The following is a 144,179-nucleotide window of genomic DNA, read 5'->3' on the forward strand; positions in this document are numbered from 1 at the left end:
AATGAAAGAGCACTCTAGAACGAGTGAACCTTAAACAAAACATTATCTGAGGGCACATAGTGACCGTAACACAGATTCAAAAAGAATCTGATTAATGCAATTCTTGCTGGATTAAATTGCTACAGCCTAAGAACGCAAAAGTTGCAGGTCCTTTCTTTCTGTCTCTTAATGGAACTTGTCTGAACCCTAAAACTCTCTCTAGTATTATTTTAGAGAGAGTAAGTCTCTAAGAATCATCCTTAATGAAGGAATGATTCTTAGAGACAGAGAAAGTTCCTCCAACTTTATGATATAAAAACAAAAAATGAATGGTTCCTGTTCCTGTTCATATCTAAGACATTTCCATGTACTAAACTTGGGATTACCACCCCTTTCTTGGCACCTGCTGAGGTGCTTATTTGAATTAACTTTTTCTCTTTTCTGGTAATTGGACTGACTTCAGAGCAAAGCTCTGGATGCCATATTTATTTCTGAAGAATGCCTTTGAGCCTGGACTGAGAAAGAGAAAACAGTCTTAGAAAATCATCTAATCATCTTCAGATGGCAGACAGCTTTAGAACAGGCTAAAGTTTTGTCTGTGAATGTAAATTTACTCTCTCTCTCCTTCTCTCTATCTATCTAGTGAACATACCTAATATTTCTGCCTCCTATTTTCCCCACAACAAGAACTCCATGAGGTGGGTTGGGCTGAGAGAGACTGACTGGCCCAAAGTCAAGCAGCCAGCTTTCATGCTCAAGGGAGGCCTAGAACTCACAGTGTCCTGATTTCTAGTCCAGCACCTTAATCGCTACACCAAATAATGTGTGGGTGTGGGTGTGTTGCAATGTTAATATGCAAGACAACATTGGCAGTGATCCAGAGAGAGTTTGTAATTTAAGAATATCCTGAAAGAAAAAGGATGCAAATTGAGAAAGAGTTTGCAGCATGTCAACTGTGGTGGGAATGTATAGTCAGTGAATCTTATGTACTGGGAGTTAGAGAAGAACGATGGAAGGAATGTGATTCTGAATTAGTAAGTTCAAAGTTGACAGTGAAACATAAGTTCAGCTTTCTGTAAAAGTTCTTGGAATATACTGTATGTGTTCCTATAAATAGGTATTTTGTGATGGCAGCCATTTAATAGAGGGTTCATCCAAGAAAGACATTTTGTGCTGGTATCCATGTCATTTCACAAATTCAAAATGTGGCCAGCAGTTTAAAAGGTTAAAGAAATTTGAGCTAAACTGTGTAAAGGTAAAGTAAACATTCCAGTTTAGTCATGTCGGGCACTAGGGGGCGGTGCTCATCTCCATTTCATGACCAAAGAGCCAGCATTGTCCAAAGACACTTCCGTGGTCACGTGGCCAGCATGATAGTCACAGAACGCTGTTACGTTTCCACCGAAGCGGTACCCATTTATCTACTTGCATTTGCATGCTTTTGAATTGCTAGGTTGGCAAGAGCTGGAGTGAGTGCGGAAGCTCACTCCGTCACGTGGTGCTCGGGTCTCAAACCGCCGAACTTGCAACCTTCCAGTTGACAAGCCTGGCGTCTTAACCACTGAGCCACCACGCCCCCTAAACTGTGTACTAAGCATCGATTATCTGTTTACCTTTCTCCCAATATTATTAAAAAATAATCATGGTTTTATCTGTCCCTGAGATGATTTCTACAAACATTTATATGACCTTTAGGGTTTTTTTTTCATGTCACCGGAAGTTATTTTGCAAATTATTAAATTATATCTTATATCTCTCTCATTTAGTTAATACAAATTGTGATTTAATTCATTGCAGCTTTGCATTTCCTCTATTTGCTTACACAGCTTTAAACAAATTTGACTTCCCTCTATATTCAGACTACCTATTAAAATCCTGGAGCAAACCTCAGCAGCAGAAACAAAATCTGGGCACTTCACAGTCATCTGGCAAACCCACTTTTGGATTTTCTGAGGGACTTTATATCTGGTCATTCAAAAATATCTAAGACATTACTTCCTTTTCATCCAGAAATCATAAGTCACTTTGCATTATATTCTCCAGGAAACTTCCTTTTTCTCTGGAACAGTTGAAGTGAATGGAAGATTTTTTTTTCTTTGAACCAATCATAAAATCACATGCTGATATAATGCACAAATGCAAAATCATTACAGATAATTGATATTCTCTCCAGGGGTGGCATTGACAATACTGGCCATGACAACAGTTACATCAAGAGACTTTGAAGAAAGAATGATTGCCCATCATTCGTATATGATCCCCAAACTGCTTATCTGACTTAGTTGATTGCAACGTAGTGAAGTTCTTATCTTATCTGTGAGAATATAGGTTGAGAATTGTAGCTGAAAGGTACCTAAGTCCAGTCAGGCAATCTGAACAGACCAGGGACAAAATTTGCATAGCCAAGTAAATACAGTCACCAGTCTTCATCTCTGCAGCAGTGACAGGGAATTTAGAGGAAGTAGAGCCTCTGTTCCCACTCTTCCCCAACAGTCCATGTTCCACATGGATGTGGTTCTTTGCATTTCTTATGCTTCTTATTTTGTGTCCAGATCTAACTCCTAAAATTCTTGAAATATGTTACTTCCTCAGACATGATGCTCAGATATTCCATTGCTGTTTAGATTAAAATGTCAGATAGGACATTTAGGAAATAGGATTATTATGCTGTTGTTGTTTATTCGTTTAGTCGCTTCCGTCTCTTCGTGACTTCATGGACCAGCCCACGCCAGACCTTCCTGTCGGTTGTCAACACCCCCAGCTCTCCCAGGGATGAATAGAATATCATCTATCCACCTTGCCCTTGGTCGGCCCCTCTTCCTTTTGCCTTCCACTCTCCCTAGCATCAGCATCTTCTCCAGGGTGTCCTGTCTTCTCACTATGTGGCCAAAGTATTTCAGTTTTGCCTTTAATATTGTTCCCTCAAGTGAGCAGTCTGGCTTTATTTCCTGGAGGATGGACTGGTTTGATCTTCTGGCAGTCCAAGGCACTCTCAGAATTTTCCTCCAATACCACAGTTCAAAAGCATCTATCTTCCTTCTCTCAGCCTTCCTTATGGTCCAGCTCTCACAGCCATATGTTACTACGGGGAACCCCATTGCTTTAACTATGCGGATCTTTGTTGTCAGTGTGATGTCTCTGCTCTTAACTATTTTATTGAGATTTGTCATTGCTCTTCTCCCAAGGATTAAGCGTCTTCTGATTTCCTGACTGCAGTCAGCATCTGCAGTAATCTTCACACCTAGAAATACAAAGTCTTTCACTGCTTCTACATTTTCTCCCTCTATTTGCCAGTTATCGATCAAGCTGGTTGCCATAATCTTGGTTTTTTGACGTTTAGCTGCAAGCCAGCTTTTGCACTTTCTTCTTTCACCTTCATCATAAGGCTCCTCAGTTCCTCTTTGCTTTCAGCCATCAAAGTGGTATCATCTGCATATCTGAGATTGTTAATGTTTCTTCCAGCGATTTTAACTCCAGCCTTGGATTCCTCAAGCCCAGCATGTCGCATGATGTGTTCTGCGTACAAGTTTAATAGGTAGGGTGAGAGTATACAGCCCTGCCGTACTCCTTTCCCAATCTTAAACCAGTCCGTTGTTCCGTGGTCTGTTCTTACTGTTGCTACTTGGTCGTTATACAGATTCTTCAGGAGGCAGACAAGATGAGTTGGTATCCCCATACCACTAAGAACTTGCCACAATTTGTTATGGTCCACACAGTCAAAGGCTTTAGAATAGTCAATAAAACAGAAATAGATGTTTTTCTGAAACTCCCTGGCTTTTTCCATTATCCAGCGGATATTGGCAATTTGGTCCCTAGTTCCTCTGCCTTTTCTAAACCCAGCTTGTACATCTGGCAATTCTCGCTCCATCAGTTGCTGAAATCTACCTTGCAGGATCTTGAGCATTACCTTACTGGCATGTGAAATGAGGGCCACTGTTCGATAGTTTGAACATTCTTTAGTGTTTCCCTTTTTTTGGTATGGGGATATAAGTTGATTTTTTCCAATCTGATGGCCATTCTTGTGTTTTCCAAATTTGCTGGCATATAGCATGCATTACCTTGACAGCATCATCTTGCAAGATTTTGAACAGTTCAGCTGGGATGCCATCGTCTCCTGCTGCCTTGTTATTAGCAATGCTTCTTAAGGCCCATTCAACCTCACTCTTCAGGATGTCTGGCTCTAGCTCACTGACCACACTGTCAAAGCTATGCCCAATATTGTTATCCTTCCTATACAGGTCTTCCGTATATTCTTGCCACCTTTTCTTGATCTCTTCTTCTTCTGTTAGGTCCTTGCCATCTTTGTTTTTGATCATACTCATTTTTGCCTGGAATTTACCTCCGATGTTTCTAATTTTCTGGAAGAGGTCTCTTGTCCTTCCTATTCTATTGTCTTCTTCCACTTCCACACATTGCTTGTTTAAAAATAATCCCTTATCTCTTCTGGCTAACCTCTGGAATTTTGCATTTAATTGGGCATATCTCCCCCTATCACTGTTGCCTTTTGCTTTCCTTCTTTCTTGGGCTACTTCTAGTGTCTCAGCAGACAGCCACTTTGCCTTCTTGGTTTTCTCTTTCTTTGGGATGTATTTTGTTGCCGCCTCCTGAACAATGCTGCGAACTTCTGTCCATAGTTCTTCCAGGACCCTATCTACTAAGTCCAGTCCCATAAATCTATTCTTCACCTCCACTGCATATTCCTTAGGAATATTAGTGAGCTCATATCTAGCTGACCTGTGGGTCTTCCCTAATCTCTTTAGTCTGATCCTAAATTGTGCAAGAAGAACTTCGTGATCTGAACTACAGTCAGCTCCAGGTCTTGTTTTTACTGACTGTATAGATGTCCGCCACCTTTGGCTGCAAAGGATGTAATCAATCTGGTTTTGGTGTTGTCCATCTGGGGAAGTCCATGTATAAAGCCGTCTCTTAGGTTGCTGGAAGAGAGTGTTTGTTATGCAGAGTGAGTTGTCTTGGCAAAATTCTATCAGCCTATGTCCTGCTTCGTGTTGTTCTCCCAGGCCATGTTTACCATTAATTCCAGGTGTCATTTGACTGCCCACCTTAGCATTCCAGTCTCCCATGATGAAAATAACATCTCTTTTAGGCGTGTTGTCCAGTAGGTGCTGCAGATCCTCATAGAACTGCTCTACTTCAGCTTCTTCAGCATCTGTAGTTGGGGCGTATATTTGGATCACTGTGATGTTAGATGGCTTGCCCTGAATTCGAATTGAGATCATTCTATCGTTTTTTGGATTGTATCCAAGCACTGCTTTAGCCACTTTACTATTAATTATGAAGGGTACTCCATTTCTTCTGTGGTCCTCTTGTCCACAGTAGTAGATCTGGTGGTCATTTGATGTGAAGTGGCCCATTCCAGTCCGTTTCAGTTCACTGACGCCCAGAATGTCTATCTTTAATCTTGACATCTCACCAATAACAACATCCAATTTGCCTTGGCTCATAGATCTTACATTCCAGGTTCCAATGGTGTGTTGATCCTTAGAACATCAGATGCGCGATTCACCACCAGCACCGTCGGCTGCTAGCCGTCCTTTCGGCTTTGAGCTAGCTGCGTCATCACGTCTGGGGCTAGTTGAACTCATCCTCTGTTCCTCCCCAGTAGCATTTTGACCATCTTCCAACCTGGGGGTCTCATCTTCCGATGGTGTACCGACATATCTCTGGTTGTACTGATCCATGTAGTTTTCATGGCAAGAATACTGGGGTGGGTTGTCATTACCTTCCCCAGGGATCGCATTTAGTCTGACCTCTCTGTCATGACCTTCCCATCTTGGGTGGCCCTTCACGGTTTAGCTCATGGCATCATTGAGGTGCTCAAGCTCCAGCACCACGACAAGGTAACGATCCTTTGCTGAAGGATTATTATGCAGTTACTATGAAATCAGTCTTGTATTAAGGTAGGAGAGGTGCTGGGGGTGGGGTGAATAAGGAACACACATGTATAGTACGTGCAAATAGCACATCATTACTCAGCTCAATGTGATTTGGTTTGATTGGCTTTCTATATTAAAATCACTTTCTGCCTTAGACCTATCTCCTAAATTTCAGAGCAGAAAAAGCAAGCATCACATGGAAACCATAATCAGTGGTTTCCAGTGTAAATCATATATCCCCCATTGTTCCTTTCTTTGCCTTACTCAGTGGAACAGTTTCCAAAGTAAACACATGTTCGAAAGGAAGTGCAGAGGTGTTCTCTTTGCTCGAGCAGATATCAGGAATAAAAAACATGACAAAATGCAACAGTACAGTAGATCTGCTACTTAAAATAAGGTTGCTTCATTTAAACAAAGCACCATCTTGATTTTAATTCTTTCTCTTACAGCAGTCATCTTACCTTATTTTTCTGTCTGTCCTATTCAGACAGAAAAAAAGAACTTAGTAACCACAACTCCAGCAAAGAATACAGGCAATACTTTCAACAGTTAAATATAATAGATTTATGCTAATTATACAGAATTAGAATAGTGGTTTGATTTTATAGGGTTGTATGACTAATTGCACTTTAGTCAGCCACATCAGTGTATGAATTGCTTTCAAGATAACTAAAAGTATAAATCACCCCTTCAGAAAGCTTTACCTTAGATTGGATAGAAAACCTTCTTTGGTTCTAAGCTTCCTTGTAACAGCTAACAACCATGGCATTTGATGGCACCTGGAAAGTAGAGAAGAGTGAAAACTATGAAAAGTTCATGGAAGCAATGGGTAAGATCTGCATTTCCTTGCTTCAAACTGTGCAATTCAAAATGCTTGTTGCTAGTCCCTGGCATTCTTCTTTATTGTCCACTGTTAAGCACTGGTCTTTCATTCCAGTTTTTTTTTATTCCCCCTTCCTGAAAGACTTGCTGATAAATCTGCATGTTTTTGGGATTGTATATTTCTTCCTGTCACAAACAGAAATGTACCAGTTTGACAAATGACTTTTTCTTCATGACTGAAGAAGGGCTTAAACTAAAGTCCCCAAGGCATCCCCCTTGGGTTTTTTTCCATGATGGCTCTGCAAATCCTGGGGACTTGATTCCTGCTTCCAAATATATCCAACCCCATTCTTTACTTTCTTGTACAGGTCCACTCTGTGAGACTTTTCTTTCTTTCTTTCTTTTTCTTTCTTTCTTTCTTTCTCTCCATATTTAATTTATATTGTCATTCTGCTGTTACGGGCAGGAGGTCATAGCTGACTTTCTTAACAGACTCCCACTTTCTCAAAAACTGGCTTCCTGAGACTGTCAGAGACTCTCAGGGATCTAACCTGAGTGGCTTTGCTTTCTACATCCAGATGTAAGGTCAACTACACCCAGGGATCAATGCCAAAAGGTTTAGGATCCTGTGCAACAGTAGAACATGGACACAAACATCAAACAGTGAAAGTATTTAGTTTATTTAACTAATTTCAATAATCAATTCCTGCTCACATACCATTTCATGACCAGTCTGGGCAGACTCTGCTCTGGAGTCTGGGGAAGAAGGTATGCAGCAGATGGAGATCAGGGTCAGAGGTCTTCCAGCAAGATTTTTGATTCCATCCTCCATTTGTAACATTCTCATTACTGTTGTCTCAACCATGATATACATTGTTTCAGACATTTGCCTCTAGATACATACTTCCTTTTTCAATGGAAATTATAATTATCTATTTTCATACATGCTACTTCCTGTTAGTTGTTGACCCTAGAATGATTGGTTTTCTGTTGTTACTAAGCAGTACTTGTCTGTCCTGTGGTTGCACTGATGCCCAGTTTTCCTTTGGTTCTTTCATTAGGCTTTCCATTACAAAACTGGTCTAAATACTTTATAACTCTATGCAATTTTAATTAATTCTGCGCCCAGAGCTTCCTCTCTTTTTTTTGTAATAACATTATTTTCCAGTTCAGAAGAATTAGATCATGTATATGTAGCTGATCTAAGCAATTTAAATCTTTGACAATATTCTAGCTTCTCTTCAGATTGCATTAAAAAAATATTTGACAATTGTTAGGTGTGGGTGGCTACAGCGTATTTACTCAGAGACTGTGCTTACATGTCACACTGAGATATAATATATTTTGCTTGGTTTGGGGTTAGTATGTTTTGTGAACTCAGCCACTGGGAGATATGGAAAAGAGAATGGATGCCACATTAGTAGTCTGAGATGTACATCATGTATAATTTGCACATTGATTAAACATCCCTAAGAAACCATAAACTGATATCCGCATTAGCCCTGAAAATCAAAACCTAAACAAAAAAGAATTACAGAGGACTGGCTCCAAATTGTCCAGCTCTAGCCATGCTATTCAGACAATTTGTTTAAAAATAAGTTGGGAGAGGAAGAATCCTTCTGCTGTGCAACTGACTCATCATCATCTTAACCTTCATAGGTATTAATTTAGTGAAGAGGAAGCTTGGAGCCCATGACAACCTGAAGCTCACAATCAAACAAGAAGGAAACAAGTTCACCGTCCAAGAATCCAGCACTTTCCGCAGCATAGAGATAGTGTTCACTTTGGCAGAGAACTTTGACTACAGCTTAGCTGATGGAACCGAACTCACTGTAAGAAAACTTTTTTTAAAAAAATAGTTTCTAAATCGTAGAGTTAGAAGCTGCCACTGAGTGCAGGAACTCCGCTCACACACACAGACTCTGTACAGACCATTGCCAACAGATATCTGCTCAATATCTGTTTGAATATGTTATTGCCTTTCTGGAACATTATATCTATAATTGAAATACTCTATTGTTAGGTTTTTCCCCCCCAACATTCAACTAGAATCTACTTTCCTGTAATTTATTCTATGTCCTGCACTCTGGAATAAGAAAGAACTATCTTAGCATTATTTGGTATGCTATCCTCACAGCCTTTTGAGGGGTGCTTCTATAACTCACCTCAATTACTGTTCTCAAGCCTAAACATTCCCAGTTTCCTCAATCTTTTCTCACAGGAATTAGTTTCTGATCCCCTATGTTAGCTAGCAAGCTTGTTGAGAGGCTACACAGCAAAGTATTCCAATTCACACCCACTTTAGTTATGGCCAGTTACAAATATGTTCAACCATATTAAAAATGTCTGTTTCCTCTCCTTCTTGCTTGCTTGCATTAATGCTGTGTACTGTAGGGTACCTGGGACCTGCAAGGCACCCAACTGATAGGCTCATTCAACCGGAAGGATAATGGGAAGAAACTTGAAGCACTGCGGGAAGTTGTAGGAGAGGAAATGATTCAGGTAAGTGTATTGTGGCTATTTTTTTGTTTATTATTTATATAATTTTATCAGCAACCACAATAGAAAATCATATTAGCTTCTTAACAAGAATTAAGGAGATTTAACAAAAAACAGAGAGAACTTTGTTTAAACTGTTTTAAAACATTTACTTGCAGTTACAAGGAAAGAAATAGATAAGAAGCCAGCTCTGGGGCTGAAGTGAAAACATTCAGATTACAACCTGGGAGAGCAATCTCTTCTACAAATTCAGAACATGAAAAATCAACTTTTAAAATGTTTGAAAATATATTTATCATAAGTGGGGCCTTGTTGTGAATCCTGGCCACATGCAGTGCTCCTTGCAGAATTTTATTCCATGATCTATTTTTGTCTATTTTTGCCTTTCCCAATAGTCTCTTATCTTTCCCTGCTCCCATTTATATGTGTTTTGTTTTTTAATTATTTAAAGAACAATAGCAGTGGATTGCTGCTAGTAGAGAGGGAGTTTTGCTCCAACACTCAGCGGTGCTCTATGGATATAAAAAGCATTAGCTGAGAGCTGTTTCCACTGCCCAGGGTTCTGTGTGATTTCATAGGAGGAAATAGTGTTGAATTTAACAGCTGAAAGGTATATTTTTTTCTGAAATGAAAATATTTGCTTCCTTTTTCTTTCCAGAAAGCTTTGGATGATCTCTTATCACAATATAGCCAGTTTGCATGTCTGAAGGCATAATCTAGCCATAAAAGCATGTGCAGAAATTTGACCAGCCCTTTCTTAATCCATCATTTTCATGTTGTCCCTCTAAATAGTTTATTTAGTTCTTGAAACTAAATAGTTTGATTACAGTTCTTGAAACTCAAAACAGTTGCAGTAAGATTTGTACAACTTAAATGGCCTAATACAGATTCTGCATTCAGGAATATGAGGTTTCTTTGGCAATGTCTATCTTTACCATCTGGCTATTTTGAACTTACCTTAGAATTTTAGTAGCTGCATCCTATCCATGCTTTAGAAATTAAGTGTATGACCATATTTCCCAGCTGAAGACTTGGGGAATGAAATGTGTAGTTTAATATAATGAATAGAGTCTGGATTTATGGGTAATGAAATTTCTTTAGCAAGTGACAGCTGGAAGATTACAGGTAAAGGTTTTATTGTACTTCAAGAACAGAATTGCACATGAAAGATGAGGCCTTCCTCCACTTGGAAACCTAAATTATGTCTTGTCTCACAGCTTGTACCTTTTACGTAACAAAGCAGTTAAGAGATCAGTGAGATTGTTGGATAATACTAGTGCTGGAATATTTTCTTACCATAATATCTAAAGTAGTATAAGAATTGGTAAGAAGCTAAATGGTTGTAATGAGCAACCATGAAGCGGTTTTGCAGGGGAGGGCTAGATCTGTCAAGGGTAAATGATCATGTTGCAAAAGTTATGTGAAAGGAAGATTAAAGACTTAGTGCCTTACTCTCTCATAATTAATGATTGGCTTAAACTCTGAATTAGAAAACTACAAGAGAAGGGGTGAGGAATGGCCCAGGGTGGCCACCGCTCATCTCTGCCTGCTTGCTGATTTGGCTCTATCGCAAGAAATAATTTCCTGATCCCTTGAAAAGTGTCTTCCTGCCTCTTATTGTAGACTGGCTTGGGAATAAACTTTTTAACTTCTAACACTATGTAATTAATAATTTGTTTTATTTTATTTATCTATCCTGCCTTTATTATTTTTATAAATAACTCAAGGCGTCAAACATACCTAATACTCTTTCCTCCTCCTGTTTTCCCCACAACAACAACCCTGTGAGGTGAGTTGGGCTGAGAGAGAGTGACTGGCCCAAGGTCACCCAGCCGGCTTTCATGCCTAAGGCGGGACTAGAACTCACAGACTCCTGGTTTCTAGCCCAGCACCTTAACCACTAGACCAAACTGGCTCTCTATTCCAGGAGCACCTATGTATCTGGAAGCAACCCCTGTACTATTGAGTAAATGCTAGGATTAATTAAAACTGTTCAAACAGGACTATGTGTCATCGATTTATGGGTTATTATCTAATAACAAGATACAGTTTGGTTAAGGCATCAGGCTAGAAACTGGGAAACCATGAGTTCTAGTCCTACCTTAGGCACAAAGCTAGCTGGGTGACCTTGGGCCGGTTACTCTGTCTCAGCCCTAGGAAGAAGGCAATGGCAAACCACTTCTGAAAAACCTTGCCAAGAAAAACTGCAGGGACTTGTCCAGCCAGTCTCTGAGAATCTGCCATGATTGAATGGATTAAAAAAAATCTAACAATAAATATTTGATTTTGACCTATTTATGCCCCCTTAAAAAAAGGACTGATTTCTGGAATACAGACTGAAACTATACCTGGGAAATTCAGCACTGTAAACACTGAAAATATTGCTAATACTCTGACCTGTTTTTTGTTTTTTTTTACTAATTAAATCATTTCAGACTTACACCTATGAAGGAGTAACAGCCAAAAGAATCTTCAAGAAAGCATAAACAAGTACTACTGAAGACTGAAATCCAATAGAAGAGCACTTGTGCTTTGTTTACAGCAACAATTTTTCTTAACCAAATACAAAGTAACTAAGTGCTAATATTCAGTTTAGATGTATTTATCTTTTATGCCCCATGACTGTTTAGCTAAATGGTGTTGCTGAGTCTGAATATAAAGTTTACTTTTTATAAATGGGGAAAAATAAACATAATTTGACTCCATATTCTAGAAGACACTGTTGTCTTTCATTGCTGTTGTGACTAAGTGTGGATAAACTTAAAATAAATAATTGCACCTTTATACAATAAATCACTTATAAGAACTAGCTAGTCTGATCCAAGTACCATGCAAATATGCAAGTTCACCTATTTCTACGATTTTTCAGTTTGGCACATTTCCCCATCATTTTTCATTTTGTGATTTCTTAAAAAGGTTAACACAAATGTTATTTTCATGTACATTTTACTTAACAGACCAAATTTTGTACATACTTTCCCATGCACATGTTTGCTAGCATGTCACCTAATATAATGTATATTGATTTCTGTCTTGTATTCTTTTTTCCCTGTGAGTTGGTATTGCAAAACTAAGAAAAACCCAGATTTTCAAAATTTCCAAATAAACAAGTACAAATTTGAAAATTACACATTAAAATACAACTATAAGAAATTCTGCCTCATCTGTATTAAAATTAATCTGGCTTTAAAATGAAGAGCAAGCTTAGACAAACTTTTTCAGATTCTATTGACATAAGTCAGTCAATCTTGGTCTAACTACTCATTGTTCAAAAAATTAATTCACATTAATGGCCTCATTCAATAAGAAAGTATATCCAATCAATTCATTTCAATTAATCTGTCTGTGAAGTGCTTTTAAAAATCATACCCACCATATGTCTCTGAGCAAAGAGAAATTCCTGGGCTCCAACAGTGAACCAAGCTTCCTCTCTTTTGAAAGTAAGTTACTGGCGCTTTAAGGAGCTTGAAAATTGTGCATCTATTAATACACAGATCTCACACACCAGTATATAACCAATGCCTATTCTCCCCATATCATTTAACAAATAATACCCAAATTAGACCCCAACAGAGATTTCATTTCATGTGAGATTTTCAATATTTGTCAGTGCAGATCCTAATAAAAATGCAGATTTGAAAGGATGGAGAATTTCATTTGGGGCACACTTTTTCAAGAACTCTTGATTGATTATGTGCTGTTAAGTTACTGTCAACTCTTAATGATCACATAGATAGACCTTCTATAGCAGCCTTTCTCAACCTTCTGACCCTGGAGGAACCCTTGAGGCCTCAGGCAATAACTGCACATTTAGGCTCAGATATAGGCCACAAGTTACAAAATTATTATATTTGTTTCATGTGTAGGCCTGTATATATGCACTAACAGTGTTCTTAAACTAAAAATAAAAAATGAAACTTACCTCTTTAATGTGAAGTTGCCTGAATTTGAAATAATTTTTTAAATACATCGTGATCTCCCAGGGAACCCCTAGTGACCTCTCAGGGAACCCTAGGGTTCCACAGAACCCTGGTTGAGAAACCCTGTTCTATAGGATGATCTGTCCTCAACCAGGTCCTTCCGTTCTTCCCACAGTAGGCCTACTACTGCTATAATTGAGTCCATCCATCTTGCTGCTGGCCATCCTCTTCTCTTTTCCTCCACATTTCCCAGCATTAGGGACTTGTCAAAGAATCTCAAGGATTTATCAAATTATTATTTATTTATTTATTTATTTTGTTTATTTATCAAATTTTTATCACAGCCCATCTCCCCCAGACGGGGGACCCTGGGCGGTTCACAATAAAAACAATTTAAAATTCCATAAAAGCATAAATACAGCCATTAATCAATCAAAATAAAATGCAGTAAAATCCAAGCCATGGCGGATCTAATTCAAACCGTAAGGGGATAAAACTGGTCCCCGCAGCACTAGGGAATCAGCCAGCCCCCAGAATGGCTCTTCCCCTTATTCCAGGCAAGGCAGCAAAACCAGGTCTTCAGCTGTTTTCTGAAGTCCAGGAGGGAGGGGGCTAACCTCACTTCTGGGGGAAGGGTGTTCCAAAGGGCGGGGGCTGTTGCAGAGAAGGCTCACCTCCTGGACCCTGCCAGATGAAATACTCTCACAGACAGGGTTCGCAACATACCCTTTCTGCACGATCGGGTGGGACGGGCTGATGTAATGGGGATAAGACGGTCCCTTAGGTAACCTGGACCCGTGCCATGTAGGGCTTTAAAGGTGGTAACCAACACCTTGAATTGGACCTGGAAGCATACTGGCGACCAATGCAGTTCGCGCAGTAGGGGTGTCACGTGTGCTGATCTCGGAGCACTCATCACTGTCCGCACAGCTGCATTTTGAACCAACTGCAGCTTCCAGATAGTCTTCAAGGGTAGCCCCATGTAGTGCAGTTCGCGCAGTAGGGGTGTCACGTGTGCTGATCTCGGAGCACTCATCACTGTCCGCACAGCTGCATTTTGAACCAACTGCAGCTTCCAGATAGTCTTCAAGGGTAGCCCCATGTAGAGCGCATTGCAGTAGTCTATCTGGGAGTTGACCAGGGCATGAGTGACCATTCGAAGGACCTCTCGCTCCAGGAAGGGAAGTAACTGGCGCACAACACGAAGTTGTGCAAAGGCCCTTCTGGCCACGACTACCACCTGTTCTTCGAGCAGGAGTCATGAGTCCAAGAGGACCCCCAAGTTATGCACCGAATCTGAATGGGGCAGTGCAACCCCATCCATACTAAAGATGGCAAGTTCCTAGGAGCTGAGGGGCCATTAACCCACAGCCACTCCATCTTACTAGGATTCAGCTGAAGCCTGTTGTTCCCCATCCAGATCCCAACAGCCACAGGCACCTGGAAAGGGCAGCCACAGCATCACTTACTTCCCCCGGGATAGAAATGTATAGCTGAGTATCATCAGCATACTGATGATACCTCACCCCATGGGGATGGATGATCTCACCCAGTGGTTTCATGTAGATGTTAAATAGGAGGGGAGAGAGTACTGAACCCTGCGGCACTCCACAGAGGAAGGGCCGTGGGCCCGACCTCTTCTCCCCTACTAACAGCGACTGGGACCGGCCCTGGAGGAAGAAGGTGAACCAGCGTAAGACTACGCCACCCACCCCCAACTCCCTGAGCTGCCCCAAAAGGATACCATGGTCGATGGTATCGAAAGCCATTGAGAGATCAAGGAGAGCTAGGATGGATGCACTGCCTCCATCCCGCTCCTGCCAGAGGTCATCCATAAGTGCGACCAATGCCATTTCCATTCCATATCCGGGCCTGAATCCTGACTGAAAGGGGTCCAGATAATCTGTCTCCTCCAAGATCCTCTGGAGCTGCAACGCCACCACCTTCTCAACCACCTTCCCCATAAAGGGGAGGTGGTCGACTGGACAAAAATTATCCAGTATAGTAGGGTCCAGTGACGTTTCACCACTCTTACCACCACAAGGTAGGACTTAATAGCCGCTCTAGCTTGTGTCTGGTCGGGTTCGGTCTTCGTCTTCATCCAGCAGCACTCCAGGCGTCTCTTAATCCTCTTCAGAACCCTCAGCTCCTCTGTGAACCACGGGGAGTCGGGTTCGGTGGGATAAGAGAGGTGTCATGTTCGCCGTTTCAATGTCTTTGATGCATCGTAACGTTTCGCATGTCATTAATTGGATGCGTGTTTCATCTTTCTCGGGAGGATGGGAACGTTTATCTTTTGGCTTTGCTTTGGAATGTATTTGTATTATCTACTGCGCTCAAGGTTACTTTCCCAGGCTAGCAACTCTGACGATTGCTAGCACCTGTGTCGGGCGGGGCTGTTACGAGGGAGGCGGGATACGTTTGCACCAAGGGTTTAAGTTTGTATTTGGCGCGCTTTTGCTCATTCTCAGCTTTCTTTGTATCTGTCTTTAGCACTCTAAATAAATCAGATTTCATTTAGCAGCCTCTTGTGAGTCTGAGTATTTGGGGCTAGGGCAACCATTACAAGAGGCCGCACAGGCACGAACCTGTCCAAGGCCCTAGCCGCTTCCCTATTCCAGGCGGTGGCCAGGGTCTCCGCTGGACTGTGCAGCAAGTCCTCGGGTATAACCCCCAGCTCCCTCTGAAACTGCACTGGGTCCATTAGTCGCCAGGGGTGGGCTGATCGAAGAGGCCCGGCCTCCCTGCAGAGGGGGGTGGCATAAGAGAATCTCAGGGCCACCAGGGCATGGTCTGACCATGACAAAGGGGAAAGATGTAACTCTTCCCTCAGATCACATTGCCACTGCTCCGACAAGAAAACTAAGTCTGGGGTGAGGCCACTGTCTCAAGTCGGGTCCCGAATAATTGTAAGGATTGCCTACCCTAATAGACTCAGACTCACAAGCAGGAACTTAATGATATCTGATTTATTAAAGAATAGTATGCAAATACAGAGAAAGCTGAGAATTAGCAAAAGCGCGCCAAATACAAACTAAAAACCCTTGGCTCAAACGTAATCCCTCCCCTTGCACTGCCGTTGCAAACTCCCCCCCCCCCCCCCAGGTGCTGGTAACCATTTCTGCTGATGTCCTGGGAAAGGAACCTTGGACACACAAGATAACCCAAACACATTCCAATCCAGCTGCTAACATACAACAATCCCACAAGATGGAATCCTCCTCCCCTCCCAGGCGAAACACGCATCAGCCAAATGACATGCAAAACGTTACGATGTAACGGTAACATTGGAACAGTGAACATGACAATAATTGGAGTCAGGCCCATGGCTGCCATGGTGGCCATGAACTCCTGGGCTGCCTCCAAGACCCGCCCCAGGGATGGCAGGTTGAAGTCCCCCAGAACCATAAGTCTGGGGAACTCCACTGCCAACCCTGAGACAGTCTCCAGCAGCTCAGGCAGGGAGGTTGCCATGCAGCAGGGAGGCTGGTACAGCAGCAACATTCCCAACTGCTCTTGGGCACCCATTTTGAAGAACAGAGTCTCACAACCAGTTACCTGTGGAGCAGGGCTTCTGAAGGCCACCAGAGACTCTCTGATGACAACTGCCACCCCTCCTCCCCTGCCCTGGCATCTCAGCTGGTGCCACACCCGAAACCTGACTAGGCACATCTCTGACAAAGCTACTCCTCCTTCAGGGCCCAGCCAGGTTTCAGTAATACACGCTAGGTCTGCCCCCTCCTCCAGGTCGCATATGAGGGGCGCCTTGTTGTTAACTGACCTGGCATTAAGAAGCAGCAGCCGGAGGCCAGGGCCCCCACAGGACTGCTGTTCAGGGCCTAGGTTTAAGCACAGAGTGTCGGAATACACTACAGGTAACAAACACCTGGGGCGTCTTCCTCTATGATGACTCACCCTCTGGCTTCCGTCATAGTATCCCCTGCCTGTCACCACCTCGATAAAGTGTCCCGCCCTACCTCCCCCAGGATCTTCCAGTCCAGTTGCCTCCAATCCTGGATCTCTAAAGTTCCTGGTTTGAAATGGGAATCTCTCCATCCTTTCATACAACCATGCACACGTACCCACGACCTCAAGGAGATGGTGGGCCCCAGTGCACCAGCTCTAGCTCTCGACACTGGTAGGCCTAACCACCACCCACAGACTCACTATTTCAGTCAGGTTTTAGGGCAGGGTACAGAATGGAAACAGCATTGGTTGCACTTGTTAATGATCTTTGTTGGAGCTGAGATCCTTGTGCTCCCTGATCTCTCACTGGTTTTTGATACTATCAACCAGGTTATCCTTCTGAATCAACTGCAAAGTTTGGGACAAGGAGGAACTATACTATTGTGGTTCTCCTCTTTTCTCTGTGGCCAGTTTCAGTTGGTTTTGATAGAAGGCAGGGAGATAGTGTCCACAGTCCCTCACTTGTGGGGTGCCTCAGGGCTTGATGCTTTCACTCCTCCTCCTTTGACATCGACATGAAACTACTAGGCGAGGTCATTCCTCAGTTCAGGATCTTGAATCATCAGTAACCAGATGATACCTAATTGTACGCCTCAACCCCAGGCTGTCTAGGTGATGCTGTCAATGTCCTGAGCCAGTATTTGAAAGCTGTCCAGTCTGGATAGGGAGGAACAGACTCAGGCTCAATACTGCCAAGACCAACTGGCTGTGGTTGTTTGGGCCCTCTGGATCTAGGAATTCTTCCTATTTGGTCTTGGGTGAGATGCACTTCCCCATTTGAGGCTCATGCGCCAGTTGGCAGTCCTCCTGGATTGGTAACTACAGATATGCAGGAGACCCTTTGCACAGGTCTATCTTGTGCACTAGTTGTGACTATTCCTAGAAAGGATGGCTGTTCAGTTATTTATGCCTTAATTATCTCACAACTGAATTATTGCAATGTGCTCTACATGGGGCTGCCCTTGAAGACCACCTGGTGTGAGCAGTAATTGACACATCTCAATACACCCATATGTCATCACTGCTGCACAGGCTGCATTGGTTGCCAGTTGGCTTCCTGGTGCAATTCAAGCTGCTGGTTGTCACCTGTAAGGGCCTTCATGGCATAGGGCCCGGTTATTTGAGGGACTGCCTATTTTCAGTGGTTTCTACCTGCCCAGTAAGGTTGAACAGAGTGGAGTACTCCAAGTCCCCTCAATTAAATAATGTCATCTGGTGGGACTCTGAAAGCATGCATGTCCTCTGGAACAGCAGCCCCTTAGAGATTTATGCATCTCTACCCTAAAAGGGTTCTCTAAGCCTTTGAAAATGTGGCTTTGTTCCCAGTCTGGGGTTAGGATGTTTGCTGAACCACTGGCAGGGTTTTATTTTTTTTAATGTAATGGGTGATTTTGTCTGGGTGTACCATTTTTATTTTTTCTCTTTTTTATTATACCAGAGTCATTTGGGAGTTGGGTGACCTTCCAAATGAAATAAAATTAATTATTTTAAAAAACTGATAAGCAGACTGGAATAAACTTCAAAATTGAGAAGTCAGGTAGTCCAGTGGTATTAATCCTATTTTGCTAATTGAGAGGCAAGGCTAAGATCATTCCTCCCTTCATGATTTATAGTATTCCTAGTGACACCCAGACATTACTTGTGAAGGCAGGCTTCCTTCTGCCACAACAATGGCTGGGTGGTGCTAGAAGATGCTATGAATTGCTAGTGAGGCAGTTGCTGAAGGTTGACAAAGTGATTGATAAAAATCTTGCACCCTTGATCCACACAGTTAAGTCACAATGCATGTTATAAAACTTCCTACCAGTTTTTTACTGTACTGCATGGTTTTTGCAGCATGAAGAACTCTAACATCTGCCCTAAGAAAGATAGCAAAATAGTGAACTGAAATGAATCTCTATTTCTTAATAAGCATGAAGAATCTTGCATAATAAAATTGTATTCTTAGGAAGCTACAAAACCTTGGTATCTTAAGGATAAGCTACTTTATTGTAATTCTTATGGAGATAGGCCTGTTGGTCTCCTGCTTGCTGACCCCATAATTTGTCCTATAAATCAGTGTTTATCAAACTTGGCAACTTTAAGATGTGTGGACTTCAACTTGCCATGCTGTCTGGGGAATTCTGGCAGTTGAACTCCACACATCTTAAAGTTGCCAAGTTTGAGCAACACTACTATAAATTAACCACTACTGCGACAAGAAACGACTGCTTCTGTTTTAGCCTAATTGAAAATAACACAACGTTGCACGGAACTGCAATGCAAACACCTTCAATGCTTTTCCTTTGCTCCCCTTTCCTTTTTTTATCTCTATGCACAGCCACGCGGGCATCTAGCCCAGCTTTGTGTGTCACCCACAAGGTATCTACACCGTATTCACGTTCACGGTCAAGCAACCACAGGTTTGTTACTTTGTTTGAACAGACACATCAAGCGCCCCACCCAACCGGAAGTCTACCGGAAACGCCGGTCTTGGGCCTCCACTTTTTGTCTCTATGGTCGTAATTTGCATACTTGCGCCAGGCGACCTTCCGTGGAGTGGAGTGAGTCATTTCTGTGCGACGGACGATGGAAACTCCGGAGGACGTTGAGGTACGAGGCCGCGGAAAGACTGAGCGCGACCCAGACCGCCTCGGAACCGAGGTGGCGGGGACGGCGGGGAAGATCGCCCGCGGGCCCCCTCTTTCCGGGACGTCCTACTGGCTGGACTTCTGGCTGATGATCCTCTTTGATCTGGTGCTCTTCGTCTTCGTTTATCTGCTGCCATGACGGCAGCGCCAGGGGGTGAGTCAAGGGGGCGGCGGCGCAAGGGGACGAAGGGGCTCTTCTTGAAACGGAGGAAACGACTGAGAATATCCCCAAGTCTGGCGGGGCCTTTATTATGCCCAACCAGAGTGACACCGAGGCTCAAGCGCGAGTTCAAGATTGGGAGGAAAAACCAGAAGGATACTGTTCGTTTGCTTTGAGTTTTGCAGTTAGTGTGAAGCCGACGGTTGAGGCTTTGCGAAGTGTGCTTTATCTCTTCAGTTGTGAGTACACGATCCACTGAATTGCACCGGGGCGCGGTGAATCCTCTCCCCGCGTCACATCAGGCCTGTTCGCTTGTCCCAATAATCTAATCTAGTCGGTTTTCCACAATGTAGTATTGGCTGACTGTCGTTATGTCTTATGCTTCAGGTTCTAACTCTAGAGGCAGTGTCACTCACAAAATCTTAGAAGCAGTTGAACTACTCAGATTATGGCTCCTTAGCATTACACAATACTGAAAGAAATCAAAGGCAGAAGGATGAATTAGGTTATAGTTTATAATATGGTGCAACCGGAAGTGTCAGTGGCTACTTGAATAGCTTTAAGAGGGGACCAAAATTCATGGAATGGAGTTTTCAGTGGCTAAAAACTGGAACAGCTATATACTAGTGCCAGTTGCAGAGGTACAATATCTGTGGATAATCAATTGCCAAGGAACAAGAAAATAAGGTATGTCCTCCTTTTAGATTTGTCAGGCAACTGATGATGCTGTTCTAAGTAGGCCCTAGGTCTGATCCTACAGGATTATATTGGTTAGGTTTTTTTTACTGAGGATCTAATTTCTGTTTTCTTTTATCTAGCCACCAACCAGATTGCCCTCAAGAAAAACCAGCCAGTGTTACTCCTTCAGCTGCTTTTGCTTCAGAACCAAAATAAAAGGATGCTATATAACAACAGCTCAAGAAATAATTAGCACACACAAATTACTCTATTTGTACTGATGAAATACTTTTGCTGAGCTATTGGATGCGGTATTTTGTTCAATGACCTTGAACTATGATAAACTCTTACGTTTCACATCAACATGAAGTCCAGATTGTGCCTTATGTTAAATATAATGCTGTTATTGAAGTGACAGAACAATTTCAATTAAGTTTGAAGTTATTTTCAGCAATTAACTGTGTCACCATTCAAGTGGATTGAAGACAAATATCTTTGTAACAAGAATTGATAGCTGTGGATGAGCTCCTAGCATAAAATAATAGAGAATGTAAACTGATCAGTTCTGAGAGCTGAGAATGTAAACTGATCAGTTCTGTGTTTCTGCTGTTACGTTTTTATGATCCTTTTCATAGTATGTAAATGTGAACAGACCAAACACATGAACAACTTTCACTGTGTCTAATTTGGTCCTAATCCCCACTGTGCTTTGGATTTGCCAGTCTGCTGAAAGTTATCTGCAGCTGGACAAAAGAAAATGAATCTTTTAAGGATCTTCATGTTATAAAAGTAGATTGAAGAGTAAGCCTACAGACATTCCTGTTAATATTCATAATTTAAATTTGGTTTTTTTCTTTCTACGTATCAGCTCTGTGCTCTATTTTCTCTCAATAATGTACCGGCTGAACAATGAACTACATTTATATCCTAGAGTAAATGAATTCTCCACATTTTGTCAGACTGGGGCAAAGGGCATTTAAGTGTTGAATTAATTACATTCTATTTGAGCTGTATATATTTGCATGTTGTGTTAAGCACAAGATCTGAAGCATTGGTGGGGGTGGGGGTGAGAGGTTCTGTTCTAATTAGAGTCCTACCACTGATTCATTTGATGTTGAACTTGGCTTTTTTTTGTATGTGCTTGAACTAAAAACATCAGAAATTTGGGGGGCCCTGTATTTAAAGTAAATTCAGTATTACTGTGCTGTTCAACCAGTGTAAATAGATGTGTCTCCCGCTCCCAAAGAATTTACCGTGAAGTAAAACGGGCTGGAGTGGTTGAATCTAATATATTAAATTTCATAACTTATGTCCTTAGTCCTAAGTTAATATTCTAAAATTGCTCTTCCCTCAGCTAACAATGAAATAAGCAAACCTTCAATTATGTAAATGTGAAACTGGTCAGCATTTAAAAAAACACAATGATGGTATCAATACATAATCATTTTTTTTCCTCTGAGAAACTGAGTATTTGCCCACCCCGACACATTTTAAATTTGGAGTCTTGGTAAACTTAGCATAGGTAAAGGTAAAGGTAAAGGTAAAGGTTTCCCTTGACATTAAGTCCAGTCGTGTCCGACTCTACGGGGAGGTGCTCATCTCCGTTTCAAAGCCGAAGAGCCGGCATTTGTCCGTAGACACTTCCGTGGTCATGTGGCCGGCATGACTACACGGAACGCCGTTACCTGCCCGCTGAAGCGGTACCTATTAATCTACTCACATTTGCATGTTTTCGAACTGCTAGGTTGGCAGTTACTTAGCATAGTTAAATGAAACTTAGCATAGTTAAATGAAAACTGGCTTATTTAAATGCTTGAGGATGCAACCAAGGACACAGTTACCTCTAAATCTTACCAATATGATTAAGCAAGACATAGTCTTCAACAACTATTCGTATGACAGAATTGGACATTTCATCTGCTTTTACAGAAATATAAATTAACTGCAATTCAGAGTTGATAATATGATATGGAACAGAATGCAAGTACTGAGTCTTTACTAGATGTTTGGTCACTGTTATTTGATAGCAAGTATTTACAATCTCAGACCAAGGAGCACTGCGTTCTTAAACATAAAACTAACAAATACCAATTAGGTTTATTTATTTTATTTTTATTCCGCCTTTATTATTTTTATAAATAAGGCAGCAAATATACCTAATATTCCTTCCTCCTATTCTCCCCACAACCACCACCCTTGGAGGTGACTGGCCCAAGGTCACCCAGCCAGCTTTCATGCTTAAGGCAGGACTAGAATTCACAGTCTCCTGGTTTCTAGCCCGTTGCTTTAACCACTAGACAAAACTGACTGTCTCAGGTTGCTCCTGTTTCAGGAAAAATTTATATATACATCTGTAAACTAAGCAGAGAGATATTGTATACCAGCAGACAAATGCAATTGGATTAAAGTTTAAAAAAAATATTCCTGTATAAGATATGTTAAATGTATTTAACATTACAAAAACCATACAAATCTATAGTCTAAAGGGAACGATTATACAAACAGATACCATAAAGAAGTAAAAATAAAATCAAATATTGCAAACAAATATCAATTAAGAGTATAGTTATAAAAAATGAGAAGCTATGACCAAGTTGCCATTATTTGATAGCAATAAATTTGTGCAAAAGAATGTCTATTAAGACTTTTATATTCCTTCAAAAGACATGTACTCACAAATCCAACATTTCTCATTTATACAGGAAATGAACATTTGCTTTACGTTTTTAAAATATAGTAATGCTCTTAACAGAGGGAAATTCACATTTGTTTTAACATAAATATTGCAAATTCAAATAATTTCAGTAACAGCTTTCAACTGTACACTTTGATTCCAGTACTTATTGTAGCTCCATTTTTACCTATGAAGGTATTACGTATTACCTGCATATCAGGAATGAAATCAGGCTTAATTTTTTTTAATTTAAAAAACTTAAATATCAGAAATCAGTAATTTTAGTTACTTTGAGATGAAGTTACTTCTCTGTTTTACTTGTAATCATGAATGTGTTAAATATACATGCTGTAAATAAATCAGTATCTTCTGAAAAAGCACTCTGAAGCATGACAGATACCAACAAGATCAAAAGCCAGTTTGGTCTAATGGTCAAGGTGCTGGGCTAGAAACCAGGGGTCTGTGAGTTATAGTCCTGCCTTAGGCAGGAAAGCCGTCTGGGTGACTTTCGGCTGGCCAGTCTCTCTCAGCCCAACTCACCTCACAGGGTTGCTGTTGCTGAAAATAGGAGGAGGAAGGAGTATTGGTATGTTTGCCACTTTGAGTTATTTATAAAAATAATAAAGGTGGGATAAAAATTAATTAATTAATTAAAAAGCTAAGTCAGCTGCATAACAAGAAACCAACAATGTAGAGATTACATTCATAGTTAAGACAGAGTCAGTTTGGTGCAGTGGTTAAAGCACCAGACTAGAAAGCAGAGACTCTTGAGTTCTAGTCCCACCTTAGGCACAAAGCCAGTTGGGTGATATTGGGCCACTTTACTCTCTCAGCCCTAGGAAGAAGGTAATGGCAAACTACTTTAAAAAATGTCAAGAAAACAGCAAGGACTTGTCCAGGTAGTTGCCAGGAGTCAAGACTAACTTGAAGAGGGTGGGGGGGAATAGTTAAGATACTGTCAGTAAACAAAAGGCATATTTCTCCTTTTTTGGTACTTTCAACTTGACTCTGCAGTTTTCTAGGGAATAGTTTCTGAAATGATTTGCCAGTGCTTCTTTCTAGGGCTGAGAGAATAACTGGCTCAAAGTCACTCAGTTGGCTTTTGTGTCTAAGGCAGGACTAAAACTCATGTCTTCCTGCTCCTAATCCTGCATCTTAATCACTAGACCTATCTGGCTTTCATTCAGATATTTTGTTCTCTGAAAGTTTAGCGGGTATAATCAGAAAGACTTCCTCATTAACATATATGTGGAATTAAAATGCAGTCATATTCCTTATTGTAGGGAGCATGCAAGCACCCCTATTTTACAATAATGTTCTGAATAGGCCCAAAGTCTTTACTAAACCACCAATTGTAATAGGATTTTCCCTATTTGGTTAAAGTCACAAATTTGCATTTGTGTTTAATCCAACTACAATGCAAACTGATGATGGAGTGTTTCAAATTATAACAGCTATCATACTGAAAACTAAGACATTTACATTTTTTTTTTCCAGGACCACCTTTGTAACCATTATTTTAATATAAAATGCTTATCCAAAGAATTTTTAAAAGGACTGTGCCATACAATGCATTTTTACCTAACAACTGCATGTGAATTCCATTTAAATCTTTAAAAAGGAGTATCTTCAGGCCCAACTGATCAGCATTTATCTTTGTGTCTCTGCTGGTATCAAATAAGACTTCAGGAAAATCAGAGTACTTTCTATACATGCAAGATTTAAATATTATTCTCCACAGCAACTTTAATATAAAAATATATTTATACAATTCATTTATGACCATTTTTGCAGCCCAGCAATATACTTAAATTATTTTTATTACAAACAACTGCTATGCATACTTTTCATAGTTAAAGTACTGTATGATGTGAGAAACCATTGTTATTTAAAACTCTAGCTACCATAATATATATTACAATAAAATCTAAGACTTTATTAAGGCATTATTTCAAATATTTAAAAGATGATGATGAGATCCTGGATAACTGATTCAAGAAAAACGGATAAATGATTAATTTTTGTCTACTACAAAATGTAAGTTTTTAATGATTATATATATATATATATCATTTTGTGCATAGTTCTAATATTAGCATATGCTTCCAGCATTTAATAGATTCTAGATTAGTCTAACATAGGAGTTTTAAAATAAGTCTGTCATAAAATTTCCTATCCTGCCAGTTTAACATGGCAAAACAGTAGTGTGACTATTGATATTCTAATTAAGAGTACCTGAATATAAGGGGAAGTGAATACCCATTAAATGTACTTTTTCACTATCTTGCAAAGGTTCTAGATATCTCAGAGCCAGAATTTTTAAGTACTTTAAAAATACTTTTGTTACTCTCTGGCTGCTCACAGTTCCTTAGCAAGAACCACTCTCCCTAGGGAGCCAATTTTATACACTCATAACTGTGTAGAAAATGCAGTATTTCACACTGTGAAAGGTTTTGCCCTGGAGCTAATCAGTTCACAGGGAAGTCGTAACTTCCATGACATCAGACATGGAAGCCTGGAAAGAGCTACAACATGCAGCCCATCTATGTCAACCCATAAACTACTCTCCCTCTCTCTCTCTCTTGAAAGGGGGCATTTCAAAAATTGAAGTGTTTGGCACACCTCTGATATATATACTAAGCAAAAAAATCCATCGCCATACTGAGGTAGTACAGTGTATGTTGACTATATTTGATTTTTACATAGCAAGCTTGAAAGTGCCTTTATATGGAAATAAAATTAGTGCATGTAAACAATTTATATCACTAAAAATTTCCTGTTGTGACAAACTTTACATAACAGTTTTCATAGGGGGACAAAAACTCCCAAGGCCATTACAAAGATTATACTACCTTGTTATTGCATGTATCCTTTGGTGCGTAAGAATAATCCTTATATTTCAGTCATGTTTCTTTTATCCAAAGCAGTACAAATTACCATATATACTCACGAGGCTGGTTTATCTGCAAGCATATATGGTAATAAAATAAATCCTCCCCACTTCAAATCTGTGAAAGATTTTCTTCATGAGAGTTCTTCAACATTCAAAATAAATTTAAGCAATTATGCTTAAAAATGTTCTACTGTATAAACAATATGGGAGTTGAAAATAGAAGGATACATGATTGTTTTTGTAATCTATAAAAGTGCCATAGTTAGTAATAAATTTAATCAACTGTGAGATCAGAGCCAAAAAATACTTTCAAATCTTTGTGTGGTGGTTTGAAATGTTCTAGATCAAATCATGTTAAAAAGGAATGGTATTATTTTTTTTAATAAAAAAGCTGCACCTATTTATCATATGAAAGCAAGTTTAAATATTTTATAAATTAACCATTTAAAAGAATAGCCACTTTGGTTGAATTATGCATTTAACTTATGCAAAATCGTCATTTCCAAAAGCATAAGACCCTCTTTGATATTTCTTTATCACACAAGCACAAGCAAAGCAGAGTTCAATAATAACTTCCAAATGAAATATAGCTGAGGTACGTAAACCAAAATATCACATTGGGTTGGAGTTTTAAGGATTTATATTAATTCCCAAATCATTCATTTTAGTTATTTCACTACACATTTCCAATACTAGATTTATGCTTCTGCTGAGCTACAGGATGATTTGATTCAGAAGTGTGATGGTCCAACCGCATTCCAGTAGGTGACAAAGATCTTTCTTTGTTTAATCTACCAGTATCTGCAAAACACAGTTTTGGTCTCTGGTGGTATTTAATCCTGTAAGTATCAGTCATACAATTATCAACTGAGAAATAAGTAGTAAGCGATACAACATCGTTTGCATTTGCATCCAGGGAACTAGAATTTGGTTCTGTAAGACAAGTCCTTTTGTTTGAAGGATTACTGGATACAGCCCATAAACCATTTCCTAACAAACTCGGTGAAAAGCTTGTCTTAGAATACTCATTCCAATGGAATGCTTTAAGTCTTTCTTCATCTGCAAACAAACTTGCCTCTGGTATACTTTTTGAAATAGTACTTGCAACATGCCTTTCAATTTTTGGAGGATTTGTGCACAGAACTTCTGTCAAGTTTAAATCCACAATGCTTTCTTGTTCTATACCATGCAAATGAGCCAGAGCATATTTCTTTGGTGGTAAAGGTGGTGGAAGATTTTGGTAAATTGCTTCTGTTGCATCATCATACTTGGTATTGTACATGCTAATTTTATGTCCAGTAGATGGAGCAGATTCAGTATAGCAAGGCTTGGGTTTATTCTGTTGTAAGAAAAATGCAAGGGTAGGCATGGATCTAACTGTCCCTGTCTGAGATACTTGACAGGGGACTTGCAATTGGGTAGATAAAGATTCACAGTTGTTTTGAACTCTTTCAGACATGGTTCCATTCTCACCAATATAAGAAAAAAATGAACTGTCAGCACTACAGATGGTTGTCTCAGTAGGTACATCTTCACTGGACCATGGCATAGAGCTTTGCTCACTTATTGTACTGTTTTTCATTTCTTTTTCAATGTGATCCTTTAAAGCTGTCTGCACTGTTAATGAGTGTGAAGACTTCTTATTGCAATCTGGTACATCAGTCCTAGAAAGCAAAGTATTTAAGGATGTAAGTATTAAATAACTATTGCAAAACAGTAAATGCAATCCAATTTTAATTGAAATCACTAAAATAAAACAATTCTTGTTATTTCATTGGGGGGGGGGGGTAGCCTGTAAGTTTTAAAGAGCCAAGTCAGTTTCAAACATGACAATATTTACAGAATCCAGAATTTTGTAAAGAAGTATACAGGTATGAGCAGGCTTGCTTTTCATGGCTGTAACTAAAGAGAGCAAACGTTCTTTGGAAAGAAAAGAATCAGCCAGGAACTAGTGCTCAAATGGAGAGTAAACAGGAACAAGGGAGTTTTGCAAGAAATATTTTGACTGCCTGTCTTCATCAGCTAAATATTAGTGTCTAGTTACCAGAGGAAGGCAGTGCTCCAAGCTCAGTGATAATATAAAATGTATAAAGAATACAAAGTTACTAATGATAATTGGTATAAAGACAGAAAGCAATCAGAAGATGGAGTTCCAGTTTATTGCATAGTGTCAAATATATGTCTATCTGCCATTTGCCATAAACAATGCATTAGTGTTTGGTGCAATAAACCAGTGTTTTCAAACTGTTCCATAGAGCTCTAGAGTTCTGTGAGAACTTGATGGGGTTTCTATGAGAGGAAAAAAAAAGATACTCAAACACAGCCAATTTTATATCACCAGAGCTTTGTCTTTTGATCAGTAGTTCCAGATTTTATTATTTTTTTAACTAACAGATTCCACGGCCTGAAAAAGTCTGAAACGCTCTGCAAAACACTACTGGTTTTGGGGAAAGAAATCCATTCCCTTTAAACCCCAGTAGCTAAACTGGAAATTCTTAGACAGCCAGAGTTATCTAGAAAAGACTTTTCAGGATACAATAGCTTATTCCTACTCCCAAAATAACAGATTCTTTGCTGGTCTCTTTTTCATGCCTCATGTTTATGTGTATGTCTTTAGCCAGCAGATATAATCTGCACTGTCCCAATGGCCAAGATCTAATCTTTGAGAGTGATCCTACCCTTACAGATTAACTGGGGGACAATATAAGGGTAGCGATTGGTGGATTTCCCTGTGTTCATATTCCCTTCCATCCAGTGTCGCCAGCTAGCAGGACAAGCATCAATTGTTCTACTTACTGTGAGGTGGGATGGGCTACTGTAACCTTGGGTGAGTACCTGAGTCAGAGGATTTTGCCTTTTTTAAATTGCCTGAGTGAAAGGTTGCTGTTGATAGCTGCTCAGTACCAGCAAACTGTCACTTGTGTAATTTTTGAAAGTGTGAAGGCTAGCCTGGTTTCAGAAACAAAAGATGGGGGAAACTGTCTATTATGCCCAAAAGAGAGTGGCTTCAGGCCCATTAAACTATACAGGCAGAAGAAAAATGTGCAAGAATGTGAACATTGTTTTTATTATAAACAGAGCTTGCATCTGATAAACAGCTGTTGCTGGAATTCTTTCATAATGGCTTCATTAGCTTACCTGTCCTCAAATCAAACTCAGTGCCAGAACAGTAGAAGCTATCCATTTTTAAAAAGAATTATAAGCCAGTCATATTAACACCTGTTTCAGGCAAATTGGTAGGAGTAATCAAAGAAAAAGGAACTAAGAACAAAGAGGAAGACTTGCTGAAGAAAAATTGGCATGGATTCTTGCCTCACCCACTTTTAGAGTTTTCTCATAGTGCCAACAAGTCCTTAGAAAACCTTTTAAAAAGTTTCTAATCAAAGGCTTTTACGTAAATGTAGCGGCCATGAGGTGTGAGGACCTGTGCTTTTGTGAATGGCTAACTGGCTAAAAAAAAAGCCAGTTAAGAGTTAATAGGCAATTTCTCGATGGAGGGAGGCAAGAAAGGAGTCCCTTAAGAATTTCTATTGGAACTAATGGTTTAATGTTGTATGAATTTGACTTAGGCGTAAGCACTGACAACGTTTGCAGATTATATTAAACAACTGAAAGTGGACAAAATCAAAAGCCATTGGAAGGATTGATTTAAACTTGATTGAACACAATTCAAATTTAGGAAGTGTGAAGTGATGCACTCTCAAATCCTAACTTCACTAACATATGAATGGATCTGACCAGCCAGTAACTAACCAGGAAAAATATCCTGAGGTTATAGTAGATAGCACAATGAAGGTGTCAACTTCATGTGTGGCAGCTATGAATAGCACAAAGTTGACACTATGGATTACGAAAGGGGCTAAAAGTAAAAATGCCAACATTGTAATTCTCCTGTGCAAATCTATATATTTCTGTATTTGAAGTTCTATGTATAGTTCTGTTTGTATCACTTGGAAAAAGGATATAATAGAGCAGGAAAAGGTGCAGAAGTGGAGGACTAAAATAATCAGGAGTTCAAATATCTTCCCTGTGATGTAAGACTACTCTTTAGCTTGGAAAAAAGGTAACGGAGAGGGGACATGATAGGGGTCTATAAAATCATCCATGACATGGAAAAAGTGGACAGGAAAGTTTCTTTCTCTCTCAAAATACTACAACCAGGAGTTACCCAATCAAACTAACTGGAAGGAGATTTGAAATATAAAAAGGAAGCAATTCTTCCCCTAGAACATAATTAACTTGTGGAATTCATTACCACGAGACATGATGGTGTCCACTGATTTTGATGGTTCCTAAGAGATTAGATAAATTTATGGAGATCTATCAAAGGGTCTTAAAAAGTCAATGTTACCTCTAGGATTGGGGCAGCATGTCTTCAAATACTAACTGCAGAAGAACAACAGCAGAAGAGGGATATGTCTCCATTGTCTGCATGTGAGCATGGACACAGTTTGGTCACTATGAAAAACAAAATGCTAGACTAATAAAAACCTAAATCAAAGGGACAGTTTTTATATAGGTATAAATCCCATCTTAATATAGTGCTAACATAATCCTCTTTTTTCCTGAAGTAAAAAAAAAATGTATTTATGGAGGAAAGCAATAGAATGCAACCAATCTGAGAACACTTATGAACATAGAATGCCCCTGTATCTGTGATACTGAATAGCCTGGACAGCAACAGAGGAGTGCAACATGTGAGCATACTTAACACTTTTACCTACATGACCACAATAACTTACTTGTTTTTCATACTGATTTTTTTCATGGCTCCAGAAAAGATGATGTAGATAAAAGCATTCCTTTTTTTTTTTTTTAGCTATATATTTAACATCTCTAAAATGGTAAGTTACAGTATATCATTTTCTTCTTTTGTTCAAATATTCACACGTGTAATACTGATTTTATCTGGCACTGGAAAAATAGAGGACTCCACATAATACTTTTATAGAAGTTATTTCCAAACCTAGGCATCACTAATGTGAACGCTTACTAACAATCTAAAATGAAAGCAAGGCATTTGCTAATAATCACAGCATATAGCAGTTAGAAGAGAAGAGAATGTGCTATTTAGAATTATGGAGGGTAATTTCAGAACTTCAAAGTACATCTGGACACCTATACAGATATACATTAATACACTAAAGTAATGTGTTCATTGCTCTGAATGCCAATTAATTAAAAAACTTGTCTGTTGAATAAACTGTCATGTTTGTCAAATATCCACCATCCAGAACCTGTAATTTAGCCTGAACATGGCTAAAATTTGAATTACAGTGCAAGTTTATATTAAAATTTCCAAACACAAAAAGCATTTAAAGGACTAATATTCTGTCTGAATATGTATAGTTATTACACTTAATGAATAGAAGTAAAGATGGTGAGTATAAAATGCAGCAGCAAAGATACTCCATTAAATAAACTTTTTAAATATATTAATGAGTTTACCTTTTTTAATGTAACTACCTTCCCAAAAGTTACACATCCATGCTATACATTATATGGTGCATAGTTAAAAATTACCTGTGTATCTGCAGATGAGAAGTTGATGGTAAGTTATGTGGCTTGTAGTTAATATGCGTATTAACCTGACCTTTCTTCAGTGCTGAAAAATAGTATTTGTTGTTTACTTTCAACACATTTCTTTACACTTCTAAAGATTTACTTAAGTTAGGCTGGTACAGACAGAACCTTCCAATGTAACACTCATATTTTTTAAATTCAATGATAAAGTATCAACACTTTTTCACATTTGTTTTCTAAAATTATCCTTTGAAATTCCTTGATTAATAGTGAATAAGGTACAAGATATTCGAAAGATCCTTTCAGACCTCAGGGAAATCAACCAAACATAAACTCTTTTGAACCCAGTAATTTCAACAGGAAAAATATGTATGCATTTGACACAGATATAGGCCAACAACAATATTTAGCTCACTGAACATTTTCAATTCCATGTTTTATGGAACTGTTCAGAATAAATGGGATTTTTGCCACTGGTCACTGCTTTTTCTGCTGCTGAATTACAACTGAAGTGGAGAATCCCCACACAAGATCCTGCCAAACTACAATGTTAGCATTCCTTATTATTTAGCCATGTTGGCTGGAACTGCTGAGAGTTTTTGCTCAGCAACACCTGCAAGGCTATGGGTTCAACATTCTAAGATTATTACTGTAAACACAGCAAGATTTGAAGGAAGTAAAGAAATTGGAATACTAGAAGAAAGAGACAATGAAAAGCTGGAGTTCTTGATTTCAAACGTGTACTGCAATTTGTATCTTGGACTTAAAAATAAAGAAAAGAATTGTTAAACTTCTACCTTGGTTCAATCTTCACCAATAAGAAGTACTAGACAACTGAAATAGAGCCAATACTGCCCTAATCTCCAAGGAAAAGAAAAGGGAACTATAGGCCAATAAGTCTAGCATCAATAACAAGAAATATTTTATAGCAGTTCAGAAAAAAACCCCAACAACCAGCTGTAAGCACCTTTGGAACAATGTGCTAATTACTAAAAGAACAAGTCTTACCCAACTAACTTTTTTAATTGGCTAACTTCCTTAGTAGTCTGTGGGAATTTTATAAATTTAAGCAAACCATCTGATTAAGTCTCCTATGACATTAACATTTAGCAAGCAAGTTAACTGTGGGTTTGATAGCATGATCATTAAGTGGTTACTTAGCTGGTTTGAAAAAAATGTGCTCAGAGTGCTCATCAATGGCTTTTGATTTAACTGGACTGAAGTTATCAAGGGGGCACCACGAAAATCAGTCCTGGGCCTTTTGCTCTTCAATACTTTTATTAATGACTTACATGAAGAGGTGAACAGAATGTTTATGAAATTTAAGATGGATGGAATTTAAAATGATAGAAATAAAATCCTTCCTCCTGGGATTAGGATGGCCCTGACCCTTTTGGCTTTTTGGAAGACCTTGAAGATCTGGCTTAATGCCCGGGCCTGAGACCCCAAGTGTGCGAAGGGCCCTGTTTCATGGTTGTGTTGACACCGATGGTTTTTAAGATCTCTTGGCTGTATTTATATTTAATTTTTTGAATTGCTTTGTTTTTATTATGGTTAGCCGCCCAGAGTCACTGGTTTGAGATGGGCGGCTATATAAATTGAATAAATAAAAATTCTTAAGAAGTTTGATAGTTAGAGAAACAGACTGAAAATAATAGAATGAATTCAAAGTTGTTCCCATAGAATACAAAATATAAATGCACAGGTAAATGATGGGGGATATTTGGCATACCTGGCATGGTAATAGTACTTGTGAAAAATATATTGTAATAGTGAAGATGATTACAGACTGCATATAAGTTAGCAGCATAACGTGATTGCAAAACAACGCCACATGCAGTTTAGGCTACATCAACAGTGTGTTCAGTCCAGTGCACATTTTAAGAAGATTTCAGAGAAACTGGAACAGATCAGAGGACTTCAAGAATGTTCATAAAACTGGAAACTAAATCCTTGAAAGAGATATGAAGACATTGGGAATGTTTAATCTTGAGAAGAGAGGATATAACAGCATCTAAATCAGCTTTACTTGATTTGCTCAAGTGGAGCCCAGACATTTATCTATTGGGATGCTTTAATTTGCTTTCCTGAACTAAGCAGGGATTATAATACAGAGCTTTAATGGCCTCTCCCAACTCTAGCCACAGATAGTCCTCATTTAGAGAGTTCCTCAGTTAGTGACCATTCACAGTTACAACAGTGATGAAAAAGTAACTTTTTAAAGATTTTTTTTTAATCCTGCCTTTATTAATTTTATAAATAACTCAAGGTGGGGAACATACCTAATACTCCTTCTTCCTCCTATTTTCCTACAACAACAACCCTGTGAGGTTAATTGGGCTGAGAGAGAGAAAGTGGCTCAAAGTCACCCAGCTGGCTTTCATGCCTAAGGTGGGACTTGAACTTTATGACCAATCCTCACATTTACAACTTTCACACGTCTGTAAAGCAAAGGAAAACTGGAGTAGATCATAAGCACAGTTGTGGTTTTACTTAGTGATCGCATTGCTTAATGACCAAGTTGCCGGTCCCAATTGTAGTTGCTAAATGAGGACTACTCAAGCATCAATATGAACATATTATGAACAAACAACACATAAAATTAACATTAAAAGAAAAAGTCATATGACAGCCTAATCCTAAAATCTGCTACATTTATAACTACGGGATCTGAAAGGGTAATTCTATTATTTGTTTTCCCAGCCAAGTGTAATAGTTATTAAAGTAGACACACATGAGTAAATGTTTAAAATTAAAGTGCCAAATATAGTTAAATCAGCCTGAAAGATATTGTTTTGAAAACATTTTCTAAATAAATTTTCAAGCCAACATAATTACATTTTTGACAGGATGTCAAAATTGTACTAATTTAATTTAGTACTAATTAAAATTGTACTAATTGTACTAATACTAGTTTAAATCATATAAAACTCTAACTATCTAGGTTCTCTTACAAAATATCTTGAAACTCCATGAAAATACTATTAATTTGTTACTACGCTATTATATATACTCAACAGGAGGTGGCAGTGCAAGCTTGCAATTAAACACTCCCAATATAGTATCATTGCGGCAAACATTCAATGAGAGTGGCTCACTGCTGTGCCTTCAGAATTCCAACTAATATAAAAATAGATGTGTTATTTTTCTCTTCTGCTGACAGGAAGATCCATGCGTGGTTAAAATCAGACACAGCTCAGCAGGAATTTTAACTCTATGTTCTAGTCAAACTAAATATGTCTGATGTTAGGACTGCACCTTTATTATCACTATTAATGAAGCATAATGTTTTAGAAGTAGAGAATAAATTTCATTTATGTTAATTTTAAAAAATGTTTTCGATAAGATAGAAATGTACCTGCCAAAGAAATAACTAATTATTTTATTTCAAGAATTAGGAAGTAACAAACAGTTTGTACAGAAAACCTGCCAGTATCAAAGTATTTGTAAGAATTTGTAGTTAAGTAGTCACAATAACAATAATTATAACATTTAAACACTAAATTTTATATAGCTAAATATCATTAGCAGTTCAATACACTTAGGTAACATTGACAACAACCTTACCTTCCAAAGAATTTTTGTTCTGCTGGGAGAAAGACTGCAAGACATTTCCAGAATATCTGACTGTTAGGTTTTGGTCACTATGAAACAGAATACAGTAAATATTAACAGACTGTATAATAGTGTAACAGAGTTCACTAACCCTGAGACTTCCATTGAAATTTTTACAAAATACCTAAAAGTTTGCCACACAGGAATTTACAAATTTGACAATGAAGCATATTTAACCCCTGGCTCCTCTTTTTTCTCTTCTCTCTTACCCCTCCTAGTATTACAACTGGTAATACAAAGCAGAAGCATCAAGAGAACACACCTACCAAGGAAAAGTTAAATGAAAAAAGGGGAAGCAACAAGATTTACATGATTGTAATCTTAGTATTTTTACAAAACTCAGCCTCCTTATTCTATTTTGAATATCCTCAAATACTGCCATTCAAATACAAGTAATATTAAACCTGGATCTTAATAAAAAGTATTAGTTTCTTTTCTTTCTAGTAGAAGAAATCTACATAGATAACTTAATAAGCAAATTTTTTCTACTTTATAATTTATATCTTGATAATCAAATAAAAATAGAAAATCAATGCAAGCAAGTCTACTTATTAGACCATCAGCTTGTATATCTTTTCACCCAAGCTTTTAATTATCAATGGAATTGGAATACTACAAAGTCTATTATGATGAAAGAAAATAGTGAATTTCATTTTAAAAGTTAAGATTTCTGGTAGAGAGTTTTGTACTATGGTATGGTTACACTACAATATGTATGTATTTTGTCTAAACACAAATATATTTTTTATATCATTACCTGCAGGAAATATTGTCTTTCAGAGTGTTGGTGTCAACAGGACTGCTTCCTTCAGTAACTGGTGAATCCAAGTTAGGAGATGCATTGCTGATATGATCGCTGCTTTCATAGCCAGATTCAGTCCTTTGTATTTGCCAATTATCAGTATGAACCTTTCTCTCTATAAATCCTGTGTTTTTTTCTCTACTTCCTTTCCTTTCCAAATCCAATGAATTCTGGCTTCCTGCTTCTTTTGCTTCATCTTCATAGATAGTCATCAGACCTTTCTGACTCTGATTTTCTCTAGGGCAATTGACTGAACTCTGCTCCTTTTCATGTTTGGGTTTATTGCTTGCATTTAGCTTGGATTTTGAGCTATAATATTTTTTCTCAGATTCAATAAAGATGCTATCCACATTCAGGGTTTCTCGCATGGGTTTCCAACCTCGGCTTCGACTTCTGCTGCTACTGACACTTCCTTTGTCTTTAGAATCTTGGCTACTATCTGTTTCATAACCAGCTGTGCAGTCAGCTTTCATGTGGTTTATCTTCTTTGCATCAGATACACTTTCTGTTTTATTAGACCTGAACATCTGGACAGTGGGTCTAATTGGATTGTGCACCTTTTCATGTCTATAAGGTCCTCTCCCTTGACTACCATATAGATGTTCATTAGAAATATGCCTAAATCCAGTTGCAGAGGGTGGTGATCCTGGCTTAAAATTAGTGTGTATTTCTCCAGATAGATCTTAAACAAATTACCAGAATAGAGTACAAATTATTTACAGTATTAATATATTCAAATTTTATTCATTTTTAAAAAATTCTTTCAAGTTCCTTAGAATTTCAAAGTAAACTTAGATAGGGTTATGGTATATAGGAGGAATTAGCCACAAAAAAATTCTGTTACCTTTTTGTTTTCCAGATTCTCTCCTTGATCCTCGGTCAGGATCCTTTATCAATGATGATGCGTAACTTTTCATCTCAGCTGCCTTTTGAGCACACTCTCTGGAAATATCTTTTGCTTTTTCCCTATGCTCAGTATGTCCCAATTTACCTGCAGCAATAAATGCTACTATGCTTTATACATTTACAATAATGGAACAGACAAAAAGGCAATCTAATTCAGACTTCTCTAAACTTTTTTGATAGCCCAACGAAAGAAAGTAACTTCAGCAAACGTAAAGAAATTTACTTCTTGTAACATAAAATGTTTGGCATATACCAAACTTATTACTAAGAAAAATTAGCAGTGGGTGAGTATCCTGTATTTTGGGAGGGGGGGTTCTCCCATTTTTCCTCAAAAGTTTTGAAGAAATTTTGGATTTCTTTTTTTCCCAAGTAGGTATTGAAAACAATAAACCTAAGAAGCAGCATATATAGGTTCATTGTCATAACTTCCCCTTTTTCAAAGTTTAATCAGATGAGGGAGGGAAGCAGCAACAAAGCTATTGACAGGAGAAAGTGGAAACTATATTCTAGATTCTGTGGTAAGAACCCAATAATTCTAAAAAAAAATCTAGGTTTATAAATATTATACTCTCCCTCCACACTCAACCAGATTTGGAATAGTCAGACCACTACAAACTAATTCCAAATTTTGTTTCTGATTTATTTGTTTCACTGAGTTCTCTTTATCTAGTTTGTCTATCTTGTGTGGAGAACAGATCACGTTCTAAGTCATATTTATGCAGAAATATTGAAAATTCATAAGGGTTTACAAACTTTTAAGCATCACTGTAGATGGTAGTTAACTGGACCTTTTATATAGACTACTTTATATAATGTGCAATTAGTTGTAGTAGATAACATCTGTAATGCATAATAACTTGTAGCAGACAACATTTTTAAGAGCCAACCAAAAATTATGTATGATTAACCTCGCAATTATCCCAATTATAATTCAACCCAATAATTTTAAAAAATGTGTATAATACATACCTGACCCTCTGACACTAGGTTGAGTATAGTTCCGAGTAAAGGCAGAGTTTTCTAGCTGAATTTTTTTACTCTTCTGGTTAACAGTTTCTTCCCCCTTTTCAAATCCATTCTCTTTTACACAATCTGATTTAAGAAAAGTAGATTTCTCAAAACCTAGGAAAAAGGAATGTTAAAAAAGATTACTACTTTTAAGAAGAAAAAGTTTACTTATTTTAGCTCTAAAATTGGTTTTCTAATTAATAGTCTGTATAACAAATTAAAAATAAATGCCTGAACAACATTATACTGGGCACACCACATAGTTTAAATTCAATAGAAAAAATATTTGATGAATGATCAAACTTCATCCTTTACAAACCAATAAATTCAAAGTAGACTTTCATTTCAGACTAACAAAATCCAGGTTTTAAAAATATGTAGTTATTATTTGAAAAATCTAGTCTTTTTTACAAAAATACATTTGATTTAAATTAAAAATGCATTTTAAAAAATCATTTATCCATTTTGCCATTTAATATCTGGACTCCATCCCATCTGAAAAATTAAATATCCCTCAGACCCAGCTTATTAATTTCCTAACAACAACTAAAGATCCTGCAACTTTCCTATTCCTAACACTGAAGCCAAGAAATTGTGCATTAATACATTAATGTAAGGCCACCAAGGTTCAAGCCCTCATTCAGTCAGTAACCCTATTAGCCTTTCAGAAAGTTCTTAAAACATGCTTTTGCAGAGCCTTGGGGATCCCATGAAAACAGGGAGCCTGCAAAGTAGTTATATTGTATTTAAGATGTTGGTCCATTCTCCTACGGTCTTTATTTATAATTAATTATTTGTAATGTTTATTTATCAAAATTATAATTATAATGATTTAATAATAACGGTAGTTTATACTTGTCTCTAAGTGTTTGTTTCACTGTATGCTGCTAAAAGTCATGTTTGTGAAATGGGTGGGTATATAAATTTGCTAAATAAGAAATAAAATAAAATAAAATAAAATAAAATAAAATAAAATAAAATAAAATAAAATAAAATAAATCATGTGGTTTACTGGAAAATTTTGGGCCAGTGACTGTTGCCAGCTCAACTTGAGTCGTGTGTGTGTGTGTGTGTGTGTGTGTGTGTGTATGTATTATATATATATAAAAGGGATAAAAATCTAAAAAAAATCTTGTCACAAAATCAGTCTGAGGATAAAAATAGGGAAGACTTCCATGTACAACCCAATGAGTGGGAAAAGAAGGTAGACTACCAGTATAATGTTGGTAGGCCACCTTTCAATATATCAATACCACTACGTTAAGCACCTCCTCATTTTACTAAATAAGTCTGAATTTGTAAAGATTCCAGATTATATTACCAAGTTCTTCTTCATTTCCCATAGAGGCTTTATAATGTGACCAGTGAATTATATGCCGAAGCGCATCTTCTGTTGATACCGGTGTACCATCTGGGTTTGCATAAAATAGTAGCAATGGCTGAAAGTGACACCGAATGCACTTGGACACCACATCTTTCCATTTTGTTCCAACCTAAAAAATATTACCCCAAATGCAGAAGTAATCACTAAGTTCAGGTAAGAAATAGTGGTAATGCAATTTAAAATAAACTGGACATGAATATATACATTCAAACAAATTAAAATTTCCTTAAATAGTTTAGACATGTGAAAAATAAGAATATGCTCCTTTTTTTGTAATGCATGTCAGTAAGGCAGCCAATTCCCTGCATGACAGAACAAAAACTAAATCTTTCATTTCAGGTCAGAAAATGTGCACGCTTAGAAAACATGAAGTAATGTCCTGATATCAAAATTGTCAGAATGTTATATAAAATATCTTTCATTCTCTTTAGGACATATCTGGATGCCACCATATAAAATGCAATATCATAACAACCTTACCTCTTTAACATTAGCATCATCAAATAACACCCATTTACAGCTCTTGGTATGAAAGGCAAAGGCACAGTAATGTCTGCTTGCATAGCATATCATCCCCACAAGAAAAAGCTCGCTGCTTTTGGCATGTTCATCAGTAACCCTATAAAACAACTGTAAAAATGATAGGTAAGCTAGTAAGAAGCAGAAATGAGGATAAAAAACAACAAAGTTACATAGCCAGATTGAAAGATTTCATCCACTTTTTAACTGCATTTAGCAAAGCATATAAGCTAAAGATTTCAATTATTCTTTTACATCAGCATACTGCAATCTTAGAGATGCCTATTCAGAATAAATCCTATTACTTTCATTGAACTTATTTCTGTGTAATTAGAATTGTACTTTTAATTGGTGACAATATGCTACAGTATTTGCCAAATGATGTAATTTTCATATTCTAAATTATTAACTTTTAATATAGAAATTTTCTTATCTGTAAACAAACCAATATACAGTTTGCCAAAATTTCCCATTTAATTGGAAGTATTTTTAAATAAAATTATTTTTAAAATCCATTACTGATTAAACAAACAATAACTGCGTTAATTAATAAACTAAACAATTAATCAGGCAGCACTCCCTGCCAAGTATTCTCCCAGGATATATCATGTGGCACTTATTATCCCTCTGGTTCCAGTTGAGCAGATTATTTTCCCAGGTTCAGACTTGATTCCTTTAAAAAGATGGTTTTAAACTCATTAGAAGTTTTATGTTCTGTTTGATTCAGCTTGCAACCCTGGTTGAGAAATAACCTGAGTCTTCCAGCCTGTAAGCAGGAATGATCAATGAATAGCTTCTAGAAGTTAAAACAAATTCTGCCTGGAATCCTGATGGGTCTATATTGTGTATTTATCTTCCAGTAGATCCTAGTCAAGATAGAAAGTAGTCAGAATAATTTTGGCTAGGATACTGACCTCTCCAAGTCCATCATAAACAGCTGGTGTAGAGAGCCCATTTCTCTTTCTTTTTAATATTTAAAAAGCCATCATGCATATATAATAGTATTTGGTTATTTGAAAAATACAGATTTTTATGCTAGAGCATCTAGAATGGCCATATAACTCTTAAAAGAGCTTGAAACTGCTGTCATATTTTTAAAACATCAAATAAGGTAAAATGAATATAATATTCTCTTTGTTCAGCTCAAAGTAAGTACAATCACATTTACTCAAAAATCTCTATAGACTTTTATTTATAAAAACTGGAGCAACATTTTTTAGTACTATACTAGAAATCAGTCCCTAAAGGCAGATTGTAAAATGGACTGTACTTATCTGGTCTATTAACTTTACCTATAAATAGGAACCTTATTTATGGAATGTCCTCCTCAGAGATTCATACCTGGAGTCAATGATACTATTTTACAAGCTAGGGAAAGCTAGGGAAACATGCTGCTATTTGGCTGGACTTTTCAGAATGTACCTTTTGATTATGTTAACCATTTTGCTGAATGTTAAGTTCTCTCTTAAATCCGTTTCTGCTGCTTTATTACTGAAGTATTTTATACATTCTATAATAGACATAAACACTCTTATGTATTCATTTATACATTTCTATTATTTTGTTCTAGGACACTTGAGATATTTTATTAGCTGAAGCATGTATTTTAAAAGTTGTATTTAGACTTGTTTTATACATCCAAGACTAGGTGAGACACATCTTAATTTTTTAAAAAAATTGTAGCACTATTAAAAATAGTGGTAAATGAAGAGAGGACATTGCAAGTGCAAGCTATTTATAAAGTTTAAAAAAAATCTTTTAATTTCAAGTTGCAATCCTATGCATGCTTTTCTGGGAGAAATCCCAACTTCATTTGATTGGGTTTCTTCTGAGTATAGTAGTATTAGACAAGATGGAGAACTTTGTTCTCAGAAATTTCAAAGTTTTTTAATGTGTGTGAGAGAGCATGGAAAAATAATTATATTAATTATTATGTTCAATACCCCTGGAAGATAAAGTTGTGTTGCCAGATTCCGGATGACATCTTCTGTCAGGTCAGAATGTTCAGAATCCCAGACTAATCCTATGGTAACAATTTCTGGACAATTCATTAGAACACGACGGATTTTAATTTTTTGGCCACAGTTGCTCTACAAAAGAAAATGGGATAAATAGTAAGGTTTAGATGCTTTTGAATGTCAAGATCTTTATAAACCACATAGGATTAATTTAGACTATGTTTTATAACAGACAAGATCTCCAGTTTATTCACATCATGTTCCATTATTTCTGATCTAAATGGTCAGTTACTAAATTTAAATATGTTAGCAATTATGCAGCAATTCATCTGAGTTTCCTGCTGCTTTTCACTGAAGTAGGTTTCTGTAGAGACTAAAACAAATTACTGTAATTTGGTTTGACCACTGCTATTTAACAACATCAGATATTTCTGCAACACTCACAATAGCATAATAGAAAAACTACTCAAGGAAAAACGATTTAAAAACAAATTGTAAGATAATCTAATTTAATAACTACTAAGGTATACCACTGTGTTTTATAAAACTAAAGTGTTTAATTTCAATTAATGGTTCTATATCTCAATAAGCTATATGATTTTTACCAGAAATGTATATATGACAATTGTTATTTTAACATCAAATTCTCCAAAATGATCATTTTTCTACTTAGTAATATAAAGACTATCTGTACAATGAATTTTGAAATATTCATTATTTTAAAAACAATTATATCCTACCTTTTTCAAACAACTGTTATTTTATCTGAGAGCCAAGAACAAATAATTAATGGTCCTTATACATTGTTTCAAGGAGTTACTTTTCCCAGAATTTTGTCCTAATTTTACCTGCAAAGAAATTTACTAAACCGATTTACAGTTTAGGTGTTTGAAGGCAGATTATAGACCGACACATTGATCTATTAAACCAAATTTTTTTAAAATAAACTTTTGTACTTAACATGACATGTTTGGATTTATCACTGTTATGAAAAAAAAAAAAACCTCTCACCAAAATAGAAAAACAGTATTTCTTTGGTAAACTTACAGGACAGTTCCTAAAGTCATCTGTAGTATTCGCAGCCTGAAGCAGTTCAGCAAACATTTCTGGCTTGAGTCGTTCATTCCTTTCCACCATTCTATCAATTTCATTGCTGTAAAGGAAATATTTTGATTTAGCCCATATTATTATTACAATAAACATAATGTTATTATATTTATATTTGTAAGATTTATATTCTGATTTCCACTAAGGAGCTCAAGGTAGCATATATACACTGCGTGCACAATTATTAGGCAAGCTGTATTTTTGAGGATGAATTTCATTATTGAACAACTACAGTGCTCTCGGTCAATCCAAAATGTTAATAAACCTCAAACCTGAATATTTAAGAAAGTAAAAGTGAGGTTTTGGCTTTCTTAGGAGCATATCTATGTGTGCACAATTATTGGGCAACTATTAGTGTGCAGAATTATTATGCAACTAAATTAAAAACGAAAATTCCCCCATCTCATTTTCATCTGTTAAAGTGAGAATAATAAACAAACAACTCAAAATTTACTGACATTTCAAACGAAACATTACTGACATTTCAAACGAAAAATCAGTGACCAATATAGCCACCCTTCTTTGCAATAACATTCATAAGCCTTCCATTCATGGAGTCTGTCAGGTTCTTGATCTGTTGATGATCAACTTTTTGTGCAGCAGCAACCACAGCCTCCCAGACACTGTTCAGAGAGGTGTACTGTTTTCCTTCACCGTAAATCTCCCGTTTGAGAAGGGCCCACAAGTTCTCAATAGGGTTTAGGTCAGGTGAGGAAGGGGCCATGTCATTATTCTTTCATCTTTGAAGCCTTTACTGGCTAGCCACACAGTGGAGTACTTCGATGCATGCGATGGAGCATTGTCCTGCATAAACCTCATGGTCTTCTTGAAAGATGCAGACTTTTTCTGTACCACTGCTTGAAGAAAGTGTCTTCTAAAAACCGGCAGTAGGTTTGGGAGTTGATTTTGAGTTCATCTTCAACCCGAAAAGGTCCAACTAGCTCACCTTTAATCATACCAGCCCATACCAGTTCCCCATATCCACCTTGCTGGCGTCTGAGTCGAAGTGGAGCTCTGTGCCTGTTACTGATCCAGCCACGGGCCCATCCATCTGGTCCGTCAAGAGTCACTCTCATCTCATCAGTCCATAAAACCTTTGAAAAATCTGTCTTCAGATATTTCTTGGTCCAGTCTTGCCATTTCAACTTAGGTGTCTTGTTTGGTGGTGGTGGAGTTTCAGCCTTCCTTACCGTGGCCATGTCTCTGGGCACTGAACACCTCGTACTTCTGGGCACTCCAGGTAGGTTGCAGTTCTGGAATATGACAGCACTGGAGGATAATGGGTTCCTGGTAGCTTCACGGTGGATTCTTCTCAAATCTTTGGCAGTTAATTTGCGTCTTTTTTTCTCAACACATTTCTTGCGACCCTGTTGACTATTTGCAACAAAACGTTTGATGGTTCTGTTTTGGTCATGCCCCAATAACTTAGCAATTTCAAGAGTGCTGCATTCCTCTGAAAGACTTTACGATTTTTGACTTTTCAGAGTCAGTTAAATCTCTTTTTTGGCCCATTTTGCCTTAGAAAAGAAGCTGCCTAATAATTATGCACATCTTGACATAGGGTGTTGATCTCCTTAGGCCACACCCTCCCTCATTACACAAATACACATCACCTGATATGCTTATATCCAATAAGCATTCAGGTTTATACAGCTTGGAGGTGGAAAATATGCATAAAAATGATACGGTCAAAATACTCACTTGCCTAATAATTGTGCACACAGTGTAGCACTTATTCCTCCCATTCTTCCATACAACAACCCTGTGTGATAGGTTGGGATGAGATCATGACTGGAATTTGCCCAGTGAGTTTCCATGGTTGAGGGTGGACATTTTACCGTTTACGTTAAATAAGGTAAGCAACATTAGGAAAAAAATTACTTCTTTTACAAATTTAGATCTATTTAGGGCTCTGCAAATATTACAGGATGTTACAAATACAGAAAAGTACAAGAAAAGAAAATGTATTATGTAAATATGAATGTATATATTTTCAAGCATGGAGAAAATCAGGTACTTGGGAGTTTAAAACCGCACAGAGCACCTTAACAGCCCATGAATTGAGCTCTGAGTTTGCTATTGTTATTATGATTGTAGTTTTTTGAAAAATGCTTCTGGATATCAAAACATGGTTTGAACAGTTCTGATCTTATGAGGCAAATGTATTGCAAATTAGACATCTCCATTATAATTAAAATGGCTGGGTTACATTGACAAAGTTTAAATCTATATTCCAACATTCCCTAGACATTTCATTTGTAGAAAGCATTATTTATGGGCAAATGAGACGACATCTAAAAGTTATGTTTACTAGCCCATTCCATCAAAATGAGAAGATTATACTGGTAAAAAGGATACATCTAGCTTACCTCTAAATGCCCATTCTACCTGGAAACAGAATGACAGCTTGGACTGATGGGAAGTCACTCCATGTAGGTCAATAGGATAACTTATTCCAAGGAGAAATTTCCTTTGCTGTGTCTTGTGATATAGTTTAGTTAAACTCTGATTTCCATCATCAGGGAGGAAGCAACTTCCTATTAGTTCAAGCCATTATTTTAGTTCCTGAAGAAGGGAAACAAAGGCTGATGTAGTAACCCTAAACAAGATTTGATCATGCCCAGACAAGGTCAGATGAAGCTGCCACCAGACACAACTACTGAACTTTAAAAAACTAAGCAGAATCAGACCTAGTTACTACTTCAGTGAGGGAGCACCAGAAAATCCTAATGCTGTAAAGCTAGACAGTTGGAAAAACATCCAGGAAAGCAACTGCAAACCACTTCTGCGCAGTTATGAAATTTATGTAGACTTGTCCATCAAGTCACCAGAAGTTGATCATGTGATACATGCTATTGTGGTCAACACATTAGTATCTTTACCAATAAAACATCACCCAAGGCCACCTTTAGTAGATATTTCATTCTCATTTGACAACAAATATTATGGCAATTTTGGAACATAAATATATTCCTCCCCTAGGAACTGATGACACATTTGGATGTGAATGTTCTTCAGCTTTAACATGATAAAGAAGTAATTGGGTCATTCATCAAAGCTAATGTATTTGCTCTAATCTCTACTTCTCACTAGAATTTAAAATTGTCAACTTATGAGAACAGTGGAGAGAAAAAAGAGAAAGCACAAAGAATTTTTTTTTCTTACCATAATGCTGTTGTTGAAATGTAACGCACAAATTCTGTAAAAGGCAAGGGGTCTGAAGATGCCCCACAACTGCAACATACACACTGTAGGTAAACGAAAATTTTAATTTTTAGAGATTTTAAAATGTCAACGGAATAAAATAAATATGAACAAAAATCTTACCTGTTCATATAATGTCATGGCAAACTTCTGATGTGTTATGCAGGATTTAGAAGTGCACATATCTGTTCCATTGCTTGGTACTATGTGATAGTGAATCCTCTCAAGGATATTTTCCTAAATAAGTAAATGTGTTGATTTATTTTAATAATTATGATGAGCCATCAAGTTGGTGTTGACTCTAAGAAGCCTCAGAGAGACATATGCAAACATTATCTGTCCCCAACATGGCCCTTCAGGTTGTAATACATTTCACCAATTAAGCCTTCAAGAAGTACTGTATATATGCTTGAATATAGTCATTTCTTTCTCAGCAAGAACAACTTTTGTTTCACTCTAAAATGAACCAGGCTCTTTTGCTCTATGCTCCTATGCTCAGAATGAAGGAACAATAGCGACTGGAAACAAACTAAAGGACCCCCCATTGAGAATTATAATCTTTGTATCAAGTGAAACGATGCCCCAATTCTATATAACTGGCTGTAAACAATAGGTCAAACAAGTTATTTTTTCATATTACAAATTACCTTTATTTTCAATCTTCTAAAAAAGGATTATCGTTGGTACAGCACTTTTTAGAATCTAAAAGCATATGGCCCTAAACTGATTCATCCTTTCCTGAAGTATATTACATTGTTCACTGAAATATCAAATATGGCTCTTGTACAGACATCTCAACAATATCTAAAATAAACATTAAATACTTTAATATTATAATACTTACAAAACATTCTGCTGCATCATCCATTAAACCAAGCTGAAATCGCTGTTCATCTTTAAAACTTTCAGCCAAGGCATGTCTCATGTTATTTGATGGGAGAGCTTTTTCTCGACTATGTTGGAATTGGGAAAATATTGTCTGGAATTCAACAGCAATATTCATACTTTTATATATTAACTGATTGGGAACAGTATAGTATACCTGAATATATCATAATAGAGGCTCCAGCATCTAGAGGTGGTGTTGAGAACCTGTGATTCTTCAGATGCTGCTGAACTAGAACTAAGTTCCTTTACTATTAGCTGGGTATGGCTTCTGGAAGTTGACATTCAGCAACTAAAAGACAACTTGTTCCCTATCTGATACAGAACAAAATTCTGTAATGATGGCTATTTTGAACACAGCACATGTATCCAACACGTAATACTGGACATGTTTACTCATGATAAGCCATAATCCATGTCTACTTTGTTCCTCCAAGTTGAAAGTCTAAAAAAAAATCCCAGATCTGCACCCATGGACGTTACAATATGTTTGAATTGGAATCCTGCTGTTTCTGCTGCTATCAAATCACATTAAAAAGCCAAGAACAAATCTGGGGCAATCTGCGTGGCATACCCACACCCATAATCTCCCAGGGTTGTTCTCTGAGTGATATGGGCAGGGAATAAATTTGAAAAATAAATATAAATATTTCTGCTTATACCTTCAAAATAAAATAGAATTATATGTGTAATGTTTTTATCATGTTTTTATCACTAGAAATATGTAAAATTTAATTATTATTTTTTCCATCAAGGATTTTCTTGACACCTTGAGCTTATTGAAAACAGAACTTTCAACAAGAGATCAGAGAAGTTGAGCCAAAGCAGCAACAGTTTGCTCCTGCTGTATTGTGAGGAAATCATAAAAGGCCATATGATCAACACTCAGTATTTTACTTACTTATTTATTTATTTAAATAAACAAACACTCAGTATACTGGAGCAACTCAATTCCCACAATGGCTAACTATATTTTCTTATAAATATGGCATGAAAGCTGTATCTTCACTCTCTCCTTAGCAACTGGCATACTCACTCTGACTATGGGTTCTACATGCAGTCAAGCAAGAACAGCAACAAAATGAGGCAACATAGTATTTCTAGTAGTGAATGAAGTACAAACTGGTATCCAGCAATGCTTTCTTGTTTTCTTTTCCAGTTCTTTTCCTTTACTAATTTACATCTAAGTGTTTTAGACAAAGGGCAGACAATCTGTTTCCCTTAGGGTAATTCATGCAGCTCTCAACCTAATTTCAAAATACCTGTACAAGTAATCAGTCCAGATATCTGCCATGGATTATTTATCTTTTAACTGGAGCCACCAGTTTTTAGGAAATAAAGGGTGTCAGGAAAAAAATAAAAGTGTTCTGATCAATTTCGCAATGCTACCATTATTCTATGGTAATCAATGAATTGTACCAGAAGAAACATGTCCTTTGAAAGAAAAAAAAATGTCCATCCCTGCTTTTGGACTTATATACAGATCAAAAGCAATTAAAACTATTAATAAATGCTACTTTTAGAATTTTTTTAATGATTTTAAAAGTAACTTATTAGATATGTGTTACATCAATGAATCAGAAATTTTCATGAAAATTACACCACCAAAATTAGTTCTCATTCATACAAGTCAAGTAAGAAAATTCTAAGCTTACCTTCAAAGCACAAAATATGCAGGCATCACCTTGACAAACGTGTCCCGTGAGACCTCTTAAACTTCGACGAAATATATCAAGTTGCCATAAAACCTAGAAAAAAGAGAAAACTAACATCCATTTTTGCCTCCAAAGATTTGTTTTCATTCTAAAAGGTCAATGTCTACAATAAACTGCTACTTTTTGTTCCAGATACACAACAGCATGGAATACTACAATTACATTGCTTTTGAGGGGATGCTCTTTCTTAACTTTAGTGAAATCTGCAATAATTCTGAACGAATGTTAAATGATAATCAATTTTTCCTATCCAAACTTTTTTCACTCACTCAGTCCATTACTGTTTAAATCAACATATAATTTTATGCAATATTTTACCTAGTAATTATCTTGGCTTGCTGTATTTATTCATATAGGACATAGATATATTTATGTGTGTATATATATACAATTTTACATATAATAGTATTCATAAATTTAGTTAACCAGAATCAATTACTGAACCTAAAATATAATGAATACAAACATTACAACAGATATTGTCACATTCATACGTCACATTGAACCAAGGTTCTTCAGAACTGTGATATAAAGAAGAATGGGCATTACTTGATCACTCTGTATCTCTCCAAATGATTAAGATGATAGTTCCAAACAGTATTTTATTTATGGTACATGAAAGAAGCAGCATGATTAAAACAATTAAGGAAATTCTTGCCAGCTTAGTTAGATACAAATGCTTTCAGAGCAATGTGCACCCATTAAACACTTCATTCACATATATTCAGTGAAACTCCACTTTGGATTTATAAACTATAATATTCTCAACTAAACAATTTAAGTCTGGACAGAACAGCAAAAATCTCTAAAGAATATGCAGCATCCACATTTTCTTTAATAAGATAGGCTTATTTTAATATTAGAAGGCTTTAATGAAGAAAGAGAAGTTTGACAGCTTTAAAAATGTGAACTATAAATAAATAAATCTTTACTAGTAAAATTTATGAAATTCTAATCCACTCAATACTTTTTGACTAACTGAAATTGCAACTGCAGTCAGACTGTTGTCAAATAACAGTATTTTGCTAACAATGATAACCACCATTACTGGATCAATCATTGTAACCAACTTTGTTCCCCACTAACTAAGGTAAAGTTTACATTAAGTCCAGTCGTGTCCGACTCTAGGGGGTGGTGCTCATCTCTCTTTCAAAGCCGAAGAGCCGGCGTTTGTCTGTAGATACTTCTGTGATCATGTGGCCAGCGTGACTACACAGAATGCCGTTAACTACCCACCAGCAAAATGAAGGGCCTGAGCTGAATTGAAAAAGAATGGACAGAGAGGGAATCTAATCTACTCCAAAAGATTTGGAACTTTCAAAGAAGAGATTTGGAAAACATGTGGGTAGTAGTAAAGAAATTCCAATTGCAGTAACTGAAGTCCTTGTGATGTTGGCTATAACTCAAAATATTATTATTCTAAGTACAAATATTTATCTGGAAAGGATACTGTATATTAGAGGATGTTATGACAACCACCCAGGCCTTGCAATAAAAATGTTATTTGAAAAACATCTATAATATATGCAAAGCATAATTTTAATATTTTACTTTCTCCTATCAACAATAATTAAAATTTAATTCTAACTTTAGATATTCTCCAAGATTCAAAGATAACCAACATACACTGACATATAAATTCAGTACTACAGTATAAGGGCCATATAAACTATATAAACTTGAAATTGGGAGAAATATTCAGGCACTTTAATATTGTGCATAGTAGATCTAAATTTCACATTTGGGAAATCTTAACACTATTAGGTTACTAATATTTATATTGTAATAATTATTACTTTTTTGTGAAGTATTAGTAACTCTTGGCTAATTGTTGTTGTTATTACAGTTTATCTTTGGAACTTTGTATTGAATTAACCATATTCTACAATCTTATTCTGGACTAAGATTTCTGAAGGAAGGAGCTCATTACTATACACTGAGCAATATTTACTTCAACTACAATATGAAATGTCTACTTTGGGATCTGGCCTTTGCACCATGTAATCATTTTTTTAAAATCCATTTTAAAAATCCATTCAATTGTGTCTGATTCTTGGAGACTGCCTGGACAAGTCCCTACAGTTTTCCTCGCAAGGTTTTTTGGAAGTTGTTTGCCATTGCCTTCTTCCTAGGGCTGAGAGTGAATGGCTGAAGATCACCCAGCTGGCTTTGTGCCTAAGGTGGGACTAGAACTAACGGTCTCCCGGTTTCTAGCCTAGTGCCTTAACCACTACACCAAACTTGCTCTCATGTAATCAATAGGCATTTGTTAATTCCATGTGTTAAGGCATATAAAATGTGGCAACTGTTTTCAGTATTCTTATACTGAATGTTTTATCTAGGTCCTCCTTGTGGACTTCTAGTTGATCAGTTGGTATCAGAAAAAGGATATTTAAAATGACCTTTATTAAGAGAGATATAAAATGATACAACTATGGTGAAAAAGTGTGTTTGAAGAAACAGTAAAATGCCCAAACATGGATTCTTTCGTTGGAAGAATTTAAACACATAGCTTTAAAAAAAATCTGGCTTCTTCCTCTATCAGTCACTATGAAGTCACAGAAACCTTTCACAGAAGTTAAAGTTTATCTTTGAATGTTTATGTTATGAAATACTTTACAAACTCTGTGTTTGTAGAATATGGGAATATTATTATGGTATAAAGCAGGCCTGCATAAGTTGTAGAGAAGAAAGGGCCGCATTGATAAATTAAAAACCACTGTGCACAACAAAGGAATACCTGGTGTGCCAATCAGCTGTTTGCCAGATAGTGGAGCAGCAGCAGTGCTAGAGCTGGCAGTGGGAGCAAGGTATGGAAGCGCTTGACAGAGCAGTGGCAAATTTATCACTTTTTAAAAAACACCAGAAGGCTGCAGGAGGTTGCTTGCCATTTACTCTAATAAAATTTTATCAGCTTTTTTTATATGCATTTATATTCTGTTTAAAATAGCATTTGGCTATATTTTAAATAATCTCTCACTCTATATATTAAGCATTGCCCTGCTGAGAGCTTTGAAATCCATTGTACTATTTTTTCTTCCCAAAATAAATATCTTTTCAGCATCCTATGAAATTTGGCCTTTCATTCTGTTACTTCTTGTTTTGGTTTCTTTGGTCTGGTCCTACAAGATTTTTTTCATGTTTATTATTTCATCTTAGATAAACCACCAATAGTTTATTAGTAGTCAGAGTAATCATTTTCTCTCTGTTGCCACTTTTGTAAGACTTTTCTCTTACAAAGGATATAAAAATAATCAAAATTATGAAATGGAGAACCCTTGATATACAGTAACAGGAATCTAGATTAACATATCTGCAATAAAACATATTTTCAGTATAACACGTTCAACATTCAGTACAAGGATTGATGTACTATAGCTCTTTCTTACCTGTACAGCACTGTTAAGAAAGCAACTGTTTTGTCCTGGTTCATTTAACAAGCCTTTGGTGGGGGCCAGGGACATCACACTTCCAGGCTGATAAACTTTTCCAAGATTTCCTCCAGGTTTTCTCAAGAATTTAACCCATGCCATTATTTAGGAAACAAATATAGATTTATAAAGTAAGATGTAAGGAATCTGAGCAGAACAAGGCAAACTCGGACAATTGCCTTTAAAAATTATGGCACTGTGATCATGCTTCCAAGTCTTCAGCTTGCACTTAGATAACAGTGTTATGCTCTATTTGGTTTACGAAAATAGTTTTTAAAATCAGAAGCCAAAACAGAGCATAAACATATCAGAAATTCCAGTGAATAAAGTTAATGTAATTTGAAAAACCATAAAAAGTAATCAAAGATATTGATTATCTTTGTAATGTTCAACTCCCTTTTAACTTCTAATGCAATATCATTTTGGCAAAGGTTTTTAAAATATAATAGTAACTATCAAAAACCAGGAGTTCTTAGCTAGTACTGTATGCAGGGATTTTATGCTGATCGTTCTTTCTCAGTATTGGCAATATATCACATTTCTTCTTTTGGTTCGCAGAAATATTTCTATGTGTTCTTCATATCATCTTTCAAAGTCTGAAAAAAAGGGGGAGGGGGAGTTATGATTGTATACACATACTTTCTTCACCAGTCATGATCTATTTGGCAGAGAAGAAAAATACCCAAGACTGAAACAGCATCCAGAGGCCTGTGCCGAAGTAACAAAGCACAGGAGCAGCGCTTTTCAGTTATAGCCTCTGGGACACACTTTGCTTGATACCGCCTACTTAGCAAGCAAAAGAAGAAAGGGAGTGGCCGGTAAGCCTATAAATAAAGGTACCTCCAGCAATGAGACGTCAAAAAACATGCTTCAGGCTTTGTGTTGCTCTTTGTTTCCGAGTACAGGATATCATGTAAACACAAGTAGAATTTTTTTTTCAACACTGATTTACTTTTCATACTTAAGATTTCCTATCACAAACTATGGCTTAGTTGTAAAAACTTACGGTTTCACACCACACACACAGTTTTTACCTTGGGGAGTCTTTTGATATCATACTTCCTTGTTTACTCAGAGACTTGTGATTTACTAGGAATGCTGACTTATTGGTATCACAAACACTGATTTAAGTGACACTGTGATTTCATACCATGTTTTGGAACAACTTCTGATACATAGTCAATACTGTTTTAGCAGCAGAGCTATGATCGTAGGTTGTGTGGCACAAGGGAAGATGGGAAGGGTGTATCCCTGCCCTCCTTCTCACCTCCCTTTGGCCCCTGCACACAATCAGCTGGTGGCAATGCCCGATGGGCAAGCGGCGACTGGCTGCTTTCAAACTGAGCCCAAAATTTGAACTCTCTTAATGGCAGTGGGCGGCTAGGGAAGGACAAGGGAGTAACTTAGATGTCTGCTGACCAGGTAGGGCTGGCTGGGGGGCGCCAGCAGTCAACAAGCAAGCCCCATTTCTCCCTGGGTGGGGGCCCTTGGGGACAAGCCAGGATGGGGAGTGGGGGTGCAGTTTTCCTCACGGTCCATGGCTCCCTTTGGTTTCTCATTCCAGCAAAGTGGCAGGTAGTTCCATGGGTCAGCTGAGGAGGAAGTGATTTCCAATAGTCCCTGCCAGCTTTCCATAAGCAAAGTCAATGGGGAAGCCAGCAGGAAGTTGGAAGTCAGTCATGCTCCCACTGCTTTTTTGCCCACCCATGGTCATTCCTTTGTTTCCCCTCCCCACAGCCAAGTGGCAGGCAGTTCCATGGGTCAACCAAGGAGGAGGAGGAGTGATTTCCGACACTCCCTGCCAGCTTCCTGCAAGCCACGTCAATGGGGAAGCCAGCGGGAAGTCAGAAGTTACTCCCATTCCCACTGCTTGTTTGCCTGTCCGAGGTCATTCTGTTTCTCTGTTTAGGTAAAGAAATATCTCTGAAAGGATGGCCCAACAGGTCATGGGTTGTCTAGTATCCTATAACAATAGAGTTCCAGTAGTTCACAACATCACCAGTGATCTATCTCAAAGGGCTGACAGGTATGCCACATTTATTTCATGTGTAAGAGCTAATGGGAGGTAAAGGAAAGTTTGTGTGTCCCTACTACATGTTATTAATTACAGAACCAATAAAAACTTTTCAGACATTCTAGTCATAAAGTCCTTATTCAGAGAGAATATATTCTTCAGTTTACAAATGATGCATTTCAATTTTTAAAATACTGCTGAATTAATTCCCAGAACAAAGTCATACAGAGATCTATTCATTTTGACACTTGTTCTGTAAGTATATGCAAAAAGCTTATTCCTAAATATCCATATTTAAGGTTATTTCAGGATTCAGTTATACTTCCTATGGTAATCTTCTAAATATCTGATATGATTATGGCTGAACTACAGTCAGGCCAGTGTTTTTCTACATGCAATATTAAAACAAAAACAAAAAACTAAATCCTTAGCAGGTTCCATTTGGTTTTGCTACGTTTAATTTTTTTAATCTTAATTCTTTCTAAACTTTGGGGTATAAAGCTTTCTAACCAGAGCTTATGTAAATTGCAAGGACTTATTTTAGGTTGCAAAGAACAGCTACAACTGCATCATCATGATCTTGGAAAGAAGCTCAAGACCTCTGAGTCTTTGGTGGTATTTTCATCCATCGTTTCATTCCATGGAGGACTAGAAAGGGAAAGAAGAATATTGCAAGTCAAGGAATAAAAGAATTGGCTGCACAAATTGTGTCACTGGGGGACATTTGGGTCCGAGGATCATGGTTGGAATTATTCAGATAGATTATTGGTATGAAACAGAGTGCCCCTCACAAGGATTGGAAGAAATATGTTTTGTCAGAGCATGGTAATCTTCATTAGAAAGGCTTGAAAAGTCAGAAACAGAACTCCTCAAATGAGGATCTCAGATAAAAAACTGTTTACTGTAGAAAGAGAGGGTATTGAAATGGAGGCTCTTAAACCACTCAGTGAAAAATGCCTATGTGGTATGAATATTGATACATAAAACATGCAGCCTCTATACACTAATGTTTATAATATGGGACATATGATGAGTTTAGATTTTATTACAGAACAGTAAATATAATAATGGAGACCTGGTGGAATGTTTCCAGGACTCGATTATAGCAAATAAAGGACACAATTTGTTCAGAAGGAACAGAAACAACAGAAATAGAGAAGGAATTGCACTCTATGTTAAATACCCATTTTTCTCAGGAGTCCAAATTAATAAACTTGGCAATACTGTAGAAATCATCTGAATGAGATAAAAGAAGTACTGTTGGTATCTACTATCACTTGTCTAGTCAGTAAGAAGATATGGTCAAAACCTTCAAAAAGCAAATTGTAGATGTTTCAAAGAAGCTAAAGTTATAGTTACAGAAAGCTTTAACTACTCTAATTCTGTTGGAAGACAAAGTGCCAAGCATGATCCTTCCAGGAATTTGTGAACTGTGTTTCTGATAACTTTCTCCTTTAGAGGGAGGAAGGCACAAGAGAATCAGCTAGCCTTAACTTGATACTAATCAGTACTTAGCTGATTAAGTGGAAATGCATGAGCAAAAGTGTATCTTATACTTCAAGAAAGCAGATTTTAATAAACTCAGAGCAGTGCTAAGTAGGGGCCCTTGACAGGAGAAACTAAGGGAAAATAGGCTCACGATATTCAGAGTTTCTAAATAAGAGATACTAAAACCACAATTGCAAACAATGAGGAAAAAATGGAGGATAGCAGAAATAGCTAAATATAGAAAGTTGAGTGAATATCTGAAACAAAAAAGATAATATGAAACAAATAGAATGAGGGCTAGATCAACAAGAAAAAGTACAAATAGATAACCAGGGATTTTCCCGGTTCTGGGTCTTCTACTTTTCAGTATTAATGAGATAAAAGGTATGCTTATGAAATTAGGAATTGATTCAAAATTGAATGGGATAGCTAATACCATAGAAGACAGAAAAAAAATTCAAAACTATCTTGATGAACAATGGGCTGAAAGTAACAATGACATTTGATAGAGACAGATGCAGAAGTTTAGAAAAAAAAAGTCAAGATGTAGAATACTTGATAACGGTACTTGTGAAAAAGATATTGGGATAATAGTTGAGTGCAAACTATTGCATGAGTATGAGCTAGCAGAATGACATGTGCAGCTTCAAAAAGCAAATGCAGTTTGAAGCTACACTAGCAGAAGTATAATTTCCAAATCAGACATTTTTTTCCTCCTTTGGTCAGATACTATATTAAGTCTTGGGTCCAGTTCTGGGCATCACCTTTCAAGAAGGATTCAGAGAAACTGGAACTGGAACTGGTTCAGAGAAGGAAAAAAGTATGTTCAGGGGACTTCCAAATAAATCTTATTAAGAGAGATTGAAGAGGTGGGTGTGCTTGGCCTCCAGAAAATGAGTGAAGGGAGTAGGACAGCAGAGCTGTAAATGGGAGAACAATGTGGAAGGGCTATTGCATATATGCCCTTTTACTGTATAGACTTCCAGGAAACACCTGGTAATTATGTTGGAAAACAGCATGCCTATATAGAACCCTTTTTGTGATTAATATAACTCTTACATTCTTAGGTAGTATTACCAAGCCATCTGTGTACGCCATCCCTGATGTGTTCTTTGGTCTGTCAGTCATCATTCCACTATCAATAATAAAAGCAGTCCATATTGTGAGTAATCATCTTGCCTAATATGAAATGTATCAGGCACTATCTTAGCAATTTCCACTGGAAGAACAATTGAAATAAAATAATATTCAATTCGTATTTACTATTGTAAACTGCTTTTTAATTTTAGGTACTATTTGGCTATCTTCAGCCAATATTTTAATTGCTTTACTGGAGTAAAATATAACCATACATTATTATGTTTCTTAATATTTAAAAAAAAAATCTTGGTTATTTTACTATCATCTTGAAAGTGCTTTTTTATTTGTAAAACTATTTTTTTTTTAACATGAAAGGAAACACTGATACCTTGAACACTATGATAGATAGAAAGATAGACAGATATAAAGATTCGGCATATAAATCTTAATCTTCTCCATATACAGATAATGAAAATGAGAAGGAGTTATTGCTAAAATAATTTGCATGTGTATGCTATACAGTTAATTTAATTTAAACCTCCCCCCGTCCAATTTCAAGTCTCACAAGTTGCTAGGGAAAACTGATCCATAACTGAGAAGCAGCTGAATTGTCTTATTCAGTAATTTGTAACATTTCTTTAATAATTAGGAGGAGAGGGTTATAAGAGTAGAAAGAAGCACAGATAACCTATGTGTCAAATTTAAATGCACAAGGTCGCAATCATACATCTAATGTAAATTTCACAAGGCATTAATATAATCAACCATAGTTTCAACTGGGAAACTGTGAGCATCCTAAACCAAGCCAAATCCAAAAACGCCAGAGAACTCCTGAAAGCCTGGCACTCAGATAAGGCAGCCATCAACAGACACATAGAGGTAAACAATATTTACATACCATCCAAAAGAGACGACAGAAAAGCCAAAAGACCACTACACTCCCTTGCCAGCAATCAACACCCAGATATGCAAAAATCAACACTAGGGATTAACACCAGATGAACCATCAAACAGCACAATACACCCTAATCAAGGAACTATTAATTCAGGCAATCAACCAAGCAGCAAACAACAGTCCAATCAAAGAACTCCCAAGGAGAGAACAACACCCCTACCAACACAAGCAGGGCAAGCCACGGTATATAAACTGAGAGCAAGGCCCACTCCCTCTTTGCACTGACGATGTTACCTAGTCTGGCAATGAAACGTCTGCAAGAAAACAACAAGCCTCAGAGAGCACCAAGGACTCCACAGTTCAACCCTGAGCTACAAATATTTGCTTTGATTGGCATTAATATAATGCAACTAACAACCTCAGTTAAGTATTAAGAAAAAAAGACACACTTTTTGCTTAAGTATTTCTATCATATAATGATAATGAAATTAAAATACCTACTTTAATTAATTTACAGTTAATACAATTAAGTTATTGGATTAACTTCTAGCCTTAAAAATACATTTATAGTTCTTAAATTACTAAAACATCTTTAAACTTCACTGAAGTCTGTTCCTGCATTCTATGTTATAAGCAATAGCATTTTAAGCAGTGGTGCTTAAAACCATACCTAATATGTATGGTTTTCAAGAAATATATAGAACAGGTTTCATACACTTCCCATGAACCTGAATGTAGACATCCATGGTTAAAATGTAACTGAATCGCTTACCATTTAATTAATTTTGGAACTGAATGTTATAAACCTTTAATGTGAATACTGATAGATGATACCCTAATTAGTCTTTAAACAAACCATGTTTATTCTTATTTTTCAGTGCACCTCTTCGAGTACATTTAATAATCCACTAAGACATAAAGTTAAAAGTGTGCTAAGTATCTACTTGAAAACTTTCATATACAGTTACATGCCTGAGTATGCTACAGGATATCTGCATTGGCTTAAGCTCTGCAAATATGAGGGTATCATAAATAATGGAGCATCAGATCATTTTAACAACCCTCCACTTTGACAGACCTCAGTTCCTTACTGTAAACAAACACTGCAGCTTCTGGCATTGGTGTCCCATGCTTTCCCTACTCCTTTCCCTACTCAGGTAGCGAGAACTGTTTGGAGAGGAGCATGAGGGGGATAATCCTGTGGTATCTCACAGTCCACACTACAAAAGGCTCCAGGTTACAGAGCAAGAGATAGAGTGGTGGTCATTTCCATGCTGCTAACAGTCAACACGCTAATTGTTGAGCCTTACGGAAGAAGATGCTTAGGTAGCTAAACAAGACAGAGCAGAATTAGGAAGGCAGCTAGAAGGCGCAGCAATCAGGACGGAGAAACGGGGAAGGGGGGGCGTTATAACAAAAAAGAAAAGGCTTCTTCGTTCCCATTCAGCTTTTCATATCACAGTCATCAAGGGACTTCCACCAAGTAACGCCAAGGCATAAAGATAGGAAGCCGACGCTTGGCTTTACCCTCGTCATTCACTCACACACCCACCCCGCGGATCCTTCCACCAGGCTGCGTTCAGCCTAGGCAGAAAGAAGGGAGGGAGGGAGAAGACGCACCTACAGCAAACACCCTGGACCCTACCCAACCCCCGAGGTTTTCGCACCTGCCGCCCCAAGGAAAACCTTTTGGCCCCGCGAAGTTTCTGGTGGAAGGGTGTGCGTGCGCACGCAGGCAGGAGAGCACCCAGGCCCCTTCGCCTCCCTCGTTTCCACTTCTCGACGCAGCGCCCAGCCGAAGCGGCACCGGGCCCTCTCTCCAGGCCGGCCTCAACGTTCTCGCTCTTCCTCCTCGCTTCAGAAGCAGCCGCCTGAGTCCCGCGGGGAAATACCCGGCCGCCCGCCTGGAGATAAACCCCAATCCCTGCTTTCCCGCGGTGTCTCACCTCCGGCTGCCTCGGCCGCTGCTCTTCCCCATCCCGACCGCGACTGCGGCGGGCTATCCGGCTGCGCCTGAAGCGGGCAGGCTCCTTCCCCCGCCCCCATCGCACTGCTCCCTCCCCCCTCTCTCAGTAACTTTCTTCCTCCTCCTTCCAGCGAAGCACGCGCGCCCACGGCCGGAGGGGGCGGGGCGGAGAAACAACCGTCTCGGAGCGCTGGGGAGGCGCGCGCGCAGGCCGGAGGAGCAGCTGACTCTCGCGGAAGGGCTCTGGCCTCCTTCAGACGCCAGGGGCAGAGCGGCTTCCGATTGGAGGGAGAGGGAAACCACAATAAAGGTTCTCGGGAAGTGATTGGAAGTGCGGGTCTGCGGGCATTGCCGGAAGAGGCAATTCGAACCTCTGATTCCTGCCTCAGACTTCTCCTTTGGGAACGCGGCGTCTGGCTCGGCGGGGACCTGTGGAAGTTGACTCTGGTGGCCAGCTTGGTCCGTGCGGCTGTTGGCGCTGCTGGCGTGTTTGAGGGAGAACATGCAAGATGGGGAGCATCAGATTAAGGTTGTGTTCACAAAGGAACGTGGTTGCTGTGCTTAAGAATGGTTTACCGAAATGAATCACAACCGATTGGATTCTCATAGTGTGCCTAAACATCATGGTTACAAGCAACACACTATCCGGGATAATAAAACTTGCAAAACCACGAACAAGCAAACCTCTGGATAGCTTTGTGTGCTGCATAACCTTAGCCAAGCTATCTTTTCCTTCCTTCCCTGATTTAGATGTATGCTTGTAGGCTGTGTTTGCACAACATGCTTATTAGGGTTGCAAAGCATTGGAAAGAGGCATTTCACAACATACGTTAGCATCAGTGAAGCATCTTAAAACATTAAAATAGGCAGCTCCTGGTTGATTGCAGGCACCTACAGACAAAACTTCCAGTGGACTTTTGAGCAAAATAGTTGTGCAGCTAGAGACAGCTTTAGAAATATGAGTCTTCCAAAGCATGCAACTGTTTTAATGTTTTGAGGAGAGGTGTTGCTTCTGCTAACATGCATTGCATGGACTTATTACTCACCTATGGCTAATTATGGTTTATTCAAACCAATTTTCTTTGTTCTGGCACATTGTACCAAAAATTATCTGTATGGCCTGGATTCACACAATAAGGTTAGCTAGTCTGGCTTCAATGTGTTTGAATACATTAAAACTTTTTTTTTGGGGGGGGGGAGGAACTGTCCACCAGACAACTACACCATTCCACTCATGTTTTGCAATCTAGCCAAAACTGAGTATGTAGATAAAGCTAACAGTTTTTCCTTTGTGCCCCACAATATTTCATTCTAATATCTCTACCACTGCCTATACTTATGAACTTGTCAAGCTTCAGCTGTGTAGGCTATTCCATTTGGAGCTGTCTTGGAAAGAAAAACAATAGACAGCAATCCCTGACTAGCTGTTACATTGTCTTCACTGGTCAGAGAACGTGAGTCCATGTGTCAATGAATGTATGTCTGGAGTTCAGAAGAGCAAGTGCCAATTTAGAATTGCAGTCATGATGGCCCTGTTACCTGTATCTGATGGAAACAGGATTGGCCCAGCATTTTTTCCAGAAGAAGTGGAAAGGTAAATTATGGTAGCAGATTGCAGACATGGCCTTCACTTCACTATGTTTTTCTGGGAAGTATGGAGGATTTGGCTCTACTTTTAGGTGATATAAATACATGCCTCCAGCATCATTAGAAAGTATCTCTTTTCTTGAGAGGTACAGCAGACAGAATGGGACTCACTACTATGCCATTCAAAATGCTGAGATGGAAGCTGCTCCTCCTGGTGCTGCATGATCCATTGCCTGTTAGGTGAGTAAGTCCTGGAAGCAGTTGATGATCCTTCCTTTCCCTCTGGATAGTGTGGACAGAATTTGATCGTCATGGAAAATGAGTGTGAGAATCCAGTAAAAGCTTATACATCCTAAAATTATCTGTAGTTCCCTCTTTTTACTTCACCTAATAACTTTAGCTTTCCCCATCTCCTCTAGAACTAGTACAGTATATCAAGGTTACAAAAGTACAGATGACTATTAGTTTGAAGCAAAGAGATAGATTTATGCATTTTTTTGCTGCTATATATTGGTCATATGGATTTTTGCAGACCAGATATGATAACCATATCTTCCCCACTCATTTTCCTATGTGATTCAGTGCCTGTCTCATATCTTTTCCTTCTCTTTCAAAACATGGAACAAATCAACTCAGAAAACTTGCTCTTCTCCTTTGTAAAAACTGGCTCAAGTCTAGATGTGTGTATTCATTGTGAAGTAAATACAAATTTTGTCATGGAAATTTGATGAACATTCCAATGGCTGTGTAAATGAAAGAGAAAAAAATTAAGCTACTGTGAAGAAAACAAAAGGTTGGCTTAGCCAAAAATCCTAGACCTCAGGCGGGAAGAACTGTGGAAAGAATGCTGAGTTGGAAAAAGTCCAAGGAGATTAAAAAAAAAATGAAGACACAGAGAACGCAGATGTACAGTAGGTTATAGTAGAGGGAACAGTATCCATGTAGCTGTGAATCAGAAACCTGAGGAAAGACATGTGTAGAAGATAGCAGCCATTAGAATGAGGCAGATAAATTATTAAGGTACTTAAAGGAGAGATATCTGAGAAAGGGAAATACGGGAAGCTCATCATGCTGAAGGTCATGCTTTACCTATGACTTGGCATGCCATGCACTGCATTCCCAAAATGGGCAAGACAGGAAAAAAGATGAAAGTGGGGCATATGCTATGACTATGTTTAGATCAAATGTAAACACAATCACAATAGTTACTGTGATTACTCCTTATGTATTTAATATCTGTAAATACATTAATAACCAAACTTTAAAGTTGCATTAAGGGGAAAATATTTCATATTTTTCCCATACTGCAACTTTAAAGTTTATAGTTTAGTGGCAACTTTTGGAGGGAGACTTTTGCCTCTGCCCTCACTTAGTGAAAGAATACAAAGTTTTTTTTCTTACTTCATTTAACTCCCTTGATGATGATGAATGGCCTTGCAAGACTTTCTTACGCAGTATTTATAAGTTCTGTTCTGTAATTCTGTTGGCCTAAGCTTTATGAACTCTCTATGGTAAAATGTTTGGGCCCTTTTCCTCAATCTTCCCCCTGCTTTCTAGTATTCAGTGTTTCAGGCTTGATGCCCAATATTCTACTACAAATAATTGGAGTATAAATTTGTGATGCTGATGTAAGAAATGAAGAAGATCAGTTATTTAAGTTTTAATAATTGTTAATCTGAAACACAGATCTATAATACTGTGCATTGTTACATCATGCAGTAAGGATCTTACATTTTAAACTGTAGAAGATGTTCAAAACTTAAGGAAAAAATGGTCCCAACATCATGAAAACCTTACTGCTGTCTTTGAATTAGAAACTAGGGTTAATAAGGAAAAAAGCACTTCCTTGTTTTGTTCCCACCCTTGTTCCTATTTTGCATGTTGTTTTAGCTCATTAGTAGAACAAAATGAGAAATCTTAACTTTTTCAATGCTAGAAATGTTATGTTTGTTCGTTTAGCATTTAATATATTACTTTGCTTCTAATTCTAATTACTGTACATGGTTCTACCTCCATTGTTGTCCTGACCTCATAATAGCAGGTAGCTTAGGCTTAGAGAGGGGCCAAAGTTATCTAAGGGTTAGGGTTACATGTTCAAGTGGGATTTGAACCTAGATCTCCCCACTTGTAGTTTCAAATTCTAATTCACAGGTAGAGTACTTCCAGAGGTTGCTGAATTCTATTCCCAGGAGCTTTAACTAGCAGGACATGGTTAGGAACATTGGGAATTGCACTTTAGCAACATCAGGAGGGCTGCGTGTTCCCCCTCCCACTTAAACCTGACAACAACATATGTACAATTGCATTTTTTTCCCTGAATGTCCTAGGTTAATTCTGTATCCACACCTAAAAAAGCAATAAGAAATGCTAAGATTTTCAAAGAATAACAACAAATATGCTTGAGGCAAGTTAAAATATAGTCAATAGGTTTGGTTTGTTTGTTTATTTGTTTGTTTGATTGATTCTGCTGCTACTTTGGCTACTTGGAAGTGTAAGATAGGGGAAAAAAACTACAGGTGGTCCTTGCTTAACAACCACTAGTTCAGTTACCATTCAAACTTATGACGGTGCTCAATGAATGGTACTTACAACCTGTCCTGGTACTTATGGTACTAACAACCCAGCCTCTCCATGATCACATGATCGCAATCTGCGTCTGGCTCACAATTATGATGTCGCAGCTTCCCGCGATCATGTGATCACCATTTGTGACCTTTTTTGCCAGCTTCCTGCAAGCAAAGTCAATGGGAAAGCTGGCAGGAGGTGACAACCACATGATGTCCTTACGACCCACAGCGATTTGCTTAATGACAGAAACCTGAAGTACCAGAATTTCCATTCCTAAGTGATGCAGTTGTAAAGCGTGACATCACGTGACCATGCCACTTTACAATGGAAATTTCACTCCTATTTACTGTCATTAAGTGAGGACCACCTGTATGAGAGAATATTTATAAATATTTATAAGTGTGCCTGCAGCTATACTTAAAGGACCTAGAGAATGTACAAACTGAGCTGCGAGGCAAAATTCAGGGCCATGAAATATCTGGAAACAGAGGAAGGAGGAAGAGTCTAATTAGGAAGGATTAAAAAATGGAAAATCAGTAAGAATTTGAATAAGGTAAAGAATATGAAGAGTATTAAATACCGTAATTAGGAAAATCACTGTATTCAGGCTCAGGAAACCTCCAACTCTTGGAAAATACGGGCTTGATCTGATTCTTGCATCATATCTTATTTTGTATCAAGGGCTTAAACAGCTAGTTTATTTAGATAAAATAGGACATTGTTTTAAAGAAGCCATGATCTCAACACTGAAGTCAAGAGTATGTGATGGGGGAGCATGGACCATTCTGGACAAAATCACAGATAACAAATTGGGTCAGAGTGTTCTTCTAAATGAAGGACTTGGATCACTACCAGTAAAAAGAACTGTAGCTACACTGTATTTTATTTTATTTTTTGTTTTGTTTTTTTTTCCTAAAAAGGAAGGGGAGAAAAGAAAAATGTGAAGAACACAAGAGAGTTACAAAAAGGAGATGATGCTTGCACTCCATGTAAAATTTTGTGCATGAAGCTAGATAACTGAAATAAGAAAAGCCTCTGCTGGAGAGTCAATATGTGGCTTAAATAGTTAATTTGAGAGAATAATTTCATTAACTCATATTACCTAATAACTGCAGATGTTTGCAGTTAACTTCCAGGCACTAATCTATGACATTAAGGCTATTTCTTGGCAGGTACTCCTAACACTAAAAAAACTACTGTTTTTCTGCTGTATACTTTAAGTAGAAGTATGTTTGATTTTCTACTTTATTGGGAATATTACTCTTTCTGTATGCTCACCTTGCTTTGTTTCATTAACATCAGTAGTTATACATTTATGTGAGTGAGACCAATTTCAGTTTGCCACATGTTTAGTATAATCTTTAAAGTGGGCAAGAATGGACTATTAAATATTTTTAAAAACAACAACGATTTTTCCAGCTATAATTCTATTTACGCATTAAACAGGAAAAGCAATTTAATACAACTATGCTGTAAACTATTATATGATGAGCTTATATTGCTCTAGACCACAAAATCCTATAGCACAGGATTTAGCAGCAAGATGAATGGTGGCCAGAAAGCAATTTTTAAATCATTTGAAAAATTACATAGCATTCTGGTGTTACAGTTCTATAGCATGCATGCACATGAGCTCTCTCTCTATATGTGAGCTCTCTCTCTCTCTCTCTCTCTCTCTGCATTCTATTGCATGCATGCGCGCGAGCTCTCTCTCTCTCTAATACTATATATATACCATAAAGTATACATATACATACATATATATGTGTGTGTGTGTATATATAGTACTAAAACATTTTACACTGTAATACATTGGGTCATAAATGATAACCACTACAAATTATAATAGCTGAGTACTAAATTGTGTTCGTTACTTTTCCATTCCCGCTTTATACCTTCTGTGTTTAAAAAGATAGAAGAATAGTGTGTGTGCACACAAGGATGAGCTGCCGAGAGAATGCCTGAGGCAGCAGCAGACATGGGAGGAAGATCAAGGAGAGGAAGTGCCATGGCAAGAGAAGACCCTGCATGCGATGTACCATCGACAGATAGCTGAGGTGGCTGACATTGGGAAATCCTACCAGTGGCTGGAAAGGGCTGGACAGCACTGAGGCACTGATCATAGCAGTGCAAGAACAGGCACTAAGCACCAGATCCATAGAAGCAGGGATCTATCACACTAGACAGGACCCCAGATGCAGACTGTGCAGAGGAGCCTCAGAGACAGTCCAACACATAGTGGCAGGGTGTAAGATGCAGGCAGGAACAGCATACACTGAACAGCACAGCCATGTAGCTGGCCTTGTGTACAGGAACATCTGCACAGTGCATGGGCTAGATCCTCCCAAGTCCAGATGGGAGATTCCACAGACGGTTGTGGAAAACAACTGCTAATATCCTGTGGGACATCCAGACAGACAGGCAGGTACTGGCCAATCAACTGGGCATCATCATAGTAGACAAGGACCAGAACACAGTGGTGGTGTTAGATGTAGCAGTGCCAAGTGACAGCAATATCAGGAAGAAGGAGTATGAGAAGCTGGAGAAGTACCAGGGCCTGAAAGAAGACCTAGAGAGGGTGTGGAAAGTGAAGATCAAAGTGATCCCAGTGGTGGTAGGAACACTCGGGGCTGTGACTCCCAAGCTGGGAGAGTGGCTCCAACAGATCCCAGGAACAACATCAGAGCTCTCTGTCCAGAAGAGTGCAGTGCTGGGAATAGCTAAGATACTGTGCAGGACCCTCAAACTCCTAGGCCTCTGGTAGAGGACCTGAGGTTGTGGAAGACACATACCACCCATAGGGATGAGAAGGGATTTTTTCTATATTGCATTATAATGAATGAACAAATCATGAGAATTTCAGTCAATTGTCTAATATAGGAGCAGCCCAAAATTCTTATTTAAAATAAGGGTGTCACAGTGGAAGTTCTATTGATCACTGCTATTTAGGGATGAATCCCAAAGTATCTTCTACAAAGAGGGCTCCCATTCAATCAGGCAAACTTTCTGTTTCTATAAAATTTGAGATTTTAAAAGCATTTTTTTGATAAAGACTGGAATTATCCATATCACTAGCTTGGAATACCTCTTATTTTGGAGGGACACTCAGGGTTTTTTTTTTATTCCAATAACTGAATTTAGTTTTAGCAAATTTAAATGAAATAAACATGTATGGAATGGGAAAACATCTTGATTTTTTTCATAACCAAACACCAAAGATGATTAGAAGAAATAGTTACATAGAAATAACTGGGACATGAGCACAATGTACATGCGATTATTGAAATCATAAATAATATGGTGTAAAATTTATTCAATGTATAACTGCAGTTAATATTATTGAACAGCATAAAACACTGCAAAATAATGAAGCTACCTCCTTTATCCACCTATTGAAAATTACACAGAGGTGCTTTTGGAAAGTATTGGTAGTTATCATTATGCAGAAAAGTTATTACTTTGTTAAAAGAAAGCATATCACCAATTTTGTTTTGCAGACATGTAGGAGGCTTTAGTTTTCATTAAACTAAATTCCCTTTTCATTACACACATTTCCATTTTCAGAACTTCTGTCTGAAAAAAATAGACATGAAGTTTAACAGTGGAGTTTCTACTCAAGAAATACACGCCCTTGAGATAAATAGGATTCATTCTCAGGTAAGTATTTGGATTATATAAGTTACATTGGGCATGCAAGGTTTAAAATAAATAATTTTAAAGGTGGTATTTCAGTCATTTTATCACATTTTTAAAAGTCTTTTATCTGTTTCATCATTTGGCTTCGTTACCAAACAGATCTTACATTTTTCTAATAAAAGAAGTTTATTAAATTTAATGTCAAGTTCAAAACATATTTAAGTGTATCCTTTAAAACCAAATCTTAGACATATTTTCTAGGACTTAGTGCATTACAATTACTGTCTAACAAATATTCACATAATTGTAGCTTCAGTATTTTACAAAGTGAGCCTCATTTAAATGCTGCTTGGAAATCACCCTTACCCACCCACCCTGTCCTGTAACTTAGTAGCTGGATTCATTCATTGCACTAAGTCAATAACATTAAACTTGATTTCAGCTTAGTGCAAATTATCATCATAGTCATATTGGTTTGTAATCTATGATATGTGGTTTAGTGTTCTGTATCGCCCCAGTCAATTATGGCTTATTCTATAAATCAGTAGCTAAAGTCACATTGGTATGTTGAAAAAGCCATAATAACCTGATGAACGTATAACATACGACTGACAGTATAACAAACCAGAAAGATGCAGTCTTTGTGGATTAGACAAAGAAATGTGAACAATCATCTTCAAAAATCTCAGAAATATTTATTTAGGGCTGAATATCAGGCCAAGTGCTAGAACAAAAAAAAAGTGATTTATTTGAAATAGTAGCAATAGAATAGAATAGAAGCAAACAGAAATTTGGAAGGTAGCAGGAAAGACCTTGTGTGTACAAGGAATAGAGTGACTTGTTCTATAATTTATGGAAACTAGTAGAGCAGCTATGTTGATTCCCTGGCAATCAGGTGTTGTTATGAGATGATTATGATTTGGTTCTTGCCAAAAGTAGGTCGCCACATGACAACTTCCCATGGAATATAAGGGCCTTGGGTAAGTTGTCTTACCTTGAGTTCTCTGTTCCTCTCTTCCCAGTGTATGACATGTTTTCCTTCCCCAATCGAAAAACTTTTAAAATATAGCCTGTTGCATTCCTCAGGACTAATCAGAGTAGTTTTAGTTCTTGCACAAATAGATTAGGTTTAATTCTTTATGATGTTGATTCCATGTCATACAGCATAGATATTAAAATATGGCCAGTACCAGCAGTTGAAATGAACTTAGTGAGAAAGTAGGTCTCATGATGTATGCAAGCTGTTTTACATTCTTTCCCTTTCAAAAGTGTTCTTATTTCACATTCTCTGTTTCACACATGAGCATCACACAACCTCTGTCTTAGGGCTTCTACACACTGCTGTTGAATACTATCCACCCATCCTTCATTTGGGAGAAAACTACAGCAGCATGTAGTTCAGGTTGTTGTTGACCTCTATATTGCCCCTGTTGCAAGTCACTGCGGTCACCTGACTTTGCTCCAAGATAATGGATGACAAAGTTAAGAGGTGTATATACATTGAGGCTACCCTTTGACAGTATCAGAATAAGGGAGAAAACAATATTTTAACACCAGTACAGCTAAGGATGATTCAAGCTTGTCTCACAGGCTGGGGATGAATGAAGATGCTGTCCTAGAGACATGACATTAAAACGAGGCTCCCAGGGCATGTTTGTAGTGTGGTTAGGTGCAAGATGGAAAAGTCCTTTAGATAAGCAGTTTATGAAACAATGAGAGCTCATGTCACAAATAAATTTGATGAAGTAATATATGCAACATATATACACCATCTCTATCACATCAAACCCCCAGTGATTGATTCTTGTGGAATTTTGTTTTTACTTTTTTGCTTTATTCCATTCTTTTTTGTTTTTTAGTTTGTATTATCTTTTAGTCTGTATTATCTTTTGTTGTATCTAAAACTTTTAATTAAATTATTTTTAAAAAAAGATTCTTGTGGATAAATGAATGTGCATTAACCAGAGCAAAGCTGGTTGTGAAAAATTTGCTTTACTACTACTATCTTACATTTGATGTGTTTTGTATGGCTGTATGGATATTTCTTGTGTGACTGCAACCATGCAAGACATAATGGATCCCTCCCATGGACAACTGCAAATACAGCTCTGTGTATAGATTCACAGGAAGCAACATGTGACCATAACACTTGAAAGCATCTTAAAAAATACATGATACTGTTTTTTCCGTGCACTTTCAGAACTGAAATTAGGTGCATAAAATTTTTCAAACTACTTAACATCAGTTTAAGAAAGCTGAAGGCCTTAATGTTAAACTGCAGATTCCTTATGCTGTTCCAGAAAATACAACATGCAACAATTTTATTGTTTCCAAAGAGGATTTTGTTCAGGTTTCTGGTGGTATACCTACATACAAAAGTATAGATACTCTTTCCTTACTTTGGTCACTTCACATCTGCACATAAATAGAAAATATGCATTCAGATTCACAAAATGATGTCATATTTAATTCTATACCAGGTAGAGGTTGGGTCAGCTAGGGGTTCATTGAAATACATAGTTTAACCAAGAGTGTCTAAACTTTTGCCTCTATATCTCAGTAAGCAAGTCTAATCAAACCAGAATTGATAGTTAAACCAGTAATATTGTAATTTTGATTATCATTTGACCTCTTAATATAAAAATTAACCAGTGTGAACTCAATCCAGACTGTATTTAATATGTAAAGGTTGAATGAAAGAGTCAAATGTAGGGTTTTTTTAAAATGTATTGGCCATATTGTTTTATTTGTATTAGATCTGAATAACAATATTAGTTAATCCCAGAATACAACTACATCATCAGATCATATTACATTTCAAAAACATAACATTGGATGTTGGAACAGATGTAAGAATATTAAAAGATTAATACACTATCAGGCTGAATCTGATGTGTGATGCACTTACTTTTCACAAATCATCTGTTTCTGGAACACCATTGACTTCTGCAGGCTGTATAGTTATCATTATGGGAATATTCTCAGAGATCCAACCTTTAGGAGTCCTGTTGAATGACCTCCTGGTAGAAAGTGGATTGGCAAGGACCATAAATCGTGGATCATTTAGCAGCAGAAAATTAAAATCTGGGACTTTGTACTTGATAAGTTTTGATGCTCTTTCAAAACCACCAAAAGGAGTGGCAACTCTGTAGATGATGGGGACAAAAAACAAATAAGACAAATGCTTATTCTTCCTTATAATTTGCAATTGAAATGGGGATTTTCAAAGTATTTTCCCTGTGTTGTAATATCTCTGCATTCCTATTTACAATGACTTGTGGCTTGTGAAACTGTAATATCCCATCCACCATATAACAAAGAAGCTAATCATATCTGAGACAGACTGTACAGATTTCTTGATTGCCAGCTTCAGCTTCCCTGGTAATGGTGACCTAGTGTTCTGGATTATGTTCATATGTCTTTTTTTCACAACCAAATTCTATAGCTAATACTGGTTTCTGCTTTCTTGTCACTCTTAAAATATCCATATTCATTTATTTTGTAACATTGTCTACCTACATGAACAACAGAATACTGTTCTTCCAAGGTTTTTGACCAATAAAGGAAGCTATTATTAAATCATCCTCATTATCATCATCTAGCCTTTTATAACAAGAGACAGTAAGATAACTGTGGAAAGAGAATTTTTCCTACAAGCAGTGATTTCTAATTACCTGCTAGAACCTTTGCTATCACTTTATTTAAAACGAAAGCTGACATACAGGATTTTTAAAAATGAAAATATTTCTTTTCACTGGTCGATCACATGGAGCTTATTTGTTGGTAACAGCGAGGCATGATGCAGCTCAGTACAAAATGATATTTCAGTAGCTTGTCATTCCAGTGGACAAATATAATAAACAAGCATGCATTAGTGTGCAACTCACTTGCATACATGGGGGAGAGGTAGGAGGTACAAGGATGAGAACTGTCTGATATCAAACCTTAATTCAAATCTATGAGAACAACATGCTATGAAATATCCACACATTGAGCTATTATATTTCCATTTCAGGGCATTCTGTCTAAACAGGTTTTTCTTGTTAAGGTGGCCAGGGGGTGGGAGAGAAACAATGGAAATAAAATTGTTGACTAAAGGATGGTGATGTTGCCTGAATAATCCATTAAAAATTACTGTAACAAATCACAGACTGTACATTAAAAGATGTTTGGGAGAGATAATAATCTATCACAAATAATTGTTCTATAACAATTATTTGTGATAGATTATTATAATTCCCAACTTAACATTGGTTTGGTAAAGAAATAGTGATCTCTCATGAAAACTAATGATACTGAAATCCTGCCATAAATCACTTCAGGAAATAAAATGTTAGGTTGGGGTTTGCTTTTCCAGTCCTTTAGTAATATAATTAATTGAACTGAAGTCAAAAGGGTACCTAAAGTTATAGAGAAACACAAATAATTTCACTTGGCTTAAATAAAGCATTTAACTGAAATTCACCATACTCTGTACGGGATGCCGTGTGTACAGGAGAGAGTACTCTAGAACCCTTCTACTATGACGATGCATTATAGATAAGAGATGAGATATGGGAAGAAGAGATCTGTTGTATTTTAAGAGGAGGTGATAAGTTACTAAAATTGTTTATACTTGTGATGAAGGTGGGAAGTAATTTCTTTATATATTTTTCTTTACTATAGTCTTACTTTCTTTTCTATTTCTATTTCTCTTTTCTTTCTTTTCCATACTTTTTATTCTTTATTGTGCTGGAGCTTGACCACCTCAGTGATGCCATGCACTAAACCGTGAAGGGCCACCCAAGCCGGAAGGTCATGACAGAGAGGTCAGACTAAATGCGATCCCTGGAGAAGGTAATGGCAACCCACCCCAGTATTCTTGCCCTGAAAACTAAATGGATCAGTACAACCAGAGATATGTCGGTATACCATCGGAAGATGAGACCCCCAGGTCGGAAGATGGTCAAAATGCTACTGGGGAGGAACAGAGGATGAGTTCAACTAGCCCCAGACATGATGACACAGCTAGCTCAAAGCCAAAAGGACGGCTAGCGGCCGATGGTGCTGGTGGTGAACAGCGAATCCGATGTTCTAAGGATCAACACACCAGTGGAACCTGGAATGTAAGATCTATGAGCCAGGGCAAATTGGATGTGGTTATTGGTGAGATGTCAAGATTAAAGATAGACATTCTGGGCGTCAGTGAACTGAAATGGATTGGAATGGGCCACTTCACATCAAATGACCACCAGATCTACTACTGTGGACAAGAGGACCACAGAAGAAATGGAGTAGCCTTCATAATTAATAGTCAAGTGGCTAAAGCAGTGCTTGGATACAATCCAAAAAACGATAGAATGATCTCAATTCGAATTCAGGGCAAGCCATCTAACATCACAGTGATCCAAATATACGCCCCAACCACAGATGCTGAAGAAGCTGAAGTAGAGCAGTTCTATGAGGATCTGCAGCACCTACTGGACAACACGCCTAAAAGAGATGTTATTTTCATCACGGGAGACTGGAATGCTAAGGTGGGCAGGTGTCAAATGACACCTGGAATTACAGGTAAGCATGGCCTGGGAGAACAAAACGAAGCAGGACATAGGCTGATAGAATTTTGCCAAGACAACTCAATGTGCATAACAAACACTCTCTTCCAGCAACCTAAGAGATGGCTTTATACATGAACTTCCCCAGATGGACAACACCGAAATCAGACTGACTACATCCTTTGCAGCCAAAGGTGGCGGACATCTATACAGTCGGTAAAAACAAGACCTGGAGCTGACTGTAGTTCAGATCACGAACTTCTTCTTGCACAATTTAGGATCAGACTAAAGAGATTAGGGAAGACCCACAGATCAGCTAGATATGAGCTCACTAATATTCCTAGGAATATGAAGTGGAGGTGAAGAATAGATTTAAGGGACTGGACTTAGTAGATAGGGTCCCAGAAGAACTATGGACAGAAGACTGCAACATTGTTCAAGAGGCGGCAACAAAATACATCCCAAAGAAAGAGAAAACCAAGAAGGCAAAATGGCTGTCTGCTGAGACACTAGAAGTAGCCCAAGAAAGAAGGAAAGCAAAAGGCAACAGTGATAGGGGGAGATATGCCCAATTAAATGCAAAATTCCAGAGGTTAGCCAGAAGAGATAAGGAATTATTTTTAAGCAAGCAATGCGCGGACATGGAAGAAGACAATAGAATAGGAAGGACAAGAGACCTCTTCCAGAAAATTAGAAACATAGGAGGTAAATTCCAGGCCAAAATGGGTATGATCAAAAACAAAGATGGCAAGGACCTAACAGAAAAGAGGAGATCAAGAAAAGGTGGCAAGAATATACAGAAGACCTTATATAGGAAGGATAACAATATTGGGTATAGCTTTGATGGTGTGGTCAGTGAGCTAGAGCCAGACATCCTGAAGAGTGAGGTTGAATGGGCCTTAAGAAGCATTGCTAATAACAAGGCAGTAGGAGACGACGGCATCCCAGCTGAACTGTTCAAAATCTTGCAAGATGATGCTGTCAAGGTAATGCATGCTATATGCCAGCAAATTTGGAAAACACAAGAATGGCCATCAGAGTGGAAAAAATCAACTTCTATCCCCATACCAAAAAAGGGAAACAATAAAGAATGTTCAAACCATCGAACAGTGGCACTCATTTCACATGCCAGTAAGGTAATGCTCAAGATCCTGCAAGGTAGACTTCAGCAATTCATGGAGCGAGAATTGCCAGATGTACAAGCTGGGTTTAGAAAAGGCAGAGGAACTAGGGACCAAATTGCCAATATCCGCTGGATAATGGAAAAAGCCAGGGAGTTTCAGAAAAACATCTATTTCTGTTTTATTGACTATTCTAAAGCCTTTGACTCTGTGGACCATAACAAACTGTGGCAAGTTCTTAGCGGTATGGGGATACCAAGTCATCTTGTCTGCCTCCTGAGGAATCTGTATAACGACCATGTAGCAACAGTAAGAACAGACCACGGAACAACGGACTGGTTTAAGATTGGGAAAGGAGTACGGCAGGGCTGTATACTCTCACCCTACCTATTCAACTTGTACGCAGAACACATCATGCGACAAGCTGGTCTTGAGGAATCCAAGGCTGGAGTTAAAATCGCTGGAAGAAACATTAACAATCTCAGATATGCAGATGATACCACTTTGATGGCTGAAAGCAAAGCGGAACTGAGGAGCCTTATGATGAAGGTGAAAGAAGAAAGTGCAAAAGCTGGCTTGCAGCTAAACCTAAAAAAAACCAAGATTATGGCAACCAGCTTGATTGATAACTGACAAATAGAGGAAGAAAATGTAGAACCAGTGAAAGACTTTGTATTTCTAGGCACGAAGATTACTGCAGGTGCTGACTGCAGTTAGGAAATCAGAAGACGCTTAATCCTTGGGAGAAGAGCAATGACAAATCTCGATAAAATAGTTAAGAGCAGAGACATCACACTGACAACAAAGGTCCACATAGTTAAAGCAATGGTGTTCCCCGTAGTAACATATGGCTGCGAGAGCTGGACCATAAGGATGGCTGAGAGAAGGAAGATATATGCTTTTGAACTGTGGTGTTGGAGGAAAATTCTGAGAGTGCCTTGGACTGCAAGAAGATCAAACCAGTCCATCCTCCAGGAAATAAAGCCAGACTGCTCACTTGAGGGAATGGTATTAAAGGCAAAACTGAAAGACTTTGGCCACATAATGAGAAGACAGGACACCCTGGAGAAGATGCTGATGCTAGGGAGAGTGGAGGGCAAAAGGAAGAGGGGCCGACCAAGGGCAAGGTGGATGGATGATATTCTAGAGGTGACGGACTCGTCCCTGGGGGAGCTGGGGGTGTTGACGACCGACAGGAAGCTCTGGCGTGGGCTGATCCATGAAGTCACGAAGAGTCGGAAGTGACTAAATGAATAAACAACAACAACATTAGTTGTTACTGTTGTAATTATAATCTTTAATTTTTATTTTTGTTTTAATTCATTCAGTTGTGTTGGATTCTCAGAGACTACCTGGACAAGTCCCTACAGTTTTCTTTGCAAGGTTTTTCAGAAATGGTTTGCCATTGCCTCCTTCCTAGGGCTGAGAGAAAGTGACTGGTCCAAGGTCACCCAGCTGGCTTTGTGCCTAAGTCTGGACTAGAACTCTCAGTCTCCTGGTTTCTAGCCTGATGCCTGAACCACTACCCAAATTGGCTCTCAATCTTTAATAAAACTATTATAAAAAAACCCCTAAAGTCTGTGGGGAAACGGGCAGGAAGTTGCAAGTCCCAGGTTGACAGGTAAGTGGCTGCTGCCAGGTGGGGGAGGGAGTGAGGGGATGTATGGGGGTACATGGGAGGGTGCGCACGGGTGCATGAGAGGTGTGGCACAGGTAGGGGTGTGTGTGAGAGGCATGGGTCAGGAAGGGTGCAAAGGGGTGTGCAAGAGGCGCAGGTCAGGGAGGTGTCCTGTTCAGACTAAGCACCAGAAAAGTTCTCAAAGAATATTCTTTATTAAATAACTATTTACAATAATTAAGTCCTTGCTATGTGAGACTGGGTTAAACAAGCCCCACTGGGCTGACTGGGTCCAACTGGAACACGAAGACTGGAGGCAACAGTTCTCGAACTGGAACAGTATTGGAACGACACTGATGCTGAATATCTGACTCACTAGATCTGGGATCAGGACTACAAACAACAGACAGGGATGAACTGAAGACTTGAAGACAAGGCCTGAAACTGGAGCAAGGCTAGACTCAACTAGAAGCCCCGTACTAGACTCAATTCTCTGGACTGGAGACTTGGAGCAAGGCTTGGAACTTGGAACTAGGCTTGACTTTGCTGGAAGCCCTGGACTAAGCTGGCCACCAGATCCTCAACACAATAGGTATGAAATTCCTGAACACAACGGATCATATGAAGCACAGGCGCACAGGACTGAAGGCAAGTGGCACTGGAACATCAAGGCTTGCCCACACTGCTGAGGAAATTGCAGAGTTTCATGGCTGGAAACAAGACAAAGGTTGCTGGGCATGGCTGATGCTGATTCCTCACTGGCAGCAGATGCAAGATTCAATTTGGAGTGGAGCTCGAAAGCTGGTTCCTCTTCGGTCACAGACACTGCCTCCAACGCTGGTAAGGACTCTTCTCCTAATGCTGCAGGCTTAGAGAATCGGTTGTCTCCGGCAGCTCGCTCTCTGTGTGGCTGTCTTTTATCCCGATCTTTGGCATGCTTGGAGTCTCCTGCAGCCAATCGGGCTGCCTTCTCCTTCGTGTGCTTTTCAGCCCATCTCTGGCACGCAGTGATTGGCATATTCAAATCCCCCTCTGGATCTCGCCCAATCAGTGTTGTGAATTCTTCCCGCTCTGCTGAGTCATGCTGGAGTTTCGTTTCTCTGATTTCAGCCTGTTAAGTTTCCAATTCCTTCTCTGACTCAGAAATAGTTTCACTTTCCAAGTCAGAGGCAAGCTTGGTTCTGACAGAAGGGTGCAGTGCAGGTCTCAGAGGGTACACAGGAGTGTGAGGGAGGTGCGGCGAGAGTCAGGGAGAGTGCCCAGGAGTACACAAGTGGCTGGGGGAGGGTGCGCGGATGAGGGAGACTTACCCCAGCAACTTGCGACTTTCCCTGCCAGCTTCCCCTTTGACTTTCTGGGGGGAGCCATCAAGGAAGGTTGCAAATGCTGATTTATTTATTTTATTTATCCAATTTGTCCCTGCCCATCTCCTCCCATTGAGCGACTCTGGGCGGTTTACAACAATCAATTAAAACAACAATCACAAATATACAATATAAAAATAATAAATAATATAAATAAGAGTAAAGATAAAAAGTCCAAGTGGCAAAAGAATCTAAAACAGTCCAAGTGTGGGAGGAGTGGTCTATAGCAGCCATCCCCATGTAGATCTATTCCCCTCTCCACCCCAAGAGAGGCAGCAGAACCAGGTCTTCAGACTCCTCCAAAAGGCCAGGAGCGATGGGGCCAATCTCACCTCCGGGGGCAGCATGTTCCACAGGGTGGGAGCTACTGCAGAGAAGGCCCACTTCCTGGACCCTGCCAAATGGAGTTCTCTTACAGACGGGGTCCGCAGCATGCCCTCTCTGCACAATCGGGTGGTACGGATGATGTAATGGGGAAGAGGCAGTCCCTCAGGTAACCTGGCCCCATGCCATGTAGGGCTTTAAGGTAATAACCAACACCTTGACTTGGATCTGGAAGCAAACTGGTACCTAATGCAGCTCGCGCAGCAGTGGTGTTACATGTGCCCTTCTAGGGGCACTAAAAACAGCTTGCGCGGCTGCATTCTGGACCAGCTGAAGCTTCTGGATACTTTTCAAGGTTAGCCGCATGTAGAGTGCATTGCAATAGTCTATATGAGAGATAACAAGGGTATGAGTGACTGTTTGAAGGACCTCCCGCTCCAAGAAGGGGCGTAACTGGTGCACAGCACGTAGCTGCACAAAGGCTCTCCTGGCCACAACTGATTTTTATACACACACACACACACTCATACACACACACACACACACACAAACACATATACATACATAAACATACATACATAAACATACATACATAAACATACATACATACGTATATATACACACACACACACACACAAACACACATACATACTTTACTTATTTTTCTTTCTGTTTCTCTTTTTCTTTCTCCCCTTTTTTCTTTCTTTTCTGTACCTTCTACTCTTTCTTTTTATTCTTTTTTTAATTTGTATTAGATTTTACTCTTATAATAATAATCTTCAATAAAATTATTTTTAAAAAAGCAAATGGTGATCATGTGATTGCAGGGCGCTGCAACCAGTTTTGAGTGCAAACCAGTTCCCACGTTCCCAGATCACGATCAGGTGACCTTGGGAGTGCTGGCTCAGCCAGAACTCCGAGAACTGGTCATAACTACCATTCATTTGCCGCCATTGTAATGAATGGTCGTAGGCTGAGGACTATCTGTATAAGTTGTCTGGCTCCCAATAATTTCAGTACAAACAAGATCTCCAGTCTCAGATATAATAAATGGATTTGGCAGATTTATGAAAAGACAGTACTTTGTATTTTAATATATTAAAGTAATATTATTGAATATATTAATTATACATATTTGTGTGCTCAAACAATCAAAAGAAAGGAGTAATTAACTAGTACGTGGTTCAAGACAGCAAGAGTAAATTCCTTGAAGTACTCATCCAGATAATGTCACGGAGTTGTAATGCTCTATATTTCATGAAATCTAAACATGTAATTTGAGGTCTGACTCACTGTGTACAATCAAATCCCAGTGACGATAAAATGTCCTTAACTGAGTTCAGGTATTTTATGCAGCATAGAATTAGCCTAGGCCTTGATTTTTTCACTAGTTTTGTGACTTATGATAGTGGTGGACTGATCCTCTTTGTTCAGAGGATTAATGTATTTGGGGTAATCAATAGTAAAGGTAAAGGTTTCCCTTGACATTAAGTCCAGTCATGTCTGACTCTAGGGGGCGGTGCTCATCTCCGTTTCAAAGCCGAAGAACCGGCGTTTGTCAGTAGACACTTCCGTGGTCATGTGGCCGGCATGACTAAACAGAACGCCGTTACCTGCCCGCCGAAGCGGTACCTATTAATCTACTCACACTGGCATGTTTTCGAACTGCTAGGTTGGCAGGAGCTGGGACTAGCAACGGGAGCTCACCCCGTCACGCGGATTTGAACCGCTGACCTTCCGATCAGCAAGCTCAGCAGTTTAACCCGCAGTGCCACCACGTCAATACACCTATGCAAAAAGATAATCAATACACCTGTGCAAAAAGATCCATTCTAGAGATGGAAAATTCTGAGTAATTCTGGAACATTTTGTTCTTCCAGACCATGCTGATCCTGTTGTTGTGGGAGTGGTCTAGCAGTTTTCCAGAAGCAGACCAGACCCATAATAGCTAGATTGATCAGAAGAATAGTTATGTTATTTAAAGAAAGTCAGCAATGCTGTCTAAGGTAAGTAGGAGCCCACTATAAATATTAATGATACTGATAACCCAAAGGCAGCATGTACTTTAATTGCAGGCTTACATATTCCCACTTTTTTTCCCCACTTACAGTACATAGTTGATTTGGAAAGCACATTGGCTATCTAAAAATTTTATTTGCAAATCATGCTAAATAGTTTAGCACAAGCTGTGAATGAGTAGAAACAAATCCCAATGCACCTTGAGCTGATATTTGCCCTTCTATTTCTTCTGGGCACTTAACAAGTCCCCTTTTCAGGAGAGATAGGCTGTGATAGAAATTTGAGAAATAAGTAAGTCTTTTAGCTAAAAGTAACGTATACCAGGTTGGCATGATCAGTTGTGATAAACAGTAACCGTGGGTCAGTATCAAAGAAACCCACTTGAAATAATAGATTTTAAAGTTTGCTTCCTTGTGAGGCCAGACATAATTTCCAGATCTGAATTATGTAGAGATTGTGGTTAATTAAAATCAGAAATCATAATTTTTAATTTGGAAGAAAAAAAAATACAGAATATACTCCAAGGAGAAAGGCAGTCTAATGCTTTAGGCACCTATGTACCCATGGGTCCTCTTAATAGAAAGTTTTTAAGGTAAAATGTAGCTAAAGACAATACTTTAATTGTTTAAAATTAAATACTGGTGAAACTAGCATGCTGCAAAGCAACATGATCGCCTCTCCTGTTATCTTTATTTCCAAGAATGTCTCTAGATCCCACAGAGGCGCCATAGGAGTCTTAGGATGTATAAATGGCCATGGCTGCAGTCCAGAGCTTTGTTTAGAAATGTCACCTCCCCAGAAAAACAAACAAGCTGAGCTGGTAGGAAGCATCCTGGGGCGATGGGAGTTTAAAAGGAACAGCAGAATAACTTACTCAATTTTCCATTTATAAAAAAAGGAGTGAGTACCTGGCCATCCTCATCTGGATTTGGAAATTAAGCAGCATCAGACCTAGTTAGTACTTGGATGGATATACCCAGAAGAAAGCAGTGGTATATCCCTTACTGCTATTGACAGGAGGACTATATGGATGTGTTCATGAAGTCCCCAGATATCAAGTTCAACTTAAAGGACAAGCTACCTTTTAATGAAAGTGTTTCATGAATATTGTAGCCATTTTATGGGAGCCTGTAATATGCTTTCAAAATACCAGAGGTGCCCACCAGCCCCCAAAGGCAGCTTATCCTGCTTAAATGGATGTTGAATAGCTGAAGTCTTGGCTAACATTTTCAGGCTGTTAGGGGATTATTGTACTGTCAGTCGTTCAACAATTGTTCGAATGTGGTACTGGCAGTCAACAGGAGATGCTTCACGTGTTACAGGATTAGGCTTGCTATATGTAGATTAGCAACACAGAACTATATCCAGACAGGCTGGATTCCTTCACTTCTTTGAACACAATCCATTTCAGGAAGAGAATTTGGCTTCTTTAACAAGGTAGGAGGCATAACCGGTCAATCCAGTTTATTGTAACATCTAGGCATTCTGCAGTGCTTCACTTCTGACTTAGGGTTCTATTTTGGATATTTCCTTAACTAGGGGAAACAAATGGCTTAACGCTGGGGAAAAACAGGGCAGAGGAAATAGTTTTGCAGTTAATTTCATCATCATCACTACCTAAATAAATAGGTTAGTTTTGAGATATCTTAATCACATAGGTGTATCATGATATTCTTCCAAGCTGACTCAGATGATTCTTTATGAAATCCTAGGACATAATCACAGCAAAGAGCACACAGTTATGTTTTGAGGGAGAGAGAGAGTGCAATAGTCAGACTGAAGATGCAAAGTCGGTGAGAACACATTGTACCCATATTTGGGGTTGTTTTTCCTTTCCTTTTTTTTTATTTTCCCAAATAAATTAAGCTTATTTTACAGTTTTCATTTATTTTCCTACCTCTGAAAGGTGAAAAACCATGCAGCTGATATTTCAGAACTGCAGTCCAATACTGGTCAAAGAGAGCTCAGAGGACTCTTATTGTGATATATTTCCCTTGTTTTCTAAGGACATTTAGCATTAGTTTTCAAGGAAGGACAGTATTACTAAAATGATTCTTTTCCATGAAGAAAGAGGTCTGTTTTTCAGGTTGTCAAGATTTCCATTTAAGTTACAGTGTGAATGCTATTTACATGGCACTTAATTCAATTCAACTAGATTTCCTGAGTAAATGATCTTAATTTAGTTATATTTTTTCAATGAAAACCCATAGTTTGAAGAGCCACATTTGTTTGTTCATTCTTTTTGATAGCGTTTGCTGGATTCATTTGGGATCATGTTTGGGGGAGGGGATAAAGTCAAGATGAAGGTCATGATAGACAGAAAAAAGCTGAGACTTCAATTGTATGATTGCACTTGCCAGCTTGACTCTTTTTTTACAACCCTATGGATGCCCCTGATACATTCATGCATCCTTACTGTATGTTCTATCCAATAAACCGGTTGAGAAAAGGCAGTAGACTAATCCCATCAACTTACAGGAATCTTTCCTGGGACTTCTGGTGGAGACATGCAAGCTAAACATGTCACTGTGGAGAGTGGAGATGACAACTGTGGCAAAGACCAAAGAACTGGTGAGTAGGATGGTTCTTCGGAACCTCTCTGGACAAGGAAAGGATGGGAGATCACCCACATGTGCTCCGGATGGCTACTCCTCACATGGAAACCACAGGACAGCAGTCTCCCATGGGTTTGAGTGCCAGGAAATTAAAGGACACTAAGTTCTCTAGCCTCGCTTCTAATCACTTTCAGAAATTGCTTATGTAACCATCTTAAAGCTATTGGAGATCTTTGGAATAAGTTTGAAAAGCCATCTAGTGAGTCTATCTTCGTTTCTGAACAAAAGAAAAATTAACTATAAGTTTAAGAACTTAAAGAATTTGAAATAAATGATGAATTTAATTTGTTATAAACAAATTAAGGGTCCAGACAAATTCATATTATTGAAACTTTCACTATAAGATGGAACTAACTATATAAAATAAACAGGTGTTCATGGAAACCAGAATTATTTTGTCTACTGTAAGTCATAACAGAGATTAGAGACCTTATGACTAAAGATTTCAGACAAAAAGAAAAAAAAAGTGTAAACCTACTTTTGGTTGGATTAGTATTGAGATTTACAAAATGACACAAAATGCTATAACATTTGAAATATTAAAGGAGGCCTACGAAGAATGGGGCCAGAAATTAGTAGCCACAATATCTACATTGTCAGTAACAATGTGTGCTTCTATGAATAGACTAATGTTTATGTTTAAAGGATGTTAATGAAGGAATGACAGATATGAAATAAATCTTGCTTCATTCAGGAATAGTGGAATGAGAAATATTGGATTAAAAAAGGTATGATTTACAAGATAGATAAGGTATTTAAAGTGGAAATACAAGTGACAGGCCAAGAGAATGACCCAGATAAGGACTCTTTACTGGATATACAGTACAAAAGAAGCTGGTTGAAGTTTTAAAAATTAAAGGGGAAATGCAAATGATTAACCAAGAGAATGACCTGGACAATGTCTTTTTATTAGATTTATAAAAGAGGCTTTTTAAAGCCTTGATGAAGTCTATGTGATGGGACAAAGAAGAATTGAAGAGAGATCAAATCCTACAACATTATTTGAATGAACTAAAGATTAAGATTTTCAGAGGTAAAAGGAAGGAATATAAAGTTGGTTTATTTGATCAAGGTTAAAATAAGGCATGTTTTTATGAAATTCTGGTAACTTTTAATGGACTTTTTGCTGACAGGATTGAAAAATTAATGTCTTACGTATTTGTTTAAGATAAGGGATGGGTTATGGGAAGAGAAGTCTTTTTGTAACCTTATAGGTGGTGAAGAACTACCAAACCTGTTTATACTTGTGATGAAGATTGGAAGTCATTTCTTCATATATTTCTTTTCTTCTTCTTTATTTCACTCTTTCCTTTTTTTCTTCTTTTTCTTTCTTAGCACTTTTTACTCTCTCATTTTACTTTCTCTGAGTTTAGTTTGTATTAGTTTTTATTATGGTAATTAAAATCTTCAATGATACGCACACACACATGTACATGGATATTTCCTAACTTTCAGGATACTTCAATGTAACATTGTAAAATTCCTGCAGAGTTCAAATTATAAAAGATGCCCACCCATTTTAAGCCTTTAGTAAAATTACTGCCACCCTTAAAAAGCAGTTTTAAAACAAAATATTGTAAGAGATCCAAAATGAGAATTGGTTATCAACTAAAATAGATAAGGCTATGTGATTTTTCTTACCAGAAGAGTATAGTTCCCAAAATCAAAGAATTCAGTCAAAACAAGAAAAAAAAAAGCATGGGGGTGGAAACACAATTGTAAAGGCAGTTTGGAAAAGAAAGTCCAAAGGAAAGAAAGGGAGAGCAGGAGACTCTGTACGGGAATTCCAGGCTTTATGCCTATTTCAATGCCAATCTTCAGTGTTGGCATCTTGTGTGGATGTTTTGGGACAGACTAGGGACTATCCTTCGGACTAGGACTCACCTCATTGCTCAGCTGCCTCACTTTTAGAAGTAATGGAGATGGTCTTGGATTTGGTATGTAGGTCTCCCACTATGATTTCAGTATCCAACGTACTGTCAGGGTAGCTGCAGATTTTGTGGCCACCATCAGAATTATGATACAGGAAAATGATTCCAGTCTTTTGAATTACTTAGTTTAGTTTAATTTGCTGTTGCTTTTATTGGACTTAAGTCTAAGATGACCATAGCAGATACAGTTTTATCAACTACTGCTTCACGTACATTTTTTTTTTTTTTAAATCCTGGGTTTTATGTCAGTTTGATGAATTTTATTATTATTAGTAATGTGCTGTGAGTCTTATTGTGACAGCAAATGACTCATACATTAAAAAATAATGAAATAATAACAAACAGCACTTTTCTTTTATGCCCCTTTTATGCCCCTTTTAGCTGCCTTCTGAATCCATTCCAGCTTCTTTTGAATTGTCACAGCTAGACATGAACATATTCCAATGTGGTTGTGCCTGATAACTGAGCGGATGTTGCAGCTGTATTCAGTCTTTTTATTTGAGCTTGTTCTATTACAGTCACAAACAAAAGTGAGTTAGAAAATACCAAGCTTTGTTAGTTTAGATAATTTCCAAACCTGAATGGGGATCATTGAGGAGAGTCAACCATGTTTTTTTTTATAGCAATGAGTGTGTAACTGCAGTATTAAACTCAGAGTTACATTTCCTTGATGTTCCTGCAATGACATCATATAGATGTAAAGGTCTGACTCACTCAGAGACTGATCTCACTATTAAGTCTATACGGACTCTTTGATATGACATAATTTGACTTTTCCCACTAAACTGTAATCAGACTAATTAGCTATAATGAGTAGAATTTTATCTCCAAAATAGGAACTTTACTTAGATATGGAAAAAATAGAAAAGGGAGTTAACTTTATGAGGTTGTTGGTTTATTAACCAAAGCCCTATTCTTACCCAGTTAATACTATCAGAGTTTTCTGAGTGTGCATTTTTTTCTCAAGTTAACTTTAAGTTCTGTATTCGGTTCATTTGAGTATTGGATGCTAGTGAGCCATGACGATGTCATATGTGTCAAAGCTCATGACTTACTAGCACCCACCCACCCCAGCATAAGGCCATGATTGGGTTCTTTATTTCCTCTGTTTCTATGATACAAAAACAAAAATGTATCATACTGTTGTAAATTAATTAAGATACCATCTTGCACACAGTTAGACTCCCAAAAGCACTTTTCATTCCCAGTTATTTTTATTATGACCTATAGGATATTGATGTCCCTACCATTAGTTGGATTGTGCTCATAGTTGTAAATGTAAGAAGATTTATGACTGCATGGATGAAGTAAAAACAGTGGTTTGTTCTTAAAAGTTATAAAAACAAACAATTATGTCATCTTATTTTCTTCTTTGCCTTTCTAGTTTTGTGAGACAAAAAACAGCTGGAGCGTGTGAACCTAAAGTTCTCCACATGATTTTTTTTGTTTTAAATATTTGAATACAATCTTTGACTTTTATATTTATGATGTATAATAATCATGAACAATATCATTTTTGCATTTTCCCAAAATAGGCAAATCCTTGAGAGGAGGAGGAGGATGGCTAAGCCTCCTCTGGTCGGAGGAGATGGGCGGTGACACATTTGATAAATAAATAAAATAGCTGGTACAGTATGAACATCTCGTCAGATTAGCCTGCCAATTCTGGTTAACCTAGAAAAGGCTCCTTATAATGTGAGATAAAAGGGGGCTTCTGGTGGCAACTTGAGGAATAATAAGAGATTTCCTATTGATAGTATATCTGCTTGATGTACCCATGCTAGCTAGATTCATAGATACAGCACCCTGAACTATAGTTGGGTTTTTTAGTTCAGGTTTAATATGTCAACTGAGCCTAGCCACTGTGCTTTGTAAACATGATTTAGTATGTTGTATGAGTCCAGGCAAGTGGCTTATTAAGAAAATCATGATTAAACAAACTACAGCCTAGTGTGATGCATTAACCCTAGGTAAACCCTAGGGCCTTTAGTAGTCAACTGTAATTTGTTGGTTAGTTTTCTTAAGGGACATTTGCTATACCTTATTTTGCAGAGCAGAAACACTGGTCATGACCAGCTGCTAGAAGCATGTAGTATCTGTTTCCTGTTTTCTGTAGCAGTGAACTACTACCTTTTGATAGTTTTGTCTGCGTGCATTTTGTGTGTTTGATGTATTAGTCACTTGGCATTAACTACAAGCTATTAAAAAACAGACACAGTGTCTCAATAAATGAGATTACTGTATTGAGTATGAATAAGCATGAGCCACAACCTGGATATTTTATAAAAACACTCCCAAAATATTTCCAGTCAATGTCAACAAGTTTAGAACTTCTGCTAAAAGCTACAGATTAGAATTTCACTGGTGAATAGTATTTTTCTTGATCAATCTCTTTAACATAGTGTATGTGTTCCTTTTATATGATATTTTTGTTCTATTTTCTATGCATTTATCCATTTTAACTGTTTAAAAATCCTAATCATCTGATTAAAAGAATCACAAAGTTCAGTCTCTGGCTGAATAGGACCAATTGCCACATTCTGAGTCTCCAGTTCATATGAAAATGTGTGGCAATTAAGTATGTCACAGGTCTTTGCAGATTACATCCCAACCTCTAAACTTCAAAATGGCTTAATATGGAACCTATACATCTATACAACTAATGGGAGAGAGGAAATAGTGACCTATATACTTTAAAGAAGAGCCTGGGCAACCATTTGGTGGTTGAGCAAACATTTAACATGTGGATAGTGAAGGCTGCAGTGAGAATCGTGGTAGTGATGTAAAATCAGAAACTGAACATGACATACAAGATTTTGTGTTTCTTCCAGGAGTTGTTTGTTTTGTTTGTGAGAATTATGTTTCATTTTTTAAATAGCAGAAAATATCTGTAGCTAAGGGTTGAACTGTGGAGTTCTTGGTGCTCACTAAGCTTGGTTGTTTGTTTGCAGATGTTTTATTACCCAATTGGGTAACATCAGAAAGCACCAAGAACTCCATAATCTGTTTTATCTCCAGGAGCTCAAGGTGGTGTACAGTGCATGCCTTACCCTTACATTTTCCCACAAATTCAGTCCTGTGTGGTATTTGGGGGTGAGAGAGAGTGTGACTGGCTCAAGTTAGCCAGGGAGTTTCCACGGCCGAGGGTGGACTAGAACCAGAGTCTCAACACTGCCTTGTCCAACAGATTAACCATTCCATTAAAATGATGGAGGGTGATTTTTTTTTAAAAAGCAAAGGGTATGTTTAGCCTATGTTAGGGCCAACTATGGAATATAGGAATACCTTTATATAAATATAGGGTGAGGCTTCAGTTAGAATACTGTGTATATTTTTGTTCATATGACAGAGAAGATACTACAGAATGGGAAAATATGCAAATGGGTGTGACCAGAATACTTATGAGCAGCAGTTCATTACTACAGCAATTGAAGGATTTGGCTTACCAGTGAATTGGATAAGGGCTGATGTGACAGAAGTATATAAAAGTACCCTATTATAGAAAATGTGGGTAGGATTAGAATTTGGATCATTCATTGAAACGAAACGTGTGAAAATTAACATCTGGATGGTGAAGTCTGCAGTGGGAATCATGATAGTGATGTAAAGTCAGAAGGGGATCATGTCTTAAACATAGACAAGACTGAGGTTTTGGTTCTTCCAGGGGTTGTTTGTAAAGGAAGTACTTTTTACACAATAAATAGTTTAACTATAGAATTAACTGTCATCAGATGTGTTGAAGATCACCAATTTAGACAGCTTTAAAAGACTGGACAAATTCCTGCAAGGTGAGGTCATTTATTAGGTAGTAGTCTTGACAGAGTAAACTACCTCATGAAACACAGGCAACATCATAGATAATAACTTCTTGGGAGAAATAATGGAAGAAGTCTATTCCTCTTTTCCATTGCTGTTCCCTAGCAGTTGGCACTTGAGATAAGAATATAAGGTATTACAGGTAGTCCTCACCTACCAATCACAATTGGGACTGGCAACTCCATTGCTAAGCAATGTGGTCATAAAGTGAAACATCACCTGACCACACCAACTTATGACATCAGTTTCAGCTGCAGTCATGAAGCAAATCCAACATGAAGTTGGATGGACGGACTCCTAACCCGGGAATCTGGAGGGCCAGGATTGGGGGGATTGAAGTTAGATTGAGGGACCCCTAACCAGGGAACCCAGAAGGCCAGGATTGGGGGGAAATGCAAATGGGAGCTCTGGGACATTTAGGGCAGGCTACTCCATTCAAGTGGTGACAGGGTGGGGCTGTCATGGCAGGAGTCAGAGGGCGGGCCATCTCCTGGAAGACAACCCCGGTGTTTGGTACCGGTAGCATGTTCTGGCCCTCTGCACTCAGACCCAGGCCCTGGACAACAGACCCATGGAGGCCCTGGCTTTCGGCTGTTGCTCTTGAACACCAGGTCAGTTAACAACAAGACCCCCCTTATATGTGATTTGATCACTGAGGAGGGGGCAGACCTGGTGTCTGTACCAAAACCTGGCTGGGCCCTGAATGGGGGAAGCCCTCTCAGAAATGTACCCAGCTAGGTTTACGGTATGGCACCAACCGAGATCCCAGGGCAGGGGAGGAGGGGTGGCTGTTGTCATCTGGGAATCTCTGGTGGCCTTCAGGGGCACTGCTCTGCAAGTGGCTGGTTGTGAGACCCTGTTCCTGAAGTTGGGTTCCCAAGAACAGTTGGGTTTGTTGCTATTTACCAGCCTCCCTGCCATGTAGCAACCTCCCTGCCTAAGGTGCTGGAGGCTGTCTTGGGGTTGGTGGTTGAGTTCCTCAGGCTTATGTTTCTGGGGGATTTCAATCTACCAACCCTGGGGCGTGCCTCAGAGGTGGCTCAGGGGTTCATGGCCACCATGGCAGCCATGGGCCTGTCCCAGATTATTTGGGATCTGACTCGGGACAGTGGCCTCACACTGGACTTGGTTTTCTTGTCAGAGCAGTGGCAATGTGATCTGAAGGGAGAGTTAAACCTGTCCCCTGTCATGATTAGATCATGCCCTGGTGGCCCTGAGATTCTCTTATGCTGCACCCCTCTGCAGGGAGGCAGGACCCATTCAATGGTCCACCCCCGGTGACTGATGGACCCAATGGGGTTCCAAAGGGAGCTAGGGCTATACCCAAGGATCTGCTGCAAGGTCCAGCAGAGGCCCTGGCTACTGCCTGGAATAGGAGGCAGACAAGGCCTTGGACAAGATTGCGCCTGTGCGACCTCTCTTGTCCCATCAACCCGACACTCCCTGTGGTTTACAGAGGAGCTGGGGGGTCTGAAGAAGATTAAGAGACGTCTAGAGTGCCGCTGGAGGAAAACAAGGACTGACTGACTGAACACAAGCTAGAGCCACTATCAAGGCTTACCTTGTGGCAGTAAAAGTGGAAAAGCATCAATATTTCTTCACTCTTATTGCATCCACAGAATGCTGCCAAGCAGCCCTGTTTAAGATCACCCAATCCCTATTGGGGAAGGTGAGTCCAGTAACCCACCTACAAGGCTGTGCAGAGGAGCTTTCCAGGCAACTGGAAGATAAATTTGCTCAGATTCATGCTATGTTGGATGTCAAGCATGGGGCATGGCCTGTGGAGATGCCTGGGGAACGTACTTACCCAGTTATCTGGGAACAGTTTGATCCTGTTGGGCCTGAGGAAGTAGACAGGGTCCTCCGGACTGTAAATGCCACCACTTGCTATTTAGATGCATGCCCCTCCTGGCTTGTGAAGGCAGCTTGGGAGGTGACATGTGGGTGGGTCCAGGCGACGGTGAACTCATCCTTGAGGAGGCAGTATTTACGACAACCTTTAAAGAGGCACTGGTGCACTTCCTCCTCAAGAAACCATCACTGGATCCCACCATACTGGACAATTTTCATCCAGTCTCCCACTTCCCCTTTTTAGGGAAGGTGGTTGAGAAAGTGGTGGTGGTGTGGCTCCAAAGGATCCTGGATGAAACAGATTATCTGGACCCTTTTCAGTTGGGTTCCAAGCCTGGATATGGGATGAAAACAGCATTGGTCACACTTTTGGATGATTTCTGGCAGGAGTGGGATGGGGGCAGTACATCGATCCTTGCTCTTCTTGACCTCTCAGTGGCTTTTGATACCATCGACCATGGTATCCTCTTGGGTCGGCTCAGGGAATTGGTGGTGGGTGGTGCAGTTTTATGCTAGTTCACCTCCGGGGCCAGTCCCAATCGGTGTTGATGGGGAGTGAGAGATCCAGCCTGCGGCCCCTTCTTTGCAGGGTGCCACAGGGTTCGGTACTTCCTCCACTCCTTTTTAATATCTACATGAAACCACTAGGTGAGATCATCCATCACCACAGGATGAGGTATCATCAATATGCTGATAATACCCAATTATACATGATGGTGACTTATGTGATGCTGTGACCACCCTCTCTTGGTGCCTGGAGGCTGTAGGGGTCTGAATGGGGAACAACAGGCTTCAGCTGAACCCTGGTAAGACAGAGTGGCTGTGAGTTGGAGGTTCCTCAGCATCCAGGAACTTACCATCTTTAGTTCTGGATGGGGTTGCACTGCCTCAGACAGATTCAGTGCGGGACCCGGGGGTTCTCCTGTACTCATGACTCCTGCTTGAAGAGCAGGTCACAGCCATGGCCAGAGGAGCCTTTGCCCAACTTCATGTTGTGCACCAGTTATGCCCCTTCCTGGATTGGGAAGCCCTCCGGTCAGTCATTCATGCTCTAGTCATCTCCATATAGACTACTACTGCAATGGGGCTGCCCTTGAAGAGCATCCGGAAGCTATAGCTGGTTCAGAATATGGCTGCATGAGCAGTTTTAGGAGCCCCAAGGATGGCACATGTAACACTTTTGCTGAATGAGCTGCACTGGCTCCCAGTCTGCTTCCAGGTCCAATTAAAGGTCTTGGTTATCACATTTAAAGCCCTACATGGCATGGGTCCAGGTTATTTGACGGACTATCTCAGCACCGTTACATCGACCCGTCCCACCCGGTCAGGCAGAAAGGGAATGTTACAGACCTTGTCCATGAAAGATTGTTGATTGGCGGGGTCCAGGGAGAGGGCCTCCTCTGCTGTGGCCCCCGCCCTGTGGAACATGTTACCCCCAGAGGTGAGGCAGAACCCCACTCTCCCAGCCTTCTGAAAGGGAATGAAAACCTGGCTTTGCCACGTTGCTTAGGGTGGGAGGAGGGATAGTTAATCATGGGGGTGGTGGGCGCCGTGATGTGGCCCCGAGGAATTTTACCAAGATTTTTTGTTTGTCCATCCGGGATTTTATATTTTATATTTACATTTTTATGATGCACTTGTTTTTATGATTTTAATCTCTTGTTATTTTAATTGAATTGTAAACCGCCTAGAGTCGCTTGGCGAGATGGATGGTGAAGAAATGTGAGAAATAAATAAATAAAATAAATCACCTGCAGTGGTTAAGTGTGATGTCACATGACCATGACTTGCAACTTCCTGCCTGCTTTCCCATTGACTTTGTCAGAAGCCAGCTGGAAGGTTGTAAATGGCGATCACGTGACTGAGGGATGCTGCAACTGTCATAAATGCACGCTGGTTGCCAAGCACCCAAATCATGATCATTTGAAACACAAAATGAGATCAGTTTGCATTCAAATGTGAATTACAATTAATTAATCAAGTAAATTTATATGCTACCCAATTCCCAATCACTCTGGGTGGTTGAATTAAATTACTTTTTTTCTCATCTCTGTTGCCCTCCTAGCCATGCTTGTCAGATTCCTACAAGCAGTTGCTTTGCCATGGTATGGCATGGAAAAGCCCCTGTTAATCCAGCAGAGCTCTTATGTTCACTAGAAACCCCTGTTCATAGGGCTCTAGGCTTCTGATAAATCTATCTAAAGGAACAGACAATTGCAATCCTTTTGTAAATTTCCTTACATTCACATCTTAAAACCCACATTAATTTTCTTTATATTATTCTTTTCCACATTTGATAAAATCTGATGATTGTTCAAAGTTACCTGTTAAAGCTCTTAAAGTTAGGTAGTTCTGGTATTGCTTCTGGCTTAAACAGTTTAGGATACAAAGCTTCCAGCAGCTCAGGGTCGTTACTGATGGCTTCAATCCAAGGTGATTGATAGTATTTTGGCACAGATGTAGTGTTGAACTTCTCAGGAGGAATTATCTTCAAAGGTCCAGAGTAACCTTTAGGAGGAGGAGGATGCAGACATATCTGAATCTGATAATAGCAGTCTCCCAATATATTTAGACAATTCAGTCTTACCAAATCTCCTATGAATCAGATAAAATGTTATAATTACATTTTAATGATGATTTAAAAATGTGTGGTTTTAAGTCACATTCTGTGTCCTGTACTTCTGAAGTATTCCTACTGAATAATGGTGGGTTTGCTCTGGAAATAGCTATTTGGTTTTATCAGAAAGTTCATGTTGACGTTATTATGAAGAAAAAGCATATTTGGAAATGATGGGTGGGAAAAGACAAACATTAGGATGTCAGACTCAAAACTTGTATGCATGAACCCCCCACCCCAAGATTTAGCTGTGTTCTCCTTATAATATAAAAATATAAAACAATTTAAACATCTCCAGTAATATAGGTAGAGATGGACATATGTAATTTGAGCAAACAAAGTATTGTAGAGCAGCATGTCAGTCAAATGAGCAACCTACCCTGAAGGATCCATCACTGTCATCTCCCCTCCCCTTCCCAATATGGTTTTTAAAGTAGTTAAGAAGTGAGAGGATTTTAAAAATAATATAGTGACAAACAAATTTAATAAAGATAGTTCACCTGAAGCAATGAAGATCAAGAAAACCATTATTAGATTATTATTTTAAGAAAATATGTGTGAAGAGTAAAACCATGGGAAGGGTAGACAAACTTGGTGCACAATAGTAAAAACTAGGGCTGTACAGATATTTGGGGGCACTGTGCTTCAGTGAAGCAATACCATGGCTCAAAAATGTGCTTCAAAGTGTTGGATTAGGATGGCCAAGTGGAGAAAAGCAGCTGACTGGATTGATTCATCTTCTTGAAGTGGTGGAACTCAATTTTTTTTGTCTTGAACTGAATTGCTTCAATGATTCAAGGCAACATATTTTATGTAGCTTCCAATTATTTAAAGCAAGTGTATGCTGGCTATTTAATAGAAATTTTACCATTTAAGAACAACAATAAGTTGTAATAGGCATGAGAATACAGTTGGTCCCATGATTTAAAGCATGTACACACACTATCAATATTTATTCAGCAGAAGTCATGCTGTGTTCAATAGTGTTCAGTTTCAGGAAACTGTGATGACAATTCCAGTTTTAATTAAATCTCCTTTTTAAAGGTTGAGTCAAATCCATTATGTGGCACTCAGGAGAGGAAAAAGGCTATGATCAATTTATAAATTATTTCTTACAAATCAGACAGCATGTTTTCAAAAAGGTAAGAGAAAGCTTCTTTGTATCTTGATGCCTCCAAATAAATACTTTTTTTTACAGCAAGGGGTTTATACAACAGCAGAAAGTGTTCTTGCAGCCAGAAAATCAAATTGTCCTCTCAGTAACTCTCATATAAAGGTTTACTTCAAATATTTTTATTTGACTCAAAGCCTGAGTATTCCAGCTAAACATGATATAATTGGTTCTGTGTCCATCTAGAAAATGTTAGATCCTATCAGTAACAGCAACAAGAACAAAAAAGATAAGATTTATATAGCTTGCTTATTCATGAAAGAAGGCTCTGTGATTTCTCTTGACCTTAAAAAAAATCTTATTTTTTAAATTGACTATGACAACTACTGTCTGCCATTTATCAGTGCAAGGAAGTTGTATGAAGTGTCATAATGCCAAGTTATAATCCAAACGTGCTTAAAATAAATATCCATCTGAATTAAAACCTTCCAGACAATCCACAGTAAATATACAAGGGAAGAGTCAGAACTCTTTCCTCAAATCATATTGCTGTTTTGGAGCTATGGTATCTTTATAATATGCAAAATTGTTGTTGTTTATTCGTTTAGTCGCTTCCGACTCTTCGTGACTTCATGGACCAGCCCACGCCAGAGCTTCCTGTCAGTCGTCAACACCCCCAGCTCCCCCAGGGACAAGTCTATCACCTCTAGAATATCATCCATCTACCTTGCCCTTGGTCGGCCCCTCTCCCTTTTGCCTTCCACTCTCCCTAGCATCAGCATCTTCTCCAGGGTGTCCTGTCTTCTCATTATGTGGCCAAAGTCTTTCAGTTTTGCCTTTAATACCATTCCCTCAAGTGAGCAGTCTGGCTTTATTTCCTGGAGTAGGGACTGGTTTGATCTTCTTGCAGTCCAAGGCACTCTCAGAATTTTCCTCCAACACCACAGTTCAAAAGCATCAATCTTTCTTCTCTCAGCCATCCTTATGGTCCAGTTCTCACAGCCATATGTTACTACAGGGAACACCATTGCTTTAACTATGCGGACCTTTGTTGTCAGTGTGATGTCTCTGCTCTTAACTATTTTATCGAGATTTGTCATTGCTCGTCTCCCAAGGATTAAGCGTCTTCTGATTTCCTGACTGCAGTCAGCATCCGCAGTAATCTTTGAACCTAGAAATACAAAGTCTTTCACTGCTTCTACATTTTCTCCCTCTATTTGCTAGTTATCAATCAAGCTGGTTGCCATAATCTTGGTTTTTTTTAGGTTTAGCTGCAAGCCAGCTTTTGCACTTTCTTCTTTCACCTTCATCATAAGGCTCCTCAGTTCCGCTTTGCTTTCAGCCATCAAAGTGGTATCATCTGCATATCTGAGATTGTTAATGTTTCTTCCAGCGATTTTAACTCCAGCCTTGGATTCCTCAAGACCAGCTTGTCGCATGATGTGTTCTGCGTACAAGTTGAATAGGTAGGGTGAGAGTATACAGCCCTGCCGTACTCCTTTCCCAATCTTAAACCAGTCCGTTGTTCCGTGGTCTGTTCTTACTGTTGCTACTTGGTCGTTATACAGATTCTTCAGGAGGCAGACAAGATGACTTGGTATCCCCATACCACTAAGAACTTGCCACAATTTGTTATGGTCCACAGAGTCAAAGGCTTTAGAATAGTCAACAAAACAGAAATAGATGTTTTTCTGAAACTCCCTGGCTTTTTCCATTATCCAGCGGATATTGGCAATTTGGTCCCTAGTTCCTCTGCCTTTTCTAAACCCAGCTTGTACATCTGGCAATTCTCGCTCCATGAATTGCTGAAGTCTACCTTGCAGGATCTTGAGCATTACCTTACTGGCATGTGAAATGAGTGCCACTGTTCAATAGTTTGAACATTCTTTAGTGTTCCCCTTTTTTGGTATGGGGATATAAGTTGATTTTTTCCACTCTGATGGCCATTCTTGTTTTCCAAATTTGCTGGCATATAGCATGCATTACCTTGACAGCATCATCTTGCAAGATTTTGAACAGTTCAGCTGGGATGCCGTCGTCTCCTACTGCCTTGTTATTAGCAATGCTTCTTAAGGTCCATTCAACCTCACTCTTCAGGATGTCTGGCTCTAGCTCACTGACCACACCATCAAAGCTATCCCCGATATTGTTATCCTTCCTATACAGGTCTTCTGTATATTCTTGCCACCTTTTCTTGATCTCTTCTTCTTCTGTTAGGTCCTTGCCATCTTTGTTTTTGATCATACCCATTTTTGCCTGGAATTTACCTCCAATGTTTCTAATTTTCTGGAAGAGGTCTCTTGTCCTTCCTATTCTATTGTCTTCTTCCATGTCCGCGCATTGCTTGCTTAAAAATAATTCCTTATCTCTTCTGGCTAACCTCTGGAATTTTGCATTTAATTGGGCATATCTCCCCCTATCACTGTTGCCTTTTGCTTTCCTTCTTTCTTGGGCTACTTCTAGTGAATCAGCAGACAGCCATTTTGCCTTCTTGGTTTTCTCTTTCTTTGGGATGTATTTTGTTGTCCCCTCTTGAACAATGTTGCGGACTTCTGTCCATAGTTCTTCTGGGACCCTATCTACTAAGTCCAGTCCCTTAAATCTATTCTTCACCTCCACTGCATATTTCTTAGGAATATTAGTGAGCTCATATCTAGCTGATCTGGGGGTCTTCCCTAATCTCTTTAGTCTGATCCTAAATTGTGCAAGAAGAAGTTTGTGATCTGAACTACAGTCACCTCCAGGTCTTGTTTTTACCGACTGTACAGATGTCCGCCACCTTTGGCTGCAAAGGATGTAGTCAATCTGGTTTCGGTGTTGTCCATCTGGGGAAGTCCATGTATAAAGCCATCTCTTAGGTTGCTGGAAGAGAGTGTTTGTTATGCAGAGTGAGTTGTCTTGGCAAAATTCTGTCAGCCTATGTCCTGCTTCATTTTGTTCACCCAGGCCATGCTTACCTGTAATTCCAGGTGTCATTTGACTGCCCACCTTAGCATTCCAGTCTCCCGTGATGAAAATAACATCTCTTTTAGGCGTGTTGTCCAGTAGGTGCTTCAGATCCTCATAGAACTGCTCTACTTCAGCTTCTTCAGCATCTGTGGTTGGGGCGTATATTTGGATCACTGTGATGTTAGATGGCTTGCCCTGAATTCGAATTGAGATCATTCTATCGTTTTTTGGATTGTATCCGAGCACTGCTTTAGCCACTTTACGATTAATTATGAAGGCTACTCCATTTCTTCTGTGGTCCTCTTGTCCACAGTAGTAGATCTGGTGGTCATTTGATGTGAAGTGGCCCATTCCAGTCCATTTCAGTTCACTGACACCCAGAATGTCTATCTTTAATCTTGACATCTCACCAATAACCACATCCAATTTGCCTTGGCTCATAGATCTTACATTCCAGGTTCCAATGGTGTGTTGATCCTTAGAACATCAGATTCGCCGTTCACCACCAGCACCGTCGGCCGCTAGCCATCCTTTTGGCTTTGAGCTAGCTGCGTCATCATGTCTGGGGCTAGTTGAGCTCATCCTCTTTTCCTCCCCAGTAGCATTTTGACCATCTTCCGACCTGGGGGTCTCATCTTCTGATGGTATACCGACATATCTCTGGTTGTACTGATCCATTTAGTTTTCAGGGCAAGAATACTGAGGTGGGTTGCCATTACCTTCCCCAGGGATCGCATTTAGTCTGACCTCTCTGTCATGACCTTCCCGTCTTGGGTGACCCTTCACAGTTTAGCTCATGGCATCATTGAGGTGCTCAAGCTCCAGCACCACGACAAGGTAACAATCCTTTGCTGAAGAATATGCAAAATATTTCTATTCAAAAGTATTATTGTGTCCTCTCCTACCACATAGAATAACCATTGCTACTGTGAAGACTTCATAGTAGATGAGCACATATAGTAAGTGTGAGGTTCACTAAGTTAGGCATAGTTAACAAATGAGCATCCACTTGCTTGTTTTGCATAATTTAATTCTTGATTATGAATCAAAGAAATGGGGAAAAGACTTATGGAACAAAATACTAAGAAACATGTTTAGAAAATGAAGTCACATTTGCTTTAGAAGCCTCAGAAGCAAACTTAACGTCCCAAGTATTCTGTAAATCTAAATTTGTTGGAAACATATCTCCCCAAATTATTAGCCAGTATTCCTAGTGGCTGGAAATTCCGGAGCTATAGTTCCAATTTATCTGGGAGGAGCTGAGGTAGCATAAAGTATAAAAGTTATATTATGAACTGTGGAGTTAGAATCCTAGATTTAAATCTGACATACAGTATATCACAAATGTATCAGGTGGATTTAAATAAGCAATGCATGTTGGTAAGAACTGATTGGTTATAAGTATTGTCAACATTATCTGCTGCAGAAATGCCAAATTACTCTTCTATTATACTGACATCCTGCATTTCCATTGGTTTCTTTTTCAAAAAACTATATTGTATAAACTTTAAAAATACAAAGGATTGAAGAATAAAATTACAAAAGGCAGAATAAAAAATATAACATTATATAAATTAAAAATATTGTAAAGGAGAATTAGGTAGCATATTCTCCCCTTCCACTATTTTTCTCCAATCATTAACCCCTATTTATGCTATGCTTTTAATATTTAATATTAAACATTGGAAAATGTTGGTTATATCCCATTAAGTCACTTCCTCTGTTGTTTTCAATTAGACTCTTGACTCTATTCCTAGAAGTTGTATTCTAAATATCTAAATCTGCCTTACTGTATTAAGTATTGTATATAAAGGAGCCAGTCTTGCTTAAGTTTGGTTGTATTTCTGTTATGAGTATATACTACCAGGTGTGCTGTTGCTGCACATTCACCACTTTTGAGTTCCCAATCTTGTATCGTTGGCAGAGTTTCACTTTCCAAGATTGTTCCAGGTTTATTCTTACTGTTGTCAGCATACAGTATTTCTTAACAAGTTGTGATACTTTTCATTTATGCTTTCTGAAATTGTTCCCAATAAAAATATATGTGGTTTTAGTTCAAATTTTATTTTTAAGATTTTCTGAATATTGTGATGCATTTCCCGACAACGGAAGAATGGATAATTAAGTTAATGGACTTGGCACAAATGGCGAAGTTAACTGCTCTAATAAGAGATAATACTGTTTCCAGATTTATAGATTCATGGCAACCATTTTTAGACTACCTGCTTGTGATGGAAAAAAATGAAGTTATGATTATGGGTTTTACTGAATAGGGGTTGTCTGGATAGAAATAATGTTAATATGGATAAATTAGTGGTAAGAGATTAATTTATTTTAATTATTTGTATATCTATAATTGGGATAGCCAGAAGTCATTTCTTTGTTCTTATCTTCTTTCTATTTTCACATTTATATTTTGTGTCTTTTTTCTTTTAATGCTATCTTCTATTTTTACTGTATTTACTGTTTTGTTTTTTAACTATATTCTGATAAAAATAAATAATTTTTTTTAAAAAAAATATTGTGATGCATTTCCTTCCAATACTTTTGAGGGTTTTTTTATTTTTATTTTGCATGACCACCACATGTGATAAAATGCCACAATACAGTAAATACCACCTTTAAACCATTTTACTGATTTTTTTCTATAGCTCTTCCCATAGTTCTACTGCAATTACTTCTTTGAAATTTTACATTTACTTTATCATGACATTTTAAATTTAAACTCTGTATCATATTTCAATAACAAATTGTAAATGCATCCCAGGAGATGATCTTGATTCTGTATAAGCATTTCAAATCTGTTGTCTTTCTCAAGGTCCATTCTTCTTTCTTTAAGTCCTTTTTTATTCTTTCAGTTACGTGTAAATACATTAACTATGGTAAATTCCTTCCTTCATTAAGTAATTCTTACTATGTCTTTAGTCTGTTTTCTGAATCTGGATGTAACATATGTAATTACATCTTTCTTACTGTAATTATCCTTGAAGTAAAAAGCACTTCACAGTGATGCGAATGGTGAAATTGCCAGATTTATCCTTATTTTTAGAAAATTCCAAATTTTTAACTAACTTTGTCTGCTAATGTTTATATATTACTGTTAATATGTCCCTTCAAATTCTCTTCTTCTTTTGTTTCTTTATTCCATTAATATTTATTTATTTGTCAAATTTGTCACTGCCCATCTCCTCTGAGCAGAGGAACTCTGAGCAGTTTACAATATAAAACAATAAATAATAAAATTTAAATATAAAACACATTATAAAACAATTTCGCAGAGCTACCAAATATAATAAAATCCAGATGGCTATGGTCTCATTCAGCTGTTGTATAGGAGGGGCACTTTAAGGTACTCGCCAGCCCCAAGTATGACTATTTTCCTCCCTGCCCCAAGCCCGGTGGCAGAGCCAGGTCTTCAACTTCCTCCAGAAGGCTAGGAGCGATGGGGCTAATCTCACCTCCGGGGGCAAGATGTTCCAGAGGGTGGGTGCTACTGCAGAGAAGGCCCGCCTCCTAGACCCCGCCAGATGGAATTCTCTTGTCGATGGGGTCCGTAGCATGCCCTCTCTGCACGATCGAGTGGGATGGGCTGATGAAATGGGGAAGAGGTGGTCCCTTAGGTAACCCGGTCTCATGCCATGTAGGGCTTTATAGGTGACAACCAACACCTTGAATTGGACCCAGAAGCAAACTGGTATCCAATGCAGCTCGCGTAGCAAAGGTGTTACGTGCGCCCTTCTTGGGGCATCAAAAATAGCCCACGCAGCCACATTCTGAACCAGCTGAAGCTTCCGGATACTCTTCAAGGGTAGCCCCAAGTAGAGCGCATTGCAGTAGTCTATATAGGATATAACAAGGGAATGAGTGACTGTTCGAAGGGCCTCCCCCTTTGGCCAAGCCATCTCCTTCTCTAATTGATATTCTGCTATTTGGAGATTGTATCCATACTGTTATCCATGATAGACAGCTTGTTTGAAAATATAATTTAAAGTTTGGAAATGCAAGTCCGACTATTTTAAGTATTGCAAAATTTTGAATGTTACTCTCCATTTTTTCCCAGTCCATATGAATCTGTTGATTGTGCTTTGCCAGTCTTGCAAGCTTTTGTTTGTGATTGGAATTGGTGTCTTTTGAAATAGGAAGTTCATCTTAGGCAATATATTCATTTTTATTGTCATAATAAGTCCCAGCCAGGAAAATTTTAAATATCTCTATATCTCGAGATCTTGCTTTCTTTTCATAATTTGTTATAATTGTTTTGAAATATGCCTTTGTTACATCCTGTCAAGCAAAATCTTAAATATTTCACAGGGTCTTTTGTTATCTCACAGCTAGTCTCCCCCCCCCCCTCTCTTTTTACAAAATCTTCAAAAGTTGAATACTTGTTATTATCTTTGTTTTCTTTTCATTTATTTTGTATCCACAGTCTTTGGTTATTTTCATTAACTGTCTTATGTGTGGTTGCATAATTGTTAGTACGACATCATCCACATAGCATTTTATTTTATATTCCTCTTCCTGAATTTTGATCCCAGTTATTTGTTTGTGTTTTCATATCCTATCTGCCAAGACTTCTAAAGCAATTACACATATTAAAGAGAAGAGCGGACACCCTTGCCTTGCTCCTTTACTTTTTTAAAAACTTGAAGAGAGTATTTCATTTGTTGTAATCTTTGTTGTTTACCATTGATATATGCTCTCCAGCAAGGATTTCAGTTCTTCTCCTGGATTCATTTTATTGAAGACCTCTAACAAGTCCACTCCAAATTGCAAAGGCTTTTTTTGCATCTAAAACATACTACTACTACCTTCTTCTTGTTGTTGTTAATATATTCTAATGCATTTATGATGAATCTAATGTCCATCATCTTCCTTTTGGGAATATAATCTGTTTCATCTGTATGTATATTTTTTGGGAATACATTTCTCATATGTTCAGCTAGTACATTTCTGATCCAGGTTTGGATCAGTTTCATACTTGCTCATCTTCTTATTCAATGGGTAATTTATTCTTACAATACTGGATTTCTACAGTTCTAATTTCTTTATTAGTGTTGAAATTTATGAATCACAATACACATGACTGGCTATAAGTTCATTTTACTAAAGTAATGACAACAAAACTTGCTTCCTCTTCCCCATCTAATATCAAGAAACTTACTTAATTCTGTAAAATTCTCTATTTATTTGTTTCAACATACCCACTCAATATGAAACAGTCTTTTATTGAGTTAGAAACTTCAATTTATCTAACCTAATAGTAATTAGTGTAACCTGCTATCTGATCTTATTCACTGGAAGTTAAATGTAAGATCTATATACCACATTGAACTATAATTCTTCCCAGAGTTTCTAGCACTGTGCTTGACTTGTTTAAATGTCAGTATAAATGTTTTACTTACATTATTCCCCCTGTACAATGCCCTAACTGAGTGTTTCTGCACCAGTTACATTGTAGGTTAGCTATTCTGTGTATTATATGGCTATACTGGTTATTGCACTACTGAAAAGGCTAGTGGGATAACAGTCCTATAAACAAAATCTGGGAGTTTTATTTATCTCAACTGTAGAATAATCTTTAAACATTGGATATGAAAGTTTCACTCTTCTTACAGTAGCTACTGTGATTCATTTACATCATTTTGATGTGAACACAGTTGTCATCTTTCTGGAGTAGTACTTAAGATTAGTTCTATGTTGCCTTAAGGACTTTACCAATTCTTTGCTATTTTCAAAAGTTGTTTAGTATAAAAGCTGTGCAATAGCTTACCTGGGGCAATAGTTTCAGGATTGGGTGGACCCCTTGGATCAGGTGTATTAGGAGGTGTCATTGGTGCATATAGGTGGCTAGGATCCATGCCATGAGCATCCAGCTGGACACACTGTATGATGTCTCTGTGCTACAATTGAATAGGAATAAAAATCACATCTATTAACTGCAAATGCCAATTAAGAGAGGTGCCAGAGTGTGTCCTGGCTATTCAGCTTTCCTAACTTGGAAAATGATAGTGTTAAACTGCTCTGTTTAATTGCTTTCTGGCCATTTTTGCCTTTTTTCTCTGGTATCTGGGTATCAAATACTGTGTAGCTGCATAGCATCTGAATGAACTGGTTAATTACTACTCTTGCTTAAGGGATGCTGGGAGGTGGGAGAATGCCACAGAGACTTAATTGGCTTTCAAAACTACAGTGGAAACTATCTGGCATGCTGAGAATGATAGGCTGCTCTAAACAAACAAGTTTATCAAGAATATCCTTTTTCTGAATAAAATACTATGAAATATCATAAAAGCAAAATCAGTAGCCTTTATTTTAGGACCTTCTTCATAGAGAGAGAAACCACAAGGTTGCTCCAGTGTCCTTTATTTTGAATATAATGCAAAGGATACATAGATTCTTAAATATTATTCTGCTAAAAGCAGTCATAAATGGAATGATTTAATTTGAGGCCAGGTTATTGGGGAATTGGAGCTCTGTTTTCTGTATGCCATGGACCTGATCTAAATCGCTCTTCTGAAGTTAACTCCTATTAACTTTAAAGGCAAAAACATACATGCACTGCCCCACTTTCACATTTTTATGTCCTGATCCAAAAATTAGTCCCCAAAGTTTGCTTCTGGCATAAAAAAAAGATGTTCTTATGAAAATTCATCTTGACATCTCATGCATCACATTTATGACAAGGTATATAGAGATCTAAGCTAGGAGGTGCCTAACAGTTTTGGGAACTGAAAGAAGTTTGTTAGTTATCTTCAAAAGGGCCTTATAGGAAACAAAAGGTGTTTATGAATGATTGAAACAAAATGGGGGTAATGTCACTGTTGTCTTTAGGAACCAAGATGGAGACTGGGTTTCAGATTGGAATCTGAGAGTTGAAAATATCTGTTTCCCTGCAAACACAAAGCAGCTGAAATTTCCTCTCTTCCATAAGTACTGAAGCCGCTTTCCCAGGGTGCTGCTGGGCAGATGTGTTGGGTTTCCAGCTTCCAGTATTCCCAGCCAGACTAGTCTTCAGGGAATTATAGTTCCAATGCATCTGGAAGTTTACATGTGGTTTTGAAAATCAGTATACTTAAACTTCTATTGATTTTACTTGCTTTAGTGCTACATCATATCCATGAAGGATTTTCCCAACATTATCTCAATTGGCAATCATAATAATAACCTTAGTTCTGGCTACTGCATGAAGATTAAAGACAGGCTGGGATTATCCACTGTTTCTACTGGCTCATTAGTTCCAACAATGCTTCCCAAGCCTTAATCATTGTTTTGTTAACATAGAATTAAGGTAAAGGTAAAGGTTTCCCTTGACGTAAAGTCCAGTCGAATCCGACTCTAGGGGGCGGTGCTCATCTCCGTTTCTAAGCCTTGGAGCCGGCGTTGTCATAGACACTTCCGGGTCATGTGGCCAGCATGACGACACGGAACGCCGTTACCTTCCCGCCGAAGCGGTACCTATTGATCTACTCACATTTGCATGTTTTCGAACTGCTAGGTGAGCAGGAGCTGGGATTAACAACGGGAGCTCACCCCGCCGCGCGGTTTCGAACCGCCGACCTTTCGATCGACAGCTCAGCGGTTTAACCCGCAGTGCCACCGCGTCCCTTAGAACATAGAATTAGATCTCTCTAAAATGTCAGAAGCTAATTTTAGCTATGACATTGAAATGAAAAGATTGTTAAATACAGGCTGTGTTAAAGTACAATTTTCCATGGATAAGGGGAAAAATTGAAACATGAAACAGCAGAGTTTGAAAACAAGAGTCTTCTATGGAAAGGTTGAAGCAGGTTCAGCTATTTCATTTTTTAGAATTCCTAGTATAGGACAAATTATTATGATACAGGTATCAGATTTTTAAAAAAACTAAGGAAAATATAGAATGTATGAAGGTCCTGAATAATTTGATTCTTCGTCATTTATGAGTGATGATCATTTCTCTCAAATCTGACAATGCTTTTCAACTTTCGGTTAAAGATTTAATCTTATTTCTTCAATGGTATGGTTGCAGATGTTGAAGTTCAACAGCTCATTGGGAAAGTGTATATGTGCTAAACACTCAGCAGTGGCAACCACACAACCCCCACTGTATTAGGACTAGCATCATTGCAATTATATGTCTCATTACTTTGGAATAAGCATCATTAAACTCACTGAAACTTACTTCTAATTAGACTCTTAAAACACATGAGGAAATAATGATCCCCTGTTCCCCCATTCTCTTATTCCTTCTGTACCAAGGCCAGATGATTTTAGATGACCAGGGCTACAGTTTTTTTTCCTTATTTTATTATCTGAGGACTAAAACACTTTTCCTAAAGTTCTGAATTTTGGAAATACATGTTCTAGTATATCCCTTGACTGTGTATCATCCTTAATAGTTGCTTTTTTCTTTTCAAGTTGTGTCACAGCATACATCAAAGATGTCCCCTTTATTTTGAATTTGGTTTTAGGATTTCTTGTTTTTGATGTTCTGCAAATCTTAAAGAGGTTGCAAAGGTGAAGCAGAATATAGAATTCTGCTATATGCACACAGTATGATATGTTTTATAGATGTCAGAAATGTTCTTTGCTGATTGGATTTTATTAACATGAGAGTCCAGTATGTTGTCTAATTATTATTATTATTAGTATGCTGCCTGACTCCCAGCATCTCCCAGATTAGACTGTGTTTAAAAGATGTTCTGGAAGAGGAACAAGTTTTACCTGACAAGATTGAGACTGATTTGAAAGTGGATTTAAACATGACAGGCTACAAGAATGATACGAGAAAAGATACTTCACTGGACATACAAAAGAAACCGGATGATGTCTTAATAATTAAAAAGGATATACAAATAACAAACCAAGAGAATGACCTGAATAATTTTCCTATACTGGATTTATAAAACAGGCTTGTTAAGGTGTTGAAGAATTTTGTCAGAAGGGACAAATTAAAAATGACAAGAAATCAAGTTTTAGGACATTATTTGAAGGGACTAAAGATCAAGATTGTTAAAAGTAAAAGGAAGACATATAAAGTTGGTTTATTTGATCAAGGTGAAAATAGATATGTTGCTATCTCTGGTGACCCTGAATGGACTTTTGCTGATCAGGCCTGAAATGATGAGGCTTTAAGGATTTGTTTATAGACAAGAGATAGGATATGGGAAGAAGAGATCATTTGTTATATTTTAAGAGAAGGTGATAAGTTACTAAAATTGTTTATACTTGTTGCAATGAAGGGTGAAGTCATTTCTTTATATATTTCTTTTCTTCTTCTTTACTATATTTTTATTTTTTCTTTCTTTTCTGCACTTTCTATTTTTTATTTTTTTTGTTTCTATTATTTTTTTCTCTTTGTAATTGTAATTTTTAATAAAGTTACTATTAAAAAAAAGGAAATACTAGATGTAAGGGGTTATCCCAGTAAATGCTGAACTGAGTCCTAGAACATGCTTGAAAAGAAGCTCAGAGGTATATGCCTATCTACAATTTATTATGAACTCAAGTGCATCTGTTTCTCATCTGTGGTGTCAGTCCTCACATTTTTGCTTCAGCGTTTGCTTCTGCTTAGTGAGATTGAATTTCTAAGTATGCAAAGAATAATATTTTGTAACAGGGGAAAGATGGTATTTCTTCAGACATAAAGATCAGCCATGCTGATCTTCCCTGAGATATGAGCACGAATGCATACGGAAAGATGTGCTAGCACTTTTGTGATTCATCTACAGGGTTCCAAGGATTCACTATGGGATCAGAAGGCCAAACTAGATATTTATTTGGCAAGTAACTGTACTCTTAGTCTCCCCACAGCCCCAGTTACAGGTCTGGAGACAGTGAATCCTTATCAGATGACACTTCTATCTCCCATTCCCAATCACATCCAAAAGTGCTTTCTTTCTCTACAGTCAGAACACTCTTTTTTTCTGCTGATCACTATTTTGAGTTATATCTCCTAAAACTATAGGCAATCCATTCAAAGTAAGTGATACCTTTAAGCCAAAGCATATCTACATTTTGACCCTCAGAGCTAAATTGAACTACTAAATCTGGAAATTCACCAGGTACTCAATATTATTTGGACAACTTGCAAATTAAGTACATAACGGATCAGCTTTACTGAGTTTGGGAACTCATGAATTTCCCTAGGACTCTCATGCTACATTACAACCAAAAAATAAATAAAGTACTCACATTTCTTGGTTTGCTAGATAAAAAATGAAGATTTTCATATGTGTACTTGTCAGATCTCCTTTGCCGCATTTTGAATAGCCTTGCTCCTCGATTACTGAGTACTGACAGTTCTTCCAGCATGATATCTCTGGGGATGCTAACCTTTTTTCCAAGATCTATTTGAGGGGATTCTACAAAATAAAATACATTTCTAAGAGAATTCTCCTAAATCATTGGTATGACTAATATAGTAATATGTCAATTTCAATGGCAGAGTATTTTTCCCACTAATAAAGCTGACTGATCACTTTCACATGAATTCCAATGCAAAAGACTACCTTTAGATAGATAAACAAATATGACAATGTCTCTGAGACTGTATATCATGCTAAATGTATAAAGTGTGATTATGGCAATGCTTAGCATCTGTGATTTGAGAAAGAAAAGTTATTTATTTATTTATTTATTTATTTGATTTTATTTTATTTTCTATCCTGCCTTTATTATTTTTATAAATAACCCAAGGTGGCGAACTTACCTAATACTCCTTCCTCCTCCTATTTTCCCCACAACAACAACCCTGTGAGGTGGATTGGGCTGAGAGAGAGTGACTGGCCCAAGGTCACCCAGCCGGCTTTCATGCCTAAGGCGGGACTAGAACTCTCAGTCTCCTGGTTTCTAGCCCGGAGCCTTAACCACTACAACACTGCTTCCTACATTCATGTAACCCATTCTTTGCAGGTGACATCAAAAGTTCTTGTTGCTAGTATGCATGGAGATCAAAGTCACATATGTCCATGCTGGCAGGGATTGAGGGATAGAGGATAGGAGAATTTCATGGAGGAAAAGTCCATCACTGCCTATAGAAACTCTGTATTCCATGGAACTTTACATTCAGAAGTATATAACCAGTTCCTGGGGCCAACTTTGTAAGAGAACAGTTGTGTGTTTCCAGAGACATCTGTTTCATCACTGTGGAAAGCAGGATAATGGACTGTTTGAATATCCATCCATTCCTACAAGGGTATTTGTAGATGCTGAAATGAATACATTTTTAAAAGCATTTCATTTCACTTTATCATGTCTAACATTCTAAAGCAAAAATGTGCAATTTCTGTCCTGTTATGGGCTGGCCTAATTTCCAATATAGTATATTATGTTGCACAGTACAAACTCTTTAGGGATATTCATGATTTATAATAAAAAATCATTATGAGTCTCAGTACGTAGAATATGCACTCAGACCTAACCAGGGTTTGCATACAAACTCCAAGGGTCTACGTGATATTAATACGTATTGTGTTCTTGTTTTCCTCATTTTGCTTTAGAATGTTAGACATGATAAAGTGAAGTGAAATGCTTTTAAAAAAATTCATTCATTTCAATATCCACAAGAACCCTTGTAGTCAAAATGTGGAAAACAGCTACATCTTGATTTTACCCTGGGTAAACTGGTTTCTTGGGTCAAAAATGGGTCAAAATCTATTAAATGGCCACTATTGTTCTTACATTAGGCTTAAAAACAATTCTGCATCCAGAGAGCAGTAATAGAAAGTATATGGATATCTCTGCCTTCTAGGCCTATTGTAGTGTGTCTATTCTGTACTGAATGAACTTGGCCAATGGTATTATTTATTAAAGTACTTTATTTATATAATTTTAATAATTTTAATTGAAATATTAACAATAAATAAAAAGTTCACATTAAAATGTGGATGTTATAAAGCATATTTTTTTCTCATCAACTTCAAAAACCTACCAGTGAGATGAAATGAACTGGACAACAATGTTGTTTATAAAACTGAATTATAATGTATTATATCTGATGCAGTGGAAACATTTATAATATATCCATCTGCCTGTCTTAAACCTTATAAGTGTAAATGGGATTCTTGGATTAAAATGCTGTAATGTAAAATTGTATGGAATTTGGGAAAATGGAAAATCACATTCCTAGGATCATTTTACCTTACCATATTGAATCTAGAGATCTGATTCCAGATTTTCTATATTACAGCTAGCATGGACCCTAGAACTTTTTAGCAAGTACTACTGATACTAAGAAAACTTGGGGCAAGAGCTGTTAGCCCTAGGATAAAATTCTAAGCTTGCAGATGACAAATTAGTACAATTCTTTAGACAAAGCTAGAATAATTAATATAATTTTGATAAACTATTTTCAGTTTATACATTATATATTTTCAGATTATAACATTCAGTTTCACTTGCGGTGCAAGTGGGAGTTTTTTGCTTTGTTTTTAAAGATTAAATCCCAAAAGTAATTTGGGCTGTCTCGAAGAAAGGTAAGGAATTTTCTAAGTTTGAATGGATAGGTACTATTCACTTCTACTTGAACATGTGTGTGTATGTATTAGGAAAAGTTCCAAAATCAGATCGCAGTGCTGGTTTTTAACATAAGAGGGAAGGAGTAATGTTTGAATTATTTGTTTTGAGGTACATAAATCCTCTCAGATAGCACTGAGTTCAGTTGAAGGTTACATAATTCTTTACTTGGGGGAAAAGAAGCCCAGTCTTGATCAGCCAAACAAAGACTCAGAATTCCATCCTAGTGATGGCAAAAATGAGTTTCTGTTGCAAAATATTTCTTAAAAGAAATTATCTGGGAAGTATGGATTGTTGGATACAACTACAGCCACCTTTGAGCGGGTGAGATAGAGACTGAAAGATAATTTACATTGTGTATAACCTGCTTTTTAAAATTACATATGTTAATACTATTAAAGATAGTTTTAAGTCAAAGATGGAAATATTTTTTCCAGGAATTCTATAATACAGTCTCCAGACATTAGTCCCCTCTTCAAAAAATATTCCAAAAGTCAATTCTAGGCAGAATATGCATCAGCTGTTGGGTTACTTCATTCCTCCACAACAGTTGTTCATCTGAAAATAGCATTCAAATGAAAAGAAGCCACTACAAAAGAATTCATTACCATAGGCAGCCCAATAGCTGCATGAGATTATTTATGGCAAAATACACAGAGGCATATTCAAAGGAGAGATATTGCTGTAAGATTAAAAAGAAAGATTAGGCGTGACACTAGCCATAATAACAGGTATTTAACTATGTACCATTTCGCTGGATCTCCTTCATGATGGCTGATGCTTGCTGCTTTCTCTCTTTGACCATGTCAGAATGTGACAGCATTGCTGTGATCAGCAAAACTTTTCTTACTAGGAAAAGACAGGACAGTCAAATTTAATATTGTCAAGCGCATTTAGCTTGCATTCTAATCAAAATCATTGCTCCAGAGGTTGAAACTGGTCCCTGATTACAGATACTATATTTTTTATTCTCAGTTCTTGGCAAATATATTATAGGAGGCATATTCTACCACATTGCATATACATCTCAGAGCATCAAGAGTTGCTTGGTTTTGTTAAACTAATTATGTGGCAAGGTGAGGATTGGCCTTCTTACTTCCTTTGTAGATGCTCATCTTTGCTGTAATGTGGGCAACTTTTTTTGTTACCAAAGAGTGAGACTTGTTGCATCAGTGCTATAAATATATCCTTAATTAACTTCAATGCTATTTTTCTGTTTGCAGCCTTTAACAGAAACTGCAAAAGACTTTGTTTTTAAAATAAAGGGCCCCTAAAAATCAACGAGACATCAATCTTTGAATTAGCACCTTATAATAAGCAGCAATCTAGATAGAGAACCATCTTGGCAATGCCGCAGTACCTCTCTGCAATAAATTGCCTGTTCATTTCTGCAAGCTGAAGCATTGCAAACTCATAGGACAATCAATGTCATTTATTTCAGGAAACAATAGGCTCACTTACCTTATTGTTCGGGAAAAAAGTGATCTTGATGCCTTGAGCAGGGTTTATGGAATTTGTTATGAATGGGGATGACCTATCCAGTCTTGGGAAGTTTCTATGCTTCTTCTAGGGTTTGCATGATGCCTAGTACCAAGACAAACTGGGGACTGACCCTCTACAAAAAGATTGGCATCTAGCTGACATACAGTAGCTATTTATAGATGCAAACATCCAGCCACTCATATCTTCCTGGCAAAAGAAGAGAACAGAAATGCTTCTGCTCCGTGCACCACAAAAGAGTATGCATCTCTTCCACAACTCAGTGAAATATTTGATGGAATACATGTACTTGTGCAGCTCATCCTGAGAATGCTACTCTCTGTGCTGTAACCAGCGGGAAAGACATGTAAAAATAAGGTCAACTAAATGTATAGCAAAAACTAAAAGAAATGGAATTCAGTAATCCTTAACTGACAGATACAGACATGCTTCTGAACTAATAGGTAAAGTTAACACCTGGACAAAAACTTTGCTAAAAATTATTCAGTGATGCCTGTACTGGAAAAAAAAATCCTCATACCTAAAAGTAAGATCTCACTTTTTAATACAGACAACTGGAATGCTAGTAACATTTGACATAGCATCTTTGTCCTTTCTTAATGCTAGCAATACCACAACTTTCATGTTAATGAAGTGGCTTACTTTTGTAGCTTTGTTATTCAAAGGACAACTATATTTGACATATTGTCATGTTCGCTTTAGGTGGAAAAGGGGAAATAGTTATTCCTGGAAATGTAATAGTGTCCAGATATCATGCAATTCTGATTTTCAAAATTCATGAGTCAGCTTCTGGTCTGTAAAAACTGAATAGATCCAGAGTGATATACTCATACCTGAAAGAATATTCTTACAATGATGCTACAATAGCTATATAATTGTTGCCTACAGAGAGGGCGGTATATAATTTAGTATATAAATAGTGCACAAATTGCTACACAAAAGCTCTCCCAAACATCATTTAATAACCTGTTAAATATCACATAATTGTTTTCTTGACCTTTCATTAGATTTGCCCAAGACCTTTAGGCTTAGCTAAGCCACCATTCATTGCCTTGCTTGCTAGGGCACCATTATACCTATTCCTGGTATTCCCTCCTCCTGTAAACATAATTTCAACTTACAGCATTAACTTATGAAGCCATGTATAATTTAGAGATTGCTTCTCGCCTTATGCTGTATAACTTTATTTGGGCTAGCCATGCATATTGCTTCCAAGATCTTAGTAGTTCCAGAACAAATAGGATGAATTTTACTGTTATATGTAAGACAATAAAAATTTGAAAAGCTGTAGAAACTTAAAATAAATGTTTTCCTTCTCTGCTTGTGACATGCCAATCCCATTTTAAAAAGTAAGCTAATTATAGTTGACTGAACTCTCTAATATGCCACTTACATTTTTCCCCCCTGAGTATGCTATAATCCTTAACATTCATAGGTGTTCAGGGGTACAGTGAACATGATGTTATTGCTAAAGATAACAATCACAATGTGTTGGCTCAAGGTCATACAGAAACAGCACAGATCAGATGTAGCCAGTTGGTTTAGGGTTTGTGGATAATGAAATACTGGGATCACCATGATATCACCATGATATTGTTGCTCCTGCCCTGTGGAACACCATTCCCTCTGTCCCCCAAGGTCCATTTGGCCTGATCCATATATCCTTTTAGAAAGGTTTTTAAAAATGTCTTTTCAAACAAGTCAGTGGCCAAGGTAATTTGTGATCTCCTTTGGCTGATGATGGATGGTTGGATTTTTATCATTTGTATATTTCCCCAGTGTGTTGGTATTTCTGTATTTGGCTCTGTGTTCTTATGATATTTTGAATTCTGTATACCACATTGAATCTGGTGGCTTTATAAATGTAATAAATTATTACATATTTTATATTATTCTTAGTATTATTATTATTTAAACCATTTATATGACCATCCAATTCAGCTAAGGTGAATCTTGACCTAACAAAAAGAATACAAAACCACAATACATATTGTGTACTTACAGACAATAATGGAACAATAAATCAATAAATCCAAACAGCAATAACACCATCACCTAATTGTGGCTGCAGCTCAACATGACCCAAAGGCAGCTCAACATGACCCAAAGGCCTGGGGAAAGATTTTGACTGCCTTTCTAGAGGCCAGCAGGGTCAGGGCCAACCTTATTTCAGGAAGAAGACTGGTAAGATAAAGAGAAAAGTGATTAAGTAATTGAACTGGAAACCAAATTACCTTGCATCTGTTCAGCACTTTAATGGTTATACCATGTTTAAAATAAAGACCTGTTATCGCCCCCTTTTCAAAAAAAGTAATGCATTTTTTCCCTCTCTACTGGAAATTAAATACCTCTTGTACTTATTTCTCCAACTGAAACTTAATTCTCCATCAGAGCACTTTATTCCACCCAGTAGCAATGCTTCATCCAATTCATTGTGTGAGATCAGGAGACCATGCTTGTTTGTGGCACTCTTCCTACTGTACTCTGGGCTTGCCAGCCATCTGAAAAGATCGTAAGGAGTAACAGCAGCAAAAACTAATTGCAGTATACATTTCATCTTTTTGATCTCAATACATTCTCTCAACTCAAGGATTGCCTGCCCATCAATTGCAGTGTTGAAGTATTACAATTCACACATACATTCTTTTAAGGTCAGTGAATTCTTATATATGAAGAACATTGCAACTTGTTGTATAGCCATTCAACATGTTCTGTAAAAGTAAATAAATAATTACAGTCAAAAAGAAGTATATTGTTTAATGATGTATTTATTTATTTATTTAAAACATTTATATGGCCACCCATCTTAAACTAAACTCTGGGTGGCTCACAACCCAAGGATAAAAACAATGTATACTGTACAAAGAATAAAATAAAAGCAGTAAAACCAAAAGACCCTGTGTCAAGATTTAAGGGACCAGAGCATGCCTACCCTAAATCATGTTTTGCTAACCTACTCTGGTGGAGGGGGGGGCAGCCGTTTTCAGGGAGAGGTGGTCCCAGAAATAACCTGGTCCCCTGCAATGTAAGGCTTTAAAAACAATAACTAGGACCTTGAATTGTACCTGGAAGGAAACTGGGAGCCAGTGCAGCACATGCAACAGGGTGTAATGTGGATATACTTAGGGAACCAGTTATAATTTCTGGGTAGTCTTCCAGGCAGCCCCATGTAAAGTGCATTACAATAATCCAAGCAGGAAGTGAGAAAGGCATGAGTGACTATCATGCCTTTGGCTTCTGAGTCCAGGAATGGGTGCAGCTGGTGCACAAAATGAATCTGTGCAAAGGTCCCCCTAGCCACAGTTGCCACCTACTCCTCTAGCCATGAGTCTAGGAGGACCCCCAAATTGCACACTAGCTCAATCAGGGGGAGTACCATCTAGATTCAAAGATGACATATCACCCAGGCCTGGGGGGCCAAAAATGCAAAGCCACTCTGTCTTGCCAGAGTTGAGTCAAAACCAGTTCCTCCCTGTCCAGATCCTTACAGCACTTGGTCAGCATTGCAAAGCATCACCTGTCACTTCCTGCTTGGATTACTCTAATGCACTCTTCATGGGGCTGCCTTGGAGACTACCCAGAAATTACAAGGTAGAGATGTATAGCAGGGTATCATCAGCGTACTGATGATACAGCACTCCATGCTGCCAGATGACGTCAACCAGTAGTTTATGTAGTTGTTAAAAGAGAGGTGAGACCCAAGCCCTGGGACACCCCACATTTCAGGGGCCTAGGGCTTGATCTCTCTTTGTGAAAAAGGTTTCTTATTCAAAATCTCAACCTGTTTATCTCACTTTCTTTTTATTCTTTCCAACTTAGTAGAATGCTGGAAAGAAATTTTGTTCAAGGGGTCAGAGTTCTTTCTGTTCATCAGCAGATAACACTCCAAAAACAGAAGAGAATGGGACCAAATTTGGTGTGACAGAAGAAACCGGCACACTAAGTTCAAAAATGGGGTGGATCCAACTGAGCTGTGTGGGGGGGAAAATCCAGAAAAATTCTCCCTTTGCATCTGGGCATAATGCTGGTACCTGCATTACTCTTAAACTTCCCCCTCCAAAGCATGTTACCCTAAGGTATTGGAAAGAATTTCAGAAGCCATGCTCTGCATGCCTTTTCTACCTTGTTTACCCACTTTGGCATGCATTAATTCAAAAAAGAAAGGGATATCCATCAGGCACAGAGAACTTTTACCTATAGACTTAACAGTATAAACGTTAATCATTAAACAAGCTGTTGTAAAATACCTCTAAAAACATACCTTTTTTTTTTACCTTGAGAACATAGCCATATTTAAATTTAAAGAACAAGATTAGTTTAGCCAGGTATTTTCCACCAAAGCTCTCATGAATCCAGTGAAACCTAATCAAAATGTTTCTTCATCAAGAGCTGAACTCTTCTAATACTGATTTTTGCACTAGTCTTCAAAAGCCACCGAAAGAGATGCCTGAATTGACTATTCCAGTTTAGAATAGAGCTCATTGGTTCAGAGAGAGAGAGAGAGAGAGAGAGAGAGAGAGAGAGATTGAATCTCTGCAAATAGAAAAGAAGTAGAGGACCTTAAAACTTTTAACTTTGATATGCAAGTTTTTATTAATTGCTGTGTAATGAAGATATACAGACAAGTAATACTAAGACTGAACGATGAGTAGTCAGTGCAAACCAGCTATGGCAGAAATTTCTTAATAGTATTTTTTCCTAACATTAAAGTATTGGCAATAGGACACCCTTGGACATGTTTTGCAAATCCATGTATATCTGATCCATCTTCTGCCTGTTCCAGTATATGTACATACCATTCTACCTTCTGATCTTCTGAATAATCAAGCCTTCTTTTGCTTCCATTACAATCAAAGAAATATGTCCGTTATAAGTTATTGGCAACAAACATTTCTTTAATGAAAACATATTTCATGTTTCCTTTTTTAAAAAAAAAAGCAGTCAAGGAGGCTTACAATAATCTATCGAAAACAAATTGCTCAAAAACACTGTTGCTCTGATCACAATAGAAAATAGGTATGGGCTGGGTGCACATTAGTGTGTTGTAACAAAAATGACAGTTTAAATACTAACCAATTTAACCAATTTCTAATTTTATTCTGACTTTTAAAAAGTTGCCAACTTGTTCCACATGCTAACAAGACTTGGTTGCATGTTAACATGCTCTACAAAAGCTTTGTTTTTTTGGCACAGCAGGAAAAACCATAAATGAATTGGATTGCTGTGAAAGGAAATACTTTTCTAGATGGCAGACATCTGTCTATCTGGAGGCCAGGGCAATACTGACCTCAGTTCTTCCTCTGAAGAATTATGGCCTGAGTGAGCCAACACTTTCCACATCTGCTCCTTATGGGATGATTTTCATCACACAGTTTGCAGAATTAGTCAGAAAGGAAAAACAAGCTTGGCGAGAGGCAAACATAAGGACAATGATCAAGTTTTTTTCTTTTGTTTTGTTCCTTTTTCTTGTTCAGCCTTATCTTAGTAAACAAATCAACATTTAACACAGGGATAAAAATAAACACATAAGTGCAATGTGATTTAAGCTTAGCCTTATTCCCCAGTGCCTCCTCAATGTTTCATGAAATAACTCTTGAGGTCAAGAGTTTAAAAACTGATTCATTTAATACTAGACATTATCTAAGTAAATGCAACAATATTAGGCTGATATTACAGACTTTCAATCAATAGATGAAGAGTTTCCTTTCAACATGTTTCTACTACATTCCTCTTGGCAAACATACGTAGAACTTCCTGGAATTGCTTATCCTAACCTTGTGCTCTCCATATGTCTTAGACTACAAGAACCATTAATCCCAGCTGTCAACCTGTAAAAGCAAATCTATTTGGCATTCTTTGGTTTTATATTGCAAGGGCTATTGTGTTCTGCTCCTTCCAGATTCAGTGCTTATTTGATTCTTCAACAATCGTTGCATGCTTATTGCAGTTCAGTGACCACAGGGTTGCTTCAGAGGGAGAATAATGGATATACATTCTAACTTGATGGCCTTCAGGAAGATGCTGAGATCAAGTGGCTTGCAGAGCATTCTAGTTAAACTTGGCCATCTTTTATTTTTATTTCTTATTGATTACTTGAATGGGGGTGGGGGTTTGATTTCATTTTAACTGTTTCTGATTTTTTGTTTTAGTTTTTACCATGGAAGTTTTCTATTTCTTTATATCATGTAAAAAGCAGAGATTTGATTTTGATTCTGTCAGAATATAAATGCAATCAATGAATCAACAAGGAGAGTAAAGCAAGAAAGAAGTTAGTGATTTTAGAAAACGCCTTTTGGTTTCTATAAACACTCAAAACTTCTAGTCTTATCTACTATTAAATTCAAATACTTTGAAAATTATTTTCAAAAATATTATGACGCCAGGCATGGGGAGGTATGGTGAGAGATGGGGAGCGGGCCGTTCTCAGGGAATGCAAGCCTAGTGTCTTATACCAGTTTCACGTTCCAGCTCCCTGATCTCAACCCCTGTGCCCACTCAGCAGACCTTCAAATACCCTGGCTTTTAGTTGCTGCTACTAAATGCCAGGTCAGCTTGTAATAAGGCCTCCCCCATCTGTGACTTAATTACTGATGAGAGGGCTGACCTGGCAGGTATTGCTGAGACTTGGCTGGGTCCAGAAGAGGGGACGGTCCTTTCAGAAAGGTGCCCAGCAGAGTTTTGAGTGTGGCATCAGCTGAGACTCCAGGGCAGGGGTGGAGGTATGGCGATTGTCATCTGGGAGTCTCTTAAGGCTTTCAGGGGAGCTGCTTCAAAAGTTGCCGGATGTGAGACCCTGTTTGTTAAGTTTGTTTACGTTTGTTAAGTTGGGATTGTTGCTACTGTACCAGCCTCCCTGCTGTGTAGCAACTTTCTGCCTGAGCTCCTTGACTCTGTGGCCAGGTTAGCAGTGGAGTTCCCCAGGCTTATAGTCTTGGGGGATTTCAATCTGTCTTCTCTGGGAGTGGGGTCTGAGGTTGCTCAGGAGATCATGGCTACCATAACAGCCATACGCCTACCCCAGGTCTTCCAGAGCCCGTCATGGGACAGTGGTCACACACTTGATCTGGTTTTCCTGTCGGAGAAGTGGCAATGTGAACTGGAATTGGGGGAACTTTGTCATGGTCAGATCATGCCCTGATTACCATGGGATTCTCTGGCACCACTATTCACTGCAGGGAGGCAGGACATTAGATCGATCTGTTCTTGGTGACTGATGGACCCGGTTGGGTTTCAGAGGGAGCTGGGTGTTGTTTCTGCTGGTCTGCTGCACAGTCCATCTGAAGCCTTGGCTGCTGCTTGGGATAACAGGGTGTCTGAGGCTTTGGATCAGATTGTGCTTATGCAACTTCTCCCCTCTTTTGGATCCTGTCACTCCCTATGGTTTACGGAGGAGTTGAGATGAAATGGGGGAAGAGATGTCTAGACCGTTTCTGGCATTCAACTGGGGATGAACTCAACTGGACATGGTTTACAGCTGCTGTCAAGGCCTACCTTGTCGTGGTAAAGGTGGCAAAACAACAATACTTCTCTGCCTGTATTGCATCTGCGGATAGCTGTCCTGCAGCCCTGTTTCAAGTGACATGTGCCCTCTTGGGTAGAAGTGGCCCAGAGATCTCCTTGAAGGGTCATGCAGAAGAATTTGCTCAGCTTCTGTCAGACAAAGTTGCTCGAATTCACTCACAGCTGGACATCAGCCTTGTTGCAGGTCCAAGGGAGATGCCTGGGAAGGAGCCTTGCTGTCATGAGTACTGATGGTGAGCAGGAGGGGGCCTCTATCCAGGGGGGAAAATGCTTGCATAGTACTGAGGAGTTAAGCAGCCATTCAGAGAGATACAGATCAGACCCGTCTTAACCTTTGGGGTTTATCTGTCTGGGTTTTTCCCACACTTCTTCAGTTTGTTAGGATTTTCTGTCTAATGTAGCAGTAATATAGTACTAGAGACCTATTCCTTGTCTCAGCATGGTTCCTGGCTGTTAGGACACTTGCTGTGTTATCTGGGAACTGTTTGAACCTGTTGGGCCTGAGGAAGTGGACAGGGTCTTACGGCTGTGACTTAGCCACCTGCTCTTTATACCCATACTTCTCCTGCATCCCAGGAGGTGTCATGTGAGTGTGTTCTAGTGATGGTGAATTCTTCCTTGAGGGAGGGAGTTGTTCCTCATGAAGCCATCGTTAGACCCCACCATACTGGACCACTTTTGTCCAGTATCTAACCTCCTGTTTTGCGGAAAGGTGGTTGAGAAGGTGGTCGTGCAGCAGCTTCAGAGAACTCGGGATGAAGCGGATTATCTACTCTACAGCCATATATCATTTTTATTGACTAAGATGTATAAGGGGCATACAAATTGAATTAATAAATAAAATAAATACAGTAAATATAATATTCAAAGCTATTCTGGAAAATAAAGATAATTTTGGGAGTTGGAGCCTTTCTTTGCATCATGCTAGTTCCCTTTTAAATTTTGAATAAAGTTAAAATAATCTTTGAAATATTTGAAAGTAAAGGTGGCAGAGAGCTTGTCAGGCACAAATAAATATATATGTAGAGATATTAGTGCCTAGCAGTCCTAGGGAATGCTGACTTATCAGATGCGGTTATTAAAATTATAGTCCTATAATTCTGGGTCGATTTTGGAGGCCCAGATTCTAACTCTATTACAATCATGGATATAGACATTTGCTTAGGGTAGAGTACTTCACCCTCAATTCTCTATTCATAAAGTGCAGGTTCCAGAGATGGACCTTTAATCAACCATAGTGCTATGATAAGTCTATGTATCACAGAGAAGTACATGAGAAGTAATCCATAGTTCCCTTGTTTATATAATTACACTTGTAAAAACTCCAGGGAAACAAGTTTTGCTGCTCTCCCAAACACTATATCCTATTGCATGGTAACTTTTGTGGGAGAGCATTTCCCATCTCAATTAGCAACAGTGCAATGGTGCCCTGGGTACACCAGCCATTCTGTAATTACTAGCCAGGCTTTTTGCTTTGTATCAGTGAAGTCTTGAAATGTTCATGTATTTGGTCATTGTTGTCATACACTCATTTGTAATTAGGATATTTTTGCCTTTTTTAAAATCTTATCCAAGAATTCCTGCCTACCTTACATCTTCAAAATATCAGAAATCCCACTGCTGCTCTCAATTTTTTTTTGCATGTAGGTAATGGTAGATGCAGGTTGATTGACTTTGCAGCAGGCCAGCATCCCATTCATTTACTTCTTTATTAAAACAAAAAACAAAAGCAAGCCCACTGGGGCAGGAAGCCTGGCAGGTGCCAAAAAAAATAACAACAACCTATAAGCCAATCAGTGGCTTATAGGCCTTTTGACTAGCCTTGTTTCAAAAGGGATGATCCTGTGCCCAAGGATTTGGCACAAGACACTATTCTATAAATTGTTCCAGCGAAGTTCAGTATTTGGGTAGGAATTGCTTGGAAACTGTGTGTAACTTGCTTTGAATTTCTGGGAGAAAGCTGGGGAATAAATATCACCAGTGAAATAATGATTTCCTTTTTATTTTCTTTTTTAAACATTAATAATTTGTTTAAAACATTTAAAGAACAGCATAAATAACTATATAAAAGAAAAAAAAGGTAGGAAAGGACTGTAGGCCAGACTAGGAATCCAAAGTTATAAATGCTATTATTACTTTTATTATATGGTTATAGTAACAGGATCTTGCAACTCTAAATGCACCTCCTCCTCCAACCCTCCTTTTATCTTCAAGAGAACTAGGGTGGGTCAAGTTTGAGATGCTCTCTCAAATTACATTTCTTCCTCAGACTCAAATTTCTTTTGTCTGACTCTTGTCTTGCTTTGGCTCTTCTTCCTGTTCCTCAAGATTATTCTTACTGCCTATTACAAGGACATGGTGGATGAAGAATAAAATATTAGTATATAAACAAAGGATTTACAAGTATCATCAAATTTAAAATTCATGATTTCATTGATTAAACCAATTCAATGTATACAACTAGGTTAATTATATCATTTTAATTCAATTCTTCCGGAAGGCTGGGAGCGAAGGTGCCTGCCTCAACTCTGGGGGCAGGCTTTGCTTGTTGGAAGCTGGCAGTGAAGGTCGCAAATGGCAGTCATGTGACCGCAGGACTCTGTGACCATTGGAATTGCAAGCCGGTTGCCAAGCACCCAAATTGTGTCCCTATGGGGACACTGGGATGGCCGTAACTATGAGGAGCTGTTGTATGTCCCCCTCATTCAGCCCTGTTTCAACTTTGAACAGTCACTGAATGAGTGGTCATTCAACAAGGGCTACCTATACTCTCTTTACATCAATTATTTTCCTCTTTAAAAAACGTACTTTTAAGTGTTTCAGTTTGCCTTGTTGTGTGATATATAATAACATAGGGGACCCATTCTTGTTTAAATTTAGACAACCTTCTGTTCTAGATGTATACTGTTAATTTTGCTATTGCTACATATTCCCTTTTTCTTAAATGTTAGAATCAGGATGATATTTTAATGGTTATTGACATGCAGACAGAGGAAATTTTCATTTATTTGCTTTTTTTTTTTGATTAAATGAAGCAGGGCATATAAAGATTAACTTCATGATGATAATATTCTTTTCTGCCAAATATTCAGGAGCATTCAATCCTAATAAAAAAATAAGAATCACCATGCCCTTAAGAACAGTTGTATACTTAAAAACAAACCTGCTATAATATTTTAATATTACAGATACGTTGCTGGATGATATTACCTGATCACTCCAAAATAATAGTTTTTGTTATCTGTTATACATGAATTTAAATTGCTTTTGCTTGCAAGTGAGATTTTATGAACCATTTTAGGCCTGTAATGCACCAATACGAGAAGAAGCTGGCAATTAGTGGATTTTATGAAACCCTTTGGATAATATATACTAAAAATTTAGAGGTGCCAAATGCTAATGGGAAACACTTTTGCTTCCAGAACTGTAATAAGCAGTGGGGATAAATGAAATCTGGTCCTTGTCTTGTGCAAAAAAATTAAATAAAATCATTTTCTTTTAAAATTCACCACTGGAAGAAATTTTACATTTTGAAATGCCTCCTTGGTTTTGCCTTTAACATTGACTCTTTTAAATCTGTTCCAAACAAAAATAAAAGAATGCTGTTTTGAAGGGTTCAGATATCTGCTTAATATGTAACAGCTTTTGATATTCCATCTTCTTGTGATATTTTTTAAAATGGTTTCCGTTTCGTGTTAGTTTTTCCAAGCTCTCATTCCCCAAGGAAGTAGAAGTTCAAAGCAAAGTTTCTCGAGTCAGCATGTTCTGCCAAGCATTCGTGCTTTTCTTTAAAAAGAAAAGCCAAATAATTCAGTTTGGCAAAGTCTTTGCCTGTGATTTCAGTGGAGGTAAAATGTCACAGGAAGAGATTGTGTTTGAAATGTGCTTTTAAGGGCACTATTCACTGTAGGTTGTTTTCTGACCCTTGGGGAGATTGTTTTGAAGAACATAGGATGAATCGTTTTTGTGAAGAATGTAATTAAAACTACTGGAACGGAAAATAAACTTACATTGTATGTTTTTTTTTTCTGGCATTTACATTTTCTACAGAAATGTTTGCATCATTATTGCCTTTCAGATACATATTGAAAAAATACATGGAAGGGTGGACCAAGCCATGTGAGCTGGCTATGTGTTGTCCTTTATCTTAATGAGTTTCTTATATTGCTCATTGTGTTGTAGTGTGCATGTGTTTAAATGCTACATGTTAAAAATTCATGATCAAGGATTCTACAGATTTCTTTAAGAGCTTTTTAAAACAATATGAATGATTTTTTTATTGTGAGTTAAAAATACTGTCTGAAATCTTTTCTTGTTTATGATTCTTTGGATTGTTGAACTAGAGTTACTGTGGTAGACTACAGTGAGTTTTAGTTATTTGATGTTATCTGTATTCTACAGAAATGTTTTAGTCTGTATGTAAGTCAGTTCCTCTACACATTTACTATGAATTTAAATAATTCACAGCTAGGCTCACATGTAATGCTACATGTAATGTAATGAGTGGGTAGACTCATACATCTTGCTAAACCAATATCAAGAAATATTTAGCTTGATGTATTAACCTAGCCTTTAAAACAATAACCCATCTAGCCTAGAAGAAGAGATACCTTCTATAGTGAGCCTTCTGTAGGTAGGGCAAGCTCTATTCCATTCCCGTCATCAAATCTGCTTCAGAAGCAGGTATGTGGCTATCCTTCAGTAGATCAACTTCAGAGGAAGAAGTCTCCAGCTTGCATTCCATAGTGTTTACCAACAGACATACTTGTTAATTTATTTTCCAGATTTATTTCCCATAATTTCTGGGTTGGCCACAAATGGGTTTTTAGAATTTACAAAATGCCTTGAAACAAACTTAGCATTTGAATGGTCATCACCCCAGAGAACAACTGTATTATCCCACAGAAGAGGTACTAATTTTGAGAGCAAGGGAGGGTGGGGAAAGTGCAATTCTTAACTAGGCAGGATGAGATAGAGATTACTGTATATTCCAGGAATCCCAGCAGATGCAGATCCTGTTGATAGGTACCAGTGATTTTTTTTATGTTAAACAAATTTGCTTAATATTTGAGAGCTCTCCAAGGGTTTCATTTATGGCCTGCAACTCAGTTTTATATTTTGCTGGGCTACCAAAGCATGGGGTTGGGTTTTTGATGAGTGTGGGATGTGTTACTGAGTTCAGAAAATCAAGGATGTGTTGTGTTTAAAAAACAAACCAAAATAGGGTAGTTTGGCCTTAGAGAAAATCATCTCGTCAGTTGCTTTTCATAATGCTAGAAGATGGACTATCATCATTTCACATCTAATCTATTTTATGGAAGGTGTTATGAGAGGAAAATGGCAAGGTCAGCTATCTTGAAATTATAAAACTAGAAGGGATGGAAAAGTCAACTAGTCCAGTTCCCTGAAGCTGAAGGAAATTCATTGTTACAACATCCCTATTCTCCTATTCTTTGGAATAACATAAAATAAATTTGTGGTATCATGTATGCCAGGCTTCCCCAGCTTCTGAAAATTCTGGGAGTTTAAGTTTTCATATCTGGAGCTGCCTAATTTTGGGGACATTGGTACACACCATACAAGTGCACTTCAGAGACTTGAAGCTGGCTATTTTATTATCCAACTACCTATTTCCCAGGCTAAATATACCCAAGACCATTAACCTTCCCCTGGACACTTTAACATCTGCTGACTTCTTTGTATTTCAAGCCTGAGGGCAATGCCTGGGGGTTTCCATACAAATCCTTTACCCATCTTTACTTAAAAATTAATAATATTAAGGTTAGGACAAAATGGGAAAACGTCCATATCCATTGCTATGAACTTCTTGGATGTAGATGGGATATTTTTCTTGAGAATGCAATAAAAACATTTGAATACATTTTCTGTACCACATGATACCATGAGATAATTCATAAGCTTAGTTCTATAAATATTTTTTCACATACTAATTCCATGTGTCATGTGCTTGATATTATTCATACACATCGTATCATATTGTATCATATCATATAAATGAATGGATATTAATGGTTACTCAGTAAGTGACTTCAGTATTGATGAAGCAGCATAGGTGTGGTTTTACTTTATTCATCCCAATTTGGAACAAGCCCTAATCAGGAGATACCTTTGCTTGTAGAACCGAACGTGCAAGCAGTGGCGAGCAACTTCAATCCTTTCTATGTTGGGCTGTGACCTCAGTGAATAGCCAGCCCCAGCAGAGAATGCTCACTGCTGCTTTGGCAAAACCACTTGGACAAGGTTGCAAGGTTACAGTGGGAAGGCAATGAGGTAGTTGAAACACAATCTTATTTTTAAACACATATTGTTAATTTCTATTCCCTTTAAGTTAACAAAGAAAGATCTTATGTTATATGCTTCAATTTCTCCACTGTGTGAAGGGTGTACACATTGTACCACCACGGAGTGAACAAGAAACGCCTTCTCCTTTTAGAATGGTTACATTGTTGCTGGGTATGGATGGTTTTCAGAAAGACATCCTCATTCATCATGCTGGTCTTTCTGTCTCCCCTTTCTTTGGTGAACAATTTACTCTGCAATACTTTCCAAGTGGGATTTAAAAGGAAACAAATAAATATAATGGTTGATACAGGAAAGGAAAAGTTGAAGAATAAGAATAGAATGGACTGGCAAGGTTTCTGTGGGATATGAAACCACATTGTACCACAGTGCTGTCAGAAGGAGTAACTTACCGAAACACTGTATGTATTTACTTCTCAGTAGCTCTGTGTAATTCCTTGAAACGGATTTTGACTGGAAATGCTGATAATTATACTGTATACAAAGTTCGAAGTATTTAGCAAAGGTTGTAGAGCCAATTCATAGCTCACTGAAAGGTCTATATTCTATCTCTGCTAATCTTTGGGGAGAGAGTAATGAATGCAAACTAAACTGAGAAGTAGGCTACAACCAAATAAAGCTGCAGTTTACCTTCACAAATAAATGCCTACCAAATCATCTTTTGAAAGGTTTCCTTGAGTCTTGGTGTCTCTCCTTTACTACATAATAGAAATACCTTTTGACATAAAAAGCAGTAAGCAACATTGACTGGGTTTTTTTTTTTTTTGCTTTGAAATTAATAGGGCCTCAAAATGCTTAACTTCTTCATTTTCTAGCCAAAAGAAAATAGTCCCCTGAATATTCCATTTTAATATTGTAAACAGTGTTCGATCCATCCATCCATCCATTTAGTGTAGGCTTTTCATGCAATATCTACACTACAGTCACACAGAGTACAACAGCTGAAATACTCTTTATGTTCTAATAGTAGACTCCTCAAATGTAAAAAAAATGAAACATATGCTTAGCTTTATTATTTACAGTTGTGTGTCATTTCCTAATTTCTTGCAAAAGGAAAAGTAGATGTAAGATTCTTGGGAATAGCTGAAGTTTCATTAAACATTAAAAAAAGTGCTTTCACAAATGTTTTGGACAGTGGTGGTCGCAACTAGTAAAAATCTTTCAGTAACACTCAGATTCTCCTGGATAGCATATCCTCTATTTGCCTCCAATTCAGTTACTGAAGAAGTCTATCCTATTAAGTGCCTAATTTGGAAGCTCCAAAGGAGAAAACAAATGCCAGATATCACATCTCTTCCAGTGCTTCTGTCTCTGTGGAAAAATAGAATCAGCAGCTATCCTTTACTCCCCCCAGAGCATTTTCCTCGATAGTTTGCTATCCAACACATCCCAACACATTTTGTCCTTTAAAATTACTTCTGACCAGCTGAGTCTCATTTTTTTCTAGACTTTTTTGTGATATGAAACTTCATATGTTCCTGTACTTCATTTTATTAGCCTTATTTTTTTCCAATTCTGTGTTATCTTCCCTTAAAAGAAAAGGAGATATAAACATGTTACATAAGTTAAGAAGTGTTCACTATTTGAAACCATGTTCTTTTCAAATGATTAACAGAAAATTATTTCACCAGCACATGCTTTCCAATTTACAACAATCCAATCATGCCAGAAATACATTCCATTCCCAAATCTTATCACCAACTCTTGTAGGACTAAACTTGCCTTAAAACCTTGAAGTTTATGCTAGTTACTTTTTTGTGCTGAAGTAAGTCATGTAATAAGCTAATCCTAACTTTTGCAATTGTTGAAGCAAGATAGTATTGCTTGAATTGGTTGTGTCCTTAGGCTGTTCCTTTGCCAGTGTGGCCGCTCAGCACATAGAAGCTGTCTAAAGATTTAGGAGAAGGATAAGCAACTTCAGATGGCCCAAGGCCAAACCAAGTTTTGTGTGACATGTCAAGATCTTTGTTCCAAAAGTGGGTAGGTCAAGAGACCATTTGGGGATAGGAGGCTAGAAGAATAGAAGAGAAATGCATGACATAAACATTTGCAAGGCTTAGGAAACCACTTGAATCCAGAAAGCCACTCAAATCACAAAAGTGCAAAAAATGGGCCAAAGTTTTGTTTTACCAACTCTGGAAAGACACTGAGATCCTCAAGACAGATTCTGGTGGGTTGCATGAAGCTTTTGCTGTACTTTTTTGCATCTCTGATTTAAGAAGTTCATTTATGACACCCTAGTAGAATCCATAGGTAAAGGTAAAGGTTTCCCTTGACGTAAAGTCCAGTCGTGTCCGACTCTAGGGGGCGGTGCTCATCTCCGTTTCAAAGCCTTGGAGCCGGCGTTGTCCATAGGACACTTCCGGGTCATGTGGCCAGCATGACTCACGGAACGCCGTTACCTTCCCGCCGAAGCGGTACCAATTAATCTACTCACATTTGCATGTTTTCGAACTGCTTGGTGTGCAGAAGCTGGGACGAGCAACGGGAGCTCACCCCGCTGCGCGGTTTCGAACCGCCGACCTTCCGATCGACAGCTCAGCGGTTTAACCCGCAGCGCCACCGCGTCCCATGAGTAGAATCCATACACTTCCATTAAAAGGACGTTTTACATAAAAAGTTCTCAAGGATCAGACATCACAAGATATTTTATGTTGATGATGATTACATGCCATCAAGTTGTTAGATTTTCTCCATGGTGATCTGTCCCTAACTGTGTCATTCAGCAATTCCAATAGTGCACTCATCGCTGCTGTAACTGAGTCTGTCCACCTTGCTAGTCATCCTCCTCTTCTTTTTCCTTCTACCTTTCCTGGTATTAGAGTCTTCTCCAGAGAGCTAGCTCTTCACATCATGTGTCCATTCTAATCTTCATAGGTATAGATACATCACAGCATTTGAATATCTTTTCCAGGGCCTTCATGGCTGCCCTACCAAGCTCTAGTTTGCAGCATATTTCTTGATTGCTGGTTGCTTTACTGTTAAAAGGCATAAGCCACTTCAATATCTTCATTGCCAATTCTAAGGCTGATTGTTTTCCTTATTGTCATTAGTTTAGGCTTCTTTATACTTAATTTTAGTCCCATTTTTTCACTGTGCTCCTTGACCTTTATTACTAGGGCTTTCAGATCCTTTGCATTTTCAGCTATCAGGGTAGTGTCATCAGTATAGTGCAGGTTATTGATGTTTCTTCCTCTGGTTTTAAAACCACGCTGATCTTCTTCCAGTCCAGCTTCCCTTAATATAAATTCAGTGTATGGTTTGAATAAATGAGGGGAGATTATAGAGCCCTGTTGCACATCTTTGCCAACATGGAACCAGTTTCTTTCACCATGTTCTGTCCATACTGTGGCTTCCTGATCCATATATTTCATGAGGACAGTGAGATGTTCTGGGACTTCCATTTTTCTGAGCATATTCCACAGCCTGACATGGTCAACACAATCAAAGATCTTTCTATAATCAATAAAGCACATAGTGACTTCTTTTTGATATTCTTTGGCTTTCTTAATTATCCAGCATGCATCATCAATAACTCAAGACATCTGGCAACTATCATATATTCCAGGGAACTTTGACATAGAAATAATGCAATTAAAAATGATAAAATATTTCAATTTAAAACTTGATTGAAGTGTGTTTCCAACATCTTAAAAGCCAACCAAGTTGTAAATCCCCTGTCATGTGTTTCAGGAAGAAGTGCATTCCCAAGCTCAGGAGCAGCTATTGAAAGGGACAGACCCTAAGTCATCCCCAGATGAGTCAAAAACAGCTAAAAATGGTTCTCTCGTGTTAACTCTAACAAATGGTGGGGAACGTATCTATCTCAAAATTATATAGAAACGAGGCATGGTGTGTGACAGACTTTAGACTGGTACTATTAGTCAGACCAGCATCTATCTTCTTATTTATATTATGTGTTTAATATCTATTTTCATAAGTCTACATCTTGCCTTTCACCATAAGATGTCAAAATAGTGAAAGAAACCAGCAACTGAAAAGCAAATAAAGTCAGCATGTAATTGGTAATTAAAAGGATCTCTTACATGATTAAAGGTGTGTGGATACATGACATTGATATATGACAGATAGCAAAGAAATAACAAAGAAAATATTTCATAGAGGGAGCTATATAATTTAGCTACCACAACAGAGATCCTTTCTCCAATAGTTACAGGACTGTGTTTTGAAAATGGGTGAGAAAGCTATCTTTTAAATATTCATTCTCCAACTCTTAAAAAAAAAGTTTGGAAGATGTAGGTAGAAATTTCAGAAACAGGGCAGTTGTATTCAATTCATTTTTTAATGAAATAGTTGGATTTTAAAAAAAGATTTGTCTGAAAATTCTAGGAATTCTCAAGCTTTATTGCTCTGTATTTTTTTTTTTTAAAACCATTGTATTGTTAAAATATGTGGCAGAATGCTGGAAAGTGTTTGGCCCAAGAGATCAGAAAAATCACATACCAGGCATTTCTATAAAAATAAATGTATTTACAGAAAGCACAAAAACATATTTTACAAGCTGTGCATTCACACACGTGCTCAGAGAGGACGAGAGGAGGCTGTGTAGAAAGAAGGAAACTGAAACTAAAAAGTCCAGGCAAGGTTCCTCCCCCAGGCAATGCACTATTAACACCCAAACTGAGGACAATTAAATTCAACCTCTTCACCCTGCCGATACTTAAGGAAGTACTCAATTACCATGGTAACTAATGGCTTGGTCTGAGCAAAAACAAAGAAATGCCAACAAAATAAGCCTGTTTAACACAGTCTGGAAGGAAGTTATGGTAATAGTAGTTGGCTGTTGTTTCCATATCCTAAGGAATTCAACAGATGGAGGCAATCAGAGGTGATCACAACAGCAAAGAGTATCTTGTAGAAAAGAGATGGTTTCTACAGGGCATAAAATTAAAGCAGGAGAGAAAGCTCAATAATGTATTACAATTGTAAGTCTCCAGCAACTATATTATCTGATCACAGAGTCTCCGCTTACTTGGAAATGTGAGAATCAAGGCTGCCTCTGACTCAGAAATCAAAACTCTTTCTGAGTCAGAGGAGGAATTAGAAACTACTGGGCTGAAACTGGGAAAGCAAAACATGAAGATGAGCCAGCAGTACGGGAAGAGTCTAAGGTGTTGATTAGCCAAGGTTCGGAGGAGGATTTGAATCTTCCAATCAGAGCATGCCAACGATGGGCAGAAAAGTACATGAAGGAGAAGGCAGCCCAGTTGGCTGCAGAAGGCTTCAGGTGCACGAAGGATCGGCATAAAAGGCAGACGTGCGAAGAGCAAGCTTCCAGAGACAACCAATCCTACAAGTCTGCAGTGTCTGCAGAAGAGACCCTACCAGCTACTGAAGAGGAATCAGCGCCAATGCTCTCCATGGAAGAGGACTTGAATCCTACTTCTGATGCTGTCGAGGATCCTCCTATTGCTGAGCCTAGCAACCTCAGTCTTGCATCCAGTCTTGGTCCTCCACAGTCATCTGGTGTGTGTTCCAAGCATGCTTCACACCTTGTCTCAAGATCCCAGCCAAGTCCTGCACCTCTAGTCCAGCCTTGTCATGTCTCCAGTCTGCAGTTTCACCCCGAGTCTTTTGTGCAGCCTTGCAGAGTTTCTAGATTGCCGGTTAGCTCCAGGTTTCCCATGCAGCTTCAGTGCACCTTTGATCTCCAGTCTTGCAGTGAATCTTTGATTCTGCCCAGCCGTGTTTGGGGTGCTCAGCCTTGTTCCGGAGTTTCACACCTATCTGTTTGTGAACCCAATTTGTTGCCTAGTCCAGAGCTTCCAGTTGAATCCAGTCTTGCCTCGAGTCTCCAGCCTTGCTCCGAGTTCCTAGCCCAGAGTATCCAGCCTAGTCCAGTGCTTCCAGTTGAATTCAGTCTTGCCTCGAGTCTCCAGCCTTGCTCCGAGTTCCTAGCCCAGAGTATCCAGCCTAGTCCAGTGCTTCCAGTTGAATTCAGTGTTACTTCAAGTTCCTAGTCTTGCTCCGAGTTCCTAGTCCAGAGAATCCAGTCTAGTCCAGAGCTTCCAGCTGAGTCTAGCCTTGTTCTGAGTTTTCAGCCTTGCTTCGAGTCTCCAGTTTCCAGTGTCCAGTCCAGCCCAGTCCTTAGTCTTCAGAAGAGTCCGGGGGGCTCCGTTCAGCCCCATCCAGTGTTCCAGAGCTGGCTTGATTCGAGGAATGTTCCAGTTCGAGCTCTGGTGTCTTCAGCTTCAGTAGCACCTTGTATGCCAATCTCTTTCAGCCTTCCAGTCTCCGTTGGAGAGTCCTGTTCTGCTGCCTTGTCGCCATCTCCTCTTGCAGTCTTGCCAGTTGCCTTCCAGCTGCCCAATTGGTCTTGACTGAACCCTTCAAATTCAAAGGATTTATTTATTGTAAATAGTTATTTAATAAAGAGTATTTTTGAGATTTAATCTGCCTGGTCACCTCTAGTCTGAACAGGACAGGAAAATGGAACTGTGCTTTCCTATGGAAAAACTCATAGGATATCCTAAAAGGAAACAACAATTTAGTTACTACCCAACAGAGGGAGATGTAAGTAGGGAATTTTATGTTTCACATGCTACAGTAATGTCACTTGCCATGGCTAAAAAGTACCCTGACTGGAATGGAGAAGAAGTCAAAGAAGGTCACTTTCCTTGGGCCAGCTCTGTTCAGTCCTCCACCTGGGGACAGAGTGGTTTTGACATGAATATTAACCAGATTGTATGTTCACTGATAGGTATATTTGTCCTTGAGGATGACATTCTGTTGAAATACTGTATATTGGGCAGGATTTTTGTCCCTAACAATTAATCTCTCATCCACTAAGTGTGGGTTTTTGCCTGTTGTTTTCTGCTTTAGTTATTTTTGCTGAAGACCTAGATACATTTAACTTTTCCTTGCCCTAAGTTACTGTAATAGGGTCAGGGGTCAAGCACAACACTTTAACAGAATTCTCATTATCTGAGTTAAAAACATTAATTCCTTTAAAAGATGGCATGGCATGAAAACTGAAATAACCTTAGCTAAAAACTAGAACAGGATAGACAGGCTGTAAGAATTTGTTATCATAGCTAAAAGAGCAACCCAGCAATGAAAGGCTATTTGCTTCCTGCAGAGGACAAAGCTTGTCACATAACAACTCCTTTTGCTTACAGATGGGAAGAAACAATCTGGGTCTGGGAGCCAAGCCAGTCCTTTCAGAATTATCAAGCGGGGACAACTCCAAATATGCATAGGAAGAACTATATGGGGGCATATTGGGCTCGTTATCATTACAACAGAAGCTTGTTCGTGTAGTTTTAGTCTAAAATAGTATGATAATTAAGTCAAATCACAGAGTCAATTGGTTACCCATTACAGCAGGGTCATGTATTACCACCTGCCTTATTAGGAGATCAGTTGTGCAACTACAATTAGAAATTAAAAGAAAATAACAAAGACATCAAGCTGATTATTACACCTTGGAATAAATGATAACCAAAAGGATATTGGTTCTTCCTTTTTCTTTTCTTTGTTTTAAAGTCACACTAAGTTCCTTTTAGTAGCATGTTTTAACCTCACTATGAATGTATTAAAAAGCATGTGTGTGTGCATGTGTGTGTATGAATTATTGTTGCAAAACCTTTTCTCTGTTCTTAATGAGGACAGCACCGTATATTTTATGTGGCTTGCTCTGCGCTCTCAAGCAACTTTTTGCCCTGAGGTGCAGAGGAAGATGCTGTCCTGTCACATCTGTCTGGGGCCTAGGATCACATGTTACCTTGTTGTTGCTTTCAGTTGCAAAATATATTGAATGAGAAATAGAAGTAAGTGTATTAAGTGCATACGTATATAACCATCACACTACTGTATTCCCTTCTTGATAAGCAACATTACACAAATTGAACAAGGAGTAAGAAATAGTAAGTGAAAGAAATTAAAGGCATGAAATAAGGAGGAAAAGGGAAATAGAGCTACAGTAAATTTAGTTTGCACCATCATTTTTTCACCTCCCCACCTCTATCTATTATGTCCACACACCACTTCAGACTTTCCTGTTTACTATTTAAATTTCTCACCTCTCTTGTTTTGAGGATCTCATCACAACTTTGTCAGTCTTCCCCTTCTCTGTCCACTCACTTTTCCATAACATTCATTTTGCAATTTCATCCGTATAGATACTTTGTATGTGACCAAATCATTTCAATGTATTTCTTTCATAGTGGTTAGGTACTTTTGCATTCAATCCACATTCATTCAGCATGCGTGTTAATTCTATTGTCCCTGTCAAAGACAAGTTCTTTAATTTTTGAAACATTATTTTTTAATTCTATACTGCTCATTCTTCATATGATTTTGCTGTTAATTTTCGATCAACATCATGAGTCAACTTGCACATTATACATGGCATATGAATCAGTACACATTATATTCGAACTCCTAACTACCATCATCATAAGCACTCCTTATATTTGTATCCATAACTAAGATGATATCACAAACTCTTGTCTTATTCCCTGCTCATTGCTGAACCTTTTGCAAAGCATTCCATTTATTTCCATGTGAGCTTCCATCCTATTCCATTCTTACCACATTCAGCAATCAACTTGCAACTTCATATTTATGCATACCATTCCATATTTCAAGCATATTCACCTGAGTTAAATCAACAGAAATATAATACATCCATATTTTAACATTTTTCCAGTCACACCATCTATACCTGCAGCCTTACCATTTTTAAATGTTCTCACTGCATTTATGACTTCCTTTTCATCATTCCCCACCCTGGACATCAACATTTATAGCATTTCTACTTCCATATGCATTCACAACAACCTAAGTAAACCCAATTCATGCTGTCTGGCACATTTTAGACCTTTCATTTATAATTAAACCTACATATTCACTTTCCTCTATGAATCCACTAACTTTGCTCCAGAAGATCTGATTATCTTTTTCAGATGGATTACATCTTTTCCCTTTCTATTAGTTCCACAGACATATCTATGTTTTTCTTCAGTTTGTTAATTCATGCTCTTTATTGTCTAATCCTGTTATAGTCAAAGTTGCAGTTTTTTTGCACCTGTCAAGTTCATCACCCAAAAAGCCACAGATAATTGTCTCTACCACGCATAATGGTTTGGTTAATTGAGGCTTTTGCATAACACTTTTTAGGGAGACAAAGACATGGTAGACTAAATTACCAACCATAGTCATACCTGGATCGCATGTAGCATTCAGTGCTAATGGGAAGGACAGCACCAGTCAGCAACATTACTGTACATTTGTACCTTTGGGGTATAATTAAAATTAGTAAGTTACTAACTTATCTTAATAAAATATGTTTTTATTATATCCTAGCATAATTGTTGTAATTTGCTTGACATGGCACAATGTGAAAGGCAGACTAAAAACTCAGAACGCAACTGCCACAAAAATGGCATACCTATAGCATTGTTCATGTGACGTTTCAGTGTAGAATTTAACACGTGAGGAGTCCCTGTTGCTCTGAATCATTCTCATGATGAGCCAGTCTTCACAGATGCCATGCAGTCATCTGCAGTTGGGAGTTTTTGCATAATAAGAAAACTTCCACTTCACCTGGAATACTGACACTATGCCACCATAATGCTCCAATTTGGAGAGGGTGATTCATTCACTTTGCAGAGTGCCTCTCCAAATGATTTGCGTGGCCTTAATATAATCAAAACTAGAATATTTGTAAAATACTTTGAAACAATTGCATTACATACCATTAAGCCTTAGTGGGCCAGCTTACCTTGTCATGGGGAAATAAGTATATACATTTTAAATTAAAAGTCCCTTAGTGAACAGATGCTTATTCCCAAGTAAATGTGGATAAGATTTCAACCTTAATCACATTCTGAGTCCATGGGATTTGGATGGTTTGCTTGTCAGTTTTTAGTTCTGGAATGCTTTGTGACCCACCCTGTACTTAAATAATTGTGTAAGAAATAAATTAAAATAGTACATGCTTCAGGCAAGGAGTGGCCTAAGACGTGGGAGTGGGAAAAGAATGCAAAGCACACCCTCTACTAATGACTCTTTCTTCAAAGCAAAACAACCTAGCTATGATGGATATATTTTAGCCATGAAAATTCACTGCTTGACTTGGAAGGTGTTTTCATTCAGAGCCAATGAGGCGATATGCTTGAAGAAAAGGATCCTAGAGGATGTAGTGTAACAGCATAGAGTTGGAAGACCAAGCTGTATGTACATTACATTACACAGGGAGTGCTGCCTCCTTTAAGCCAGCCTCTTACCCTCAACTGCAAAAGAGCTGACCCAACATTGACCTAAGACACAACTGCAACTCTAATCACATCTGTACCTGACTTGTGTAGGCAGTTGCATTCTGTATTGGGCCTTGTCTTCCTTTGTTCTCTAAAGTGTAACAATTCATATACGATGGAAATGCAGGGAAAGTTCACATGGGGAGACTGCATATCCTCTGCCTACAGAGGAACAGCCAGTGGTTTCATGAACAGTGTGTGTGTGTGTGTGTGTGTGTGTCTGTGTGTATGATATCATATTCATGTTGGACATTCAAGCTTCAACTTATCTTGTAAAATAGAACAGTCAACATAGTGTCAATAAGCAGGAACATGAATCCTCCAGAAATACCTTCAGATCTCTCTCTCAACATTTTATCAGGTCACAGTTGAAGGAGAAAAGGAGGAAAGGAAGGCCAATGTATCTACTCTGCTGAAATGCCTTCAACTCTTAATCATCCTAAATTCTATTTGACTGCTGATATTTAACAAATGCCATATAACCTTTAAAAACTGGTGCCAAATCTGAAAGTTTAGGTTTCCCATAACATAAGATTTTAATACCTAAATTTTGGTTTGCTTTGCCAATAAGGATAGAATTATTGTAAAGTATCATTTGATTCCTGATTCATACTCATTATTGTTATTAATCATTACATATTGATTTGATTTTAATATGAAGTTCTACATTAATACAAGTTTTTTTTAAATGTAGGACTGAGCTAATGTTTCTTTGAAAAAATCTTTCTATTATGTTTTTATAATGATTGTAAATCTCTTTCCTATTTACTTTTTACTTTTCTTACTTTTCTTTCTGTTTTTATTCTTGACCAGTTCCTTAAATATCTAATAAAATATAGAAGACAAAAATAAATAAATACAACATAAAATAAAAAATAAAAATGAGTACCTAAGCTACCTTGTTTCTTCTGCTCCCCACATCTTTTTTTTCCTCCTGTGGAATATATTAAAGGTTGTAAACTTAAAGGCAGAAACTTTTTCACAGATTGCATAAAGTATTCTAAGATCTTTTCTGGCTGAGCAGCAGAATAAAAAATTATTTATTTTATTTATTTCTCATATTTCTACACCTCCCACCTCACAAGCAACCCTGGGCAGTTTACAATTTAGTTAAAATAACAAGAGATTAAATGTGTAAAAACAAATACATTGTAAAAATATAAATATGAACTATAAAATATAGAAAAATATTTAAAACGTATATAAAATATAAATTCCTCAGAGCCACATCACAGCACCAACCACCCCCATGATTGGCTATCCCCCCTCCCACCCCAAGCGATGTGGCATAGCCAGGTTTTCACTCCCTTTTGGAAGGCTGGGAGAATGGGGGCCTGCCTCACCTCTGGGGGTAACATGTTCCACAAATGCTATAAATAAATATACCACTTTCAGTTTTGGATTTCAAACCTTACTCCAGTTATTCTGAGTAACTGAAAAATAGTCCATGCCATAATGTACAATGGATTAAATTGTGAGCAGGTGCAAAGAGGGACAGTCCATGGAAATCACCAAATCTATGGAATGAAACTCTTAAATGTACTGGTTTGTTTTAGAATTAAGTCCTGGTATCTGTTATTTATAATGTTTGTAGAAATATTACACACTGATCATTGAAGGACTAACTATATCTATATGATCCTGGTTATAATCAGTGTTATCTCTGAAAGCACTGCATAGGTTAATTCGTGACATTATATACTGTAGCAACCTCTTCATAATAGTGTCTTAAAGAATTTCCTCTTGATAGGAATATGGCTGGTTCCATTTGGCTGCCCTTAAAAAGGCTTTTAAATATTCTTGTTCTCTTTGGTTATAAATTGAAAAGATTTTATGATGCTAACTGATGTTTATGTATCTTGGTTTTAGAGCTTATGCCTTGGAAGGACATGGTCCTGAAAGATGGCTAAGCAATATAAGCAACAATCAAGATTTCAACTATTGTAGCTGTAATCAGGGGGAGGAAACAGGTACAGTATGATCCACAAGTAAATTTTTGTGGATTTGCTGTTAAACAAGAGTTTTTCTGCCAGTTGTTATCAGTAGCAACAATAATAGGCATACCTTCAAAAATTAGGCTGCTAGAATATCTGATCAGACCTGTTTTTATTCCAGTACAGATGTGTAATTTGCTCTTACTTCAACCATTATTGTGTCTTGTTCTAGTTGCAATAATGGCTCAAGCAACCAAATGACAAACAAAATAGATGCTATAAGTCTGAATTTTGGATTAGGAAAAACAGACATCCTTTGAAAGTGGATGATCAACTCAGCTAAACTCACAATAGTGAACTAAATGTCAATAAAGGCATCATTAAAATATATTTTTAAAAAAACCTTCATAATTCACAAACAAAAATCTTCATGAAACAGATCTGGATGAAGAGGTATATCTTATGTTTTTTCCCTAAAGGCCAAGAGAATGGAAACTTAATGCCATTCTTGACAGAGGGCTTTCTCCAGGTAAGAATGCTGCTGGCGGGCCAACTAAAGTTAGTAAAAAAAGTACTAAAAACTGGTCCAAATAGCCCTGTAACCAGATATGAGTGGCATAATTTACCTAAATGAGGCCTGTCTTCTGCCATTGTCAATTACTTCACTTCCTTATTTTGCAGATGAAGAAGTAGATAGGATAGAATTGAGAAGGAGATGAACAAAGAACCCACAGTAGATATCTTGTTCAAAGGTCTACAAAAACCCAGTGCCTGTACTATCAACATCCTCCCATGCGTTTTTCAAAATTACTTGGTCATAGCTCTTCCTTGAATTGAAAGCTACACCTTCTGATTCACAGTCATAAGAATTCTATGTAGTATGTTAGACAGATCTGATTCACATTAACAATATAATCCTTACCTTATGAAGCTAACAAATAACTATTGTAATCAAAGCACAAGGGAAACAATGATGCAACTACTTCAAATGATTGCCCAAGGCTAAACAATGCATAAATGTCAAAAATAACTGAAAATTAGTTATCATCTCATGGTCAATTCATGCTTGCTTTTTAGGCCTATCATAGAGGTACCAAGAACCTGCTTAGAAATGTTGAAGGCAACTGACAGAAAACGAAGAATGGCATAGTGGCATTCACAGAGGCAGCCTGAAAAAAACAGTGTTGTGATGCAAGTCCCACCCCTTCTTTATATGAATTGTGATGTCTCATGCACATCCAAAAAGGGCAGAGCCTTTTTGGTTCAGAAGGATTTTGTAGACACCACTGGACCAACAGAAGATAAGATGGGTGGATGCTGTCATTGATGACACAAGGATGAGCTTACAAGAACTTAAAGCAGTTACAATCTTAGTGAAATGATCTCCATTGGATCACAAAGGATTGGAAGTAACTGAAAACAACAGTCAAAATATCTGTACTTCATTATACACACAGAGCAATGAAAGAAAGTCCTTAAATTATATGAAATTTCAGCACTAAAGCATTCATGCCACAAATTTAAAGGATTATAAGACTGTTGTGGGATCTCTAGAAAATAAGCATTTTTGGTTTAAATCCTCAGATGTTTCCCTGTTAAAATTTAAAAGAGAAATGAGTTTGTTTGGCACCATTCCAAGCAGGTCAACCTAGGTTTTTTTTTCTTTTCTTAAAGACAAGTATGTTTCTATATCTTTCTTTGACTTGTCACCCTCCAAGAAAGTTGGATTAAAATTATTATTATCCACAACCAGGAAAGCTAGGGGAAGAATAGTTGGGTGCCATTCATGAGTGAAGATAAGCTTGATCACCTCAGTAAAGAAGACAAGCCTTGAATAAGCAAGTTCTTCTGAGGCAAAAGTATTTCACAAAATCATCAGCAAGAGGGAAGGAAGATCTTGCTCCACTCCCCTATCCCTTCACTGCCTTATGAACCCCATTTTTGAGGAAAAAGTCATAGAGCCAGATTCCATTCCATTTCAGTCTCTTCAAATGTTATGCCTGTTGGACGGATTACAAGTATCTTGTTTTGCAAAATCAAACAGAAAAAATATGAGAGCTGACACAGAGCTACAGTACTTGAATTTGGTATGAATATATTCATGTGTTTTAAATACTGTGAATACAGCTTACTAGATATTGCTGCCCTCTAATGGGCAGACATAGATTTGCAATCAATACTTTGGTCTCTTAATATGAATGGCCTCCCCTTCATACTTAAAATAAATATATTAAATAAATATATATGAACAACAAATTTAGTAAATAAAATATGTAATGTCCCAGTGACATATTGCAAACATAGCACTGATTCATATTTTTTCAATAACAAGAAGCTATTAAGACAGATTTCTTCATTTGCCAATATATCCTAAGCAGTATTTAAATGTAGTAAGTCAGATTTTAAGCTTATGAAGTTTGCCATGTATGCAAGCAACCTCTGGACAAAGAAGCTGGTAGCAAGAGAAAGAAGAGCCAAAGCTGGCTGTTAATATCAGGAAGTGCCTGATTAAATATGAGAGAGCTTAGTATTTTATTAACTATGTTGAATAAATACTGTGTATTCTACAGTCCTCTATATTTAGTGTTAATCATGGAATATTCTATGTATTCCCAATTAAGGAACTGATTAATTTCTGGCATACATTTCTTTTGGAGCAGTTTGTATTATTTGGCTCATATCTGAAGAATGATGACTAAACTATGTAGTGTTTGATCCTGGCAGAAGAAAATCTTCTGTGCGTTTGAAAACCCAATTAAATGAATCAAGTTTTATGAATATTCTACTAACTATGCAGTGAAGAACTAATTAATACTTTGCTACCTATGCATTTGAAAAGTAGCTGAAACAGGAATAGCTATCTGTGACATCATAATTCTTTCTTTCTCTCTACCTCTGTCTATCTCTGTGTGTATGTTGTTGTTTATTCGTTTAGTCGCTTCCGACTCTTCGTGACTTCATGGACCAGCCCACGCCAGAGCTTCCTGTCGGTCGTCAACACCCCCAGCTCCCTCAGGGACGAGTCCGTCACCTCTAGAATATCATCCATCCACCTTGCCCTTGGTCGGCCCCTCTTCCTTTTGCCCTCCACTCTCCCGAGCATCAGCATCTTCTCCAAAGTGTCCTGTCTTCTCATTATGTGGCCAAAGTATTTCAGTTTGGCCTTTAATATCATTCCCTCAAGTGAGCAGTCTGGCTTTATTTCCTGGGGGATGGACTGGTTGGATCTTCGTGCAGTCCAAGGCACTCTCAGAATTTTCCTCCAACACCACAGTTCAAAAGCATCGATCTTCCTTCGCTCAGCCTTTCTTATGGTCCAGCTCTCGCAGCCATATGTTACTACGGGGAACACCATTGCTTTAACTATGCGGGCCTTTGTTGTCAGTGTGATGTCTCTGCTCTTAACTATTTTATCGAGATTTGTCATTGCTCTTCTTCCAAGGATTAAGCGTCTTCTGATTTCCTGACTGCAGTCAGCATCTGCAGTAATCTTCGCACCTAGGAATACAAAGTCTTTCACTGCTTCTACATTTTCTCCCTCTATTTGCCAGTTATCAATCAAGCTGGTTGCCATAATCTTGGTTTTTTTGAGGTTTAGCTGCAAACCAGCTTTTGCACTTTCTTCTTTCACCTTCATCATAAGGCTCCTCAGTTCCTCTTTGCTTTCAGCCATCAAAGTGGTATCATCTGCATATCTGAGATTGTTAATGTTTCTTCCAGAGATTTTAACTCCAGCCTTGGATTCCTCAAGGCCAGCTTGTCGCATGATGTGTTCTGCATACAAGTTGAATAGGTAGGGTGAGAGGATACAGCCCTGCCGTACTCCTTTCCCAATCGTAAACCAGTCTGTTGTTCCGTGATCTGTTCTTACTGTTGCTACTTGGTCGTTATACAGATTCTTCAGGAGGCAGACAAGATGACTTGGTATCCCCATGCCACTAAGAACTTGCCACAATTTGTTATGGTCCACACAGTCAAAGGCTTTAGAATAGTCAATAAAACAGAAATAGATGTTTTTCTGAAACTCCCTGGCTTTTTCCATTATCCAGCGGATATTGGCAATTTGGTCTCTAGTTCCTCTGCCTTTTCTAAACCCAGCTTGTACATCTGGCAATTCTCGCTCCATGAACTGCTGAAGTCTACCTTGCAGGATCTTGAGCATTACCTTACTGGCATGTGAAATGAGTGCCACTGTTCGATAGTTTGAACATTCTTTAGTGTTTCCCTTTTTTGGTATGGGGATATAAGTTGATTTTTTCCAGTCTGATGGCCATTCTTGTGTTTGTTTAAAAAGGTAAACAACAGGACAATAATAGACGTATGGAAGAGACAACTTTGATAGGCAAAGTGTTTTGCCCAAGTACGTTTGCATGTGCTGTATTTGTATTTTTTCCCTTTTCCTTAAGATCTGAATTTGAAGTAGCATACTATAAGTAATGGCAACCCCTAAACCTCAGTTCATTTCTAGTTTGTGGAATTCTTCAAGTGAAACACTGTTGCACATAAGGCAGTGGGGAGTAGGGGAGTGGAGCAAGATCTTGTCCAATTCACACAAAAATGTACCCTTAAAAAGTATCCACAGATGGGGTTAAATAAGTGGCATGATCTCATCTCAGAAACCTCCTTAGAGATTGCTGAAGATCTAAAAGAGAGCATCAGTGCATATGCTTGACTCCATTAATGGAACACTCTCTAAGTGCTCAAGGGAATATTTTAGAATATTCATATTAGTAAATAAATGCCAAAAGGATATGATAATGTATAATCTTACAAAAGACCAGTAGGGTCGGGACCAGTCTGATCTCCAGGTGGATGATCATATAAATGATGCATCTGAAAATTGCAGGTAAGACTCACAGAGCCTCACTTATGCAAATGTATGTGTTTTTGTTTCTCTAGGACCTTTTGATATAGACACAGGTATTTATATAGAGAGACAGAGAAAGAGAGAGATAGAAGAGAAGAAGAGAGAGGGAGAGAGATTTTGTACCTCTGAGTCAGTTTTTGACTCCTGGAGACTGCCTGGACTGGTCCCTGCAGTTTTTGTGGCAAGATTTCAAAAGTGGTTTGCCATTGCCTGATGCCTAGGGCTGGGATAAGTTGGGGAAAGAAATACTTAAATATGTCTTGATGATGTTACAGAGGTTATGACGCTGTACATTTTGCCTAGTGCATAGATGACCCTTGCTTTCAGTATTAGAACTGAAGACTGACAAAAGCAAGGGATTAAAAACATGAAAAATATGAGGGTCAAAATAATGAATTCAGATTATATTGAAACAAACATGAATTGTGAGAAAATAAAATTAGGTCTCCCATCTGATTGATAAAACCATTTTTATTAGATGATACAATTTTACATCTCTATCATGCATTCTAATAAAGTGTCCTCAGTCAATCTATCAGCTGGTGAAAGTGAAGTACAATTAGTTAATAATAGTCTAAAAGTTACCTGTTACATAGAGGCAGTGGCAGTAGATATTAACTTGCACCAAAGCTAATAAGAATAAACACAAAAATATTTCTGCTTTAGTATAAACCAGACAACCCATGACCTGTTGGGTCATCCTTTCAGAGATATTTCCTTACCTAAACAGAGAAATGGAATGACCATAGGTGGGCAAAAAGCAGTGAGAGTGGGAGCAACCTCCAACTTCCTGGAGGCTTCCCCATTTACTTTTCTTGTGGGAAGCTGGCAGGGAGCATCAGAAATCACTCTTCCTCCTCCTCAGCTGACCCATGGAACTGCCTGCCACTTTGCTGGGGGGAAGGGGAACAAAGGGACCCACGGACAGTGAGGAAAACTACATCCCCTCTCCCCATCCTGGCATTGACCCAAGGGCTTCCTCCCTCCAGGGAGGAAGAGGGCTCACCTGTTGACTGCTGGCACCCCCAGCCAGCCCTACGTCACAAGCAGGCATCCGAGTTGCTCCCTCATCCTTCCCCACCACCCACTGCCATAAAGAGATTTCAAATGTTGGCCTTGGTTCCAAAGCAACCAATTGCTGTTTGCCCATTGGGCCTTGCTGCCAGCCAATTGGGTGCAGGGACCAGAGGGAGATGGGAAAGAGGGCAGAGATATGCCCCTCCCATCTTCCCTTGCACCATGCAACCTACAGATTTCTGGGAAGTGTAATTGGAAGACACAGTGCTGAAATGGCTATGACTTTGCCAAATTTCAGTCCCACAGGAGTAATGGGTCCTAGATTTTGAACGCATTCTGTATGTTAGCCCGTTTGAGGTACCTTGGTTCAAAAATTGTTGTCCTAGGATGCATCATTTCACCTGATCGAAGGTTACAAACATACAAACAGATGTGAGAGTTTTGGTAGTCTATAGATAAAAGAACTCAACTCTCACAGTCCCTGGAATCTTTATACAGGGATCTCTGAGATATTAGGATGTCTGTAACAGCTATCTGAATGCTTATGGGCATATTTTATGAAATAACACAAGGAAAAAGAATACTCTGAGTGTCTGTTTAGAACCCATATAAACCTCATGCTTATTTCAGTAAAAAGATATTCATCCAAAAACAGCTGGAGAGGTGTACAGTGTGTGCAAAGCAAAAAAAAAAAAAAAGGCTTGATGATGTCTCCCACACATGTGTTTTGCAACATTGGTGACTTCTCCTGATAGTCCTTCTAATGAACACTGCAGTGTTATCTTAGAAATGAATGAATGAATGCAGTAGGGAACTTTGAATTATTCTAGAAATCTATGTTCCTGTTTTAACATACAGAATGCAATGAACATACACTGCTGTAATCTTCAGTTTCCTAACCACCAGTTCTACAAACATTTAAATTTTATATTATTTATCTTTTTTGCTCTCTTCTGGAACTTTGCTTTTACTTTTAATAGTCAAATTGTGCATTGTTGTTCATGTTGACAGATTTTGATAGAATGGTGCTTTGCAATTAATCATTGTTTGTGCAGTCAGTGGATCACACCATACACAATTAATATACAGTATCATTGGTTCAAACTATGTGCCACTAAAATTCACACTTGTTTACTCTTTAAGTGAGACTCTGGCTGTTCTCAAGTGAGGGCTACTCCAATCTGAGATGGGTGCCCCCACCTCCCTGTTTCCACAGCATTGTGGGGTTACTAAGGGCTTGGGAAGCCTGACTCCTGTTTCAAAAGAAATGCTGTAGAGACAATTTTCCAGCATTTCCTCTGGAACAGCAGGGCAAGTGTTTTTCTATAAGTAGGAACTCCTACCTTATCTAGTCTCCCAGAATTTCCCCTCTTCCCCCAGATGAAAAGCACTTTCACACACTACCACACCCGCCTTGTCTTCCAAAGTTACATCAAGAACAGCTTTGCCACTTCCCCAACACAGTTCTTGGTTGGATTTTCCATTTTTTCGTCTCATGATGAAAAAAAACTGCAGCAGGGTAAAAATGAAGGGAGCTGGGGTGGGGGTGGGAACAGCTGGCTCCTGATTCTTGTGTCTTCCCACTGGCCATGGAAGGAGCATGACAATGGAGACACTTGCCAGTTTTTGGAGGATAAGAGAGGTGAAGTCAATATGCCCTCAAGATAAACATTTTGCATCTGATCTGCTTTCTGTTTTAAGCCAGCTTTCTGGTACCTTCCATGTCTGGGAATTTAGGGAGCAGCATTTCAACATATCTGTAGGGCACCAGGTTGAGGAAGGGTGCTCTAATTAGATTTTACATATTTTTGCTTTTGCCTGGCCTTTTTAGAAAATGGTTTCTTAATGTTGGCACGTTTTAGTACTTTCTTAAGGTAAGTACTAAGAATTAGAGGAGGTAAATGTATTTGATCAGAGTTAAGACTACCAGTTCTGCACTGTGAAATTCCAGGCAACCACAACATAATT

General features: G+C 38.2%; 3 protein-coding genes and 1 long non-coding RNA gene across 7 annotated transcripts; 2 read left to right on the forward strand and 2 right to left on the reverse strand.

The window, feature by feature from the left end:
• The first annotated feature begins 6,555 nt into the window (after positions 1 to 6,555).
• FABP2 (fatty acid binding protein 2) lies at positions 6,556 to 12,223 on the forward strand. The gene is made up of 4 exons (XM_063310164.1): positions 6,556 to 6,702; positions 8,355 to 8,527; positions 9,090 to 9,197; positions 11,630 to 12,223. Exons 1-4 carry the CDS (start codon positions 6,636 to 6,638, stop codon positions 11,678 to 11,680), a joined length of 399 nt encoding a protein of 132 aa, XP_063166234.1. The 5' UTR covers positions 6,556 to 6,635; the 3' UTR covers positions 11,681 to 12,223.
• An 8,592-nt stretch (positions 12,224 to 20,815) lies between these two features.
• Positions 20,816 to 23,180, forward strand: LOC134502054 (uncharacterized). The gene is made up of 3 exons (XR_010068411.1): positions 20,816 to 22,070; positions 22,334 to 22,643; positions 22,865 to 23,180. It is a non-coding gene; the product is annotated as an uncharacterized LOC134502054 (long non-coding RNA).
• USP53 (ubiquitin specific peptidase 53) lies at positions 23,181 to 52,460 on the reverse strand. 2 transcript variants are annotated; one of them, XM_063310154.1, is made up of 15 exons: positions 52,131 to 52,460; positions 48,682 to 48,774; positions 46,986 to 47,120; positions 46,265 to 46,378; positions 46,103 to 46,185; positions 42,878 to 42,983; positions 41,816 to 41,962; positions 39,834 to 39,983; positions 39,291 to 39,462; positions 37,946 to 38,083; positions 36,900 to 37,064; positions 36,011 to 36,737; positions 35,206 to 35,282; positions 31,639 to 31,720; positions 23,181 to 27,779 (listed from the first exon to the last, which is right to left on the reverse strand). In XM_063310154.1, the coding sequence occupies exons 1-15, from the start codon at positions 52,272 to 52,274 to the stop codon at positions 26,792 to 26,794; spliced, it is 3,321 nt and encodes a 1,106-aa protein (XP_063166224.1). In that variant the 5' UTR covers positions 52,275 to 52,460; the 3' UTR covers positions 23,181 to 26,791. The 2 variants fall into 2 exon arrangements, with proteins under 2 accessions (XP_063166224.1, XP_063166225.1); XM_063310155.1 differs by having other exon boundaries at positions 36,900 to 37,046; positions 37,931 to 38,083; positions 52,131 to 52,459.
• Positions 52,461 to 69,516: 17,056 nt separating this feature from the next.
• Positions 69,517 to 110,436, reverse strand: MYOZ2 (myozenin 2). 3 transcript variants are annotated; one of them, XM_063310459.1, is made up of 7 exons: positions 110,233 to 110,436; positions 109,519 to 109,620; positions 106,450 to 106,619; positions 102,047 to 102,176; positions 91,924 to 92,107; positions 70,315 to 70,552; positions 69,517 to 69,821 (listed from the first exon to the last, which is right to left on the reverse strand). In XM_063310459.1, exons 2-6 carry the CDS (start codon positions 109,592 to 109,594, stop codon positions 70,318 to 70,320), a joined length of 795 nt encoding a protein of 264 aa, XP_063166529.1. In that variant the 5' UTR covers positions 109,595 to 109,620; positions 110,233 to 110,436; the 3' UTR covers positions 69,517 to 69,821; positions 70,315 to 70,317. The 3 variants fall into 3 exon arrangements, with proteins under 3 accessions (XP_063166529.1, XP_063166530.1, XP_063166528.1); XM_063310458.1 differs by lacking the exon at positions 69,517 to 69,821 and having other exon boundaries at positions 69,840 to 70,552; XM_063310460.1 differs by lacking the exons at positions 69,517 to 69,821; positions 110,233 to 110,436 and having other exon boundaries at positions 69,839 to 70,552; positions 109,519 to 109,616.
• Positions 110,437 to 144,179: the final 33,743 nt, after the last annotated feature.

The sequence above is a fragment of the Candoia aspera genome, chromosome 8 (assembly GCF_035149785.1).
Source record: "Candoia aspera isolate rCanAsp1 chromosome 8, rCanAsp1.hap2, whole genome shotgun sequence".
In the NCBI taxonomy this organism is placed as follows: Eukaryota; Metazoa; Chordata; class Lepidosauria; order Squamata; family Boidae; genus Candoia; species Candoia aspera.

Bases quoted from the DNA above. Each gene is read 5' to 3' on its own strand.
- FABP2 (XM_063310164.1), top strand. From the start codon at position 6,636: ATGGCATTTGATGGCACCTGGAAAGTAGAGAAGAGTGAAAACTATGAA. The intron at 6,703-8,354 runs GTAAGATCTGCA...TAACCTTCATAG, and splicing joins AAAGTTCATGGAAGCAATGG to GTATTAATTTAGTGAAGAGG. The intron at 8,528-9,089 runs GTAAGAAAACTT...TGTGTACTGTAG, and splicing joins CTGATGGAACCGAACTCACT to GGTACCTGGGACCTGCAAGG.
- USP53 (XM_063310154.1), bottom strand. From the start codon at position 52,274: ATGGCATGGGTTAAATTCTTGAGAAAACCTGGAGGAAATCTTGGAAAA. The intron at 36,738-36,899 runs GTAACAGAATTT...AATTTGTTTAAG, and splicing joins AGAATCTGGAAAACAAAAAG to ATCTATCTGGAGAAATACAC. The intron at 27,780-31,638 runs GTAATTTTTAAC...TTTGCTTTCTAG, and splicing joins TCTCATCTGCAGATACACAG to GACTGATGTACCAGATTGCA.
- MYOZ2 (XM_063310459.1), bottom strand. From the start codon at position 109,594: ATGCTGTCACATTCTGACATGGTCAAAGAGAGAAAGCAGCAAGCATCA. The intron at 102,177-106,449 runs GTGAGTACTTTA...ATTCAATTGTAG, and splicing joins TATCTAGCAAACCAAGAAAT to CACAGAGACATCATACAGTG. The intron at 70,553-91,923 runs GTAACTTTGAAC...CATCATCTACAG, and splicing joins AACTTTAAGAGCTTTAACAG to AGTTGCCACTCCTTTTGGTG.